At 40.5% G+C, this 122,509-nt stretch overlaps 6 protein-coding genes and 2 non-coding genes across 9 annotated transcripts; 4 read left to right on the forward strand and 4 right to left on the reverse strand.

Moving 5' to 3' along the window:
• Positions 1-9,100: 9,100 nt before the first annotated feature.
• Positions 9,101-17,362, reverse strand: syt4 (synaptotagmin IV). The gene is made up of 5 exons (XM_019255616.2): positions 17,013-17,362; positions 14,472-15,091; positions 14,033-14,356; positions 10,902-11,022; positions 9,101-10,443 (listed from the first exon to the last, which is right to left on the reverse strand). The coding sequence occupies exons 1-5, from the start codon at positions 17,044-17,046 to the stop codon at positions 10,124-10,126; spliced, it is 1,419 nt and encodes a 472-aa protein (XP_019111161.1). The 5' UTR covers positions 17,047-17,362; the 3' UTR covers positions 9,101-10,123.
• A 3,348-nt stretch (positions 17,363-20,710) lies between these two features.
• Positions 20,711-21,943, forward strand: LOC109140612 (hypothetical protein). 2 transcript variants are annotated; one of them, XM_019267904.2, is made up of 4 exons: positions 20,711-20,859; positions 20,938-21,067; positions 21,177-21,230; positions 21,368-21,943. In XM_019267904.2, exons 2-4 carry the CDS (start codon positions 20,945-20,947, stop codon positions 21,641-21,643), a joined length of 453 nt encoding a protein of 150 aa, XP_019123449.2. In that variant the 5' UTR covers positions 20,711-20,859; positions 20,938-20,944; the 3' UTR covers positions 21,644-21,943. The 2 variants fall into 2 exon arrangements, with proteins under 2 accessions (XP_019123449.2, XP_019123448.2); XM_019267903.2 differs by having other exon boundaries at positions 20,713-20,859; positions 20,943-21,067.
• A 1,886-nt stretch (positions 21,944-23,829) lies between these two features.
• Positions 23,830-27,856, reverse strand: LOC109140613 (carbohydrate sulfotransferase 12). Its single transcript, XM_019267905.2, has 6 exons — positions 27,697-27,856; positions 27,268-27,385; positions 26,777-26,949; positions 26,049-26,192; positions 25,153-25,442; positions 23,830-24,809 (listed from the first exon to the last, which is right to left on the reverse strand). The coding sequence occupies exons 2-6, from the start codon at positions 27,356-27,358 to the stop codon at positions 24,569-24,571; spliced, it is 939 nt and encodes a 312-aa protein (XP_019123450.1). The 5' UTR covers positions 27,359-27,385; positions 27,697-27,856; the 3' UTR covers positions 23,830-24,568.
• A 25,644-nt stretch (positions 27,857-53,500) lies between these two features.
• LOC113745705 (carbohydrate sulfotransferase 12-like) lies at positions 53,501-56,380 on the forward strand. Its single transcript, XM_027278454.1, has 5 exons — positions 53,501-53,591; positions 53,924-54,096; positions 54,677-54,820; positions 55,425-55,729; positions 56,073-56,380. The coding sequence occupies exons 1-5, from the start codon at positions 53,501-53,503 to the stop codon at positions 56,311-56,313; spliced, it is 954 nt and encodes a 317-aa protein (XP_027134255.1). The 3' UTR covers positions 56,314-56,380.
• Positions 56,381-60,738: 4,358 nt separating this feature from the next.
• LOC109137423 (carbohydrate sulfotransferase 12) lies at positions 60,739-66,486 on the reverse strand. The gene is made up of 5 exons (XM_027278457.1): positions 66,354-66,486; positions 62,997-63,169; positions 62,269-62,412; positions 61,773-62,077; positions 60,739-61,439 (listed from the first exon to the last, which is right to left on the reverse strand). The coding sequence occupies exons 1-5, from the start codon at positions 66,484-66,486 to the stop codon at positions 61,199-61,201; spliced, it is 996 nt and encodes a 331-aa protein (XP_027134258.1). The 3' UTR covers positions 60,739-61,198.
• sema4f (sema domain, immunoglobulin domain (Ig), transmembrane domain (TM) and short cytoplasmic domain, (semaphorin) 4F) lies at positions 66,131-116,394 on the reverse strand. Its single transcript, XM_010729893.3, has 15 exons — positions 115,568-116,394; positions 76,038-76,183; positions 75,534-75,593; positions 71,985-72,083; positions 71,294-71,405; positions 71,035-71,154; positions 70,766-70,920; positions 70,497-70,678; positions 69,545-69,686; positions 69,200-69,413; positions 68,936-69,045; positions 68,701-68,849; positions 68,336-68,391; positions 68,028-68,218; positions 66,131-67,824 (listed from the first exon to the last, which is right to left on the reverse strand). The coding sequence occupies exons 1-15, from the start codon at positions 115,659-115,661 to the stop codon at positions 67,117-67,119; spliced, it is 2,538 nt and encodes an 845-aa protein (XP_010728195.2). The 5' UTR covers positions 115,662-116,394; the 3' UTR covers positions 66,131-67,116.
• Positions 116,395-120,634: 4,240 nt separating this feature from the next.
• Positions 120,635-120,706, forward strand: trnaa-cgc (transfer RNA alanine (anticodon CGC)). The gene has a single exon. It is a non-coding gene; the product is annotated as a tRNA-Ala (tRNA).
• Positions 120,707-121,332: 626 nt separating this feature from the next.
• trnaa-cgc (transfer RNA alanine (anticodon CGC)) lies at positions 121,333-121,404 on the forward strand. Its single transcript has one exon. It is a non-coding gene; the product is annotated as a tRNA-Ala (tRNA).
• Positions 121,405-122,509: the final 1,105 nt, after the last annotated feature.

A 122,509-nucleotide genomic window follows, 5' to 3' on the forward strand; every position in this document is an offset into this window, starting at 1 on the left:
AAAGGAGACTGAGAATGATGTCGAAGGACTGTGAAAGACTACAGTGTACATGCTGCAAGTTATATCTTGCAGCAAATCTTATATCTTACGTATATCTATCTATCCTCAAGGCTGAGGAATGCTGCATGACTGACAGAACTTGTTAAGATGACACACATGATGGATTGGTCTCACTCTGGGAATATACACAGAAAAATTAGTACACAATATTTTCACTCTAAAACAAATTAATCTAAAGAATCCTCATTTCCATCGGTAGTAAGAAACACTAATGACTTTTCATAAGATTCTGGGCAATTTTGCCTGTTTAATTTAAGTTTTTCTTCCCATCATTTTGACAAATTCTGTCAGATCTTCACCAAATTTGGAGGGTTTCCAAAGTCTGTAGCTGAGATCTACAGGTGAACTTATTTGTTCAATCTATTTCCAGAAACTTCTTCATGTCTCAAAAATTAGACCTTTTTTTTTTATATATGTTAAGCACTTTGTAGTTTGTTTTTGGCCTATTAAATTAAATAAAAAAGTTATTTTGAATCATATTGAAGTTATTATTCATAATATTGTTAGACAACAGGTGAGCAAAACTCTGACTTTAATTTTGCACCGTTCATACATTCCAGGATGTGAAGATGACAGGACTTCAGCCAGGCTTTGATGAATACAGATTAAAGAAGCTGGCACCAATAGTTTTTGCCATAATTTATTACTGTTAAATATGATAATTCCCATGCTAAACATTTATCAAGAGAGCTGACACTGCATTCAGACCAACGTGGAGCTGCGTAACTGCGCAAAGCCTCATATATTAAACTGTCCCATGTTGCAACTGCTGCATGAACTGTCTTTAATAGCTTATCCATCAAATGCGTTTTCACTGTAGAGTTCATTTCTCCACCTAAGCTTTATGCAAAGATGCAGATGGAGACGTTTCACCAACTTTTGCTTTCTCTCTGTGTGACTGTTTGTTTCATGTGCTGTTGTCCCTGCAGGCAAGACACCAACAGAGAAAAGTGAACCCAAGAGACTCTGTCCTGACCTACTACTGTGTTCTATATCTTCTATTTCTGTTTATTTTTCCATTGTGCGTACACTGTATCTGTTTACTTTTCATATTTTCTCAGTGTATATTGTAAAAACAAGGGATCGGACAAGGCTTCAGAACTTATCAGTCATGCCAACTGTTCCCTTTCGTTCCCATCATCTCAGGCTGCCTCCTTTCCATTTCTTCTGCCTCCTGGCTGGGCCGACAGAGTGAGGCCGCTAAGGCTGGCCGATGAATCCACCCCCTCAGTCCCTCCTGCCCACCTCTGTTTCCCTGCTCCATCAATCTCCTGCCTCCTGCCTGACATTCCTCCTCCTTCGCTTCCAACTTATCTTCCTCCATTTGTTCTCCTCTCTCTCTGTCTCTCACCACTACAGCACTCTGTTGCCATGACAGCAAAGGATACGTCGATTCAAGAAAACAGCGAACCTGTTTTTAACCTTTTGTTTGTATGTGCGTGCGCACACACACACACACACACACACACTGCAGCCCCCAGGTGGTTGTAGTTTTATAACCTGTGTCTCGTAAACCCAACAGGATCTTGTTCTCTATCTTGTTTGCCACCTTTCTCAAGGATAGGCACCTGTGGCCTTCATGCCGTTGCTATGGTAACCTATATGGGTCCTCCACTCAGTCCTTCATTGGTTGAAATGACCCATTTTGTGTCCTGATTGGTTGGATTGCTGGAGGACATAATTCATTAACAACCGTAGAGGGAGATAGTTGTCATCAGTCGGGTTTATTTACAGTGCTGCACAACATTTGTTATTAATTATGTTTGATAAGCAAAACATTTCATCTTCAGCCACAAATGTTGAGAAGAACTAGTATAACACGGAGGACTTGTGTCTGCTCCCATGCTTTATATAACTCTACTTTTTCTTTAGGGTCAGGTCAGGTTAGAATTTTCCTGCATGATATGAAGAAATGCCAAAATGTAAGCTTCAGAACCCCACTAAACACATTTACTACTATTTTTGCAGCCATACAGAAGCAATAGATTTTTGCATATGAATTTTTTGACTGTACTGTAGTGGCATGGGCCGCTCGGAGTCTGTAGATTTTCCTTTCAACCAAACACAAAAGCAGCTGATTAGCTCCTTCTTGCAGGGCTGTTAAACAGTGAGACTGCGTGCAGTTTGGAATGAAAGCCGGCAGACCTTCAGCCTTCCACAAAACACGACTGCCTCCTCGTTTAAGTACATATTCAAATGAAGCAGTTCCATTCAGCTTTCATCACGTTGACTAATTAAACATGACAAAGTTTTAAAGAAGAAGATTTAAAGGGACAATTTAAAAACAAATGATTTAATGTGCAGTGACACTCAGTTTGCATGCCCAGCTACCCAAAAGCGATCGTTTGCTCTCATTAACAAATGCCAGCCTTTCCCCTCTAATGCCTTCAGCCTCTAACTAATTTCTCTGCACTCTCACCACCTGACTAATAGGTGGCACATAAAAATTAGGTAATAACTGCGTGTTTGTGAGTTGTGTTTTAAGCATCAGATATGCGGCTGGCGCTTGATGTTATTGTCACTCGGTCGAGTCGGTGATCAGGGTAGCTCGGTACATGCACTAAAATTGTGTGTGTGTGTGTAGACGTGTGCATGCATTAAGTGCTGAATGCTGCCCTGTGTGTTTACCAAATGCAAAGGTCTTAGTGAAACTTGTTTAACTGTCTGTCGTGAAGGTTGTTTCCACAATGACTCATCCTTTTCATCCCACAGTGCACCGGGGATCAGACAGACAGACAGACAGACAGACAGACAGACAGACAGACAGACAGACAGACAGACAGACAGACAGACAGACAGACAGACAGACAGACAGGCAGATGTTTTTAGAAAGAAGCACACTGTCAGATTAGACTGGTTCTAGAGGACAAGACAATAATAATTGTGACTCAGAGTGGGGTGAATCCTGCAGTGGAGGTTGCTGAGTTCAGGGCAAAAACAATCAAATCATCATCCCTGAACACTCTCACTAGTACGTGTCTGTATTGTGTCTGAAGGGATTTTCAATAATGTTAATAAGGTGAGCAACAGAGAAGATGTTAGGCAGATGTTAAGGACCTTTATCCACAACAGGAGGCAGGACAGTATTTACCAGGAGTCTGGAAACTGAACTAAATGACCAACCTGGTGACGTGGAGGTGATGGTCTGACAACAGTCAAGAAATCAAATGTTTTGAGGAATATGGGCAAAAAGATCCTTGGTAATATAAGGTGACATTGTGTGAAAACAGAAGTGACAAAAGAGATTCAAACGGAGAGAAATAGCAGAAATTCAAGGAACTCAAGACAAAACAGGAGAGAAAAGAACTTCCTTAAAAGCTTCTTTTGAACAAGATATTAGCATACTCATAACAGTGTGCAATTTAGGGGCAGATAAATGGTATACATCTATATGATATTATTATCAAGGATGAATGTGTTCGAGCCACAAAACACAATATTACATTATGTCTGTGAAAACATAATATCAAGGCTATTATCTTTCTGCTGCAGTGCTCTTAAAAAAGTTAATGTTACAGTATATAGTGGGATCACATTATATATAGGTAGCAGAGTACTCAGCATTTTTGCCTCACAAGATCCTGGGTTTGTCTCTTATCTTTGTGTCTGTGCGGATTTCTTCCTGTGCTCTATTTTCCTCCCACAGTCCAAAAACATGAAGGTCGAGTGCAGCCAGGTCAAGTGATCTGGTGACTCTAGACTGGTATGTGCTCACAATACATGACGAGACAAAAAATAAACAGGAGAAGAAGGTAAAGACAATGAATAGACGGACAGACATAAACAATCTGTCCAAATTGCCTTATGTAAAAAGTAAGACATTCCTCTTGGTGGTCTTTTGCTGTTTTTGTTGCCACTGAAGTGAAGTGAATCTACTGTCTTACAGTATACCCCCACTCTGTCCCTCTGGTGACTCAGTCTGTGATTTGAAACCAGTGTTTATCTGCTGTACGGAGGCAAACACTTTTTAATATGGAGTCTTATGTAAGGATGTTGTCATCATTAATGATTCATTGGCCTCCTTTGAAGCTTTGTCACCACACATATGCCTTCCCCTTCTCCTGCTCTCACTCTTTCCTGCTCTTTCTTTGCCGTTGGTCCTCTCTCTCCCTCTGTGCATTGATATGGGGCGCCCCTGGTAACGATACAGCACAGGTTACATAAATTTGTCCTTTCTCCAGAGTGTTAGTCACGCCTTTTTGTTTCTCCTCTGCTGTATTCTCAATAGAGCAACCTTGGAGGGAAGTGTTATTCCATATCTGAAAAGGCTGTACATACTTATGCTTTCATGATATTTTGCATAACTAAGATGCTTTGACAAAATGAAAAACACTTTACAGTGCACGGCAGCACTTGAGAAGCAAAGGGATGGGAAAATGTGTGTTTTGGGAACATATCTTTGTGTAGCATTATGAATTTTATAGGTGATTTTACATTATGATAATTATTACTAGAGGATAAAATAATGACAATATTAATGGTGAATATAATGTTAAATACAGAGAATTGATTGACTTTTGGCAATGTTAATTTCTGATGGATACATAATTAAAAAAATAAAGATGAATTATAGTAAATATGTTAAACTAATAGTTCTATCAGGTTTTTGATGTGTACAGTATATTACGGCAACTTGTCGTTTGTCATCCATAACTGAGTGTGTTGATGAGATCTTGATTTATCAAACCATACCGCGTGCATACATTTGCAAATATGTTAGTTGATTATGAAATTAAGCTAGATGTGTGATTCATTTATAGTCACGTAGAAGCTAATTTGTTGCTTATTTCCTCATGTTGTCATCAGAGTTATTCTTTTCCTCAGATTATTCTGAACAACACTCTCTCTGTCCTTCACCTTTCGGCGACCTCCTTTGAATCGTTGGATAGTTCTCTTGTGAATTCTACTGAAGTCATCAGGTTTAGGACTCTTTCTCCTTATCATTCCTGTTCTCTGCTGGTTTCATTATCTGCAAATGACCCTCACATATCCAGCTAGACGAAGGTCTGGAAACACATCAGCTACTCACCTACTCATCTCACAGTCTCCCAAACTAACTTCCCCCCTGCTCATCTTTCTCTCCCTCTAGCCTCTGCTTCATATCTCAGCATGGTGCTAAGTCATCCCTCTCCACACCTCCTGTCAGCCTGTATGACACTCGTCTCACCCCCTCCTCCCTCCGGCCATCTATCTACTTCCTCCTCCCTTGCTGCAATCTCAGTTTGAAAACTTTCCTCTCCTCATTCCCTCACTTCCATCTGGAGATTGATATTTCTGAGGCGTGCTTCAGAGAAGTATCGTGCATACTTAACAGCTGAAGCTTCAGGTGTGGCTCACGATGTATTTTATGGCACTTGTCACAAGTTCAAGTTAATTCAAACTTAGCGGAGTTAACTGTGTACACATCGCATCGTTACTGTCAGGTTGAGGCTAATTGTTGAACTAAATTGACTTGAGTGCTATGAATTATAGTTGATATGTCTCACCTGCTGCTGTTAAACGCAAACTGATGATTTGAAATTACAATTTACAAACAAAACAAGTACAAAACACACTAATAGCGCCAGGCTAAATGACTAAACGGCGTTATTTAGGTTAGTAAAATCGCACATTTGCCACTCATTCTGCTAAACACCAATTTCTTCTTATACTGCCACATCTACTGTGCATTCAGAAGTTAAATGTTAAGTTTAATAAATCACTAGGCCTGTTATTTTTGACTTATAATTCATGAAAATACAGTGACTTCCAGTTCAGACTGTTGATTGTCATTCATTGAACAGTGCTACAAAGATTGTTTTGGCAGCACATTTTTTGTGTCTTTACCAGCTAATATAAGTTTAACGGGTGAAATGCAATTTAGTAATTTTTAGGAAGGACTTGACATGATTGGTGATTTTGCGAATAGATTCGGCAACCCAGTTCAGACGGAATATTTCACTCTTTGAATTCCCCTGTGCTGAGTCTCTAATTTACTAAAAATCTAGCCTATTGCAGCTTCATTTGGTAATTAACAGTGACGCCTCATCTTCTTTTTATCAGTATAACATGGGGATACGGCAGCATACAAAGATGATTTAAAGCGAGAGGACTGTTGCTCACCCATGGTGATGAGAGGCATTAATAAGAACAGAGATATTTAATTTGGTTTATGTGCTCTCACAGAAGTTTCATAATTAGGACAAATCTGTCTTGTTTACACACACACACACACACACACACACACACACACACACACACAAATGCACACACACATACTCATCACCTTCTCTGTATTCTAGACAGACTCGCACACAAGGCTGTAACTGATTTCATTTCTGTACCCGTCTCTCTGAATCAGATTGACTGGACCCCACTGTGACAGATGTTAGGATCTAGACAGGTTACATATCGATGAGGCCACGTGTTTAGGAGTGTGTTTGTGTGTGTGTGTGTGTGTGTGTCAACAGCATTATGTATAAAGACTGTACTGAGGAGAGCTAGGATCAGGTTCTGCATCACAGAAGGTGCTCTTTGATTAGATCCTGAGGGACTAACTGTTAACTGCTGCACTGGACTATCAATGCACACACACGACCCTACATGCAGTTAGCATTCTAACATACTGTATGCTGCTCATCCACATACAGAAGTCTCTGCAGCTGCATCAGTTTCATTAGTGGTTACAAAATATTAATAATAAATGAAATGAAATCTGAAGGACATCTGCAGGTCTGGCTTTGTGTGTGAGTCTTTATCTTTTGTCAAGTTGTCATTAAAGCAGCTGAGTGGTTTTTCTAAAGGCTGATAAGGCGGCTGCCCTTGCACTGGCTGTCTGAATCTTAAATCAATGTGGAAAAAAAAAATTATACCTTGCTTCACTGAATGGTCTAAAAACATTCATTGTTTGGGCATAATGACACAGACATTTCCTATCAGAGGAAAAAAAAAATCTCTCCTTCACTATTATAATTTTCATCTTTTGTTTGGGAGAGATATTATTCTGTTTTTTATTGATTCAGTCATTATTTATTTTTTACTTCTTTTCATAACATTTCATCCATCATCCTTTTATTACATTTTCTTGTGTAGTTCTGGAAACATAACAATGTTACACAACAATAATTTCGTGCTTAATAGAACGGACGATGGACAGACATCTAAATTATACGTTCATACACATAAAAGGAGAATTTTTAAGCCTTTTTTGGATAAATGCTTGGAGTAAAGTGTGTAGAGGATTTCAAAAGAGAATTAATAATTAAGCCTAACTAACAAAAATGATCTCTTTAAAACATTGAACGTGTTAACTTGTTTGCACAACCAGCATACCTGAAGCAAACTTAGGAAAAAAAATTAAGTCATGTTTTTATCCTTCTTGAAAATGCAAGTAAAATGTTCACTCTCCTTTATGCTTTTGTCCCCACCAACTCTTAAGAGAATATTTTATTCTTAAGCTGCTAAATATTCATCATTCGCTATTGTCCCTCAGCTGTTTGTTGCTGGTCAGTTAGCCTACAGTTGTTTTTTCAAAGCTGAAATCAATGACAATAAAGTTGTTAAATGTGGAAAATTCTGCATCGATGCAGTGACAGAACATAATTAGTAGTTTGCATGTTTTCTCATGACATTGCACTAGCACTCTTGCATTAAATTGTGGCCACAAGGCTACCAATTTGGCTTACCAATGCTAATGATAAACTTTTTAACTGATAACAGAGTTCATATTTATCTGATTCCTTGTATTAATAAATAAAAGTGCAGTATGCAGTAATATGGAAAATTTAGGACTGATACATTTTCAGGATGCAAAATGAACTTGCCACTGCAATAAACGTTCAAATTCACCAGCCATTTTCACAGTATTTGGCTGGCGGCTGGTGCTAACTTACCATCCTGATTGAGATGCAGTAGTAGTATCATTGCATGTTTGAATTGCCGACAGGTGAATCATAACGGAATCCAATCCACAATGAAGAGTCACACCTCTAGCTGAAAGATGCTAAAATGTTCAGCAGAGCTAAGGATTACTACAGAGTCTGGTTTTAATCCTCTGCTGGTTCATTATACATTATACACTTCTCACATTAAACAGAGCAACTTGATCCAATGTTCATACAAAAGGATTAGTGTAGCATTAAACTAATAAGACTTTTTGATAAGAGTGATTCATTTAGATTCGAGACAACCAGTTCTGCCCCGCGAAATGAGAGATGTTCACCTTTCCAACCTACTAATTATAAAGTCCTAGATCACCGACAGTGCTCAAAATATCCTTGAACAAACAGTATCAGCATTCCGCTCATAGGTGGCTTACTCACAGTTGTCTGAAGAGTTGAATAGGGGGATGGTAGTGATGCTGTGTGTTGCGCAGGTGTGTTATATTGCTTCAAAGATGACAGCAGAGGTTCAAAATAGAAACCAGTCCCAGCAAGCGACCTCACGGGTCAGAACCACAGAGGAAGAGTGGAGTGACAAAACATCCTACTCCAACATCCAACTTCGTCAGAGGCTTCACCTCGAAACACATGATGCAACTAGGTGTAAGTTTAGACACTGGAGAAAAGAGGGAGGCGGAGGCAGAGAGAGGTTGTACAGATTTGTCTTAGTTGTATTTGTATTTTTATGAAATAAAGAGAAAGAAAATGAAGAGGCTGGGATTAAGCATGCTGAGCCAGCTGTCCTCCTTCACCAAACCACTTAGCTGATATTAAATTCAGACATGATGACATCATCTCGGTGCACTTAACCACTCAGCAATTATTACATCATCAGACTTGGAAAGGGGCCCGGTGATGTCATCTCCAGGGTGCCTGAGATGACACACACACACACACACTCACACACACACACACACACGTCTATTACGTCTATCTACTATTTATTGTAGTGTTATAATTTTGAAAGATGCTTTTACCTGGAATTTACATGGAATGGAGCTGTTGGGTGTGACAATGTTATTAATAACATTAATAACAAAAGAGCTAAAATGTTTTTCCTACACACACACACATACACACACACACTTCATATACTCATGAAATAAAGACTACAAACTCAATTTTTTCTCAGAACTTGCCATATTTTATAGTAAGGTACATACATTTACACTTGTCTGTCTTTGTGCTCACAGTAAGAGGGACAAAACACCTACAGTAAACAGTATGTGGCTCACATCTTTTCAGAGTTAACACACACATGTGCACCCGTACACAAATACAGTCGCATCAGCAAAAGCACTCTCACATTGAAACATGCGCACGCGCACACACACACACACACACACACACACACACACACACACACACACACACACACACACACACACACACATTAATGCATCCACAGTTAACTGTCCCCAATGCACTCAGTCTGTCCCAGTCTTTTTCTCAAACCACCTAATTTAGGCTTTCTTGTACTTAAGTAATGATATATGAAATACCACTTATACTTACAAAACATGTTCAACAAATCAACTATAAGAGTACAAAACAAAAACATAAATAAAAACAATCTACATCCTTATGAAGAAAACATTGTCGTTATAAAATAAACTTTAATAATCCACATTTTTTACAGCATTGTCAGATGTGGTTCATTCTGGTTTTCATATGATGGACTAGGTTACTATTTATAGAAGGAAGAGCTGAAGAAAGAGAAGAAGAAGAAGGAGCAGAGGAAGAAAAGAAGAAGAGTAATAGCGACATTTAAGACATTCTGCACTGCACACAGTTACAGTGACAATTGGTTGCCATGGAGATGATGTTGCATGTTACCAGGTGATTTTCGGTGACAGTCTTTGGGATCATTTAAAGCTATGGGGTTCCCTTTGTCATGCCCCGCTCTCCCCACTGAACCCCGATAACTTCAAAGATAAGTGAATGATTGATTGAATGATGACATCACTTCAAATGACCCTCCCCATACATCAAAGTGCCCTCCCCCTTGTTTCCCACCCGCCCTCAATGAAAGTCCAATGGGTACTGGCTAGAGGGATGTTAAATCCTGCCCATCCTCATTCCATCCCTCTCATGGTTGGACCACATCGGATATGGATGACAGAATCCATCAACACCCCGGCGTCCTAATCCTCTGACATGGCGTGCCACTTGGCAATCTGGCGACGTGGGTGGTCGCAGATCTCCCTCCAGTGCTCACCGGGGGTGCCCGCCGCCGACGTTCCCAGCACCAGGCGCCCGAGGATGGTGTTGGGGCAGCGTGAATTGCCTGTGTCTGAGTCCATCAGCAGCAGCTCCACGCTGGTGTCTCTCAGGCCCTCGTCGGAGGGTAGGTCAAAGACAAAGAGCTCATTGAAGACCGGGTTGGGGGAGCACTTCTTCACATGGGTCTTCTTCTTGCACACACGCTTTTTCCCATGGTACATGTTCACCTTGACGTACGGATCTAGAGATGAGGAATGACAAGAGCAGACAAACAAAGTAAGGACAGAGGCAAAAAAAGAGGCATGGTGAATATCTATCCCTGCAGCAGTTGCAGAGAGGCATATTATTCCTAAGCCAAATCAATACGACAATCGATAGAGCGGAAATGATGGATGTTAGTGAAGAGGACAAAAGAGGCCGGCTGTGTAAACACTGTGTGTGTGTGTGTGTGTGTGTGTGTGTGTGTGTGTGTGTGTGTGTGTGTGTGTGCACTTGTCACTAAAGTGCTCTCTATCACATCCTGATCAGATTACTTTAGTGCGGTGGCGGTGTCATTATTGCAAGAATCACAGTATCCAAAGTGGTCTGGGCTGTGTGACCGGAAGAGGTAAATGATTTTTATCTGTTTACTGTTATGTGAAGGAAACGCATATATGCCATGGATTGCATATTGAAAGGCTCAACTAAAAATGTATGCACCTGTAGGTCCATTGTTTTCAGTCTTGGGCAGGTGGCGAGCTTTAAGGACAACCACGGTCAGAGTGTTGGTGGTGGACTGGTAGCACAGGGAGAGCAGTAACTCGCCTCGGCCTGAGGACTTCTGTGGAGAGACAGTTGAGGTAATGAAGAAGGTGGGGGACAAAGAAAGGGGTGAAAAAAAGGTGAGGTTGTAGGTGGGAAAGGAGACAGAGAAGGAGAGACTTTCAGACATGTTTCTCTGCTTCCAAACTGGTATCCAAACATATTTAAGACAGCAGACCTAACAAGCCAAAACACATTTATTTCTTACTCTTAAAGTGAACCTTGCACTTATTCCGACACTGTCTACTGCCACAATGGCTGCATGCAAAAATAACCTTCTGTATTTACATCATTTTATGCACAAATAACAAAGAAAACATGGATTGAGTATCACCTAATAGGGTGTGGCATATGGCAAATGTATGTAATAATACATAACAACAATGTTGTGTTGAATCCTGCTGCTGCTTGTACTTTAACTGGTGTCGATGCTGACTTTTAAATGGCTGTCAACTAAATAATCATCACCTGCTTAAGGGGGTGTTCTCATATCTTAACCGGCAAAGAGGTGTCATTGAGAAGCTCCCTAATCTGCCCCGCATTAGTGCTTTTCGCCGCGTTAAAAGTTCTGCAATCTGTGGTACACATCAGTGTGTGTGTCTACACCCAAGAGAGTTGACGCCTCAGATGCTGTGATCACACCTAAGAAAGATGTCATGCCTTGGTTCACGGTTGCCTCGGCAACGAGAAGTAGCACAGACAACTTGTCATCCTGACCTGATGGTTATGTCCCTGAAGATACATGTGCTGCGGATGTATTTCTTTATAATTTCTCTGAGGAAATTGTAGAGGTATTATAAATGATGAATAAGCACTAACAAAAGTATTCCACTTTATTTTATTGTGTTTTTCTGGAAAAAGGGCGCTGGCTACACTGCTTGAAACATGCTGTATCGATTCCATGACTTGCTGTGTGCTCACACACACACACACACAGACCCACACAAAGCAGTGAGACAAAATCTATGCCATGCAGACAAAGAGAGCCACCACCCTGTTAGCGAAGGGCTGCTTCTAATCAGAGGGAACAATGTAGACAGCTCCTATTGAGAGAATTCAGCAGAAAATCATTTTAAAACAAGTCTCGCTGCATGTCATACAAGAAACCACATGGAGATATTAAATACTGGATGCAGTGATGAATAAACTATTTAATTCACTGTTTTTCTTCCCTCTGTAAAGCTGCCAATCAAAATAGGTTATTCATATAAAATGATTCAGAAGAACTATTTTCTTTAAATAAAACACTTGAAATAAGCACAGCTGGCACACAGCAGACAGCCACGGTAAAAGAGGTCGAGAGCAACATCAAATTCAACAAAAGAATCCAGAAGAAGCACTCCAAGGCACTGCAAAGCAATACCATGGATACTAAAACTCATTTTCGATTGATTGCCCAAAAATAGCATTCAGACACAGCAGACTCCTCGCTACAGCAGAGGTTTATGAGATTTGTTTCTCCTGCGACCCCGATGAGAATTGGAGCCAGCAGAACATATTTTAAAAAGTATCATCCTCTTGATGATAAAAATATAAAAGGGAGCTCTGCTGAGAGGAAAGGAGGAAATGATTCTTTCATATTTCTCAGAATCTGAGTTGTATTTCTGAGCACTTCTCTGGAGTACTATATCGTATCAGAACTCTTTAAAGATATTACAGATAGCTTACATTCCTCTTGGGAATGTAGAAATGCGTGTGAGCATATCTGCTCCCACCTTGTAGGCACAGTGCTTTTATTTTAGCGGAGGTCTGCAGAGTAGAATAATAGCCCACAAATCTATAATTACATGGATATCGTCTCACATTCCATCTGTAAATGGACAAATGCTCATGTACAGCCAAACCACTGAATACCAATCCAAAGAGCTGCTGTATATTAGACCACAAAGATATGAAAAGGATAGAGATATCATCTAACACTCTGTCCTTTAAATTCACAGATACACTGAAGGTAATGTAGCTAACTCTGCTGCCGTAATCCATAAAAGTTTAGTCCAAGCATCTCAACAACTGGTGCTGATACTACAGTAATGACATTCCTCTAAAAGGAAAAATGAGTACATTTGTGGTCCTCCAAGTTGCCGGGAACAGCCAGTCTGGAGCAGAAGTCCATTGACCACCAGCCCACAGATCCATAATGGTGTGGTGTGGATATCACTCCATCTATTCAATACACTACTGGGAATGTAAAAATGTCTATGTGATAGCCTGCTCCTTTTCAAACTGGCCATCCCAACAAAACTATTTTAACTCTGATGCTGTTTAGATATAAAGATCTTCACTAAATTGTAGACAAATTAACCATAATTGAGATTATTTAATGGTCTAAGTAAGTAATCAGATCTTGAGTAAATTAGCAAATCTAGTAAAAAAAAAACGCACAGCAATCCATTTAAGAATAACACCAGATCTCAATATCAGCTTTCAGATCCATAAAGGAACTTTATTCTCTCTATCTCCACAGACTTTCTCCATTGGCCTTATTTAACATTAACACTTCTAACTTTCTAGAGATAGATGCAATGAAAGTGAATTTCTTCAGGGCATTTGCAATATATCTAAAAAAAAATAAAAAATAAAAAACGCCCATTCAAGATGCAGATTAGGCTGTTAAATTAACACTTGAAAGCAGTACAAGCGATTTCAGTGTGATTTCAAGAAACGCAATATGATGAATTTGCATTTAGTAAATTAGAGAAAGCTGCATGATTTAAATATCATTATATTTTAATAAGTAAATGGATTTTAGGATGATTATGCGCTGATTTATGTGCTGGTTAATATTGTAATAGTGGAAGCACTTTGCTTTTAGGGATGATGCAGGCACTGCTGTTATAACTAGGAAAATGATGAGTCATTATCGGTGCAGTTTTGTGTGGTTAGTTTAAGTGTTACTGGAACTCTGTTACACAAACTAAATATAGTGTGTTGCATGCTGTCTAATCAAATCTCTCAAATCAAGAGATGACAGAAACAAACATAAATATGAATTCAGAAGTTTCAAACATCCAAATGGTTCCAGATCTTACCTTGACATTCTTCTTGATGATCTCTCGGCTCATCAGGACACGCCCCTCTGATAAGTCGATCCCAGACAAGGGTACAAGGGTCTCTCCGATGACTTCATCACGGGAGAACCTATCAAAACTCAGCACCATGAAGTGAAGGGCCAACTCGGACACTCGGGCCAGCGGGATCCCGTAGAAGCTGAAGGTCTCATCAAAGGCGGGGTCCAGAGTTTTCCTCAGGACTCTGGTCTTCACTCTGTGCTTTTTCTCTGGCAGCAGGGTCAGCTTGATGTAAGGATCAGAGGTCAGCGACTGCTCATCTGTTGGGGTCAGGCCATGGGCTTCCTGCATCAAAAAGTCAAATGAAGTTATCAGTCAAGAATGTGTGAAACCATTTTGTTGAAATTTCTAGCAAAAAATTTAAGGCACACACACCTAAACACCAGGCTAAACACAGTACCTTGATATGGACAATGAAAGCCTTCCTCTCATGTTGGTACTCGAGGGAGAAGTGAAGGGTCCCTAGCCCACCCTCCCTTTCCTCTCCCTGGGGTTTGTCCACGGCTGGGGTGGGCAACTGGCTTGAGAGAGTGCTGGATGGTGAAGGGAGGTCACGGCGGTCCATTACACCAGGTTGGGTGAACCCTGCGTGGGGAGAGGGCAGCTCAAGATCCGGGGAGCTCCGCACCTTCTGATGGTGGTGATGAAATGGTTTGGTGGTGAAGTTGCCATTCAGATCCCGTTTCTCCAGATCCAGATGCAGAGCCTGTCTGGAATCACTTGGACTTGATGCCAGTTTACCGGTACCGGTCGGACTCATTAGCGATGTAGTGTGGCAGTTTCCATTAACATCAGTTTTACTGGAGTCGTTAGCTGTTGTGGTGGCAGGTGCAGCGAACTTCTTCTTGCCGCTGAGGCTCTCAGGGTAGATGTCAACCCCTTTGAGCATGTGCACAAACTTATAGGGAGGTGTCTTCTGGGATTTGGTGTTTTTACGCTGGCAACAGATCCACGCAAAAGCTGACACAGTGAAGACAAGGCCAAAGACACTCACCACAGCAACACCTACTGGCACTGCCACTATGGAGAAGGACAAAGAGAAGGGAGAGAATAACTTTAATTAAAAATGTGAATATGCGCCCCAATAAACAACAGTAAAACAATCACACATAAAACATTTGTGCAACACAAGCTCAACAGATTTAATTGTTACACTGAGGCAATTGAATCCATTTTGTGAGTCTGAATGACGCAGGCTGCAGTCGACTCAGAGAGAGAAGAAAACAAGGCAATCTGTTCAACCCTGATGGAGTACCATCAGTGCTGCTCATATTGCAAACATGGTTTCAGGAAATCAACAGGAAACAGCTGGCATAAGTAATGAACTGCTGGGAAAACCACAAAACACCATCATACAACTGGTTGACGTTTTGATGGCAGGTTTAGAAAAATGGCTGAACATAGGAAAGTAACAAGACCTCAAATGTAGTGGTCTGTTTTTCTGTTTTGGTATCGTAACAATCATTATGATGACAGACCTACGATGTAAACAAGTTAGGGAAGATTTTTTTTTTACTAAAAAAGAGACAACAAACACAACAGCTTATGTAACATAGCAAAACAGATTCTTATAGATTTTGTGACATTTCAGTGCTGATATTCCCAGAGATTTGTGATTTGTGCCCGTGTTATACTCATTTATATTCCTCCTACAACTGCTCACAGCATAGAAAATGGCCAGCACGTTTTAATTGCGTTTTCTTTTCACCTGTAGTGGTACTTTAGGGACTTCATTCCTTTCAATAGTACCATTGTCTCCTATAGTATCACTAAAATGTTACTATGGAGACATATTACAAGGACATTTGCCACCGAATGCTTCAGCTCTTTGTTTCGTGATGTTGAACTGTGACTCAACAGCAATCACGCCGCCTTCTCATGCAGTCTGAGTTAATAGGTCTATTTCAATGGAGGAAACACAGACCATTTCCTGCAGTTAAGAGGGCGGCCAGGTGGAAAAGAGCTCAGGTTAACACCCATAAAGAGAGAGAAGGACAAGGAGGCAGAGAGGGGCGGAGGAGGTGTGGGGTTTAATCACTCCCATCCCTCATCTTTTGAATCTTTAATGATTTTTTTTTACATACCTCATATAAGAGCCTTGTTGCCTGAGTGACTGATGCAATAAATGTAAACGTGTAAATGTTTTTTTTCTACTTATTTTGCTATATTGGACAAACAGGACTTAAACAGTTATGTTTCATTTATTGTTATACATATATGTGTGTGTCATTGGTATTACCTGTGCTACTATGCCTATATATTAATTTCAAGTGTATCTACTGTGAGCTAGTCTTGCTGTGATAGCTGTAGGCATAACATCCATCTAAGATCATCACTAATCTGGAGGGACTGCCTCTCATTCTCTCCATGGAAATGAGCAATAAGGTAGTAAGTAAGCTCATTTTCTGATTTTAGATCACGGCACTTGTACATAAGGTTTTCTGCCGTTCATGTTCATGTATATTTCAGCCTGAACGCCCTGGATGGACTGCTTTTTTTTTTTTTTGCTTTTTTCCAAGGCAACAACAACAGACAGATGGATGTGGCGACGGGAGGGCGGTGAGTGAGGAAATAAAGAAAACAAACAGGTGCTTCCCAGGTTTCACCTGTGTTCTACCAACACCTGCTCAGGTCTAAATTGTAATATCAAATGAACTCATTTAATACAAAATGTCCCAAAGAACCTCCACCCTGTCGGATAATTAGCTGTCGCCTTGAAGCTATAGGTGCAAAATGGAGGCTGGAAGATGTTTTAGGGTTGCAAAAAAAAGGTGAGACGACACGCTGGACGAAGCCATTCACTTGTAAACAAGCATGTGTCAAACGAGTCAAATTCAGAGCATAAATAAAAAAAAAAAAGAAGCTGATAGTTTAGAGAAGAGTGACGTGAACTGATTACGACAGCACACCTGTGTGTCTTCTTCTTAATGAATGGACTCACCGAGCTGAGCTCCGTCCTCCACCATAGGAGCCATGGTCTCTGTCCGAGGTGCTGAAACGGTCCGGTCTGCTTTCTCACCGAGCTCTCGTCTCTACGGCTCTCTTCTCTGCTCTCCTGATGTCGAGGTGCAGTGTATCTCCCGTAATATCTCGGCTGTGATTGTGTTTAATAATGCACAAGCTGCGATGATGTTAGGGCTTCAATAATTGACAAAGAAAGAAAAGAAAAACAGCCTTGTTTTCCCACAGAGGAGGATGGAGGGATGATCTGTCCGTGTCCCGCTGCTGTTACTCTGTGATGCGTGAGCGTGTCTCAGAGGCGGCAACACCCCGTTTCCCCTCTCTCTCTCTCTCTCTCTCTCTCTCTCTCTCTCTCTCTCTCTCTCTCTCTCTCTATCTGTTCAACGACTCCTCCCTCCTCCCTACCGGTAAGGCTGAGCTCATCAGTGCTGACGCAGTGGTGACGGAGGCTGGCTGTGAAATCAGGACCCCCGGTGTAGCAGCACAACAGGGCTGCCAATTTCCCTGATTAATTGTTAGGGAATGAACGGCCTTAGTCTGTATCCATCACCTCTCTCTGCCTGTCTCTCTCTCTCTGTGTGTGTGTGTGTGTGTGTGTGTGTGTCCTCTTTCAATAAGACTGGCGAATTGATGTGTTGTACTGTGATGTTATCATTTATTAAAGTAAGTGGTAATTTGGCTGATAGGTTTGAATGCAGTGATGCTTTCCTCAGCTCAGTTTACTATGACCAATTTGTGTAATCGTCTACAGTGTGTTTATTACTATAGGCTCCTTATAGCACACTTTATTACAAACCAACTTAACAGAAAGTAGTACAACCATATGTTGGACCCCAACTACACTGTATGTACACATACAGTCATCTGCCAGGGATGTTAAAGTATGGCAACTGACATCATTGCACCCTAAAGTGCATTGTTGAGTATGATTAACATACCAAAGCCTATATTTAATTTCAAAATTAACAATAGTTTTTCATAGGACTGTGGCTTTTTAATGATATCACCATGCAACTTGTGTAATGTGTAATCTTAATTTAACGTGTCTAACTGTAATACATTGGTGAATCTCTGTGCAGGTAACCCTTTATCCACAGTTGAAATATGACAACATACACAAGTCAAAGTGTACTACATTACTAACAGGTTTAACATTTAGTATAATCGAATACTGACCCCTGGTGTTCATAATACAGATTGCACGTTCACTGAAAAAGACAAATGCCAATAGGAAACTAAAAGTATTTAAAACACTCTAACACAAACACTGATAAAAAAGATTTTTTTAAAAAGTCATGAAGTCATCCTGTCTTACAGAAGATGATTTTTTTCTTTTATCGTCTTCTTGGAAAACCATCAAAATAACTTATGTTAGATATGTGGTTCTCATAGGACAGTGTGAACAATTTAGTCTATATTTATTTATTACTATATTACTTACTTTTTGAGTAAGTAAAATCTGGATCAAGTTGTATGGTCACTGGACCCGCTTGAGCTCTGATGATCAAGTGATAGGCGTAGCAATGCTGTCAAAATGGGCCTCAACAGTCCATCCAGAACTGGAGTTCAGATTAAGAGATGAATGTTTCGAGAAGACAATTTGAAGCCATGAGAAAGTTTTCTTGTGTTGTATTACAACGTCAGAGTAAAATATGCTCAGTACAGAGTTGTACAGTTTGTACCAGGGTGTTGTCTGCCTGTGAAATTTCTATGGTACAACACAACATTTATAAATGGTGGAATTGACTATTGCACATAAGATAAGATAAGATTTTAATGATGATGATCCTAGTAATACTTTAATAATCCCACACTGAGAAGTTTACATCAGTATAACATTTACCAGAAGTGTGCAATGCCTCTTTCTTCTTTTCTTGCATCTCTAAAACAGGCTCAGAGCTCTGATACAGGTATAGATCTCTGTGGAAATGGTGCCAGAGCTGATGAGGCTAATACTGGAAGTGTTGCAAACTCAGTAAATGTGTCCTATCCTCTTGCTTTAACTTAAATTAAGATGCTTCACACCAACAAAGTTTAAGTGCCCTAAGTCTTTTTTTTCTGTCAAACAGCCAAACAAATATTGTCCAATGATGTCTCTGTACTGAACTAATAAACTCTCCAATTAGATTTAAAAGAAGTACTAGAACCCCTCTTCTAGATTAAGTAATGTTTTAAGTAATGTGTTAACTGGGACAGTGTTTTACAGATGTAACTTGTTTACAGGAAAGTAAACAATTGACAGCAGGTGACTAGACTAAAATGGTATGTGCCCATGATACCAAGGGTTGGCACATTCTCGTAAATTGGGACTGCCAAATACTATTTCTGTGAAAAAGAAACTAAAGTGGGAGCATTAGGTAGAACAGGAGTAACTTGTTCTGTACATATACGCATCTCATAAATAATTCTGATACATCCTGATCTGTCTTTTTCATTTTACTGAATTTGGATTGAAACTCTTCATTACCATTTGTTCTTGGATTACACACTTATTTAGCTTTTGGAATGTGGAAACAAGCAGTCTCCTTGACATGGCTGGTGGTTTTATAGTTATTTTAACATTAAATGGACACAGCCAGTTCTGTGTTTTAACTAAGTGTTGTAACAATCATCACATACTTCTTTGGTGTAGTACAATCTTCATCAAACTTGGTTACACATGTTTCAACTTGATTAATGCATTTCACACACTTAGATGAACTCAGAATCAACTTCAGCTCAAACCATGGTGCTCCGTTTGTACTTCCTTATTACAGTACTCTCTTATTACTTAATTCAACCATATGTGTCAGGATAAAAATCAAACTTGCTCTAGATAAAAGCCCACTTTGTCTATACTACTACATAAATGCATAAAAATGTATACTACACTGATAATTTTTCAGTTTTTGGTGACATTATCAGAGGTCATAATTCTACTTTATGCGTAATCATACTTTATGTACATAAGTATGTTGCATGAGAAAAATGCAGAAGTTCCTACTTCCAAATAAGTTGTGGTTATAGACATGTGAGTCTTAAAAAACCATAAATAAAGAACAAACATTTATTATTTCAGCTAAGTTCAGGAGTTTATTTTTTCAGTATGTTTTCTTCTATTTTGTTTTCACATGGGAACAAATATCAGGAATCTTAATTGTCTTTCCTTTCTAAGAAATTATTTATCTTTAAATGGTTATATACACATAAAGCAAATGTTAATATATCCTGGCAAATACTGTATATTTCTGTTACACAGATTACTTATTTATTGTTTCATTTTCTATGTGGTACTTTTGCCTCCTGAACATAAAGGGAACCTAAAAATGAGAAAAAGTTTCCACCTTAAATCATGTGATAAGTGTCACTGGTTCTTTCAGTTGCAAAATTATAAGGGAATTCCAATTCCTGTCTTTTGCTGATAAAGAAAAACAAAGATGAGGGTAATCAGATGACATTCCTCATAAACACGAGGTGCAGACAGATTCAAAGGGCAGTCAGTTTCACATTTGTAACTTCTTGTAATTCTATTGTGTTTCACGTAATGTTTATATTGCATTTTGTTGGAGTTTGCTTTGTGTTTCATGTAGCAACACCAGCTACTGGTGGTGTTTTCCTGTAAAGTCAAATGAAAGTAAAACTGAAGTGTCAGAGAGACAAATGGAAATATTTCGTCCCCTATGTAAACACATTCCTATCAACAATCACAATCCATGCCCACAATTGCATGCACAGTTTGTTGTGCAGTGGGGGCGGTGACTTCAGTATAAAAGTCTTTGTCCTGTGTCAGTGTCATCACTTGTCCCTTCATCACCTGTACAGCAGCTCTCCTTACATTCACCCAGCAGGTAAGTTTATACTGTAGTACTTTAAATATTACAATTTTAAAAAGTTTTGATCCTTTATGCGCTATAATTTTTATTTAGAATAGTGATGGCAGCAGCAGCAGCTTTGTCTAGTAGCAGAGGAGTGGCTGGTGTCAAAGGCCTGTTCTTCATCTTCACTGTGCTGTGTCTGGTTTGCTTCGTGAGTTCACTGATTGAAAAGGACGAACTGGTAAATATGTTTCTGTTTAACCTGCTTTTGCTAAACAGTTACAACAAATTCATATTAATATAAGAGTCATAACAAGCAAATTCTCAATTTCTGAATTCTGTATTTGCAGAAAAAGCTCAAACAAAAGGTTCAGAAAGCAGAACAAGAACTGGACTGGCAGAAGGTGAGTCAGTTTGAATCAGTTTTCAATTTTCTCACAAAAAATTATCAACTTTAGTTACGAAAACTCATTCACTTATGTACTACATTGGACATGACATAATGGAAGAACATAACAAAAGTTTAACTTTTACCCATTAGGCAGAAAGAGCCTTTACTTCAGAGGTCATGAATTATTGTTCAAACTTAATGGATCCACTGACAGCATTAGTGAAGAAAACCACAAAAGGATTACCTGATGACTTTCCACCACTGGATGGACTTATGGACAACCTCAAGGTCTTCATTGAGAAAACCAAGAGTTATGTAGATGCGGAATATGCAGAGGAAGATGAAGAAATGGAGAACACTGAACAGGAACTGAAAGAAATGAAGAAATTAATAAAATCCATTGAGGATTTTCAAGCTGAATTGTAACTTCCATGTCAGTTAATGCCTGTATCTCTGTGAAGTTCCTTTTTTGTATTGTGCAACTTTATCTTAATGTTTCTCATGAATTCCTTTAAATTGTACTTAACTTTAAATTTTGCTGAATACATTACAAATATTAAATAACAATTTTGGAAATGGAACATTATTGATAAAATTCTGTTTTTGTTTTCTTGTTCTAGCTTACTTTCTTGTATTTATAAATATTGTTCATAAATGATGAAATTTAACTATTGTACATGGAATTCAGCACATCATGGACAACTGCAATAAATTCAATGCATGGGAGTTGTTGTTGTCTGATGCCTTCTTTTTTGCAATCCTAAAATATGAAGCTCAAAGTGAGAAAACTGCTGTATAATCTGTGATTGGATGTGGAGTGACTTATCAGAGCAACTAGAAAGTGAAACTATAAATATAAAGAGCAGGTGCTCTGTAAAGTGAAAGAAGATATAAATATAAAAAGAAAGAAGTCACACTTGTATTTGCATATGCATGCTGCACAATGATTGGCTCATTCACAGCTGTGTGGCAGGCAACGTCGAATCATATTCATGCAGGACTACAGCATACACCTGACAATTATCAGTTTACCACACCAACCACCTCATATATGGTTCTCCATGTTGTAAGTGTACAACAATAAATTTAATTTGAGCAAGCTAAGTGACCCAAATCAAGCACATCCAGGCTGGCTAATTGCTAAAATGCTCACAGTGGCTCATCCAGCTGTGATTTCTGCATTGACTGCATTTTTTCTTCAGTGAGGTATGTGAGGCCTTCTTGCTGATTAGTCCCTGACACATTGTGACTGCAGAGCACTGGAGGCCGAATGGACTTGTTACGCTATTCTTGAGAATGAATAAGGAGAGAAGCTGAACTGAGATCAGATTGTGGAGGACTTAATGCAGTGCACAAGACTTACAGAATGCCATTCAGATAGGTAAGTACAACAAACTAGTGCATATAAAGATGGACTCTCCACATCCTACCACAACACAAAAATGAAGCCAGTAAATATCCTGGGTGCGCAGTAATGATTGATGGATGAATTATCAACAAAATGCAAATTTAACTTACTGGAAAAACTGCAAAGACACACACTGTATCAATACACTTAGATTAGAATTACAATTACTGTATTACAGTAAATAGTACTATTCTGTACTGTAGTACTCCATATTATGAGAGACAGTCCACCATTACTTTAAAACATGAATCAGTCAGTCAATCCGGCAATTTTCAAGAACTTCAAGAAGTGCAGTCACAAAAACCATCAAACGCTATGATGAAACTGACTCTCAGGGTCAGAACGCCACCTTACTGCAGGACATTCCTCTGTTTTCCTCACAGGAGCCGGTCAACAATATATAACTTCACTTTCCAGAGCCGGGCTCTGGTGGGCAGTCCTTTGGCTCATGTCCAGGCTGAAGGCTGCGCTCTGTATCCCAGCTGTGAGGTATGTGCCAGAGCCAGAGACCTGGGCTGTGTGTGGACAACTGAAGAGTGAGTAGTACAGAAATATCACAATGCACTGTGTGTGTGTGTGTGTGTGTGTGTGTGTGTGTGTACTATATATATATATATATATATATATATATAAATGCATTGTTTTTGTCATGTTGTTTTGTAATAAAGCCTCAAAAGTTGATGTTGATCTGGCTGTCTGTGGTTATGAGTGAACTCTTAAACATATGAAACATGCTGATTATACTTTAAGAATCCATTTTGCACACATGCAATTTTATTTTTGACTTAATAGCTGCCACAGGAATAGTTCCATTATCAAGTTGCTCAAAGGAGCAGTTTGACATTTTAGGAAATGCCTAGCTTTGCCAAACAAATTATCTGCCAATTAAACCGATTCATGTGGTCCCCAGGCTCGGAAAGATTGATACCACTCTGAATGTTACAGCTGGCTTTAGGCAGCAGCAACCTGTTACCTATAGGTTAGCTAGGTGCTTAAAGACTAAAAACTGCTCGTAAACCAAAGCTACCAAAACAATTAGCTGAAAGAGGATAACAGGCTCCATATTAAGTCATGTGATAATTCTCTTTTGTTTCATCACAGCAAATGACACCTTTTATATCACTCTGCTTTTATTTACACAATTTCTTAAAATATATCTGAAATGAAGAAAAATACCAGTACAGACATGCACAGTGTCCAAAAACATGCAAGTTGAAAATCTCCAGCATTAAAAATAAAAATAAAAAGTAACAGTTTCTCATTTAATTGATGCTTTTAGCAAACATACTTTGATGGTGTAAAGAAGAGGTGGACAGAACACAGCCAATATGTAACAGTGTTTACGGATTCCTGTATTTGACAAAGCCATTTAGTCAAATATTTGTTTTATCCTTGTGTTGTTTGTCAGAAGTCTGGATCTTGAGTCATATAGCATATAGCATTGATATAGCATATATCAAAACTGCTGACATAGCATGTGCTCACCCCCGCCCCTACCTTGTTCAACTTTCATGTATCCTTGACCCTCCACTGTCTATGTTTCCCGCCTCATCTGTCCTTCCTTTTCCACACAATTAAGTTTCAACCTCTGTACTGCATTTTTGAAAGTTACATAATTTTAACGATTACACATTTTCACACTTTTTAATTTACACTCGTTAAGGCTTATGGCTTTGATTGTCTGACTTATGTTTTCACTCTTGTTGTATTTCAAACAATCTATCTGCAACAGAAAGGATGTTGATCACAGACTAAAATGCAACAACAAACCCATGTAAATCTTACACTACATATCCCCCTTTTTAGTCAAATATTTCTTATATCCTTGTCATGATTTGTGTACATAAAAGTGATTGTGCTTTGCTCAAAAGTAAATATTGTAGTTTCTATATGCTCAGTGGCTGCATAGAAAAAAGTGAAGTTGTCCAAATCATGACTTGATCTCAACCATCAAGCAATTCACTTGGCTTTCTGTAGCCAAAAAGCTTAAAGTCCTTCTCGTAGATCTTGTACAGCTTCCTCCTGTCCTCTAGTGGCACTGTTCTGAACCAGTCCAACACAGAAGTAGTGGAAGTCATGTTTTCGTAAGAAGGAGGGAACTTAATGTCGTCCTCCAGCATTAAGGTCTTCAATATGTGTTCGGCATCCTCCTGAAGAGTTTCCTGATGGCCAACAAAATCATACCTGGGAAGTAAAACAAACCAATGTCAAGCTGCACTTCTCTATTACTGGATTACACCTTTAAAATATTACCAGGAAATGAACAAGATGTTCTTAATTAAAAAGTTAAACATCCGAGTTGGGCTAAATTAACTTTTTGATCTAGTCAATTCAGGAATGGCTATATCCAGGATTTTAGAAATGTTCAGGTTGTGAAAGAAAATTCTGTTGGGAAAAAATTGAATCAGCCTGTAAACAAACACCATATGTAATTTATAGAAGGTTATTCCTTCTCAGGTCAATAAAGCCTCCAGATTTCCAGACACAACTTTAACAGCTACAGCCCTGCTGGTAAAAATGGCCTTACTTTATGAGGCAGGGGTGGCACAGGCGGTGCATCTGCTTCCAGTGGGGTTCAAAAGGCTCGTTCATCTCTGTCCTCGGGTCCACCAGGTACTGAATAAAGTTGTAAAATGAGGGACGTATGCCGGGTGCTAAATGTGGTGCAGACTGGTTGCCATACAGGCGCAGAATTTTCCAGCCAAAGTTTTCATAGAAGTACTTCTGGTTCCCCAGCATCTTGTCTCGATAGGCAGAGATGAGACGTACAAACGGGTCCCTGACAAACAGGAACTTGGTGTAATGCTTCAGCTTTGCCTGTAGTCAACAAATGATTTTAGCTCAGGTTTACTACTATTATTACTTATTTACTTCCATTATATTACTGTTAAGATAACTTAGGTACAAAGAGAGTCACATGTCTGTTAGTTCAAACTACTGTGACGGCCCCGCCCTTTATGTTTATGTTAGGCGTGTTATTGGCAGGCTGCTGGTTGGTATGTTTTGTTTTCTAGGTTTACCAGAGGTGGGAACATCATCAGGAGATTGTACTACACCTGAGCCCGGTGAAGCACATTTATCTCCATGCTGGTTGCTCTCACGCTCTCTCACGCTCTCTCACGCTCTCACTCCGTTCACGCCGTTTATGGAGGACGCCATGGCACGGCTGTGCTCTCCTGTTTTCTTTCTTGTTTTGGCACTCACTCACACACATGCACCCATACACGCCTACACCACTGATTACAGATACTGATCGTTTGTTTAATTTCTGAATAAACATGGCACGGTGGTATTTAAACTTCGTCACTTCTCCCGTTCTTGGGTACAGTCCCCGAGCCGGACTGTAACACTACTCAAACACAGGTGGATACAGGTTCTATTAGTAGTTTCAAGGACACTTCAGATGTCATTGCATGAACTGACCTTCATCTCTGTTCTTGGGAAGCTGTTTAGGAGAGGGACCATGTTGGGCACATGTACCACTTCACCTTCTATGGACATGGGATCAGGATAAGGCTCACCCTGCTTCAGCACAAAAAATACCCTTTTCCAGTTGGTACACCCAACCTGTAGGTAGGAACATGTCAAAGGCCTTTCAGACAGTTCAGTTAATGTGAACATACTAACATGTTCACAAAGCATTGCTAGCATTCCAATGCTAAATGGGTACAACATTTACCATGGTGGTTTATCGTGTTAGCATGTTAACATTTTCAAATTAGAGCATGGCCCAAAGTATAGCTTAGGCTCAAATGATGAAGAAGAAGAAAAAGAAGAAGAAGTGCAATGTGGATTGATGGATTTGTAAGATGTGCCCTGAAACAGTAAGAACCAAACAGATGTAATCAAATGCACATCCAGTTCACTGAGTACTGTTGAGGCCTGAAATGCTCAGCGAAAGACTTAAAGGTCCAGTGTGTAAGATTTAGGAGTCTCTGTTTAGCGAATATTTTTCGTGCTGTGGCTGCTGTAGTTGGTCTGTCCTGTTTGGAACAAGAAGCTGTAACCCTGTCACGGCATGAGGTGCATTGACAGCACAAATGCCACTAAATCATAAAAATAACAGGGGGATGTTCTTAAACAGTTGCAAAAGAAAGTTAGGTCCACATTGTGTAATTTAATTGTGCTGTATGTGTTTATGTCTATATCACCTTGGGTATGTAACAGTAAATGATGCCGTGGTTGTCATCCACAATGAGGTTCCTCAACTCCCCGTTGCTCATGTCATGTAAACTGCGCTTTCCCTCAGAAAACGCCTCTTCAGCGGCACACATTTCTCTCAGCGACTGCTTTCTCAGTTCCTGACGCTGATGGATCCTCTCTGCTGTGATAAGAAGAATAAGAATATGATTTGTATCTGTAAAAATACTAGTGCTAAATAAAGTGCTTTAGGGTGACCTTTCTCTTGAGGAGGTAATAGGCAGGGGTGAAAGTCAAAGGCCAAATATTTGTCTTTTTCAAAACCCCATGTAGAGGAAGAAATAAACATGAACATTAAATCCAAAAGTAATCAGGGGTGAGGTCATGCTTCACTAATCCACTTCCACACATTTTCATACAATACAAATGAAACATTGCTTAAACAAACCAGGAGCAGGACATACAGCAGGAACAGTAAGAAATTCAAAAATACATGTTGTACCTCTCTTTTGTGGTAACATGTCCCATTGGTAATACGCCATGATGACAAACATGAATCCTAGGAGCAGCAGGGATCTTCGGCATCCTCCCATGGTAGCTGGAGTTGTGCAATGTGTCAACTTTTCAATGAACCAGAAACAATAAAAGTAAACTGAATGTTCAGAGTTAAGGACACTTGAGTGATTAAGGTAGAAATCCTTTATCCCTTATTTATTTCCCTAATTAACTACCATATATCAGTCACAAATACACACACAAGCTCCACCCAAACTACTGCAAAACACGCCTCAATGTTCTTAAAATGAAGTAATGCTAACTAAATGAATCAAACATGATCTATGGGTAGAGACAAGCATTATTCTGAATCTCCTATACAGTGATTTTGCCACAACATGAACATACACACATAATCAATCATCACATCACTCACCTTGCTGCAATGTTCTCCGATAAATGACCTAATTCTCTGAGAGAAAAGCACTGACCAGTACCTCAGACTACAAATACATGTCTTGATACTGTTTGTATTCTGCTGAGACCTTTACAAGCGGAACCCTAGGAGCTCTGTGAAGCAGAGGATTTCAGTGCACAGGCACAACAGCCAATACTGACCCTGCAACATCCTTTTCCAGTTGGTACACCCAGTCTATATAATTTAGACACACCTTCTTGCTTATTCACTGGCAAGGGTTTAAAGGCCTGGCATTCATCTCTATAGTTCAAACATTTGAACTATAAGATGATCAGTCACTAACTTAAGAAGCCGCTCATCGGTTACTGTTTTCTTTCACTCCTTCTCAGTTTGGAGATACATTTTAACTCTCATTTCTTCTTAGTTTGTAGATAAGTTATGATAACATTTTAACTGTGTAATATCTCCTCAATATTCTCTGAAAAACTTAAAAAATCCAAAGGAAAAAAGTAATGGTGGGTATTCACACACACTTTGCTCAAGATGGAAACCGAACTGTAAAATAGCTTTAGGGTATAGGGTGGCTGGAAAGCACGAATCACTGTGGAGAGTCTGGTCAGAACTCTGGTGGGTCTCAAGAACCAGGCCGTGGAGTGCAGAGAGCATTCTTTAATTCCAAGAAAGCAGTCACTTCTTACATGGGATTTCGTTGTAGTAATGTCCAGTACTCCAGTTGAGGGGGGGGGGGGGGGGGGGCCTGCCCCCCCCCCTGGGGGAAAAATGGTTAAAATCATCCCTCTTCTAAAATGGTCATCCCTTCTTCCATCCCTTATGACATTTTATCAATGCATGTGAAAATTACTTATATTTAACACTGGAAATAGAATTACCGTTCGACATTTAGGGGGGGCTTTATGATAATCAGTCTATTACCTATGTCAGCAGTTTTCAAAGTGTGAGGCGCGCCTCCCTTGGAGGGCGCCAGAGGACTTCAGGGGAGGCGCGGCGGGGGAAAAAATAAAAATATATCTTACAAAGATATGTGTCTCATCACTGTGCGATGAAAACTCGGTGAGCTAGCCCACGAAGAGTAGCAAAAAATCCACAAAATGACACAGTATGTCTGATCTTTGCTGTTTCGTGTCAAAAGTTCTATTTCAGCGCGAAGAAACGCTGCTAATGTCTCTGCTTTAGTTTGAATCAGCCATGAAGCTCCTGGTTGTTACATAAAGACAAAGAGGCTTTGACAGTGAAGTGAGACCTCTTGCTGCGATATACTACCTTTGGGTTTACTTCATTCTGGATCGTCATTGGTGGGTCAAAGGTGAATGTGGGCGGTACTAATAGATTCTCCTGACTCTGATTGGTCGACAGGTGACAGGTGTCAATCATCCACACTCTGTAGCTGCTACCTGCTGCTTCATATTCTTTAATACCGCTTGTTTCAAACATCGCGTCGTCTTAAAACTCGAAGTCTGCTTTCCTCCTCCTTAAATTGTGTTTTTTTAAGTGAAGATTTTTAACAAAAATGTGTTTAAATGTGTTTAAAAACACACAAAGATGTTAAAAACATACACAAAGTTGTGTTTAAAAAATATTTGAGCACATTCACAAATAAAGATATTTAAAATGTTTTTACAGATATGTTTAAAAAAGATGTGAATGACATGATGTCCATAGTGGTTATTGTTTCTTTCCAATAAATTTTATTGTCGTGTGCAGGCCATGCAACTGAGAATGCAAGCTATGAATCAGATGGGATTTAGGATTTGCCATGTCTAGCAAGTCACCCTAAAATTGACTAGAATGCAGGAAATTACATCTAAGAAATACAAAATTTTCTGGGGGAGGAGCCCCAGACCCCCCTGCTGGAAAATATGTCACATAAATGAAAAATTTCACCATCCCCCCTGGCTTCATTTTACAACTCGACTACTGGTAATGTCTATCTATGTGTGTGGTTTCTAGGACGCACAACAGCAAGATAAACAGAACAAATTGTGAAAATCACACTACTGATAATATACAACAGAGGAATAACCAATATTAACTTAAATGTTACTACTTTACCACACTACGTGTAATTTAGCTCAAACTAATTGCCATCATTAATATGATACTTATTAATATCAAACAGTGATCTACTTACAGGACAAATGGACGCACATATCAAAAACTGGACCAGGAACACCAGAAAAAAACAACTGAACTGCCCAAAAACTTTAGTACTTTTTAGTCCTCTCTGCTGCTGGCAAAACCAGTCCAAACCTGTACCTGTTGCTAGGCTGAACAGTTTTACAAAAGAAATTTTAAAAAAGGCAATGAAACGTAAAACGATTTTCCTTTAACAATGTGAACAATAAATCTCACAGAAGGTTTAAGTATTTAAGTATATCAGATCTTTCTTGCCATGGTTACGTTTGTTTTGCTGTTTGGTTTTGTGCTTCTTCCTCCTTTATCCCTCACAGTGTCTGTGGCAGAGGGCATAGTGATCTCACCTGTCCACTAATTTGTGTCACATGTACAGATATATAACACCAGCAGTTATGTCCTTAGAGGTTCAAATGCTTCATTATGGCACCCAAAAAAGCCAAATCTGTCCAGTGTCCCAAATGCCCAGTTGGTTATCCAGCTGACTCCTGTCCTTCGTGCTCCTGTCCTTCGTACTTTCTCTTTTGTTCTTGGTTCCTCTGTTCAGGACCATCCTCAGCATGCCCACTGAGTCTGCTGTGAGGCTAGGATAGCCCTCATGGGCACGGCGCACCAATGTCGCACTCCAGCCCCCGACTATCAGGCCATCAAGGCCAGAATGTATGGCTCTCCTCCTGTACTCTCCTCCAGATGGTGAGTAGGAAGCTGGCTCTCAATGGCACTCAATTCCTGTGTGAAACAAAATTTCTTCCAGCGTTAAATGCTCAGGCTGCTTCTCATGTATCATGGTTAAGACCTGGTTAAACAACTGCTCTGCTTACACAGACCACATACAGACAGCCCCATGGGTACTTTGTGGACCTAAACTATTAAATAATTCTGTCTAGGGCTTTAGAAGGGTATAGCGACAATATTCCACCTGTTTTTTCTCTTTAACTCTGATCATTTTCCATGTTCCAGACCAAGTGTTGTTGTTTATATAAGTGTGTTAAAACATGGATTAGGAGGTGTTACGCTGACTTCAGGCACCAGAGGTCAGGAGTGCACAGTTTGCGTGCACTTGAGCAACATTCAAGCCAAACTATCATTTTTCCTGAGGCCTTGAAACTCATGGAACACTTTCAGTTAGCTGGAAATCTTTCATGGGTACAGAAGTATAGAAACGATTAACAAATAATGCAACAGCTAAGAATATAACAGTCATTACATAAGTCATAACACTGAAATATGGACAATAGGAAACAGATTTGGGTGGAACTTTGTCAGAGGGTTAGACAGGGATGTTGGCTGGACTGTGGACCATCAGGGGCTTCTCCATCAAAATGCATTTTCTCTTAAATAGAGTGCTTGCATGCCAAATTGGAGAAGAAAACATTTGGATTTGATTTACCATACGATCTGCCACTCGAATGCCTCAAATCAAAATGAGTGTGCCAAAATACAATATCAGGAAGTAATCTGTCACTGAGACAACACAACCACAAACTATGCTAAGGAGGAGTCAAGGTGAGAGATAGGATAAGGTAAGATTTGTGCGCGTGGGTGTGTTTCTAGGTGTGTACATGCAGCATGGCTTCTGCCTTGCCTCTACACCTTTGCATCTCTACTTTCAGGGTTTTACTTTTCAGACATATACCAGCATCAGTTTGTGGGCTTGTGGTTGTAAGAATCATAAAAAGGAGAGGAGCCAAGACAGGGCTGAATGTGGCGGGAGAATGGCTGGCAGATATCCCGAGGCACAGAGAGCTCAAGGTTAGACATATATCACAAAACAGATTTCCAAAAATTCCCTACGAGTGAGATTAAACAATCTGGGGCAGAGTATCTTCAAATTAAATTGAAATTAAGAGTTTGCCAGAAATCAAGATCATCTTATTTGATTGTTTAAACTCTGTAACTCCATCTGCTGCAGTAAATCCACAGCAGGTGAGCCACTATACGTTGCACTTATTGTCTTTGTGTCTGGATTTACTGTTGCAGTTAGCTGCACAATCAAATGCATTATTTAAAAAGAGTACACACATGCCTGGTTGTAAAATGCATAAACATTATGGTTCTGGACTGGATTACTGGAGATGAAGTGAATCTATTAATAAACGGAGATCTTATCTGGACACAGTTTAACAAATCAACCTCCTTTCGCTACAGTTACCCTCATCAACATCACAAATGTGTTTCACGACAGAAGCAGCTGAGACAGACACAAGGTTGTGGTTGCAAAAACTGTTGTAACAGGAACAAGAACAGGAAACTTCTTCTTGGGGCACACAAGAAGTTCGCTTTGGTCTTCTTGTCTTATGTCGTAGTTAATTCTTAACCTGTTGTACAAACCATCCTCATACAGTGTATGACTTCCACAAAACTTTGAGGATTGAGCCTAATCAGAAGAGCTGCTTCATCTCAAAAACATGACATTTTCTCTGCAGAGAAAATATTTAAATTACAACTCTGCAAAAAAACACATTAGACAACAATACCTCCCATGTATTGAATTTATTCAGTTTGCCAAATATGATTTACCAGTTGAATTTGTCATTATCAGATTACACATATATAAACCAACAAAGGAACACAACAAACCTCACTTTAATGTAGGAGCTAACTTAGTAACAGTAGTTTATTTTGTGTCATTTTACATAAACATTGTTTCCACTTCCCAAATTGTAATGGTTAGACATTATCAGTACATGTGTTGATGTATTCATCAACGGCTTCACATCCCTGTCAACAGTAAGTCCTTCTCTAACATCTAATTTTATGTCAAATAGTTAAAAGGAATTCATGATTTCAAAGCATCCGAGTTAGAGGCATTAACTGACATGGAAGTTACAATTCAGCTTGATAATTCTCAATGAGATGGATTAATTTCCTCATTTTTTCCAGTTCCTGTTCAGATTTCTCTATTTCTGCATCTGCCTCCTCATTCTCTGCATCTACATAAGTCTTGGTTTTCTCCATGAAGCCCTTGAGGTTTTCCATAAATTCCTCCACTGGTGGAAAGTCAGATGATGTTTCCTTCATGATTGCTTCCAGTGGGTCAATGAAGCTCATGTATTTACTCATGAGCTCTGAAGTGGAGGCTCTTGTTGCCTTAAAAAAAACAAAAAAAAACAAAAAAAACGTCACCAACTCAGTTTGTTATGTTGTTACATTATGTTGTGTTCACTGCAGTACACAAAGTCAGTCGTGAACAAGTTTGTCTCATCTTGTCAGAGTATTTATCATTTAAGCATCTTCATAGCAATTTTTGTGAGCAACACGGAAACTGACTGAGTGACTCACTTTCAGTTTGTCCATTTTTTGTTGTGCTTTCTGAATCTCTTCCTTAAGCTTTTCCTGCAGGGTGACAATCAACATGCAGTTACGTTTGGTGACTTTAATACAGCACATACAACTACAGATGAAAAATGAAGAGAATTTCATCAGTATGGCTGTGGACTTCCACATTAATATGAAATAGTTTTCTTTAGCAAAGGCACGTTAAACAACAACATATTTACCAGTTGGTCCTGTTTCACCAGTGAACTCACGAAGCAAACCAGACACATCAGAGTGCCGATGAAGAACAGGCCTTTGACACCAGCCACTCCTCTGCTACTAGACAAAGCTGCTGCTGCTGCCATCACTGTTCTAAATTTAAAAAATATGGTGCGTAAAGGATCAAAAGTCAAACTGCAACTGCAACTTTTTAAAATTGTAATATTTAAAGTTCTACACTATGAACCTACCTGCTGGGTGAAGGTAAGGAGAGCTGCTGTACAGGTGATGAAGGAACAAGTGATGACACTGACACAGGACAAAGTGCTTTATATACACCTGATGTTACCTCACTCAAGAGAGAGTGAGAGAGAGAGAGAGTGTGTCTGTGTGTGTGTGTTACTAGGTATTTGCATGCTTGTACATGCAGCGTGGCGTCTACCACGTCTATTTTTTTATCTCTGCTACGTCTCTTAAGTTTCATTTTCACAGAAATAGTATGGTGTTGGTATATACTGTGAGACACAAAACACTCCTAGATGACAAACCAGTACAAGTACCAGTGTGCAATACAGACTCTACAACAGCATAGAATAAATTACAAATGTGAATGATTTAGGCCTCGCGTGATTTATTCTGATATATTTTAACAAATCTGTAACGTGTCACAGACAACAAATTACGTGAATCTCAATGGGATAGAAACAGTCCAAACCAACAATAGTCTTTTATACTCCTGATGTTACCCCACTCAAGAGAGAGAGAGAGAGAGAGAGAGAGAGAGTGTGTGTGTGTGTGTGTGTGTGTGTGTGTGTGTGTGTGTGTGTGTGTGTGTGTGTGTGTGTGTGACTCTACTACTCCCGGCTGTCTCTTAAGTTTCATCTTCACAGAAATAGCATTTAGAAATTTCACCTTACATCAATATACTAACATCCGTTAGTGTTGGTACATACTGTGAGACACAAAACACTCCCAGGTGGCAAACCAGTACAAACCTGTGTGTACCACAGACTCTAGAACAACATAGAATAAATTACAAAAGTGAAACAGAAAATGATTTAGGCCTCATAGAAAAATGTGTTTTGATCTCTTTATTTATTCTGATACATTTGAACAAATCTGTCACACACACACACAAACACAACAAATTATGTAAATCTCTGTAAGATGCAGCCTGTCCATACAACTGATAACAACTAAATTATAAATATACAACAGCTTTCTCTGTATAGCACAATGTAAAATGTACTAGAAAAGAGGGCAAAACTCAGACAATTAAAAAGAATAATAATAAAAATAAAGTCAGTGGACATCAACAGGCTTTATTAAGCCACATAAATTAAAAAGGCTGACAGTTGTTATACAACAGTTGTAGGAGCAGTAAATCAACGCACATTCTTTCGTAGTGTCACAAAATACGGTCTTTCTATTAACATCAACAGCAATATAAACAAAATTGAAAATTGTTTGCCCTTCCGCTCTCTAGCCAAACACACCCCTTACCTGTGCTCAGGTGACATCTACATATAGTTACCACCCCCTGACCTCATCATTGCATCATCATAATCATTTCAGAAATATCACATCAACATGATCAACAGTGTTTCATTATGATCTGCATAATTTGATATATAGGCATGATTATGTTACTCACATTAATATGATATAAGTAAAACACAGATCAGTGTAATGGCTTCGACACTCTGGCCCTATCCTTACGTACACTAGTTTGTTGTACTCACCTATCTGAATGGCATTCTGTAAGTCTTGTGCACTGTGAAGTCCTCCACAGTCTGATCTCAGTTCAACTTCTCTCCTTAATCAGTCCACTCGCCTTCGAGTGCTCTGCAGTCACAATGTGTCAGTTACTAAACAGCAAAAAGGCCTCACATACCTCACTGAAGGTAAAAGTTCCCAAGTCAACGCAGAAATCACAGCTGGATGAGCCACTGTGAGCATTTTACCATTTAGCTAGACCCAGCATGCACCTGTGGGTGGTTGATTTGGGTCACTTAGCTCACCAGATGGTGAAATAAAGCAGAGGTCTATGGAACCTTTTTTAAGTATGCTGAGGTACAGTAATGCTATCTGGATGCAACTTAACATGTTGCCAAGCACACAATTTGTGATAAGAAGTACTGAAGTAAAAGTAAAGTTGCCTATTTCAAAAAATACTCAAAAAAGTACACTGTAACATGAGTGAATATAATTTGTTACACCAACTACTGAGTTAGCAACGTAATGGTTGACAGGTGGGGAGTTTGGCCAGGTGACAGAATATTTAATAATTGATTTTTCACAACCGTACACCATGTTACACAATATTACAGTGTTTATGCTGGTGCCAAAGCTATTGATAAAGGCCCACAGAAAACCTGCTCTCTTTCACATCAGGAGAAACAATCAGTTGTTCAATTTTAGTCAAAGATGTCAAGAAATAAGCAAATCATTTCAGTTGTAACACGACATGCATTATGCTGAGAGAAATAAACATACATGAACACAAATCTTAGTTAAATTTGTTGTTGTACAATTACAAAATGAAGGATTATATGAAGGAGGTTGGTGTCCACTATTTGTTGAATTTCATGTACAATAGTTTAATTTCATCATTTATTAACTGTATCTATAAAGTATAATGCAAGAAAACAAAAACATAACATCAATAGTTCCCATGTATTAGATTGATTTGGTTTACCCACATACGCTGAATTTCATGTGCAATAGTTCAATTTCATCATTTGTTAACAGCTCAGGTCTCTCTTCCCAATATTTATATAGTGCATGTCATGAGAATTTTTTAAGAAGAACCTTTGAATAAGGAGGACTGGATTCAAAGTATCAAAGTTTAAGTTGAATTTAATATTCTTGTACAAGAAGGAGCGTTTAACAGTGCAACACACAAGAGGGTTACAGAGAAAAAGGCTCCCTGTGGAGCTCTGTCAGGTAGTTTTTATACAATTCATTCAAAATGGGCTGTCTCGAACATCTTCCCACTAACGATTTCCTTTTTTGGTTTTCCCCTTAGTAATGAACATTATGTTTCTTGTCCAAAATTACACTTCCTTTAGTCTGTTTCTCATGTCCTTGAACATTTTTAAAATTTCCTTTCCCAGGCAGCTTTAACAAATACATGCTAGATAGGGGGAATACACAAAATAAACAAAAAGACAAAACACACATACACTCCCTCTAAGAGTTAAAACATCTGCAGCCCAGTACAATCCTAATTTTTATAACAGTGTATCTTAACAATAACCAAGTAATATATGTAGGAATATACAGTGCACAGTTATTCACCTTAACATTTGAGCTAACTAGAAATAACAGTAATTTATGTTGTATCATTTTACAATACATGTAATATATAGAGATAGAGGCACTAATTTACATGGAAGTTACAATTCAGCTTGTTGTTCCTCAAGGAATTTGATTAATTTCCCCATTTTTTCCTGTTTCTGTTCAAGTTTTTCTATTTTTGCACCAAACTCCACATTCTTATCATCTGCGTAAGCCTTGGTTTTCTCCATGAAGCTTTTGATGTTCTCGAGTTGTTCTTCCAGTGGTGGAAAGCCAGGTGCTACATTCTTCATGGATTCTGCCAGTGGTTCCATGGAGCTCATAAATGTATTGATACGCTCTAATGTGGTGTCCATTCCTGACTTGTAGTTTGCCTAAAAATAAAATTTAAATAAAACCACTACATCACATGTCAACAAATCAGTTTGTTATATTGTTACATTATATTGTGTTCACTGCAGTACACAAAGTCACGTGTGAACAGAGTATTCATTACTAAAGTTTCTCCAAGGCAATTTTTGTGAGCAACACTGAAATAGATTGACTGACTCACCTTCAGATTGTCCAGTAGTTCTTGTGATTTCTGATACCCTTCCTTAAGCTTTTCCTGCAAATACAGTTAGTTACATTTGGTGACTTCTAAGAATGACAACAAATGTAATATAGCACATAGAACTGCAGACAACAACACAATTTCAACAGTAAGTTGTCTTTAGCAAAGGCAGGTTAAACAGAAACATATTTACCAGTTGGTCCTTTTCAATCAGTGAACTCACGAAGCAAACCAGACACAGCACAGTGAAGATGAAGAACACGCCTTTGACACCAGCCACTCCTCTGCTACTAGACAAAGCTGCTGCTGCTGCCATCACTGTTCTAAATAAAAATTATAGCGCATAAAGGATCAAAACTTTTTTAAATTGTATTATTTAAAGTACTACAGTATAAACTTACCTGCTGGGTGAAGGTAAGGAGAACTGCTGTATAGGTGAATGAAGTGATGACACTGACACAGGACAAAGTGCTTTATATACACCTGATGTTACCTCACTCACTCACTCGAGAGAGAGAGAGAGAGAGAGAGAGAGGGAGAGAGAGTGAGTGTGTGTGTGTGTGTGTGTGTGTGTGTGTGTGTGTGTGTGTGTGTGTGTGTGTGTGTGTGTGTGACTCTACTACTCCCGGCTGTCTCTTAAGTTTCATCTTCACAGAAATAGCATTTAGAAATTTCACCTTTCATCAATATACTAACATCCGTTAGTGTTGGTACATACTGTGAGACACAAAACACTCCCAGGTGGCAAACCAGTACAAACCTGTGTGTACCACAGACTCTAGAACAACATGTAATTTTTTGTAATTTATTCTAAATTACAAAAGTGAAACAGAAAATGATTTAGGCCTCATAGAAAAATGTGTTTTGATCTCTTTATTTATTCTGATACATTTGAACAAATCTGTCATACAAACAAAAGAAATTATGTAAATCTCTGTAAGATGCAGCCTGTCCATACAACTGATAACAACTAAATTATAAATATACAACAGCTTTCTCTGTATGGCACAATGTAAAATGTACTAGAAAAGAGGGAAAAACTCAGACAATTAAAAAGAATAATAATAAAAATAAAGTCAGTGGACATCAACAGGCTTTATTAAGCCACATAAATTAAAAAGGCTGACAGTTGTTATACAACAGTTGTAGGAGAAGTAAATCAACGCACATTCTTTCGTAGTGTCACAAAATACGGTCTTTCTATTAACATCAACAGCAATATAAACAAAATTGAAAATTGTTTGCCCTTCCGCTCTCTAGCCAAACACACCCCTTACCTGTGCTCAGGTGACATCTACATATAGTTACCACCCCCTGACCTCATCATTGCATCATCATAATCATTTCAGAAATATCACATCAACATGATCAACAGTGTTTCATTATGATCTGCATAATTTGATATATAGGCATGATTATGTTACTCACATGAATATGATATAAGTAAAACACAGATCAGTGTAATGGCTTCAACACTCTGGCCCCTAATTAACCGGTAGGGCAATTCACACATTTACATGAAGCATACACTCAAGAGTCCTTTGTGACAATATTCAAGATTGTCCATAGAATTTCAAAAATAATCCAAAAAATAATCCAGTTAGTTTGAATAGTCCAGTAATTTAAAAAAAAAAGAAAAAAGAAAAGTTAAAACCAATGAAATGCAAATTTCGCAGATTTCTTCTTTGTTTCCACAGTTGACGGCTTTGAAGCTAAAGTCCAGAGCTTGACGGCAACCCACCTATTCATCCTTCAGCTCCACCACGATACAACTCCGCGACACCCAGCAAGAAGGGAAACAAACTCCACCATGCCACAACAAAAAACAAGTTCGGGAGCAGCTTATTGTGCCCATGATGTGTCCGTTCCACCACAGAACCCTACAACCAACCATTCTTCTCCAAGAGCACATAGACTGTGTCATCCCAATCAAAATGCAGTCTTCAACATGCCCATGGTTAAAGTATCTGGACCAGAAGGTGCAATGCTGGTTTTCCATCCATGGACTTCTGATGACACAGCGTCTCACAAAATCTGCCCAACCCCACAACATCAGCGGACTCAGCCGTCAAAAGTTCCTGCACTGTATGGAATAATGCACACGTTTCCTAACTTCACAGACAACACAGAAAGAACTTCACATGGCAGCAATAACCATGTACAACACAGTCCGAGAACATTGACAACCAGATCATGAACATAGAGGAAGAGGACGTGGCCAACACAAGTACAGGGAAAGAAAACCTCCAAATGATGTCTGTTTCCTCTGTGGTAAACATGGACATTGAAAACACAAAAGTCACAAAATACCTCATCGACCCTGGTGGACAAGTTGGACTGAAAATGGTTAAGGGTTGTCGGAGAGGGATGGACTCTTGCTAACAAGCCACAAATAAAAGCGTTAGAGCTCAATACAAAACCAAAAATGAGTTGAGATTATGTGTACTCTGTTGGTTCATCAGATCAAACAATTAGAGAGAACATTACTATCCCACTCAAATGTGCAGATGGGCCAGATACAAGCTTCAAACATGCATTCTTGCTCTCAAAGTCTGTCCCATTAACCTGATGGGCAGAGACTTGATGTGCAAATTAGGCCTTTGGCTGATCTCATCCCCAGAAGGTGTCAAAGTTCACAGACTATCTGATCTGGAGCTAACTCTTTTGTTCACCACACCCAAGACCTACAATATGCATGTCAGTGGAAATCGCAGCTATCAACTGCATCTGAGCTACTTACTTTAGCTAGAAAAACAGTTTTAACAGCTGCAGTAGATTTCACAACATCAGAGGATCTGCATTGTACCTCTCATGTGTCAACCAGGACCTGACGAGCCATATGAGGAAGGTTGGTTGAGAGAGAGATCTGATAAACTCACACTGACACACATTTATTGGCTCGCAGCCAATTGGCAAGAAACATTTGATCGATCTATTATTTTTTTTCACCTACACTGCAGTGCTAATCTAGGAGTTTACCATCTGATGTGCACATTTAAAGAACAATCCAGTTGGTACATAAAAGCGCTTCTAAATTTTTGGTTTGTTTGTCTGTCTTTTCCTTTTTGTCTGTTGAAGAACAAGCTACAGCTATTACAGCCCTACAGGAAGTCCCTAAGACGCTGTAGGGCTGTTAGTAAGTATGATGTTGGCCTCATCAAAGACTATAAACCTGATGTCATTGCTCCAAAAACAGACTTTAGACCTTCCAAGACTCAATATCCACTTGAACAAGAAGCCATCGATGGCATAACACCAGTCTTTGAGTCTCTTAAAGCAGCAGGAGTAATTATTCCCTGTGATGACTCTCCAGTGCGCAATGTTTTCAACTCTGTCACGTTCTTTACCACACCAGACAATGGACAAGAACATAACTGTGTTGCTATCCTCCAACAGGTCTGATACTGGATCTAAAAGAAACTCCATTAACTGACCCTGATTTGGTTGTTTTCTGTAGATGGATCTCTTTCCCACGACCCACAAACTGGTTGCAACAGAGTTCGATTTGCTGTTGTCACTAAACTGTTGTCTCAGGTTCACTCCCCTCTCACTATTCATACTAACAACTCAGATTCTGTCTCTCTAGGAAACACAAAAAGAGCTGCACTCCAAGCCCACCATCCTTGATCCTTTTGATTGTTTCAACTCCGGTCTCTATTCCCAGTTCTCTTACAGCAATGTTGCAGTGTGGTGGAGACCCGATAACAAACCTTGCCTACCCTAACATTTCTTTCCTCATTTTGCATATTGACACATGGATTGGGCCATGTGTCAAAAGGGGGGATGTTGGATCTTCTACTCTCTCTCAAATCTATCAACAGGTGAAATCAGCCCTTCCACTACCAACTTCCACATCACTTCATGACTTCCAGCCTGGCAACTGAGTGGTGATAAAGGAATTCAGAAGGAAATACTCCAAATGTTTGTGGGTTCACACCAGCCACTGCAGGAAGGTCCCGGAACCAACAGAGGAATTCAGCTGTCAACCTGAACGATGCAAGGATGGACGACGCGGAGACGGACAATGCGAGGATGAACGAGCGCAAGGAGAGGACGACATGAGGAATAACTCCATAAATTCAACAACCACCAACTAGACATCAGGATTAACAACACAAACCTTTCCCCAATAGACTGCACCATGTATCACCTGATCCTGATCCTACCATGCTGGACAATGCTGACAGAGGCCTACACCTACAAACCTGCTAAGACCGTCACTCTGACAGAAGGACAAAAAGCAACCTTCACCTGCAATGTTTACCCCCTGAAATTTGGCGATAAGCTCAAATTCACTAATATTATGTCAAATATGACAAGTATCTATGCAAAGACCCCTGTGGCCACACGTAATTGGCACTTGATCATGGCCACTACTGATGAAACCTTTGCTCCAAACAGAGATCCCCGCTTCATAATAACAAAAATTCCAAATTCCAACGGAGCCAAGATCACCATCTCTGATGTCAAAATCCACTGATGCAGGCAAATATTGTTGTGGACTTCAATATCCAAACTCTGATGATAACATTGTGTAAATTTTTTTTGTTTGTTTGTTTGTTTTTGTTTTATTTGTTTTGTTTTTTATTTGTATTATTATTATTTTTTTCTTCCTCCTTTGTTTCTTTCCTCTTCTAAACAACTGCCATGACGATACATTTTGAAATCCATGTAAATTGATGTCTGACAATTAAGTTGTGACTATATACTTTATTTTATTTTATCTTATTTTATTTTATCTTTGTTTGTTTTTTTACTGTTTGTGATTAATCAATAATCAAAAGGGGGAATTGTAATAGTATATTCAATGTCTTTGTTTAAATCACTGGAGACGCACAACCTCCCCCCTTCTTAACATAGGACACCAGCTCCTTTTGTCTTTGTAAATTGTGATGCCTAGACTCAACTTTGCACCTAAATAAAAGAGCCTGCAGGATACTCCAGGTGTAAAATACATCAACAGGCTGTGAAAGGAGTGCCCCTCAGGTATAAATATCAAGTGTCCCCATATTTGGGGTATTTTCTCCATCTTTGACTGCTCGTGTGTTGAACTGATCTTTTCTTTGCAAAGAAAATAAAAACCTTGTCGGCCAGCAGAGGTCTTTATTTCATTCTTCACCAGCAGCCACGACACCTTGAAATCATCGCCAAAATGATATTTAAGCAGGTGCTTTCCTTTCTTATAACCAATTGTGGCATTCACATGATAGTGGCTTTGAACTAGTTCTTTTGACTGACCCTACAGTATATTGTTCCAGGAAGTACAGGTTTTGTCCTCGATGTTAAAAGCCTTCATAAATGGTCTAAAAACTGAAAGGATCGCCGTCAAACACCCACACCTCCCTTCTTGGGAGTTGAGACTCTTTTTGCTGTATCACTAGCAGATCCGTCAAGTCTCTCTGTCTTTGTATTGTGTTTGTGAGATCGATGCTCTGAGTTATTTCACTCCTGGGAGTGGATTCGCCTCGTCTGTGTGGTCCATCAGATACAACAGCTTAAGGTATGTGAGGGTTTGTTGTAGCCCTTGGTGGTTGCTCAGACTCTTTTGTCATTCCAGTTAGTGGTGGGTACTGAGTGTGTATCATTTTTTGTAGGGATGTTTTAGGTATGGTTCCTATCCATGCAAACTCCAGTTCTGCTAGACTTCCTTCTGTTTTGCTAGATGCATTTATTCGTTCGTCCGTTCCTTTTCTAGATTCTGATGATTCATCAATTTCAAATTCTTCCAGCAACTTTAGCCTTGCATCAACTGCAGCAATATCTGCTTCCAAATCCAGGAATTACATTTTTAAATCCAGCTGATGCTTCTCTATTTCCAGTTCGTGTTTCCTTTTGAGAGCTTCAGCTTTGGCCTGCAGAGCAGCTTTGTCTGCAGCAGCCTTCATGCATGCTGAAACAACGGATGAAGATTTTAACTTTTGGAACCTTTGGAACTTTTAGAACTTTTTGAACCCTTTGAACCAGTCTGTGAGACACTGTCCCCAACATCCACAAAAGCTTGGATGGGTGTTTCAGGCTGAGTTTTTATCCATTGACCCTCCTAAGTTAGAAAAGCATCATAATCTGCCATTTTTGGCTCATACCAGTCCAAAGTTTCATTCATTCTTACATCTTCAGGCAACAGTTTCTGAACAGATTCATGACACCTTTTAAACTCATCCAGCAGTCTTAGAAATTCATTTGTACGTTCATTAATATTGTCAACATCAACACCTTCTTTCATCTTTGTTTTTATTTCATTCATTTTTCGTGTGCAATGTGAAAGTTTCCCTCTGCGTGTTGCACTGGGTGATTTGAATGCTTTTCTTTGTTGCGCAGCATCCATCTCCATTTTTAGGCACCTTTCCACACTTTGTTTCATATATTACATTTTATTTCCATCTGCTCATGATATTTTCATTCATATCTTCGTATCGCTTTTAACGTTTCCGCTTTCCGTGCAGTGATATTGATTGATTCTTCAGCCTATAGTTTCGGTGATTTCGTAGTTTATAGCCAGTGTATGGATTTATCTATCTGCTCATCAAACACTTCTTACTTCATTTGTCACTTTTTAATGTTTGATCGTAACCAGAAAACAACGCATCCGCTCGTTTACTCATGGTACCGGTGATGTCAGATTCTGGCAGCAGTCCAAATTCAATCTAGAGACACTGACTCCAGTCTCATTCATTCATTTACCTTGACTGGCATCCTTTCTGCCGTTCAATTTTCAACTTACTTGTAGGAACGGTCAGTAAATCAAGGCCTAGACTCAACTTTGCACCTAAATAAAAGAGCCTGCAGGATACTCCAGGTGTAAAATAAATCAACAGGGTGTGAAAGGAGTGCCCCTCAGGTATAAATATCAAGTGTCCCCATATTTGGGGTATTTTCTCCATCTTTGACTGCTCGTGTGTTGAACTGACCTTTTCTTTGCAAAGAAAATAAAAACCTTGTAGGCCGGCAGAGGTCTTTATTTCATTCTTCACCAGCAGCCACGACACCTTGAAATCATCGCCAAAATGATATTTAAGCAGGTGCTTTCCTTCCTCATAACCAATTGTGGCATTCACATGATAGTGGCTTTGAACTAGTTCTTTTGGCTGACCCTACAGTATATTGTTCCAGGAAGTACAGGTTTTGTCCTCGATGTTAAAAGCCTTCATAAATGGTCTAAAAACTGAAAGGATCGCCGTCAAACACCCACACCTCCCTTCTTGGGAGTTGAGACTCTTTTTGCTGTATCACTAGCAGATCCGTCAAGTCTCTCTGTCTTTGTATTGTGTTTGTGAGATCGATGCTCTGAGTTATTTCACTCCTGGGAGTGGATTCGCCTCGTCTGTGTGGTCCATCAGATACAACAGCTTAAGGTATGTGAGGGTTTGTTGTAGCCCTTGGTGGTTGCTCAGACTCTTTTGTCATTCCAGTTAGTGGTGGGTACTGAGTGTGTATCATTTTTTGTAGGGATGTTTTAGGTATGGTTCCTATCCATGCAAACTCCAGTTCTGCTAGGCTTCCTTCTGTTTTGCTAGATGCATTTATTCGTTCGTCCGTTCCTTTTCTAGATTCTGATGATTCATCAATTTCAAATTCTTCCAGCAACTTTAGCCTTGCATCAGCTGCAGCAATATCTGTTTCCAAATCCAGGAATTACATTTTGAAATCCAGCTGATGCTTCTCTATTTCCAGTTCGTGTTTCCTTTTGAGAGCTTCAGCTTTGGCCTGCAGAGCAGCTTTGTCTGCAGCAGCCTTCATGCATGCTGAAACAACGGATGAAGATTTTAACTTTTGGAACCTTTGGAACTTTTAGAACTTTTTGAACCCTTTGAACCAGTCTGTGAGACACTGTCCCCAACATCCACAAAAGCTTGGATGGGTGTTTCAGGCTGAGTTTTTATCCATTGACCCTCCTAAGTTAGAAAAGCATCATAATCTGCCATTTTTGGCTCATACCAGTCCAAAGTTTCATTCATTCTCACATCTTCAGGCAACAGTTTCTGAACAGATTCATGACACCTTTTAAACTCATCCAGCAGTCTTAGAAATTCATTTGTACGTTCATTAATATTGTCAACATCAACACCTTCTTTTGTCTTTGTTTTTATTTCATTCATTTTCCGTGTGCAATGTGAAAGTTTCCCTCTGCGTGTTGCACTGGGTGATTTGAATGCTTTTCTTTATTGCGCAGCATCCATCTCCATTTTTAGGCACCTTTCCACACTTTGTTTCATATATTACATTTTATTTCCATCTGCTCATGATACTTTCATTCATATCTTCGTATCACTTTTAACATTTCCGCTTTCCGTGCAGTGATATTGATTGATCCTTCAGCCTATACTTTCGGTGATTTCGTAGTTTATAGCCAGTATATGGATTTATTTATCTGCTCATCAAATACTTCTTACTTCATTTGTCACTTTTTAATGTTTGATCGTAACCAGAAAACAACGGATCCTCTCGTTTACTCATGGTACCGGTGATGTCAGATTCTGGCAGCAGTCCAAATTCAATCCAGAGACACTGACTCCAGTCTCATTCATTCATTTACCTTGACTGGCATCCTTTCTGGCGTTCAATTTACAACTTACTTGTAGGAGCGGTCAGTAAATCAACGCGCATTCTTTTGTAGTGTCACAAAGTATTGATTAACATTAACGGCAATATAAACAAAACTCATTTTAAACAGAAAAAAATCGCTTTGTCTCAAAATGCGGTTGAAAATGGTTTGCCCTTCCGCTCTCTAGCCAAACACACCCCTTACCTGTGCTCAGGTGACATCTACATATAGAGTTACCACCCCCTGACCTCATCATTGCATCATCATCATAATCATTTCAGAAATATCAGATCAACATGATCAACAGTGTTTCATTATGATCAGCATAATTTGATATATAGGAATGATTATGTTACTCACATGAATATGATATAAGTAAAACACAGATCAGTGTTATAGCCTCAAGAACAGTAAAACATCACCAAGGCACACAGCATAACTTGTAAATATACTTGCCACTAAATCTAACATTTTTGAAGATATTAACTAACTCTTACTACATTACAGTAAGCAACATTTTTGAAGATATTAAGTAACTCCTACTCCATTACATATTTGAGTTCAGTTCTATTTAGTTACAGTAATCAAGTTACTCTCATCCTAATACTAAGTAAATCTTACATGCATTTAATGATTACTTTTTTTTATTTAAAAAAAAACCCCAACCTTTATAACGTTTTTGATTAGTCCACCTTTGAAATAATTTGACAAAGATCCCAACGCAAGGTTCACTTATTTGCTTAGCCTTCAAAAGGCTTTATTGGTATGGGTGGTAGATGCTCACATCACCAAAGCAAGTATGAAATCAAAAGAATTTACACAAAGAGAAGCAACTGAATTTTGATGACATCTGGAATAGTGCTAAAGTAAAAGTCTTTATAAAAAGTATACTAAAACACTGATGCATTTAAACTGCGCAATCACAACATTGTCACCAATGATGCATTTTTTCCATCACATCTTAACTTGAGAAGCAAATGCAAACAAGTGCCTCAACACATTTCAGAAAGACAACATGACAACAAGTACCACTGCAATATCTAAACAATCACTTTAGAGTAAAACCATAATGCATTGATTCAACAATTTCAAGACCATCTTCCAACCAACAAGTGTCAAAAAGAGAAGAAAAAATGGAACAGATAAATGGGTGGGCATGTGTGTGTATTAGCACTATTCAAGACAGTAACTTAACCTTCAAAGTGTGCACTTTTGGGGAGAGCTTGATCCCATCCAGATCAAGGAAAAGTTTCTGAAACGCCTCAAAAGTGTAGCACAGTGTTGTTGGGTATGCAAGATTGAGGGCGTAGACCAGTCCCATAAGCAGCACGCATGCATTGGCAGTGTTGCGACATCCAGACAGCATCTCCATGCCTTCAAGGATGATGGATGCGTCCACTGGGTCCTCTCCATCAGCACCACGGATGACCAGGACCTTGACGATATGTACAGTGACATCACTGCGGTTGTCCTGCTGCATACAATTAACAGGGAAAATGACACAATTGTATTAAGAAACAAACAATAAATGGTTTCAAGCATTTCAGAAATGAAAAACCGTTTCAGTCATTTGAAGTTACTACTCTTTCATCATATGGGCACAATGAATATATATGAATATATACCTAAATAGACCATCATCATTTGGCCAGTTCTGCTGTGGATGCATGAAAAAATCCATGGCCATTAGATGGTGCCAGACTTATGGCGTCACTGATGAATGACATGCCAGTTGAGTGGCATCTGTCTGCACACCAGTTGTCTTCACTAAATGTACTTGTGCCTGTTAAAAAAAAGAGCACGGATAACTGCTTCACATCTTGCTTCAGTGCTTAGGTTCTGTGGACAGATTAATATTGTGCCAATAATTTTTCAAATACAATGCACTGTTGGGTGAGTACATAGGAGTATGTGCCATGTTTTTTAGAGAGCAAGAGCAATGAGTGGTAAATGGGAGCACAGAGGCCATCGAAGTTAATGTGTGCCAGGATTAGCCATATAAGTATATTGTACGTATAGGACAATGTGTTGTGTAAGTGAGTGAGTCAGTGAATGAGAGACAGAGAGATTACACACCTGACTCAGTTTATTTAGGAGTGGCCTCAGCTTGGTTCCCATGCAACCTCCCTTGGTCTTCATCAAGGCAATGAGCTTTGGTGTGTACAGGTCCACTTTGGACAGGAATCTATGCTCCAGGGGAATTGTTGTAATGATCCTAAACTCCTCCTTGATCTGAATTGACATAATATAACAGGCAGGTAATGACAGGCAGACATGACAAAAGCATTTACAAGGTTTAAGATCATGATGAGGAACTGTATAGATATTAACGGACCAACACTGCCAATTTAAGGGGTTCATTCACTCATTTATGTGACATGCGGACACTGTGACTGACCTATACAAGGCGCCAGCATGTCAATATGCGTAATTTGAGCTTATTTACAATTATTATCTCAACAAGTGCAAACTGTGCATGTTGACATGGCTGTCTGGTGTCTCTTGTAGCTCGCTTACATAGCATCCTCACACAGCGTCCATTGCTTACATATGACCTACAACCAGCAGCTAGACATGGTGTAGCTGCTGGTGCCGCTGTGTAAAAAGAGGCACACTAAGCTTCCAATTTCAACATTAAGAGAAGAGCATTTCAAGATTATTGTTAATGTGATCCGTCCCAGCAGTACTCAATATATGTATTCTGAAAACCAATGGTAAGTTCCCAATGGAGAAATTAACATCTTTATGTCTGCCAGTGCTTACCTCAGCTTCACAAAACAAAGCAGCCCATCTCTCTTTGAATTCAGCGACAGCTGGGCTACCTCTCACCACCTCAAGCCGTCGAACAGAGAAGGTTTTGGCCATTTCCTCTTGAATGACTTTTTTGTTGTCCTTCTTCTTCATTTCATTCAGAAGCCTTTGTTTCTCGACCTCCAAGTGGACAAGAAGGGAATTAAACCAGACCCGTACCCCCACACACAGACTCAACTACATGCCCAGACTCAGACCAATAAACACACATTTGCCCCCAACCCAGACCAATACACTTGCACCCACACACCCAGACCTCCAGACTGTCTCCAGTCTCTCCACTGGGATGTAGAGGTAGGTAGTTAACCTCAGCCCTCCTCAGTCTCTTGCAGTTCTTCACCGATTGTTGCTCTCTATTGGGCCTCCTCCTCAAAGAATTGATATCCAGCTCCGGACATGGTACATCATGCCTTCTTATTTTTGACCAGTAGTTGGCCATCTTGTATTTGAGTCGCTGCTGACACCCGTACATGCCGGAAAATGAGGTCCCGGGCTCCCTCAGGCAAGGATGCCTTTTCACCAGGGCTTCTGCAACTGCTGATATTTGCAGACCAGTGGGGTAGGCCGTGTAGTGAAATATCTCCTCTGCAAGGTTCTCTCATACATCAGAGTTCATACTTGGATTTTGGAGCAGAGAGCCATCACTTTCAAAAGCCTTGTTTCCTGATTGAAGGCACATCTCAACATGAGGAGAAATGGTGGGTATCACAAAGTCGGTTGGCCACGGTTCGGATCGATACTCCGGTGACCGTGGTAAAATGATGGTGCTGGCGGATGAACTAGATGACGAACTGTCATCCAGGGAAGATGATTCCTGTGGCTCTGGGTGGAAGGAAGCACCTGGCTCATCCAAAGGAGTGAAAGTAAAAACAGGTTTTTCTCTTTTTAAGTTTGATTGCGTCTTTGTCCTTGATTGATTTGGTTGACAGCAGAGTGAAAAACTGGCAATCAAATTCTTTGTCCATGTACATCACGGTAAAACTGTCTTGGAGTTGAAAATGTTCATGTGCTGCAGCCAAAAGTTCGTCTACAGTGCCAGGGATTCCACTTGGTAGGATTAACTTGTGGACTTGAGTCTCTTCAATAATAACACGAAGTTGTGCAGGGGCAGACATCATCACAGATGTGTGCAAGCAGAACTGCAGTAGAAAAAGAAGACAATTTGATTAGACAGAGCAAATATTTTCTCACAATAGGCTATGAAGGGGTCACAGTCAACCCACTTGTATGGATGCTGTTGACAGGAAAAAACAAAAATGTTTTGATAAGGTACAAAATGGGTTTAAGAAGCTATTACAATGATACTTTACCTAGTTCGACAAGCAGATGTGATGTTTCAGAGAAACCATTCGATTGCCTCCCACTGCATAGGCAGCCAATGGGTATGTGTCAGTGAGTTGAGACTGCTCAATTGCTTTGCCTGTGCTTGTGGACTCCAACTTGAAACATCTAAAATGCTCCCAGTACCATGCACTCTGCAGTTTTAGTACAAACACTACACTGTCATGAACAATCATGATTTGCAGTATTTCAGCAAAATTCGGCAACAGACCAGTGGAGCCATATGCCACCATCATGCCAATACCATCTCTTCTCGTATGTATTTTTTTTTATACAAACAATAATAAGATACCCATGCTACCCACTTAATGTAGGCCCAGGCTTTCGCCCCAATTACACAAACAAATTTGTTATAAAGTATTGAGGGTTTAAGTGGTTAAACAAACCAACAACAACCAAAACATTAATTGACACAACACTGATGACAGTGCTGTCAAACAAGTCTGTATGGCCATCTAAGAAAAAGTTTAATCTGCAACACAATTTTATACAATATATATTAGGTGTCCTTGCTTCATCTCTATCAGCTGTAAAACGTTTAGGCCCCCTGCTCTACACCCTGATCTATACCTACCTGTTTCCCCTCCACAAGCACACAGTACTGCGAGTAATTTCGGTACTTCCGTCTCTCTCTCTCAGTCGCTCTCTCCCTCTGTATCTGACAGTGATGGTGACGCTGACGCTGACGGTCACGTATTTCATATTTTTAGGTTTATGCGAAAATGTATAAGAAATCGTACTCTTATCTTGTAGTACATTTATTACATGGACAAAATGCATATATATTCACAATTTAATTATGTTTTAACTGAAACTTAATATTATATTGTAGATATTATGACCATTTTCTTCATATATATATATATATTACTAGACCTAAAAGTTTGTTTTTTCAGTGTAACATAACAATACAGACACAGTGACTGCAGCCACAGCTACACATATACAGTATATAAGCAAAGAAGAAAAGAATAGTTGAATAGTACTATTTACTGTATGCCAACACCACATCTGAACAGTAATTCTCATCTAAGTGTATTGATACAGTGTGAGCCACACTGATGGATCTTAGCAGTTTTTTCAGTAAGTTACATTTGTATTCTGTCGATAATCTATGTAAACGTTTCTAGGTGTGTACACGACCAGACCTTGGCTTTTAGTAGACCTAAACAAGATTTTGTTTGTTTGTTTGTTTGGCCCCAAAAAAATCCAGATTACTGTTAACAAATTGTACATACACAATAACTGAATGGACACACGCATGCACACAATAGAGATGGACAAATCAATTCACATAAAATCTCTGATTTTCTTTGAGGGTTGGCAAACAGCTACAAACAGAAAGACTGTGTTAAAAGTAAATGAAGAGGAAAAACAAATTGTCCTGTGCATCCTGCAGGATTATTAAACTCTAGAACAGCATAAAAACAATTACAAACTTGAGCCATAAAATGATTTAGGCCTCATAGAAAATTTTATTCTGATATACCTGAACAAATCTGTCATACTCTCACAGACAAATTATATAAATCTCAATGGAATAGAAAAGAGTCCAAACCAACAATACATTTCATATAGACAGCATTTTGCAGCGACAGAGATGTGGATTAGCTGGATTTAAATGCAAGCATTATGGGAAAAAGTAAAGAAATGAGCAAAAAAAGAAACAGAAGAAGTGGCTGCATTTCACTACTGCATTACACACACACACACACACACAACCATACTTAGATGCTCGGACTCACTCCTTCACTGTTCACTTAGTGGACATTAGCATGTCCTGAGTGGACCCATTTTTGAGACTGTAGCATATCTTGGTTATCAGTCCGATTCCAGGGTGGTGCCCTGTAATTATTCATTTGAATTAATAATTGTTATTTATTAACTTTAACTTACCAAATGTGCACCTTTTTATCATTTGGAATCCCCAACATTTGGTAAATTAATTTACCAAATACATTTTAGATTTGACTCTGGAATTACCCAAAAATCTTTACATTTCCCACCACTAGTCTACTACAGCAGTGGACATCCAACTGTATAGACAAGTACAAGAATTAATTTATTCTTCAAAAGTAACTCATTAAGAGTTTGCTATTGCTGCTAGCTATTCAAGCTAACCTCCTCTGTAGGAATTGTAAGAATCTGGGTCAAGCATTTGAATGCCACATATTCAATGCAATCAAGTTATGTGTCACAACTGCTAATTAAAGTGCTTCCTTTGTTAATACACAGTGTGCCACCGGCCCTGTGATAAAGTCTTTGTAACTGGCTGTTACTACCACGCATTTCAGCCTAAAATAGATCCACAGCGTGCTACCAGAGAGACTTTATGAGACAAAGTTTTACCCCTAGCTGCTATTTCCAGCTTGAATCATCCTCTTAATGGTACTGCCACGCATAGTAGTTAGCGCACAATACTTTCACAATTAACTGTCATGTCAGTTTTGTGTTTGCCTTACTGGCTCCAGTTGATAGTGTCCACTTCAACCACCAGATGGTGCAGTAGCTCCTCCTCTACAGGAAGTATAGTATAATAATATAGTAGTATAGTGTAGGCCACCCCATTATTTGATTTAGGCGAGTATACCACCAAGCTACACTAAGGTGTAAAACTATGCAGAACTTTGTAAGGCACTGACTGAAGAATTCTCTTCTATTTCTGATGAGATTGCAGCCCTGGTTGCAGCCTCCCAAATCACACACAAACACTGTAGAAAGGAAAATCCTAGAGATTTTTACAAACGTTTGAGGCACGTGTATTTCCAGGGTAAGAGTGCTCCAGGCTTAGAAGAAAACCAAATCTTCAAGTGCTTCTTTGTGCAGAACCTGTATCTGTGTGTACACCCACACATTGTACTCTGGACTCATCTGGATAACCCCTCAATGCATGAGATCAGGAAGAGAACACAGTTGACATGGGAAACTCACCATGCCAAAGAAAAACCCACCAAGTCTGCCAGCTCAAACCTTGTAGCATCTTATGGACGTCCTTTTTCAAAATCTCACCCTCACAACAGCTCAAAGGGGGGTGACAGGAAACATCATTTGGACACTGTAACCACCGTGTCCGCCACTGCCTCGAGATAGGCATTCTAACAACAGAAGTTGTAGAAGGTCATACTCGGAGATTCTGGCCCAGCAACATAACCCAGCAGCCCAGCAACATAACTAACAATACAGGTCACCCCTGCACTGACAGTTAGATAAATGCTGCCATGGCATACCTTATTCTCTCACAGTTACATAAGCAATCTTGGATTTGTTAGCGGCTGCAGCAAGTTTTCTATCAGAGAACTTTGCAGCAACGTGAGTGATGTGATGATTGATTATGTGTGTATGTTCATGTTGTGGCAAAATCACTGTATAGGAGATTCAAAATAATGCGTGTCTCTACCCATAGATCATGTTTGATTCATTTAGTTAGCATTACTTCATTTTAAGAACATCGAGGCATGTTTTGCAGTAGTTTGGGTGAAGCTTGTGTGTGTATTTGTGACTGATATATGGTAGTTAATTAGGGAAATAAATAAGGGACAAAGGATTTCTACCTTAATCACTCAAGTGTCCTTAACTCTGAACATTCAGTTTACTTTTACTGTTTCTGGTTCATTGACAAGTTGACACATTGCACAACTCCAGCTACCATGGGAGGATGCCGAAGATCCCTGCTGCTCCTAGGATTCATGTTTGTCATCATGGCGTATTATCAATGGGACATGTTACCACAAAAGAGAGGTACAACATGTATTTTTGAATTTCTTACTGTTCCTGCTGTATGTCCTGCTCCTGGTTTGTTTAAGCAATGTTTCATTTGTATTGTATGCTCCAGTGCATGGGAAAATGTTTGGAAGTGGATTAGTGAAGCATGACCTCACCCCTGATTACTTTTGGATTTAATGTTCATGCTTATTTCTTCCTCTACATGGGGTTTTGAAAAAGACAAATATTTGGCCTTTGACTTTCACCCCTGCCTATTACCTCCTCAAGAGAAAGGTCACCCTAAAGCACTTTATTTAGCACTAGTATTTTTACAGATACAAATCATATTCTTATTCTTCTTATCACAGCAGAGAGGATCCATCAGCGTCAGGAACTGAGAAAGCAGTCGCTGAGAGAAATGTGTGCCGCTGAAGAGGCGTTTTCTGAGGGAAAGCGCAGTTTAGATGACATGAGCAACGGGGAGTTGAGGAACCTCATTGTGGATGACAAACACGGCATCATTTACTGTTACATACCCAAGGTGATATAGACACACATACAGCACAATTAAATTACACAATGTGGACCTAACTTTCTTTTGCAACTGTTTAAGAACATCCCCCTGTTATTTCTATGATTTAGTGGCACTTGTGCTGTCGATGCACCTCATGCCGTGACAGGGTTACAGCTTCTTGTTCCAAACAGGACAGACCAACTACAGCAGCCACAGCACGAAAAATATTCACTAAACAGAGCCTCCTAAATCTTACACACTGGACCTTTAAGTCTTTCGCTGAGCATTTCAGGCCTCAACAGTACTCAGTGAACTGGATGTGCATTTGATTACATCTGTTTGGTTCTTACTGTTTCAGGGCACATCTTACAAATCCATCAATCCACATTGCACTTCTTCTTCTTTTTCTTCTTCTTCATCATTTGAGCCTAAGCTATACTTTGGGCCATGCTCTAATTAGAAAATGTTAACATGCTAACACGATAAACCACCATGGTAAATGTTGTACCCATTTAGCATTGGAATGCTAGCAATGCTTTGTGAACATGTTAGTATGTTCACATTAACTGAACTGTCTGAAAGGCCTTTGACATGTTCCTACCTACAGGTTGGGTGTACCAACTGGAAAAGGGTATTTTTTGTGCTGAAGCAGGGTGAGCCTTATCCTGATCCCATGTCCATAGAAGGTGAAATGGTACATATGCCCAACATGGTCCCTCTCCTAAACAGCTTCCCAAGAACAGAGATGAAGGTCAGTTCATGCAATGACATCTGAAGTGTCCTTGAAACTACTAATAGAACCTGTATCCACCTGTGTTTGAGTAGTGTTACAGTCCGGCTCGGGGACTGTACCCAAGAACGGGAGAAGTGACAAAGTTTAAATACCACCGTGCCATGTTTATTCAGAAATTAAACAAACGATCAGTATCTGTAATCAGTGGTGTAGGCGTGTATGGATGCATGTGTGTGAGTGAGTGCCAAAACAAGAAAGAAAACAGGAGAGCACAGCCGCGCCGTGGCGTCCTCCATAAACGGCGTGAACGGAGTGAGAGCGTGAGAGAGCGTGAGAGAGCGTGAGAGCAACCAGCATGGAGATAAATGTGCTTCACCGGGCTCAGGTGTAGTACAATCTCCTGATGATGTTCCCACCTCTGGTAAACCTAGAAAACAAAACATACCAACCAGCAGCCTGCCAATAACACGCCTAACATAAACATAAAGGGCGGGGCCGTCACAGTAGTTTGAACTAACAGACGTGACTCTCTTTGTACCTAAGTTATCTTAACAGTAATATAATGGAAGTAAATAAGTAATAATAGTAGTAAACCTGAGCTAAAATCATTTGTTGACTACAGGCAAAGCTGAAGCATTACACCAAGTTCCTGTTTGTCAGGGACCCGTTTGTACGTCTCATCTCTGCCTATCGAGACAAGATGCTGGGGAACCAGAAGTACTTCTATGAAAACTATGGCTGGAAAATTCTGCGCCTGTATGGCAACCAGCCTGCACCACATTTAGCAGGAGAGGCATTTGCATCTGGCATACGTCCCTCATTTTACAACTTTATTCAGTACCTGGTGGACCCGAGGACAGAGATGAACGAGCCTTTTGAACCCCACTGGAGGCAGATGCACCGCCTGTGCCACCCCTGCCTCATAAAGTAAGGCCATTTTTACCAGCAGGGCTGTAGCTGTTAAAGTTGTGTCTGGAAATCTGGAGGCTTTATTGACCTGAGAAGGAATAACCTTCTATAAATTACACATGGTGTTTGTTTACAGGCTGATTCAATTTTTTCCCAACAGAATTTTCTTTCACAACCTGAACATTTCTAAAATCCTGGATATAGCCATTCCTGAATTGACTAAATCAAAAAGTTAATTTAGCCCAACTTGGATGTTTAACTTTTTAATTAAGAACATCTTGTTCATTTCCTTGTAATATTTTAAAGGTGTAATCCAGTAATAGAGAAGTGCAGCTTGACATTGGTTTATTTTACTTCCCAGGTATGATTTTGTTGGCCATCAGGAAACTCTTCAGGAGGATACTGAACACATATTGAAGACCTTAATGCTGGAGGACGACATTAAGTTCCCTCCTTCTAACAAAAACATGACTTCCACTACTTCTGTGTTGGACTGGTTCAGAACAGTGCCACTAGAGGACAGGAGGAAGCTGTACAAGATCTATGAGAAGGACTTTAAGCTTTTTGGCTACAGAAAGCCAAGTGAATTGCTTGATGGTTGAGATCAAGTCATGATTTGGACAACTTCACTTTTTTCTATGCAGCCACTGAGCATATAGAAACTACAATATTTACTTTTGATCAAAGCGCAATCACTAGGATTTTATGTACACAAATCATGACATGGATATAACAAATATTTGACTAAAAAGGGGGATATGTAGTGTAAGATTTACATGGGTTTGTTGTTGCATTTTAATCTGTGATCAACATCCTTTCTGTTGCAGATAGATTGTTTGTAATACAACAAGAGTGAAAACATAAGTCAGACAATCAAAGCTATAAGCCTTAACGAGTGTAAAAAGTGTGAAAATGTGTAATTGTTAAAATTATGTAACTTTCAAAAATGCAGTACAGAGGTTGAAACTTAATTGTGTGGAAAAGGAAGGACAGATGAGGCGGGAAACAGACAGTGGAGGGTCAAGGATACATGCAAGTTGAACAAGGTAGGGGCGGGGGTGAGCACATGCTATGTCAGCAGTTTTGATATATGCTATATCAATGCTATATGCTATATGACTCAAGATCCAGACTTCTGACACACAACACAAGGATAAAACAAATATTTGACTAAATGGCTTTGTCAAATACAGGAATCCGTAAACACTGTTACATATTGGCTGTGTTCTGTCCACCTCTTCTTTACACCATCAAAGTATGTTTGCTAAAAGCATCAATTAAATGAGAAACTGTTACTTTTTCTTTTTATTTTTAATGCTGGAGATTTTCAACTTGCATGTTTTTGGACACTGTGCATGTCTGTACTGGTATTTTTCTTCGTTTCAGATATATTTTAAGAAATTGTGTAAATAAAAGCAGAGTGATATAAAAGGTGTCATTTGCTGTGATGAAACAAAAGAGAATTATCACGTGACTTAATATGGAGCCTGTTATCCTCTTTCAGCTAATTGTTTTGGTAGCTTTGGTTTACGAGCTGTTTTTAGTCTTTAAGCACCTAGCTAACCTATAGGTAACAGGTTGCTGCTGCCTAAAGCCAGCTGTAACATTCAGAGTGGTATCAATCTTTCCGAGCCTGGGGACCACATGAATCGGTTTAATTGGCAGATAATTTGTTTGGCAAAGCTAGGCATTTCCTAAAATGTCAAACTGCTCCTTTGAGCAACTTGATAATGGAACTATTCCTGTGGCAGCTATTAAGTCAAAAATAAAATTGCATGTGTGCAAAATGGATTCTTAAAGTATAATCAGCATGTTTCATATGTTTAAGAGTTCACTCATAACCACAGACAGCCAGATCAACATCAACTTTTGAGGCTTTATTACAAAACAACATGACAAAAACAATGCATTTATATATTTAAATCCACACTCACAACACAAGGTGAAGGTGGCTTTGTGTCTGGTAAGGTCCATTCTGTGAGACAAATGAATTTCACTTTCATTTGCAAATCATTTGCCTTCTGTCTTAGTAACTGTGTGAACAGTGACAGATGTGTATTCATGTATTCATGTGTCTATTTGACTACTGTAGTACTCCATATTATGAAAGAAGATCTTAACTAAGAAACGACAGTCCACCATTACTTTAAAACATGAATCAGTCAGTCAATCCGGCAATTTTCAAGAACTTCAAGAAGTACAGTCACAAAAACCATCAAACGCTATGATGAAACTGACTCTCAGGGTCAGGACGCCACCTTACTGCAGGACATTCCTCTGTTTTCCTCACAGGAGCCGGTCAACAATATATAACTTCACTTTCCAGAGCCGGGCTCTGGTGGGCAGTCCTTTGGCTCATGTCCAGGCTGAAGGCTGCGCTCTGTATCCCAGCTGTGAGGTATGTGCTAGAGCCAGAGGCCTGGGCTGTGTGTGGACGACGGAAGGAGCCTGCAGGCCCACAACTGAAGAGTGAGTAGTACAGAAATATCACAATGAACTGGAAAACTTCCAAAGATGAAAGGCAAAGGCAGACAGCAGCAGTATTGGGTTAGATGGTTTAGTTATGTGAAAAAACTTTGTTAAACGTTAGAGTCACCGCTGAAACTGAAACTGACCAACTACTAAAACTAAAACTAAAAGTGTGACTATTTTGTGTGTGTGTGTCCAGGCCTGGTCCAGGTGATATGATAGATGACACGTTAAGAAAGTGTGATATACAAGAAAACATCAAAAATCAGTACTTCTGACATGACGTCATGTTTCCTACGGTGTGAATTGTGGGGACATAGAAAGACTTACATGTCAGACTTTAAAAATCCTACAAAGATAAATAAATGTATGACTTTTTAAATCATCAATTGCCTTGTTCATTTAAAAACAAATTTACTCTGGTGGTGACTTCATTATTCATCATTTTGTCTCATTTTAACACATGTTGTGTGATTTCTCTTTAACCAATCAGGAGTTGAATACTAACATACCTGGTATGTGGTTGCAAGACGAATGTTGTTGTTTTTTTCACATCAGAAGAAATATTACACAGAAGTTTTTGTATTTTTAATGATTTATTGTTGAGTCAATGTGCAGCCTAGCATTGAACTTATGAAATATTGTACTCTCTGCAAATTATGGCATACAAGTGAAACCAAACCCATAAAAGACAATAACAGCATGGGTTATGGTCAGGTGATGACCCTACTGAGTTCTTTGTCAAAGGTAGTATTTTTTTGTTAATTCATTACAGTGGTAAAAAAATAACACTGTAAACACTGAGAGAACAAAGTATTGAAATGTCATTGTTCAACCATGCTGTTGTTTTTTCAGGTAATTCTCAGCGAGTCCTGCACCTGGCCTTAAGTCCTGATAGCACATGGATTTTCTTTGCTGGAGCTGACCAGCACTTTCACATCTGGAAATGTTTCTTCTGAATTTACCCTAGATATAATAAACAAACATTTAAACATGGTGACACACTGTTTATTTTTGTTACCAGAAATTCAGCACTGGTCCTGTGAGTGATTAATATATGGTTGAATATAAATCCATCTGTCAGGGATCTGGACAGACGAGGACCACACGAGCAATACGTTTCAACAGTTTATTGGGGGGCAGGGCAAAACCTCCAGGGCAGTAGTACCGTCAAGGGCAAGGCAGAAATCGTGGTCAAAAAGGCAGAAGGCAGGTCAAGTTACCGGGGTTGTAGAGCAGAGGGTGGTCGGGCAGGTCCGGGATCACAGGTAGGAGTCAGAGTAGTAGCAGGTAGCAGGCAGGAAAGGCGTTGGCTTAGCAGACGATCTGACAATGTGTGCTGGGAAACAGGGCTCTTTATACAAGGCATGGTTAGCAGGAAATGAGGAGTAGCTGGCTGGTTAACGAGGGAGTGGCAGCAGAGACAGGTGAGAGTAATCAGCAGAGTGGCAGATAATTAGTGCTCCTACCAGGCAGAGGGAGAGGGAGCTCACGACACCATCACATAGTCACACTAATTGTCTAAAGTGAAATTATTGATGTGTCCATATACATGTATCTGTATTGAACGCAAAACTTTATTACATTTAAAGATAAATGCACAGTGCTGTTGTTTATTTGTACAGAAAGCCTACTTACCTGTGTTTTGTATCAAATTATGTTCAATATTCAGCCACTTAATCACTATAATTAACAACTGTAGTAATTCATATTATGGCAAGAACTACTCAACTAAGTAATGAGAAACAACAGTCCATCATTACTTTAGGACATGATAGTCAGTCAATTCAGAAAACATCAAGAACTATGAATGTATTGTCATGTGCCGTCACAACAAAACGTTAAGTGATATGATGAAACTGGCTCTGCCCCAGGAAAGGAAGAACAACAGGTTAGAATATTATGACTTTATTCTCGTAATTTATTCAATATTTAGACTTTATTCTTGTAATTTAATGTTTTTTTTGTTCTCAATGTGGCTCTAATACTCCATTGTAAAAATATGAATGATTTATTATTAATAATTATTTTTTATTTGTTAGTTTATTTTTGTCACTTAAGGAGGGTGGCGCCCTACCCCCCCTCTATTGGCCAGCCACCACTGACACACACGTTGGTCCCTGCACCACAGCTAACAGCTGACCGCCAGGGCCTGTTAAGCATGTTATGCATTTGGTTGCATTTTGATGTTTTTATCTCTCATGGTGGCACAGTGGTTTTAACCATTATTTGATGGGCCCATATTTATGTGTTCCAATGTCCTGCAGTTAGGTTGATGCCTCATGCGGCATGTTTTGGTTGTGCTGGTGGTAGATGAAATAATCTTACATTAAAAAAATACGATTTACTTTTTTCATGTGCATGTCAAATGCTTTCATAAAACTGAGTTTGATTTTCATGATCTGACAGTGGTGGAATGGAATAAATGTTTGTATGAGTTCAAGAGTTCAAGAGAGTTTATTTGTCACATACAATAATACAAGTGCAGTGAAACAGTAATCTGACTAAAAAGGAAACTGAAAAGACACACTGATATACAGATGTACTGGACCGTACTGGCTTATTTTCACCACTGTACAAGAGGGTAAGTGAATCTAATTTTTAGAGATCACAGACTATGCAAACACACAATTTCCACATAATTAAGTTTCAACCTCTGTACTGCATTTTTGAAAGTTACAAGAATTTTAGAGTTTTAACGACAAATGATTTTCACACTTTTTACACTTGTTAAGGCTTATGGCTTTGAATGTCTGACTTATGTTCACTCTTGTTGTATTACAAACAATCTATCTGCAACAGAAAGGATGTTGATCACAGATAAAAATGCAACAACAAACCCATGTAAATCTTACACTACATATCCCCCTTTTTAGTCAAATATTTGTTATATCCTTGTCATGATTTGTGTACATAAAATCTTAGTGATTGCGCTTTGATCAAAAGTAAATGTTGTAGTTTCTATATGCTCAGTGGCTGCATAGAAAAAAGTGAAGTTGTCCAAATCATGACTTGATCTCAACCATCAAGCAATTCACTTGGCTTTCTGTAGCCAAAAAGCTTAAAGTCCTTCTCATAGATCTTGTACAGCTTCCTCCTGTCCTCTAGTGGCACTGTTCTGAACCAGTCCAACACAGAAGTAGTGGAAGTCATGTTTTCGTAAGAAGGAGGGAACTTAATGTCGTCCTCCAGCATTAAGGTCTTTAATATGTGTTCAGTATCCTCCTGAAGAGTTTCCTGATGGCCAACAAAATCATACCTGGGAAGTAAAACAAACCAATGTCAAGCTGCACTTCTCTATTACTGGATTACACCTTTAAAATATTACAAGGAAATGAACAAGATGGAAATTAAAACACCCGAGTTGGGCTAAATTAACTTTTTGATTTAGTCAATTCAAGAATGGCTATATCCAGGATTTTAGAAATGCTCAGGTTGTGAAAGAAAATTCTGTTGGGGAAAAATTGAATCAGCCTGTAAACAAACACCATGTGTAATTTATAGAAGGTTATTCCTTCTCAGGTCAATAAAGCCTCCAGATTTCCAGACACAACTTTAACAGCTACAGCCCTGCTGGTAAAAATGGCCTTACTTTATGAGGCAGGGGTGGCACAGGCGGTGCATCTGCCTCCAGTGGGGTTCAAAAGGCTCCTTCATCTCTGTCCTCGGGTCCACCAGGTACTGAATAAAGTTGTAAAATGAGGGATGTATGCCGGATGCAAATGCCTCTTCTGCTAACTGTGGTGCAGGCTGGTTGCCATACAGGCGCAGAATTTTCCGGCCAAAGTTTTCATAGAAGTACTTATTGTTCATCAGGAACTTATCTCGGTAGGCAGAGATGAGACGTACAAACGGGTCCCTGACAAACAGGAACTTGGTGTAATGCTTCAGCTTTGCCTGTAGTCAACAAATGATTTTAGCTCAGGTTTACTACTATTATTACTTATTTACTTCCATTATATTACTGTTAAGATTACTTAGGTACAAAGAGAGTCACATGTCTGTCAGTTCAAACTACTCAAACACAGGTGGATACAGGTTCTATTTGTAGCTTCGAGGACACTTCAGATGTCATTGCATGAACTGACCTTCATCTCTGTTCTTGGGAAGCTGTTTAGGAGAGGGAGCGTGTTGGGCATATGTACCATTTCACCTTCTATGGACATGGGATCAGGATAAGGCTCACCCTGCTTCAGCACAAAAAATACCCTTTTCCAGTTGGTACACCCAACCTGTAGGTAGGAACATGTCAAAGGCCTTTCAGACAGTTCAGTTAATGTGAACATACTAACATGTTCACAAAGCATTGCTAGCATTCCAATGCTAAATGGGTACAACATTTACCATGGTGGTTTATCGTGTTAGCATGTTAACATTTTCTAATTATAGCATGGCCCAAAGTATAGCTTAGGCTCAAATGATGAAGAAGAAGAAAAAGAAGAAGAAGTGCAATGTGGATTGATGGATTTGTAAGATGTGCCCTGAAACAGTAAGAACCAAACAGATGTAATCAAATGAACATCCAGTTCACCGAGTACTGTTGAGGCCTGAAATGCTCAGCGAAAGACTTAAAGGTCCAGTGTGTAAGATTTAGGAGGCTCTGTTTAGTGAATATTTTTCGTGCTGTGGCTGCTGTAGTTGGTCTGTCCTGTTTGGAACAAGAAGCTGTAACCCTGTCACAGCATGAGGTGCATTGACAGCACAAGTGCCACTAAATCATAAAAATAACAGGGGGATGTTCTTAAACAATTGCAAAAGAAAGTTAGGTCCACATTGTGTAATTTATTTGTGTTGTATGTGTTTATGTCTATATCACCTTGGGTATGTAACAGTAAATGATGCCGTGGTTGTCATCCACAATGAGGTTCTCCAACTCCCAGTTGCTCATGTCATCTAAACCACGCTTTCCCTCAGAAAACGCCTCTTCAGCGGCACACATTTCTCTCAGCGACTGCTTTCTCAGTTCCTGACGCTGATGGATCCTCTCTGCTGTGATAAGAAGAATAAGAATATGATTTGTATCTGTAAAAATACTAGTGCTAAATAAAGTGCTTTAGGGTGACCTTTCTCTTGAGGAGGTAATAGGCAGGGGTGAAAGTCAAAGGCCAAATATTTGTCTTTTTCAAAACCCCATGTAGAGGAAGAAATAAGCATGAACATTAAATCCAAAAGTAATCAGGGGTGAGGTCACGCTTCACTAATCCACTTCCAAACATTTTCCCATGCACTGGAGCATACAATACAAATGAAACATTGCTTAAACAAACCAGGAGCAGGACATACAGCAGGAACAGTAAGAAATTCAAAAACACTTATTGTACCTCTTTTTTGTGGTAACATGTCCCATTGGTAATACGCCATGATGACAAACATGAATCCTAGGAGCAGCAGGGATCTTCGGCATCCTCCCATGGTAGCTGTGTCAACTTGTCAATGAACCAGAAACAATAAAAGTAAACTGAATGTTCAGAGTTAAGGACACTTGAGTGATTAAGGTAGAAATCCTTTATCCCTTATTTATTTCCCTAATTAACTACCATATATCAGTCACAAATACACACACAAGCTCCACCCAAACTACTGCAAAACACGCCTCGATGTTCTTAAAATGAAGTAATGCTAACTAAATGAATCAAACATGATCTATGGGTAGAGACAAGCATTATTTTGAATCTCCTGTACAGTGATTTTGCCACAACATGAACATACACACATAATCAATCATCACATCACTCACCTTGCTGCAATGTTCTCCGATAAATGACCTAATTCTCTGAGAGAAAAGCACTGACCAGTACCTCAGACTACAAATACATGTCTGGATACTGTTTGTATTCTGCTGAGACCTTTACAAGCGGAACTCTAGGAGCTCTGTGAAGCAGAGGATTTCAGCCAATACTGACCCTGCAACATCCTTTTCCAGTTGGTACACCCAGTCTATATAATTTAGACACACCTTCTTGCTTATTCACTGACAAGGGTTTAACGGCATGACATTCATCTTATAGTTCAAACATTTGAACTATAAGATGATCAGTCACTAACTTAAGAAGCCGCTCATTGGTTACTGTCTTCTTTCACTCCTTCTCACTTTGGAGATACATTTTGTGGATGGGTCTCTATTGAACAGAACCCTATGCCAGGGGTACCGTTGTCTAGTCTTCCATTTCTTAGCCAGCAATCTCAGAAAAAAAAGAATCAATAATTTATGGATTGTACACACATTGAAGGTCTGGAATTTAGTTCAAAAACAATTTAAGGGAGCTGTAACCCTGTCACGGGCTACACCTATAGTAGGGAATATAGAATTTTTACCATCTGTGTATGACAGGTTCTATAAAAGATGTGCAGAGTCTGGTCTGATAATAATAAATCAACTCCTGGATGGACAGGTATTTAAATCTTTTCCACAGCATAGAGACAAATTTGACACACCTTCAAGTGATCTATATAGATACTTACAAAGCAGACATTATGTTACAAAACATTCAGATTGGGAAAATATACGAAAGGAACCTTGAAATATAGAAAGTTATTTCAGACAATACAATACCCATAAAGCAACGATGGGAACTGAAGCTGAATGCAATAATAGATGATGACTCTTGGGAAAACATATGTTTGCATGACAGGACTTTAAGCTTTTTGGCTACAAAAAGCCAAGTGAATTGCTTGATGGTTGAGATCAAGTCATGATTTGGACAACTTCACTTTCTATGCAGCCATTGAGCATATAGAAACTACAACATTTACTTTTGATCAAAGCGCAATCACTAAGATTTTATGTACACAAATCATGACATGGATATAACAAATATTTGACTAAAAAGGGGGATATGTAGTGTAAGATTTACATGGGTTTGTTGTTGCATTTTAGTCTGTGATCAACATCCTTTCTGTTGTAGATAGATTGTTTGTAATACAACAAGAGTGAAAACATAAGTCAGACAATCAAAGCTATAAGCCTTAACGAGTGTAAATTAAAAAGTGTGAAAATGTGTAATTGTTAAAATTATGTAACTTTCAAAAATGCAGTACAGAGGTTGAAACTTAATTGTGTGGAAAAGGAAGGACAGATGAGGTGGGAAACATAGACAGTGGAGGGTCAAGGATACATGAAAGTTGAACAAGGTAGGGGCGGGGGTGAGCACATGCTATGTCAGCAGTTTTGATATATGCTATATCAATGCTATATGCTATATGACTCAAGATCCAGACTTCTGACACACAACACAAGGATAAAACAAATATTTGACTAAATGGCTTTGTCAAATACAGGAATCCGTAAACACTGTTACATATTGGCTGTGTTCTGTCCACCTCTTCTTTACACCATCAAAGTATGTTTGCTAAAAGCATCAATTAAATGAGAAACTGTTACTTTTTATTTTTTATTTTTAATGCTGGAGATTTTCAGCTTGCATGTTTTTGGACACTGTGCATGTCTGTACTGGTATTTTTCTTCATTTCAGATATATTTTAAGAAATTGTGTAAATAAAAGCAGAGTGATATAAAAGGTGTCATTTGCTGTGATGAAACAAAAGAGAATTATCACATGACTTAATATGGAGCCTGTTATCCTCTTTCAGCTAATTGTTTTGGTAGCTTTGGTTTACGAGCTGTTTTTAGTCTTTAAGCACCTAGCTAACCTATAGGTAACAGGTTGCTGCTGCCTAAAGCCAGCTGTAACATTCAGAGTGGTATCAATCTTTCCGAGCCTGGGGACCACATGAATCGGTTTAATTGGCAGATAATTTGTTTGGCAAAGCTAGGCATTTCCTAAAATGTCAAACTGCTCCTTTGAGCAACTTGATAATGGAACTATTCCTGTGGCAGCTATTAAGTCAAAAATAAAATTGCATGTGTGCAAAATGGATTCTTAAAGTATAATCAGCATGTTTCATATGTTTAAGAGTTCACTCATAACCACAGACAGCCAGATCAACATCAACGTTTGAGGCTTTATTACAAAACAACATGACAAAAACAATGCATTTATATATTTAAATCCACACTCACAACACAAGGTGAAGGTGGCTTTGTGTCTGGTAAGGTCCATTCTGTGAGACAAATGAATTTCACTTTCATTTGCAAATCATTTGCCTTCTGTCTCAGTAACTGTGTGAACAGTGACAGATGTGGGCAGCTGGTAATCACTTACATCTGTTGTACGTCTTTCCACATTGTCACAAATCTCATAGGTGACCTTCATCCCTATCATCCTCTTGACCTCTGTGGCAGTGTAGACAGGGACAGCTCCGTCACGGTCACTGTAGCCCATCTGAGGGCTGTGCAGTAAATTCATTGTTCTCAAGTGTCTGACAGCACTGGTGCAGTCTGATTGGCAGTCTATGGCTCAGCAGTCCTTTGGTGCCTTTGGACCGATCCAGGTCTGGAATTTGAGTGGTGTGTCAGAAAGGGAAATACAAACAGAGACAAGGAGAGGTGCTGAGAGATTCCAAGTGCACTTTTTTTTGCAGTGCCACAAGGAGAAGAGAATGAGAGAGCAAACAACATACAGAAGTTAAGGAGAAAGACAATATGGCTTTTCAATGTCTACACATGTAAACATTTCATCTTTGATTCTTTGTAACATTTAAATTGCGTGATGTCACGCTCAGCTTCATGTCCACAGTCAAGTTCAGACTGCGGATATTTACATTTTATATTTACACGTGACACATTTATTCAGCTGTGGGTCTCATCCTGAGTGACTCACAGCACTGGAATATGTTTTTTGTTTTGCAGTTCTTTCCACACGTGTCTCACATGCTTAGACATAAACTTATTATATATTTCTCATATATCTCTGTAGTCTCTCTTCATGCCACAGCTCCCATCCAAAGGCATTCGACAGTAGCCATTTTGCAATTCTTCCCAGTAGTATTCAGTTTATTTTGCAAAATGGTGCAATCAAAAGTGCATTTATCACCTTTCATATCGAACTTTCTTCACACTTAGCCAGTGGTGCTGGCGATTTAAACATGGGAAAGCTGGCCAACTCGTCCTCTAGTCCTTTCATTCCTTGCTCTACTCCATCCCCCAGCCCCTCATCCACATCATCCCCCTCCCTCTCTACCCCATTGAGATTCCCCTTCTCCCTTTCCCCTGTCCTTCCATCCAGCATGTCTGCAGCTAAAATTTCGGTGAACTTCAGCTCGCTGCTACTTGTGTTGCAGTTGGCATACAGGGAATTCCCATGGCCATTACTGGGGTTGTTGTGGATCAGGGTGCCGCTGTAGCTGTGACCACCGTTACCCTGGTTGCTGAGGAGTGTTGTTGACGTGGTTGTGGTCGCAGTCCCGTTACGTTTTTCTGTCAATCTGAAACCCTCAGACAGCAGGCTGGCACTGCTAGGGGACTGTGGTGTGGCTGAGGAGCCCAGCAAGTCCCGCCCCTTCTCTGATGATAGCGAATTATCTGGCAGGTGGTGACCCTGGCGGGCAATGCTGTGACGACGGTTCACAAAGCAGATGAGGAACACACCAAACGCTAAACCCCCACAGAAGAAAAGGATGTAGATAGCCAGGACATGACGACCTCCTGCTGTGGCCACTGCTCCTCCAGAAGTGGGGTCTTCAAGTGTCAGCTGATAGGCTGCTCTCCGGCAGGGGGTGGGCTCTCGGATACCTGGTCCAGCCTCCTAGATTAGAGCAACATGCCAGAGAAAAAGTACGATAGTTATTTGAGCGGTTTGAGTTCACCTTGTTGTACTGTTAAGTACAAAGTGACACATTTTTTAAAATCACACATGTAGTTGACAGTTAATAAACAAATTCAAAAATGAGTAAGTGAGAATAAATGTATTGCTGTGAGCATCTATAAGTTTTGATATGTTTTCTCTACCTGGCATGTGCAAATGTATACTCCCAGGCTGTCCTCTGTGACAGTCACCTCCAGGTCAGAATGATGCTGTCTGGTGTGTCTGTGGGGAGGATGCTCCCAGCTACAAGGCCGTGGAGACAGTTGGGTGCATGGCAACAGGAGGCGCAAACCTTTAGAAACTCGCATCTCTCTGATAGACGGGGTGCAACGCCCTGAAGAAAGTTGAAACAGACATATATACAGTACATGTATAGAATATAGAAATACAGGTAGAGAAACAGACATGAAAGTTCTCTCTAAATAGATCTCTAAAAATGAGATTCACTTACCCTCTTGTATATCACACTTTCTTAAGGCGTCATCTATCATATCACCTGGACCAGGCCTGGACACACATACAAAATAGTCACACTTTTAGTTTTAGTAGGAACAGAGATCTTTAGTTAATACTTATTTTTACTTTTTATGTTTTTGTGTACTTATTTTTATCATTTTATGATTTAACTTTTTATAAATAGTGACTTTAATGGTTGTTTTAAAGGCTTAAAACTAAATGAGTAATGAAGATGCTATACAGAAAAGTGGGTCGGTTTTTCAAATAAATAAACCATCTAACCCAATACTGCTGCTGTCTGCCTTTGCCTTTCATCTTTGGAAGTTTTCCAGTTCATTGTGATATTTCTGTACTACTCACTCTTCAGTTGTGGGCCTGCAGGCTCCTTCCGTCGTCCACACACAGCCCAGGCCTCTGGCTCTAGCACATACCTCACAGCTGGGATACAGAGCGCAGCCTTCAGCCTGGATACGAGCCAGAGACAGTGGACTGCCCACCAGAGCCCGGCCCTGGAAACACATTACAGAAATGCTATGTATGCATGTCTGTGTGTTTCTGCAGTATATGTGTGTGAATAAATGTGCAAATGCTCTACCTGGTGCAGTAATATATTGTTGACCGGCTCCTGTGAGGAAAACAGAGGAATCTCCTGCAGTAAGGTGGCGTTCTGACCCACTACTGCCACCCGGTGGAGTTCACCACGGTCTGCAACACACACAAACACACGTTTTATCAAAAAGTTTCACAACTTTTTTTAATTCTTTAATTCTTTGGACAGCCAGTTTCAGTTTCTCTCTTCACATTTTCTGCCCTTCATGTCCCCTCCTTTCTTGTTATGTCTACCTCTTTCTCCCCTCACCTGTTCCAAGGTGCAGCACTGCCCCTCTTGGTCCCTCTTCACTGCCTGTCTGGGTTACAGCCAGCTTGGTGTATGTGATTCCCTTCCGAACTAGCAGAGGTGCTGCGGTAACACTGTTCTCCATCAGTGGGTGGTCCCTCACAAACGTCAACACCTTGTCAGGAAGTTTCAGGGAGGACTCGAATCCTTCAGCCTTCAAAGCGCTGTTCAAACACTAAAAAATGTGGAGGGAAGGACAAAGAGAGGTAATGTCCAAGTTTAGTGATGTAGTAGAATGTAATGAAATGTAGGTAGCATAAAGTAGAGGTGGACATATGCAGTAGTTATGTGGTTGCAGTTTAGTACCTGGCCAGGCCTTGGTGTGGGGACAGGTTCAGGGTTAATCCAGTTCTCGCAGGTTTTCTTCAGCTCTTTAAAGGGACCGTCCATCACTTTGCTGATGTCAGACAGACTGAAAACACACACTGCTGATACCTCTTCACGCTGCCTAATAAAAAGAAAAAGAATGGTCAACATAACTTTGAGAAATACACTTGTTCCCTTTCTTGACGAAAGTTAGATGAGAAGGTCGATACCACTCTGATGTTGTACAATAACTATAAAGCTACAGACAGGAGATGGTTAGCTTAGCATAAAGACTGGAAATGGGGTGAAACAGCTACCCTGGCATGTTAATTAAAAAAACATGTTAATTAGAGCGCTGGTACTTTTGGACAGAGAAACCAGACATTTTCCCATGCAACCAGTGTTTATCCTGGCTGGCTTCATAATAAACGGACAGACCTGAGAGTGGAATTGATTTTTTTTTAATCTATACCTCAGCAAAAAAGCAAATATAAATATTTCTAAAAATATCAAACTATATCACTATGATACACATGAACATTACCATAAACTAGAGTTTAGTTCCATCCTTTAAATCAGTGATTCTCAACTGGTGGGTCGCGACCCAAAAGTGGGTCGCGGACCCGTTCTCAGTGGGTCGCGGGCCTTTGCCTGGGAAAAAAATGTTAAGAACAAAATCCTGTGCTTTTATTTTGAAGTGGATTTTTTATGCCGCGGAGTGCCGTCTATTCACAATCGCCACAGTAGGTGGCGATAAAGCCTTGTAATGTTAATAGACACCCACCAAACTGCACCATCTTTTCATTAAATAAATTTGAGAAGTTGAAAATTTTCCTCAATTTGGGTCACGGCTTGTCCTTTAGGGGTGATGGTGGGTCCCGAAGCCAGACCAGTTGAGAACCACTGCTTTAAATATACCGTACAATACACTCCTACTTGTTTCTTAGCTTACCACTGGGAAGTGAACAGTCCGTAGAAGTGTGTGCTGCTGGGGTCGCCCGGTATGTGTTGCGTGGTGAAAACATCAGTTAGGATGTTGTAGCGCTGACCGCTGGGTTTGTCCTCACACACCAGCTCAGCCTTGAGGAAGGTTGTCCAACGCCGCTGCAGAGTCTTCATCCCGCCTACATCAGACTGAATAAGCGGGGGTAGAAAGATTAAGCCTGACGGTGAATTCATACAAGTTGATCTATAATTCATTCAGTCGAGGCGTTGGGTTACCTTGCAGACTCGTGCCACCCTGGGCACTTTGACTTTGGTGTAGAGGTCATACTCTTTGGCCACCTCAGTGAAGAAGAAGTAGATCTTGTCATCATCTCCTGTGGGGTTGCTGTCTGCAGACTGCTCGATGAAGGCTGAGCTCACAAACTCTGGGTCTGACAAACACACACACACAGACACGTGTTTTCATGTGAAAGTATCTTAGTGTTGGAGTGTCTATGTATGTCAACAGAATGTAAGTGTGTTTGTGTGTGTGTCGTGTGTCTCACCACTCAGCCAGTTGATGGACCGTTCAGTTCGGATGCGCTCTTGCTCAGGCCCCGTTGCCCTCGAGATGTCGAACAGCGTTCCCAGAAAGTTACTGGTGGCTGCTGTGTATAAGGTACCACCTAAAGAAAAGAGAGATAATTATTTGAGTTTTATTTAAATATCGCACAATGCACCTTTGATTAGACTGATACGCAGACAAACCAGACAACAACAAGTGCATCAATGAATGAAGTCAAACATTCAGCAGTGCTGTCCCACCTGCCATAACAGCTGTATAGTGCTGACTGGGCTCAAAGGGACACTTGCCCTTCCCCGTCTCCATCTTCACACCCCCATCCTCGGATTTCTCCAGGGTGAAGGAGGAGCGCTCCTGGAGGATGACAGGAAAAGAGAAGAAAAAGTTAAAACTACAAGGGCAACACACAAATGTATTTCCATAAATTCGCAATTTGTTCACTTAAAAATGGTATAAAAGGACAGCAATAAGAAGAGGAAATGTAATAAATAATAATAGTTATAATGGAAGTAATGCGAGTAAGCAAGAAAGTAAATAAATGACTATGACAACAAGCCTAATGGTAATTATGTAGATCATTCTTTTTTCACGGCCGTCTTGTATTCTATTATCCTCTAAATTAATTGCAGTGAATTTATTTGCTTTCAATTGAAACTCTACAGGTTGTCTTCTTAAATGTCACTATAACTGACACTAATTATGCTAAAAGCTTCAGTGACTTCTGTGCTCAAATACCTTCTAGAAAATGTCACTTGCAATTAAACATCCTAAACCAACCACATGTAATTGAGGAAACTTATGTGAGTGGAGTCTGAAAAAGACCGCTGGAGTGGTACCATAACAATGTGTGTGTGTGTGTGTCACAAAGATTCATTTGCAGCTCTTTTTAAAAACATGCTGCACGTTCAAACACACACAGACACGGAAACTAACCAAGAAGGCACACTGGGGGTCGAAGGCGTAAGTGCCACACGCGTAGATGCGTCCGTCACCCAGAAACTCCAGCAGGCGGATGTAGTTGTTGCAGTCGGCCTGTAGGGGGAGACATTAGATAGTTTACTTAGATAGTTTTAGAAGCAGAATCAAGTCTCTTTGTGGTCCCCTATCAACCACACCAAGAAAAGAGAAAGGTTGGAGTGGATTCTGAGAACAGCTGGAGTATCAATGATTCTGATTGGAAATTGGAGACCCCCACTGCTGGCATGGACACTTGAGACCCCCTTTGCTACCAGCAGAGATCATCCATGCTAACTCACACTAACACAGGCACACAAGCTGCAACTTAAGACCACTCATTTTCATGCACGGATAATACACACTTACATGCTCCTTTGTCTGTCTCATAAATACACAACATAGATGATGTATTTGTTGAGCTCCCTCTCTTTTTTAATCTCTCCTCTCTGTACACATGCATATTTAAACAACAGAGGTTATGGAAAAACAACCCTACTGTCCCTCTCCAGATACCGTGAAACCATGACGCAGGCAATTTTTTTTTTTAGTCAGCCTGTGTGTGTGTGTGTGTGCATGCCAGGCCTGAGTCACCTTCTCCCCAGGGACCCGATCCTCTCTGATGCCCTGATCATGTCACCCAAATCACCCCCCCACCAACCACCGCACCGTAGCCCTCATGCTGGTACAGATCCACGTGAGACAGACAGAGAGCTAAGGCTGCTGACAATGGGATCAGTTTGGGATTAGCTATTTCATTGGTCCAAATTAACCTCATTATTCACAATCTGGCACGGGATGAATGACTCTATTCTATTTAATTCTATTCTTTTTTGTCTACTGAGTCTGCAGGATATAATAATTCTCGTGATTCCTGATGTTAAAGGCTTCCATGATTTTAAAGCTCACTGTGAAAATTAAATGCTCTGCCGCCAAAATACAAAAAAAAAAACTTTTATGCTAACTGACACTTAAAACTAAGAGCAGTTTTGTCATAATTACAGACGTGTGTGTGTGTGTGTGTGTGTGTGTGTGTATGGCAGTTGGTAGTGACAACCTCTTCGCCTGTATGTAGCCTTTTAGCATCATTGTTTTGGTTTTTTGGGCCTGCAGCTTCACTCTTTTAGTCCACTCTGCTTTTCAGCAAAGATAACTGCCCTGCACCAAATGGCAGACAGTCAGAAACTAGATGGTGAACATGGTGAAGCATTTAACTGCTAAAAGCCTGACATTTTACCCAGGAGGAGAAGTCCAAATTAGAGCTAAAAGTGTGTGAATCTTGGACTTGGCCAGAAAAACAACTCTAAATGAATGTTACTGTGAGTCTGCTGCATGTGTCACAGGGCAACTGTTTTCTAGCGCATTAGCCACAACAACTTTACAAGGCAGTTATGTGTCAGTGTTATTTTTATAGCTTGTCGTGCTGCTTCAAAGTGGCCAAATAATAAAAATAAAGTACATAAATGTAGGTTTAAGGATGAAAACAGATTAATAATAAAAAGCCGGCAGCCGAACTAGCTCCTGTTTTTCTTAATGTTGCCACAGCTGAAAAATGAAGTGCTCTGATCAGTCAAGTTTCTCAGAGTGGAAAAACAAATCTTGTCCTGTGTGTCTATCAGTCCACACCTATCACCTACTACTGTAACAACAAGTGTTGAAAGGCAGCCCACACCTATATGTACAGGTAAACAACCAGTCAACACTAAATAATACTCACTGATGAGTCAACCGTTTCTAAAGATATATATTTTTGGCCTTTTTTAAGCTTTTATTTTTTGACAGAGACAGATGAGGAGTGACAGGAATATGGAGAGAGAGATGGGGAACGACATGCAGCAAAGGGCCGCTGCTCAGCCTTCATACATGGGGCAGATGCTCTACCAACGAAGCAAATCAACACCCTAGTCAACTGTTTCTTAAAGGTTGGGATTTGATGGATAGGTAACACACTTGAGCTCAGTAGAACAGTTTTAATCTACCTTTTTAGTCTCTTAAAGAGTATACATTTATGATGATTGATGCAATGTTGACATTATACTTTTGATTCATTACAACAGCCCTGATTTATTATGTTTAGCAACATCCTGCTGATAACATCAGAGCATTGTGTGATGCTGTGCTAACTTGGCCTGATTTGTCCAACTCACTCTAGTTTTTGCATGATTCACACTTAAACACACACACACACGCACACACACACACACACACACACACACGCACACACACACACACACACACACACACACACACACACACACACACCTCTCTGGGTTTCTTGTTGGGTCTATTGTCTTAAATCCAAATCAGTTTTTTTTAAATCTCCTGCACCTCTCTTAGTTTATGTTCCTCAACATTTCTTGCTCATTTTCATCTATATTCTCCCTCTTCCTGTTTCCTTCCCTCTCTCCTTCTTCTTCTTAATCCTTCTGACTCACATGTAATCTTGTAATTAATGTTTTCTCAGAAAAAAAATCCACAGCCCTTCTCTTTCCTGCCTTTATCAGCCTTTCACCGCTTTATGTCCTTATAGTGGAAAGCAGAAAGCTGTGTTGAAGATGATAAAAATGGATAAAATGGGTAAAAACTAATTGCACTTCCGTTCTATTAATATGCTGACCTCCCATTAGCTTTGTTTGTCTTTTGATTTGACCTCATTTCACTGGACTGAAGGCATTTTTCCAGCATTCCAGGTCATTGGAGTGCATCATGATGCTAAAGCTGGTACTGCCAAACGGTCAAAACCACTGAATCAGTAAGATGTTACTCAACAAATACAGCTCCAGTGTGCAGTTAGTTTACTGTAAGCAGCTTGGTTAATGTCCTACTGTAGTGAAAGCATAATAAAATGTACAGCTTGAGCGTACGGGACGCTCTATTTAATCAGTTTCCACAGACAGTTACCGGACATCTGTGACTTCACAGACACCCTCTCTAACTCTATTTCTCTCTCACACACACGCACACACATACAAGCGTGCACGCACACACCCCTGACAAGTTCTTGGCATGAATCCCAGAACTTCCCATCTGATGCCAAGCAGCACAGGGTTGTGACACACACACACACGCACATGCTCGAGCACATAATATAGGCCCATGAATTCACACATTTCGGTTGTCTGAGGCAACTTGAATCTAATAAATTATCTTAAAATGAGATGGCAATATTTATATACTTGTTGGAGAGTTGGGATTTGATAGCTTTTGATAACATCCCCTATCAAATGTCTTTAGGTTTAGATTTCAGCAAGTGTCAATGATTCAAAAGTGTCTGAATCATTTAATATCCAATGACTGACTCTCAAAGATTCACATTTTAGTGTTTTTTCCCCGTACAGTGTCATTATAACAGGATTAATAAAGGACAAAGCTCCTGTAGATACTGTGAGCCACTGTAAATCACTTCACACGCAGGCATCAATGTGCATTGATGGTACTTTTCTCACAGTTAAAAGAATGAATGAAGACACAGGAGTTGAATTAGATAAAAGAAGAAGGTGTGTGAAGAGGAAACACACACAAACACACCTCTGTCTTTCCCTTTGCCACACAAGACTTCCTCCTGTCCACCGGCACATCCCAAACAATCTGCAAGAAAAGAAATGACAGAACTGGGTAAGTCATCATCACTTGCTCGTCAGTAGCTCAAAATCAGAAAAGTGTTCCTGAAAACTTTGAACCATTTTCAATCTAGTCCTAGATCCAAAAATATGGATCACAATCAATCCTAGGCCTTTTTTTTTGTATAGAAATGTACTCATTCTTCTTTGAAGAGTTGAAATCTCATACATGGAGGCCAAGTCTGAAACTTTTTATGTTCTCTCTGATCAATTTCCAGTTTAGGAAATCATAATTAATCCTTTTTTGCCAGGAGTCAGGTGAGAAAATCATCCCTGCTAATGCCTGTACATTAAGTAGAAAGCCACAGCCAGGAGACAAAAGCTCATTAATTAAGCTCATCACCTGCTGGCTTCATATTTAGAAGAAGATTAAGAAACTAATAACACCCAATGACGCACACACCCTTCCTACCATTTGTGGTGGTTGGTTCGGTTTATTGGTGTCCACAGCCAGTATGGCATCCTTGGCACCCAGGTACAGCATGCCTGATGATTGGTCCAGTAGAAAGGTGCTGAAGTTGGCTACATCCCTGAACTCCTTTGGACCGAGAATGGTGTCTGTGGACCAAAAGAAAGAGAGAGGATGGGGGTGAGATTTTCAAGATTTCAAGAGAAGTTAGCGCAGCTGTCTGTCATCCAACAATGACTTCAAAGGATGCATGAAATATACAGGAAACCGTGCCGCCAGATCCAAAGATAAAAATGTTCAGTGCCTTCAATGAGGGTGTAAATATTAAAATAAATAGCTGACAGGATGAGATAAATCACCACCACACCATATTGCCAGCATGGGTTTAAAGAGATAGAAAGATGAGAGATGGAGGGATGAGAACATGCTGGAGAGAGATGAGAGTAACCCTTGTTTCACCCTGCCCTCTTTCACACAATCAGAGCTGCAGATTAACTCCTTTAAATCACTCTCCGTCTGTCTTCATCACTCTTTTCATCTGTTTTTGTGATAAACATCAACTCCACTCTGTTCCTCCTGCATTGCCTTGTTTGAATGTTTCTTACGTATATTAATATATTCAAATCCACTACTGAGGGAAAATACAATAAACTAAATTATGCACATAAATCATAAATCATTCATAAATTTTTATGCGTGTAATCTCAGCTACATTTGGCTCTTTAACCTCAAAACTATCATATGACACGTATCCCAAAAGCTTTTGAATTGTGTTCCAACTCTCCCTCCTACTCTCACTCATCATCCACTACAGGACAAAGCGTGTGTGTGTGTGTGTGTGTGTGTGTGTGTGTGTGTGTGTGTGTGTGTTCATGTCCCAGCTGCTGAGAGGAAAGAGCACAGCTGTGTACTGAATGTCTTTGGAGGGCTCGTGAGTGTGTGTCTCTGTGTACACAGGCGGCTACTTATGTGTGTGTGTGTGTGTGTGTGTGTGTGTGTGTGTGTGTGTGTTCCAAGTCGTACTACATCCCAATCAAACGAACACACTACAAAGAAAAGGAACTCACTGTGCCACAGATTAACTCATCAGGAGACAGATTAAAGACTCATGCTAATGATTACGGCACGTGATGTTTTTTTATTAACCTCAAACAAACCATTGCGAGCAAAAGAATACATTAGTTATTAGTTATTACTTATTACACAGTGTAATTGCACAATCAAACAATTAACGAAACCTTAGTAACGACAATAACAAAAGCCTACGCCTATGTTTGTGCAAACACAGATGCTCACAACTCAACACCTGAAGAAAGACCAAAAAATGTGACCACTGAAGCACCAGATAAATCAGCTGGGCCTGTATTTGCTTTTTACAAATATATCTGTATCCTGTTGGCGATAATTTACAAGAAACATAAGTGCCGAAATGTGAAAAACAGTGTCTCCAGTACACACTGGAAGCTCAGTTGTAAAAAATGTAAGTTAAATGTAACTTTGTGCTCTAGTTACAATTACCTTCAAGAATTATGTAACGTGATTTATATTATATTTTATGGAGATCTGTGATTTGCAGAGTTTCCTGATGGACATTAATTAATCAATATAACTTTAAACATGTTTTGTTGCTTCTGCTGTTCATTTGTAAGAGTTTACATAGTTACAAAGATGTTTTAACATTTTATCTCTTAAGCAGCCACAGCATTAAACACTCACACACACACACCGTGCTCTACTTAAAGTGCAGGCGTCAAAAAGAGAATAATAATCCTATAAAGATTGGAGAACTAACAGCATTATTCTTGGTAATGGGCTTTTCTAACTCACCTGATAATACGAGAAACACGAGAAAGGGAGAGAACAAAAGCGCTCCTGCACACACCCTGTATTATTCTGTCTGCAAGTAGAGGTGAGGAGGTGGCAATGTGACACATTAATAGAGGAGTGTATTCAAAAGCAAAACAGAAAGGCGAAGAAGTTTGATGCAAGTGCAAACAAGTTGAAAGCAGCATTTATTTATTCACCTTAATCAAGATAATTACTAAAAGAAAGACTGTTAACTAATAATTACTATTAGAAATGAACAAAAAGAATATGGGAAAATCCTTTCAGGAAAAATGAACCCCCAATTTGGCAGCTGTCGACTAAAAGATTAACTCTGTTCCTGTTATGGTGGATGGGACACAAAGTATCCTGTCAGGTTATTCTGATGAATGCCACTCGGCGTTGACATGGTTTTCCACTTAGAGCCTGTCTGTGTTGTTCTGTGAAAAAAAAAAAAAGAACCCAACACACCAACATCTGCCTGTAACTGAATCACAGACCCCCTCATCCAGTCAGTCTGTGTCTGTTTCCCGTAACATTTCGCATGAATGTCATTTCTCATTCACTAAGGAGCCATCTGCTCAGCTAAAAGCCTCCAGGCACTCAAATAGCGGGCCGGGCTCTGATTTGCTCATGGAGGAACTGCACTTCCTGAAAATCGGCCAATGTGAGGAGAGAGATGGAGGCAGATGCACACTACAGACAGAAGTAGACACACACAAACACACATTTGTTCAACTCTGATGATATAATGTGACCGTGTCTGTGAATTTTCTCTGTGTTGTCCTTAAATAAAAGTAGTTTCTTCCACTTTTACACCACAAGCTAATGAAATAAACACATGCCTCCTCAATGTGTCAATCAAAGCTGGCTTGCACTGAAAGATGGAAGAGATGTCCCCAGTCCCAATTTTCTCTCCTTCAGAGTCTTCTTGTTTTCATATTTGTGTCCCTTTTGTCACTCCTCATCACCGACCCATCCATCCATCCATCCATCCATCCATCCATCCATCCATCCATCCATCCATCCATTCTATGATCACCCCAAAGCCCCATCGCCTTCTTCAAACTCACTTCCCAGCCTGTGTGTTCTGCTGGTCTGATACACACACACACACACAAACACTCAGCAAAGCAGACATGAGCGTTAGTGACACAGGCCGAAGGCAAGGTCTGGAGTGATGTCCTTGCACACTGGTCCTCACCGGCTGTGTAGGACACGATGGCACATACACATATATGAACACGTGCACATGGGGCCACCACCTGCTGTGCACCCTAATGCAGAGAGATGATTCCTAGAGCTCCACCATCTGCCCTTCACACACACGGTCGCACACACACCTCTAACCCTACACATTCAAGCACACACGGGATACACATATCATGCAGTTTCTTGTTTTTCGCCTCCTGCTCATCTTTTATCTTCATGATGACATTCATAGCTGTTTGTTAGACGCACCTAATGAATAAATCTGATTTGACATGTGCCACACGGGAAGAGAGGACGCTCTGCAGGCTGGTAAATGCTTTCTTCTTTGACAGCAGAGGCCTGCAGCCCACAATGTATCAAATATCACCTCCTGTCTGTGTGTGAACATACTGTGACCATTCATGTGTGATGTGTGTACGTGGAGATGTGTAGAGGTAATATTACCAAAAAGAATGGAGGTCAAGTCCTCTCATTTTAGCTGATTTTCACATTTTAGTTTTGCCCTTTAAACAAAGAGCATGCTAAAGCCAAAGCTGCTCCATCATGTTTACATGTCACTAACGTTGTCTGTCTGCTGTTTGGTTCCAGACAGGTAGTACAACACAAAGCTTCAGAGTTTATCAGTGCTATTTCACCTCGCACCGCGCCTGAAAAAGAGAGCGGTGAAACTGAACCAGAACACTAAAGTTGCAGGCCAGAAAACCGAAACAATAAACAGAAGGATTTCAAATCTGGGCGTTAATTCTCTTTAGTCGCATTCATCACTACAAGAAACCCTTTTTACCTTTTGAAACTAAAATATAAATTAGTGCAGCTTTAAGTATGAATATGAATCCAGGTGTTCCTGTGCAAAAAGCATCCCACACAGACCCTCAGTGTAATCTCTGCATGAATACAAATAAAAAATAGAGCGGTGGTTATTAAAGTGCTTTGTTTAATGCTGTGACATAACATGGATGTAACTGGGACAATAGACAAAATGCAGGATTTACCAGAATATGAGGAGCTTCGTATTAAAAATTATTCGGATGATGTGTTTTGGAAAACCTGGTGACCTTATACATGCTGATAAAAAAAAAAAGGAAAAAAAATTACACCCAGGGTATATTCTAAAAAGCGACTGGTGTGAGTATAAATGAATAAGTAGTCCTAAAATACAAAATCCTCTCCCCTGCCATGAATCATTCATTCATTATACATTAAACATGACTGAAAGGCAGCCAGGGAGAGAGGCCAACAGAGAGAGTGTGTGTGTGTGTGTGTGTGTGTGTGCACTTGTGTGTGTGTGGCCGTGTCCATTAAGGGTTTAATAAACTGGCTTTTGCTCCTGGGGACCAACCCTGGTCCCTGGCCGCAGGGCATTGTGGGATCGGACCAACCAGGAAGTGATAAATTATACACCTCCCTCCTTCATCTGTCAATCAAAACTGACGGGACGGAGAGAAGTGATGTGTAGAGGCACACACATGCTCTCCTACCCCCACAGTCTCCTAACACACATGCACACACACTCTCTCAGCCCCTACAGTGAGACAGGACACAGCTGCATGATCAACATAGTCCCACACTCTGCAGAAACACACATTTATAGCACTATCATCCACTCAGCTCAATGCCATTTTCCAGCTGCGGTTTCCTCTGAATTGTTCAGCAGCAGTCAGACAGATGTACTTCCACAGGTTAAAGGGATACACCAGCTTTTGGCAGAGTGTCCCATTAGACGGCAAACCCATTAGCAGGCTCCCCCTAACACTTTAGCGTGCATTATGATGAGTGATGGCAGACAACGGGCATCATCCAAAGTGAGACAACCCTCCTGTCATTTATACACAGGTGTAAAGCTGAACTGTGTTTTTTTTGTTTTTTTTAAATAGAACAAAAAATTATATAAAGATAATTATAGTCAGGGCTGATGTTGTCAAGATTGTTTTAGTATTTCAGCTGAACAAGCTGTCTCCAATCTTGTGTATCATATTTCATATGAATTCTATCATTATTCCTACACAAAGCATGGCTGAACATCGGTTTCTTATTCTGATAGAAGCTCTGCTTTGTGACTTTCTACCAACGCATACCTGGACAGGCAGCTGTGACACTGTTTAGAGTCAGTGTTTGCACACCTCCCTGCTTATTTTGCATGTGCCAGTTCTTGAGAATTTCCAGTTTTGCAAGACTGAAACATGAGAACATGGTGAGGAGGTTACAATATTGTGAATGTTTAGATCATGCCAGAAAAAGCAGTAGTTGCATCATGGATTATCTTCAAAACTTCCCACCATTATTGTTGTCCTTTGTTCAAACTCTGCAGCTGAGCTTACTTTACACCTCGATACGCTAACTCCTTTGTTCATAGACTTAACTGCATCTTGCGGCACGTGTAGCAACGACTTCGGAGAATGCACACAACCAATGCCCGAAGGAAGGCGGCGACCGTGGGCATGTGAATGCATAGTTACAATAAAAACATTATACACAGTAGCTTAAATATAATTTACAACAAGAAAAATACAGTGTCTGTCCCAGCATCCAGACAATGAAAATGGTTACTAAGATTGTGCTTGTGTGTGTGTGTAAAATGTTTGGTTAACCCTTTCTTATTGTTCTTAAGTGGCTCATTGTCTTTGCTTTGATTGATGACAGAAGTCAGCTATTCAGGCATATCCTGTCCCAAGAGCTGTTTCTAGAGTGGGTTATGTACGAGAGAGAGGTTGAGCGAAGGGTGAATCGGGATGTGAATTGAAAATAGAAAAGTGAGAATAAAAAGCTTATCCTGCATGTGCTGTTTAGACAAAATATCTTCTTCTCTAACCTCGGTTTGACAAAACATCATATCGACTCGTTTATCGTCTGCGAGCGTGTGTGTGACAGACATCAAGAGAGAGCAAGTGAAAAGAGAAAGACAAGCCTCCTCTTGTAATGGTCACAGTCAGTTTCAGCCCTTTTTTTCAGTCGATAAAGGGACTCACAAAAGCCTCAAGGCATCAAAGCCGTGTGCTCATTGGATCTATAGAGAGACTGGTAGTCATTTAGCTCCCGTTAGCATCGGCCTCTAAATAGAAATGCAGCTGAATGCCACAAAAGGCTAAAACGTAACATGTGTGTGACTCATTTGTATGTATAGACTCACTTGAAGTCAAGTGAAGTGTTTGCAGATGCGGGTTTGGTTCATTTACTTGTAATCATGCAACAGCGAGCAACATCCAGAGAGATGTAGCTGATCTTATAGACAGGCTGCAAATTTATGAAAGCTGAAATAAGAGTAATCATGTCTCAGTAGGAGCAACATTAGACCATAAGATGAGAGATATAACCCACCCAGTGAATGCATTACAACCATTAGGAGCGACAAGGTCACTCTTAACTCACAGCTGAGTTCACACACGCATTATTGTCCTGCAGCAAGGTCCTACTAACCGCCTATTTTTCCTTTGTGTTAGATTTATTAGAGCCACAGTAAAGGATTTGCCTGCGTGTCAGTGTGTCTGCACATTTCATCAAGTCATGTGTAATAGTTTGTAAAAGTCTTTTATGGACACTTTAATAAAATGTAAAAGCAATTTGGTGCCTGAAACAAACATTTAAATGAAAAAAATAACTGTTTGTCCAATCAGAGTGAAGTGTCAGCGTGTGCGTGACTGAGCGTGATTTCTCACGAGAAAAAAAAAGTATATAGAGAAAGCACACAATTGTTATTAAAAGTGAATTAAGGGACTTAAGCTATGTTTAACAACACTGGAGATGGATTTGAATTGATGCTATTCAACTGCAAACATCTTCGGACTGTTTGAGGATATATGCACAAATTTTATTTGATGTAGGGACTCATGGCAGTGATGACAGAAGCCATGATACAATATGATACACTTTAGCACCATTTTATAATGAGACACCCATTATTAAGTGTTCATATAATACAATATAAATAATGGCTTTGTTAATTGTTTGTTTTATATATCTATCGGATCATTAATAAGAAAAAGGTGTTGGACTGTCAGGGTGTAAAATAATCCTCCAGCTGCTCATCCTCTCTGTTTGGTAATGATACACTTCTTTAAAGGGTCACTTTTCTGATAAGCTATCAAGTCTGCAGTTATAAAAGTTAATATGCCAAAAAATAACAGTCCTGTCTGTTGTAAATGTTAGGAAATTCCACTGGAGTGTTCTTTTTAAGCACTAAAAAGACAGAGAAAGCGTGGGGGAGGATAATGACAAGCTGGTGGTATTTATTTATTTTTTACAGATTGGTAACACCTTATAAGTCTTATAAGTTATCCATAACGCATTAATAAATTGTTTATTAAGGATTAATAAAGCCTAATAAAGCCAAAGTACCTTATTACAAAGTGCTACCCACTTTATTTCTGGCCTTCCTCCTCTCCACTCTGAGGTGAAGACATCAAAAACACCAAATGACCCTGACACACAACGCTGACCTCTCCTTTGAGGTTCTGCTTCACTGGGAGCACACACACACACACATAGACCCACGCACACGCACACACAATGAAAAAGTCCTGAGGGAAGCGGGGGATTACCATGTATAAAGAAAAAAAAAAAACGGTTTAGAGAGGAAGAAAGGGGGAAGACTGGAGAAGATGTAGGAGGGAGGAAAGAAGGCATCAGAAAATGATACAAGGATACAGAGAGGGGAGCAGGTTTGTAGGGGGGAGGAGGAGGAGGTCCAAGGTTGCAGTGGCTGGTCGCCTCCTCTACTCTTCTTCTTCATCTGTGTCTTTTCATTATTCAGTGTCCTCCCGGGGTGTGTGTTTATATTAGGATGATCTTACATAAATAAAACAGTAATATTAATGATACAGAAAAACAAACCCCTTTGTTTGAATCCACATAGCTATACCTTCAATTCTCTCACCCCCTTCTCCCAGCTCCCAACCTCCCACAACCTCTCCCACCTCCAAACTCTCTCCCACCCTCTCGGTCTCTGTCTCTCTCTGGCTCTGGGTGATAAGCAGTAGCACTACTAATCAGGCTTGCCCTAAATTCGCCCATGCCCTGCAGGATTAGGATGTGCATGTGTGAGTGTGGGAGCGGTGCGGGAGTGTGTGTGTTGGTTTAGAAGCTGGTGCCTGCAGCATTCCCCAGCCCCTCACACATGAAGTGTGTGTACATAGAGCCCAGTGTGCACGTGACAGAGAGTTTCCGTATGAATGAGTCACTGAATCAACACGATCCTGTTCTTTTTATCTTACTGTAAGTAAAACTGTACTGCTCCATATAATAAAGTCATCCTGTTGCATAATATAAATATCTCAGCATATTATCCAACAGAATCATGAATCATTTAAAATAAAGGGATATCAGGCCTTTTAAGAGTCTTTGCATTAGGAAGGAAGAGGCAGGATGGATGGAGATACATAAAATATATTTGTATATGTTCACCTCTAAAAGTGTTATAAACCCTTAAATCTTTGAATCATACTGATCACTCTGGAAACTTTTGTTATTTCATAACACAGTAACATCTTTCACACAAAGGAGCACATACACAGCGCTCACCTGCCTGGCAGTGTTTAAGCTGTGGCTGGTGGATTCAGACTAAACAGTGAGACCATGTGTGTCTCTTTAAAGCCAAAGCAGAGCTGGAGCAGCCATAACATCTGTAACATGAGGACATCTGTTCTGTTCCCTGTCCTTTTAAGTAAAGGACGATTGAGGTTTTGAGGCTTTACTTGTACATTTTTTATTTTACTTTAGTACTTCTACTCCACTACATGTCAGAGGGAAATATTGTCACATAATGATGACAAAATAGAGTTGCTCGCAGATCTACCAAAGAAACATCTCAGTTTTCATTTAAATGTTATCTGTTTGAGACTCAAATAAATAAAAGGATAAAATATTATATATATATTAATATATATTAAAAGTCTTGATTTTATGATCCTTGGCAGGGGACTGACCACTATTTTGAGTATAGGTGGACTAAGCTACCAAACTATATATAAAGTACAGTGGTTAAAAGTAGCCTCATGCTGCTTACACAGTGATGTATAAATATTAATAATGTCATAAATATTAATACATCGCTCACAGGAGTCATCAAAGTACTTTTGATGGTAACTTTTTATTGATACTTTTACTTAAACGTCCTAAAGCAAACTGATTATTTCTTCCACCACTGATAAACACCTGAAAACAAGTCTATAAAATATCTGCCAACAGAGATTTGCTACAAGGAATAAGATTTAAACTACTTACTGTTTAACACGGGCAGAATGAGTCATTTTAGCAGAAAAGATTATCTCATTTTCATAAACTGAGCTTGTGTACCTAACACTTTTGAGCCAGAGGGAAGTATTATAGTTTCACTTCCACCTACAATTCTTTGCATGTGTCACCACATATCTATTTCTGCATATTTCTGTGCTCTGGTGATGACTTTGTGTCCGAAGTGAGAGAATGAATGTAGTCCAGGTAGATGTCCAGAGACTATGAGAGATTGAGACTGTGCTGAAGAGCAAGACACTGTTTTACTATCAACTGTAGGGCTGCTATTCTGGAGCTGACCTCCGACCTCCCTCTGGAGGGATAAAAAAGAAAAGAGATTTCTCTTCAGGGATCAATCATGTAGGTAGTTTCCAAAGTGCTGAAAGCTTAAAAAGATGTGCACAACTATCAACGTCACTCCTTGTAATGAGTTGCATCAAACTGACTTCTCCAGAGAATTTCACAGACTTTCTTTTCTTCATCGTTGAGCACAGCTCCTGCTTGTGTAATATTGCTGCTACAGATGTTTCCCCTTGGGATTAGTGTAAACGACAGCAGACGGGCAAAAAAGAGAGAAAGAAACAGAGGTAAACAGTCAGAAACAGCATGAGAGAGAGGTATCCGGGCAAAAACCAAATGGCGTGAGATTAACCCACTTTTGCCAACACCACAGGGACCTTTAAGCACACACACACACACCAACAGACATGCATCCATGCACACACACGCAGACAGATGCTTATCACCTGATGTGTTTGGCGGGTGGCAACTCTAAATTGTGGGTTTCAGTTTGTGCTCACTATTAGATTCTGGCACAAACACACACACATACACAAACACACAGTGATACGCACTTTTCTGTTGCGACTATGAGCACTAAAAGCACACAGTACACTATATATCCCTGTGTAATTGGCAAATCCATGCGACAGCTTTTATTTCTTCTGCAGTTCAACTTAACAACGCGTATTTATCCTCTGCACGCACACAACCACACACAGACCTCACACATTTCTCATAAAAGAGCAGAAACCATGCAGTTCTTGCAAACATCTGCATGTGGTGGACACTCACGCACACACACACACACACACACACACACACACACACACACACACACAGGAATGATATCATATGCAAGTGCTAAAGCAACAGCTGGTCATTGTCACATGTGTGTCACTGATGACCTCTTGGGTCGAGAGCCAGAGGTCAGTTTGCAGGTTGAGAAGACCTAGAAAGTCAGGACCTAAACCCATATGCACACACACTAACACACATACACACACAGACAGGACTTACATTACATGTGAGCCTTTGCATAAGAATAAAAAGTTTCCGTCATAAGGTTCTCAGCAGAAACTACACCACACATCATCACCGCAGCCCACAATAGGTTCTGACAACATAGATAGGGGGTTTTGACTGATACTATAAGTCAAATGATGACTAAGAATGGCAAAGAGTGTAGGTGTGTGTGTGTGTGTGTGTGTCATAAAAAAAATCCCATGACTGACCTTGGGTTTATTAATTTAAGCAAATTTCCTGTATAGTTGCTTGCAATGCTGATAAACTGACACAGCTGTCCACCACAGAGGTTACTGTGTATTTCCACTCCCACTTTCTGTCACACAGACACAGACGATTCTCACATTTTCACATGCTATTGTCTCAGCGATTTCATGTACACATAGTTATTCTGTAAGTACAATACATTACAGACACAGGACAAAAAGAGTGAGTGAAAGGATAGTTGCAATTGAGGATCAGATAGTAATTGAGGCTAATAGGAAGGAGAGACGGGGCGAATCAATAATAGATATGTCAATTAGCAGCCTGCTGGCCTAAATAGCTGGGAGGAGAGGGGAGGAGAGGAGATGGATTTTGGTAAATGATTTTGTTGACATTGCATTAGTTTCTGATCTAACACCACATGACAACTATTTGTCATCATCTCCTTATCTGTTCTTTTCCCACGCTCACCTCTGTGCCTCACCCACTCTTCCTTCTCCATTTCGGTTCTCCTTACGATGCCATCGTTCATGCACCGAGGCATGAAGAATCAGAGGTCAAAGGTCATGTCAGTTATAGTGATTTGATTGTGTCTCGCAGAAGCAGGGAAGTGGACACAAGAGGAAAGGAGTGGGCTGTGGAGGTGTAAAGCGCAAGTGGGAGGGGTTGGTTCAACGTCAACACTAATGACTAATGAATTAAAAAGCTCATGACAGATATGTGCGTCACAGATGAGTCTAACACTTAAACACACAGATAAAGCAATGGCAAGACTACATGGAACCATTTAAATGAGGAAAGAAATGCAGGGGCACACACCAGTCATGCACATGTCTCATTAACATTAGTAGAGACGATAGAGGTCTACCTCCCATCTGTTAAAAAAAAAATCTTCCATCCACACAGCCACCATGACAACCACAGGAACACACACTCACATACCAGGTGACCCCACATCCTAGATACTACAGCCCAACCCCCTAATCACACTGCTAAATGTTCTCATGAATGTCTACCACCGAAGACCACATTTGTTTCCATCCTTTCCATCACAAGTCATCTTTGAAAGCCAGCAGAATGTTGATAAAGGCTGGATTAAGATGAAGGTTCTCACTTCCTACAATATCCACGCATGGTGACTATGGTGTGGTTAGGGAAAGATTGTGGTTACAGAAAAAAATACTAGGGTTAAAGTTAGGGAAGGTTACAGTCAATAAAACGCATAGAAGCCAATGAAAGCAAATGCTTGTGCTGTTTCCTGCATTGGTACTGACCATTGGCATTGGTCGTAAATCGTGAGGTGCAGGATTATCTAATATGGACGTAATTCCTTGGGATACAGAGCAATAAAAAATCACAACAAACCTCTCTTTAAAAGCTCAATGTCTCCTCCAAAACACCCTTTGTGTTCCAGATGTCTGGGGCTGGGTCTATTCTTGTACAACAGAACAAAAGAACCAGTGTGTTTGACTGAGATTGGCCACCGACAGAGACCAGAGATCAAAGCACCCGACACTGAACCACTGGCCATTGACTAACCCTGAGGGGATGTTTGTTTGTGAGGGGAACTGTGTGTATGCCAAAATGCTTTCAGCCTTCACTGCTCCCATCTAAACAAGTACCCAAGCCTGTGTGTCCATTTGAATGATATGCAGATTGAATGACCCTCAAAAGTCTATTAGCACTCTTTAATAGAAGTAAATCTTTCTCTCCTATCCTCTCTCTCTGGACTTGCTCCAGGTAAAGTAGTCAGTACTCCAGGAGGATCTGCTGGAGCTCTATGTCCCATAATGGCTCATCATGAGAGGGGAAAGATGCTCTCAGCGCCTCCTTCTTCACCCTGGTTCTCTGCTACTCTCTTCTCAGTTACATTCATTGCAAAGAATAATGAACGCATTGTTACCGAGACACAAGTGACTCTACTGTATATGTCCTCTGTGTCTGTCTGTATGTCCCTCAGTCTCACATTACCAAAATAACTGCCTTCATCCACTATAGAGTCCAAGCTGCAAACTCACTAGTGCACATAGTGCACATCAGGGCCAGAATCAGACAAACACACACCTCTCCATGTGGCTGTCGGTGTATTTATATTGGAGGTTCAGCTCGAGTAGTTCTCACCAGACACTGACATAAACATGACACTCTCTTTGACCTGTGACCCCTCACTCCACGCAGTCCGATCCTTTCACACACTTTTAGCACCACAGAACTGATAACACTTTGGAATCAGTGTCCGTGTGATTGTGTGTGGTGGTAGAGGCAGGACGATGACCTTGCAGCTGCAGACAAACCAGTCTTACCAAACAACACAATGAAAACATGGAGCGTTTCCAAAACAGAGAGGCAGAAAGACAGTGAATGAAACATTTCCTTGTAGAAAACTCTCTTTCCTCCTTTTTTTTGGCTGCTATCCATCCTTTCCTTCCATACTTGGCTGATTTATCAAGGTCAGCTGGATCAGAGTTCGTTTGGAAGCTCCTTCAAATTGCATTTGTTAGCAGTTCACTACCTCACTCTCTCAGAGTGTGGGCGTGTATGTGTCTGTGAGTGTGTGTTTGTGCAGTTTTTGAATCTATTAAATATAGCACCGAATCACACAAGAGGAACTCTAGAGGGGGAAGAAAGAGAGATGGAGAGGGAAAGAGAGGAAGAGGCACAGGGGAATCTGAATAAATAAAGGTACTATGGAGGATAGCGATAGGCAGGGAATGGATGAGATGCAGAAATGAAGAGAGTTGCACCTGCAACTGAAAAATTGTGAAATTTTGATGTTAAACAGTGTCGTTAACAGTCGTGCTAAAAGTGTATCTGCTACAGTTTACAGGACTGACGTGATATCAGGTGATTCCTAACTCAGGTCACAGGCTCTGGCTATCTTATAGTGAATCTAGCGGTTGTATCTATCAGAGGAACAGCCTGGAAAAAAAAAAAAGATTGCACACTGATCTGAGCTCTGTTTGTGTGTTATGGTGAGATGTCTTCTCTGCTTATGAGAGGTTAAGCCATCAGACCCAGCTGAACAGTGTGCAGATTCTGCTTTGTTTATTCTGTCCCTGACATGTGGCTAGATACTGTACTGTTGCTAAATTCGACGTCTGCGTTTTTTAAATATTAATAAATGACTTGCAGGTCTTGTATTGTTTTTGCTTAACACGTTATTCCAGCTAAAATAGGATGTTCTTATCATTTATATGATTATATCAAAAGATCAAATCAACAAAGACTGGATGGATTCTCTTTGACAGCAATCCTTTTCTCTCTCTTTGCAATAAGACATGAACTCACTCACCTGAGAGAGAGAGAGAGAAATGGAAAGTGCAAGGTGGACAGATAGCTTTGTAGTGTAACTGGGGCCATTTTCTGAGCCCTCTCTTTATAGGAACGGCTGCAGCAGTTCTGTGTCTTAGGTGATATATAGCAGAAAAGGTCGACAGGTTAAGTGCTCTGTTCTTGTGAAATGGTTGCTGAGGTCCGCTGTGTGTCTGCTGAGCTGATAGCTTTATCTGTCCTGCAGGCAACTCTCAGAATCAAAAGACCAAAGTGAAAGAGCAGATGGAGCATCGTGCATCATGCATATCTGGTTCAGGCATCAGTCTTTTTAAGTCTTGTTTATCTGGGCAAACGGACTCTAATCCAGAATGAAAATTCAAATGGGGAAACAGTTAATAATAATCAATAATCACCACTCTGATGGTAGTTGTTATGGGTGACAGATTTGCTGCATATTACTTGCTGGTGAACTGTAAATGCTCAACGGTAAAAATCTTGGATGAAAAATATGCTGTTGGTTTCCAGGAAATTCATGAAACACAGCTTTTAATTTGGCCGGACATCCGTGCCCTTTTGAGAAATATTTTTTTGGGATTTTCATGAGCCCCAAGGTTATTAAACATAAACCTTGTCATGTAATCTCTCAGCTAAAACAAAAACAGAAATGAAAAACTCATCAGCCGGAAAGCATTTTGGAGATTTAAGAGAGAGCTGTGTGCGTGTATGCTGGTTATGAATCTCTAACCCCAGGTCATTGTCTGTCTTTGGTTTGTTGTTGAGTTGAATGACCGAGGAGCCACACCTCTTACACACAGAGTCATGCATGAATAAAACATTTATTAAAAGAGATGAAGGGTGTGTGTATGTATATGTCATTATGTGTCACAAACAATAGATCACTGCAGAGTCACAAGGGATGAACTCCCTCGAATGTGTCTATCACGTACAGAAGGCTTTATTTATTCATTGTCTGCCATGTTCAAAGACTGCTGCATCAGTCCTATAGTATGGCAGACTTCAGAGCTGATATTCATCTTTAAAAAGATCATTTAGTGTTTATCAAAGGTTTGAGCTGAACATTTAACAAATTAATGGCCTAGTGGACCGACAGGAAGTTGAATTCTCAACTACTTTAATAATTATCCAGAAAAATCCAAACAAAACAAAAGGTCGGACACTGATTTGGCTTCTCTGAGACTTTGCAGGAAGCTGTTCCAGAGTTGTGGAGCAAAAACAACATATTCAAAAGGTGTCACCTTTCAGAAAAAAAAACATGGTCATGATGCTCTATTTTCTGACATCTGATAGCATAAAACCAGAGGTGTTCAAGCTGTGAAGCAGAGGAGAGTTGGAGGGGGGCATGTGGAGGCGGGAGTCAAAGACACTATGTGAGGTGAGGGGGACAGGTGCATGCCGATGTTCTAAAAACAGCCAGAAGGTAGTTATTGTTGTTTGGATGACTTGGCCCACTCATCAACACAGTCAGTAGTTAGGGTAGGAGCAGCAGCTGTGACAAACAGCTAACCGAGGCAATTAAGGTACTCAGCGCCCACTTGCTGCAATTAGCAATAAACAGCACAGAAATCCTCGAAATCATAGAAAAAATGATCCGCATTATATCCCCAGAGCTTGAGAATTGTCTTCTGTATCAAAGTAATCCAATAACAGTTGTCAGTGTCAAACCCTGACCGCCTGTGCACCCTGCTGCCGTCTGGCAAGCGATACAGAAGTGTCCGCTGCTGTACAACCAGACTACACGGCAGCTTCTTTCCTCCACCATAAAAAAATGTTTATTTTTATGACTTCCATCTCCACCATAAAAATCTTTTGTGAGCAGCATAAAGCGGCTAGAACTTGAATTTCGTTGTGCAACCCTATGTTGTAGAATGATAAACCTTGCACCTCATAAAGAAATGATTGATTAATCATTGACTTACACAAATGGTTTTTCGCTGGACTTACTGGGACACACCCTCCACCACATCCAACCAATCAAAGCAGTGACCATTCTTGATTTGACACATCAGTGCCTTATTTCATGACTACAATAACAAAAACACAATACTGTAACTTAAAATAACTGAAAACTGTCGACAGGAGAACTGTATGAGAATATAGTGTGTGTGTGTGTGTGTGTGTGTGTGTGTGTGTGTGCGTGTGTGTGCACGTGAGCTCAGTACTTGTGAGTTTTAAGTCCTTGTATAAGTCATTCCGTGCTTGTGTACGAGTGTGTGTGTGTGTATCAGAAAATGCTTCAGTGCAACAAAATGATTCTTACCGTCAGACATGCGGTCATAATTCAATTGTGTGTGTGTTTGTGTGTGCGTGTGTGTGTATGTGTGTGTGTGTGTGTGTGTGTGTGTGTGTGTGTGTATATAGCAGGAAATGCTGGTGACAGTGATGAGTATTTTTGTTAAGCCATAATCTTCTAAAGAAAGTAATCTTAGACAGGTGAGAAAGAAACATATTCTTATGTAACACACACACACACACACACACACACACGCACACACGCACTCACAAGCACTCACAAGTACACACACGTGACATTTTAAATACAATAATGAGAGCTTGTGGGCTGCCTACACTCTCTCTCGCACACACACAAAGACGTGCAGGGACACTTCATTCTAAATAAATGATGCATTTTATTTCCACATGGCCGAAGCTCCTGTGCTGATTCACTGCACTGTCAGTGTCACAGCAGAAATCTCTAGCATATGGGTAAACAAACACAAACACACACACACACACAGGGCACGCACACACCATTAAGTTCCACTGAAACATGAAGCATGGTGTTTGTCTCGGATGTTAAAGGCAGTCAGAGCTTTTCAACACAGAGCGGGAGTTAAAGGGTGAGGCTCAAGTCAAGGCAGATTATTTATATGAAACATTTAAAGTGAGGCAGGATGAGGGTTGAGAAGTTCAGCCAGCGAGCAGCCGCTGCTCTGCAACTCTCAGGCCTGCTGGAGCTTCATGAGGTGATGAGTGGATGGAGGCCACGGTTAGTCAATGTTTTCTTTCTAATTAACTGAAAAACAAGAGTGATGCTTAGAGAGTGTTGTCACACCAGCTTTTTACACTCACGGATAACAGGAAACAAATAGAGGATTGAGTTTCATGGGATGTTTGTGTGCTGTAAGTATTAAGTTTAGCTCCCTGCAGGGTAAAACAACTTCTAACATGGAGTATGGTACAGACTGAGTTTGAGTGCGGTGTTTAGCTCAGCAAAGAGAAGTGTACTGTGAGTTGTACCCTTGTCAGTTTCCTGTTCCAAACACTTGTCACTCAACTTGATTAGATGTCAGCCTGAAATTGCCTACAGCCTGAAACAAGAAACCAACATCACTAAACCACTTCAAACACTGAAGTAGAAGGGGACAATATGTCTGCAACAAAACAAAGAAAATGCTGCTGTTGACGTTGTGTACCTCAAGCTTAGGTTGGATGTTGTTGCTTTAAATTTCTGACTGCAATGCCTCTTGTGACTGCCAAATCCCAAATCACTACTAGCTTGAGAAAACAGTTGTATAATGTAAACTACGGAGAGCTTTGTCAAGTCCCCAGAAGAATAACACTGATGACATCATCATCTCTGCTTGGGCTTAGAGACTGTGAAATCGTATCAGAAAGTTGTGTTACAAACGTTGTTAAACTATGGATGGGTAGAGTTTTAAAGATGTTGGCATTTGCTAAAAAAGGAGGGGCATACTAAAGACAGGTTTTTGGTTGCATTGTGGGAAATGTAGTTTTAGAAAAGGAAGCTTGATCCATAGCATTAGCCCAAAGTAATATTATCAGGCTCTTCTGTTTTAATTTTGACCCTTCTTTTTTTAAAATCTAACTCATGTGAGTCCTTCAATTTTATGTATGTCCTTGTATTTTTATCTCAGCTGGGTTAATGGACGCCTCAAGATCATTTTCCAAGCTCTTCAACGATTATTAAAGAGCTAAAACAATGAATCTATTCATCCACTGACAGCAAATCTATTGACTAGTGGCAGCTTTGACTGAAACCAAAGGCTGTGGTTAACAGTCATGTATGTATTTCAGTGAACAATGAACTGAAACTTTAAATCATACACGTTCAAAATGCAAAGCTATTACTCAAGCTATGAAGCTCAGTAATTCCATGGATATCTCGCCCCTTCTCTCTACGTCATATGATTAATGCCCGACCAGAAATCAATACTCTCCACTCCCACATGTGGGATGAAGAGAGTGAGGGGTTCTTCATTTACTGCCTTTGTGCTCTGCACATGCTCTGAATGCACCGTTTACAATCTTGGATAAATGTCTGTAACTTAAAGTCTGACAGTAAGAGCTGAAAAAACACACTGACACTTAGCTGTTTGTTTCCAATGCCCTTTAGGATGTGCCTACTTTCACCTTCTCTGCTATGACAGAGGCACACACACACATACACACACACACACACACACACACACACACACACTAGACTAAATAAATCCTATTTGCCTGCAGGGCCGAGATAATGTAGGTTTGACATTTAGAAAATATCATTTGCAGAGAGGAACTGAAGAAGATAGACCTACACATATACCACACACACAATGCTGTGTTAGATAGATGGTGGGTTTCACACCTGATTCCCTAAAGACTGCTTTACCCATAAGCCCCCTCCCTCCCCCACACTCAGACCCTGTGTACAGCCTGATAACTACATACTTATATCTACCTCTGCTTACTCGGCTCTTTGATGACATGAGACAGTTTTTAATATTGTGTATTAAAGAGTGCTCGCCCCCATAAATACACTTCTGCTTGTTGGGAAATTGATGCCAGTCGTTTCCCCAATGTGAAGCTACTGTCGTTTTACACTTCCTGCAAAAGTCTACGATTAATGGGAATCCTGGAAGACTTGACTGCTGTACTGGTGAAATTTGTGCTGTGGCAACATTATCCTGAATTAATGAAGACAACATGCAAATATAGAGGAAATTATTCATGGACTGAGGAAAAATTGAAACAAAAACTTTATAATCAGGCAGAATATGGCACAAATGGAATACAATATTTATATCTATGTTTTTATTAGTGTATAATGACTTGCAACTAAGATTTGTGTTTTTTTGACATGTTTCTACAGTAGCCCAGAAAAGACAAACCAATCCGATCGTCTTGATGCTGTTTCTGTGTCGTACTTCCGGACAGCTCGAGCTGCTCTGTGCAGATTGACGTGGGCTGCTGGCAGTGTCTGTCAAAAATACAACAGCCGCATAGGCCCACTTCTGGAACCCTTCTGAAATGGATTGCGGTGGTTCCGGTTGGGTTTGAAACATCAGCTAGAACAGACATGGTCAAGCAGCCGCATGGGCCACATCGCTGCTCCGTTACTTCTTTAGCCATAAGAAGTAAAGGGTGAGGTAAAGAGTATTCAGTTGGTTGCAATCTGCAGCTTCACCACTAGATGCCACACTGGTCCTTTGTTGTAAGTGTTATGATATCATGTACAATGTACAAGATACGAAGGTCAATAAGGTCAATATTAGATGTATGAGCTGTAGCTACCAAAGTCATTGTGTGCGCTCTAATACAAGCTTTGTAATGCTAACACTATGATTGATAGAGGGTGCAAATGTTGGAGACCGTACGAGCCACTTTTTATGCACATTTTTGCTTAGTGTATATTCATCATGTGCATGTAGCTCACTTATAGTGCATCTACAGTAGATGTTGCTTACTGTGCACAGCAGCGGTTTGTTTTCATGAGATTCGATTTAATGTTAATAGAATCCTGACATGTACAGATTGAGGTTAGCATCAACTCAAACACACACACACACACACACACACACACACACACACACACACTGAATAAATACTTAAACACAGTATGTCTAGTCGTTAATCATGTCATATAGGTTGCTTCAATCCATTTATCTATCCCCTCACCCTCTCTCTCTCTCTCACACACACACACACACACACACACACCGACACACACACACACACACACACACATTGCTGACATGAGTAAAATATTCCTGTGTCTGGAGATGAGAGTCCCAGTCCCCTGAGTCCAACCCCCTAACCTGATTTCATATATCTCCTTCTCTTTTCCAAAATCTCTCAGGGTCACACACGCACATGCGCATGTGCATGTGTGTGCGCCTGTGTGAATCTTCGTGTGCTAAGGTCTAAAGGTCATTTCCCACGATGCCCTGCATCTCCAGGCACCTCTGTGACGTCATCGTCACTCTGGGCGACAAGGGGAAATAAGGAGGCGGGGCTTTCCTTCCTGACCCCATCTCCAATACAATGGAGAGGCACACATCCACACACACTGTTTTGGATAGTGCAGGAAAAGCTCTTACATGGGTTTATGCAAAAGTCTGTGTGTACTGCATGTAAATGTGTGTGTTTGTCTTCGAAGCTTTATGAACTCCACTCTGCTGTTCATGTTGTGAGGGAGAGTCATTCAGGAGTTAGGCTCTGGATTAGTCACATGAAACAGGAAGGAGTATTGAATCTGAAGTTCGGGGGGCCTTGTGGTTTCAGAAATAGGTCCGAAAGCAAGAGTTAAAGGTTTTTGGCTCAGTTCATGAAAAACTTTCACGTAAAAGTGTCCGAGAACAAAAAATACTGAACCAAAAGCAGGAATAATATCTGACAGGGGAAGTAAAATAAACACAGTAAAGAGCACTTTAGTACCAAAGATGAGGACATAAAAATGAGTACAAAAGAAATTCACTTTTTTTTTAAAAATGATATCGTTGCCAGAGAATTCTTTGAAAACAACCTGCATATTTCCAGTGAACTGATCGCGGCAGGTTAACAGAAGGAAACAAGTTTGGCTGCTCTGTTGTGCGTCCCTTAATTCATTTGAGCTGGCTCTTCTGAGAAACTTCACATCACAGTGCAGGAGTGCCAACGTGTGCAAGGTCACACACTCAAAACACACAAAAGGAAATTTATTCAGCATCAGTGCTTTTTGATTTGTCATTGATTTTCTCAGGTTGTTGTTGTCGAGTTGTTGTGTTTCCTGCTGCAAGAAGATGCTGACCACTGGAGATTAAATGAGGCTCTCTTGGGACGAGAACAGCTCTCGCAATCTTCCAGTAATAAGATGGAGACGGAGAGAAAAGAGGAGAGAGGGGAAAAGAGAAAAAATGCAAACACAAATGCTGATTATGCACCAGAGTACCTCGCAAATAAGTAAAAGAAGAGAAGTTCGACTAGAAAGTGGCTGCATTGCACTGTTTTTTAAATCTATATATTTTATAGATATATATTATGACATTATCCTTTTTAGTATTGTTTAAACAGCAAACCTGTTTTTTTAGAAAATTTAGAAAATCCTTAAATATATAAAATAATCACAAGTATGATATGCATCATATATACATACAAAGGCAAAGGAAGGAGACACTCATACATACATACTGTACTCTGGCCTTCAGGCTGTTATGGAGAACCCGTATCCCCAGGTACTATCCACCCCCTCACTCCTTCCTGCCAATCACACACACACACACACCTGCAGGACCTGCTCTTCAACTGATTCATGTGTGTGAATGTGTGTCTGTGTGTTGCGAAACACTAAAAAAAAAAAAAAAAGGGTCAGCTAGAGAGGTCAGTCATCAGCCACAACCTGCCAGCTTGTTGCAGTGCCCAGAAACAAGATGAGGAAGAGAGACAGAGAGAGAGGGAGGGAGACAGGCAGTTTATGGCTGCGGTGATACAGGCGTACTACACTGTACGGTAATTGCATTAGTCTGAGTCTTTTCCTGGAATGCAACTTCTACAGTGGCAACATCCTCCATGTGTTTCCTCCCAACTGCCCGCTGACTGCCACACATTCGGAAGTTGGATGTGACCTCCTTTTTGAGTGCATCACCCTCATAAATAAGCTCATCACCACAAGGATGAGATTAGTGATTTATTTGATCAATGTATTGATGTATTGGTTGCATATTTAGTTTCACTGATTTCAATCGGTCGCTCTGTCCTAGTTTCATGCTGTCCATCGCGCGCTGCGTTGCGGGTGAATCATCATCAGTGCGCTCAAAGATCAGGGTTTTTTTACTTTGCATACCAACTGTTTAGAGCATTAGTGACTTTGCCAATGTAAACGCACTACATCCTCATACACACCAGGATGTATCTTCAGATTGCTGCAGCTTTTTTGGAGCCGTACACAGCCTGAGAAGAATGCTGCAAACAGCACTTTGGGAAGTAAAAAATATGGCAATCTCTTCTGCGTGAAATTATTAGATAAAATTTTTTGATTTATGAGCAAAAAAAAAAAAAAGTCTACAAAGCATTCCCTGCCGCTTATAAATCTTACCGCTGTCAGAGTGAGGATAAAAGATAACAAGATGAGCTTATCAGCATTTTTGCAACTTTCGTTTTGAATTATAGCAGCTAGATTAAGAAAACAGGAGAGCTTTTGTTTAGTAAATTAAAAAGAAATCTTATAAAAGAAAAACTGAAGGGTGAACGTCCCTCCTGTCCTCAGAGGAATGTTGTTTGTCCTATTGGTTAGCCCTTGAGATAACACTCTTTTCTATACACTTTTTTCTATAAAACTGCAGAGAACATAAGCGAAATGTTTAAACAATCAGATAACGACATTTTTAACATAAATATAAGAACATTTTGTTGTTTGTTGAAATATAAGCATGCAGCAGAGCATGTTGCCTCTGTAGCTGCGCTCATCCAGCATGTTGCACCGCTCATTAACCTTTTTTTTTTTTGCATATCACTGTGGTGCCAAAGATCTTCATCCGATTGGCCCGATGGTTGTGTACCGCTTCGCTGGCACACAGAAGAGTGAGTCAGCACAGTGCAGCATCACAACACAGAAGATTTACGTTCCCTTCGGCTCCCTTTCCGCAGCAACTAACTACAACCCATAAATCCAGATGAGTGAGAGGAGCTCACCAAACTGCAGCTGGGTGACTGCAACCAAGACTTTATAAAGTATTGAAAGGATGAGTCTCGTTACATCCTCTCTTAGCCTGAGGAGACTCTGTGCTGCAACAAAAACTCTGCAGAGCTGCTATGTCATTACGTAATCAGCACTAAAGATCAGTCATTCATGTGTGAGGACAGTGTGTCGGACGGGGAGCAGAAACACACAGCTAAATGCAATGCATAAAAAGGATGTGCACTAAGCACATGCCTCACACACACACACGCAGAGCAGTGCACAGTAATGATATTGACATGGACAGAACCAGCTTCCACTGCACATCTAATTGATGTTGACTCTCCAAACAAAGACAGCAGATCTCTGCTGTTAACTTTAATCAAAATGAATTCTCCCCCTGTTTTCTTGCTGTCACCTCCATGTCTTCCTCTGAGGAAAATACATTTTTTTCCCCTTAAAGTTAAGTCTTTCTTCTGCCCTCCCTTTAGTGTGACTTTCCCCTCAGCCACCTCTCTGTCAGCGGCGGCTCCATCCACTGTGTAAGCCAGCAGGGGTGGTCGCTCTCATCCAATAAGCCCCTGTCACACAGATTAATGCCCGCTGGTGATAAATCCCCCCCCTGGAACGGGTCAGACCAAGTGTCTGCTTGATTAAACCCAAAGGGAGAGAGAGCGGGTCACACAGCAAGAGAGCGAGGGAGGGAAAGACAGATAGAGGAGGAAAAGAAAAACTCTTTTCATCTCCCCTCCTCTCAGGCTGCCATCGGTCTACAGGACATGACAGCTCGTCTTGACTTCCTGCCCTTAGTTCTCATCTTTCTCCTCTCTTACCACCTACTTTCACTTTGACCCGATGATGGAGATGAGAAAATGTCTTTTTAGCCTCTCTATGTCTCTCTCTTTACAATTTTTCCTCCAATCCCGACCCCTCTTTCCATGAACGCAACCACAGATGTACATCACTAAAAACAGACTCTTCCTTCTCATTTTCACCTCTCCTGTCTACCTGACCTCCCCCTTATCCATTCTCACTCTCTAATCCTGGAAACACCTCACCTTATCTTTTTAATGGCACCATCATACTACTAAATGATATATACACTTTCTTCTACAGTGATTAATTCTCCCATTGTATTCCGAGGCATAAAATTCCAACATATGACCAATTTGTTACTTGTCGGCCAAACAACTAATATCAGCCATGGCAGTCGGGCTCTAATGAATAGCTTTAATAAGTAAAAAAAACAACAAACAGTAGTGTGTGGTTAAATGTGTGTATACGTGCAGTGAGGGAAATGGCTATTTTAATCTTCTGCACCCCACCGCCTTTATAATCACTGAAAGGCTTCAAATCCTCTTGTTCACTGCAGTGGCTCCACAGTATAAAATCCCTGTTCACCACGCAAACTTCATCATGGCAGGTCTGACTTGTTTTGGTGTTTGTCTTATGTAATACACAAACGCGTACATATGATCAAACACTCACATTTAAAAGATAAGTGACCCAAAACAAAACCAGAGGAATTTGGGTGCACCACCCTGTCTGGGTCTACAACACACACGCATGTGGTTGCACCTGTATGTGAAAACACACCTGGAGGGAGGAGCTACTGTATACCGATCCTCCCTTCAGAAAGACCGTGAAGGGAAATGAGACAAATGAGAGACGGTGTTAATTTACAAGTGAAAAACAAGATGGAGGGATTCTAAAATACTCTCTCAAAACAGAAAGAAAAGCTTTAGACTGTTTATTTCTTGTGCCTGCCAGCTTGTGTGCCCTGTGTGTGTGTGTGTGTGCGCGCTTGTGAGTGTGTATATAGTGTGTGTGTGCGGGTGAATTTGGTCAGTTTGCTCAAAGGAAAGCAAGATTAATGGCCCTTAGCTCATTCCTGGCAAATACTAAGATCGGTGTGTGTGTGCGTGTGTGTGTGTGTGTGTGTGTGTGTGTGTGTGTGTGTGTGTATGGTTGACCTAACAAGGAAAGCTTTGTCCGTGTGATGGATTTTAGCTGCACCTCAACCTGCTGATCGACTTTTGTATGTGTGTGTGTGTGTGTGTGTCAGTGACTGGGAAAAACTACAAAACAATATATATCAGCACTTAAAGGTCCAGTGTGTAGTTTTTAATGGCACCAAACAGTGAAGCCACAGATTGCTACCAACTGAAGGCACCTCACCTTCACCTTGCATGGAGAAGAAACAACGGTGGCCGTGAAAAATGTAAAACACCTGATCTAGAGGTTTGTCTGTCCTGGGCTACTGTAGAAACATGGTGGATCAACATGGTGGGGTCCATGGAAGTGGGCCTACTGCCTCTGGAGATTTCAAAGGCTTATTCTAATGTAACAATAGCAACAACAACTCTTATTATCAGGTAATTACACACCAATGAAAACATAGATATGAATTTTATATTCCATTTCTGCCAATAAGTCCTCCTAAATGTGACACACTTCTTTAAACTGTATCTCAGCAAACAGTGACATGTTTTTACAACAAATGTATATACACTGGACTGTATGCTTCTATAGGGAAGTGTCTTCAGATTTAAGTTTCAGTTGTGTCTGAAATTAAGCTTCTATATTGCTTGGGCCGACAGCTTCCTCTTTGGTCTAGCAAGTTATTTTCATAACATTAGCGGTGCATGTTATTTTACATCTTTATCAGGTTGGCTGATAGCTGCAAGGCAGTGACTGCTTCACAATGGTTGGGTTGGCCTGCTGACAAGGCTTCAACTAACACACACACACACACACACACACACACACACACACACACACAGATAAGCAAAGGAACAAAAACACTGCAAGAAAGAACACATGAACATGCATTATAGTGTGTGTACAGTATAAAACATTACACATCATGCGTGAACACATACACACCTCAAAGAGCTCATTCATGTATCCTTCAAAAGGACTCTTCATGCACTACGGTAGCATGTATGGCTCTTGTGAAAGTAGAGAAGTACAACCGAAGCATCTATCTGAAACAGCAATGAGGCAGAAAGCGAAGCAAAGGTGAATTTGTCCTCAATCCAACAACAACTAACCACTGCAGTTCTTTCCATCTTAAAAAACTTAGACTTGATTTTTTTTATTTTGCAGCGTTTTCATGGAGTTTTACATCTACAAGCAATACAATGTGCTTGACAACAATGGTGACATGCAAATTGACTGCACATTCTCAATGCAAAGCAGCCAGAGTGTAAAATAAACTACCAATGTTGAACGTGACATGGAATACAAAAACATATGTAAAGAAACGGAAGAGGTAAACAAGACGAGTCAGTCAGACTAACTTTAATACTTTAGATTTGAAAAGAATGCACTTTGCTCTCTGTTCACCCGATCACTTTGTAACATGCACCACCTCGAATGATAATTTGTTAATTCCATTCTTGGTTAACCTTCAGGCATGTTAACCTCTTCTCCCTAACCCTTTCCACTATAAATAGTGTCATAAATGACTTTTATAGAGGTTATTAATGGAACTGTGCCTTTAAAACTAAATGAGTGGAGCACTTTCTATGCCCCACTTTTCACCTTCAACTGTCATCACCACCACTGACGGTATGTACTGTATGTGTATGTGAGTGTTCTGTGAGTGCGTTTGTGCATAAACGACTCATGGGAAGGGCTGGAGGCACCTGACGGTGCATTGTGCTTAATACCATAAACAGACACCCGTATGCTAGAAAGCACACACAGGAACTTTACTGTATGAATGCAACCAAATGATTGGAGGAAAAAGACCTGCATGCAGGAAAAGATATATGCAAATGTTTCCCAGAGTGCTTGGTACTGACAGGCAGACTGTGAGAGAAAAAGAATGACATTCTCACATGTGAGCCAATAAAGATTTTCACAACCAATAACTTTTTTCTCTTGTGAGCACATTTAGTGACTTATTAGGCTTTAAAATATAGCAGTTTTCCTCTGTATACTTCTGTAAAGCTGCTTTCACTGGTTCCCAACATGAGGGTTCTGGCCCACACGAAGTATCGTCAAAAGTTTCATGACAGGTCACAAGACTCTCTTGATTTTAAGGACTTTAACTGTTTGTTTGTTTTTTGTTTTTATAATATACAGCAGGCCTGCATGTCAGCATTTTATTAATTTCAGTGAAATCAGAGCCTTGAGAAAAGTGGGCAGTTAAAACAACCCAAAAATTGTCAAACATCAGGGGGAGGGAAATTAAATGAATTGAAATTTAGATTTTTATAATAAATACAAAATAAATTAATATAATCTGAATTAAATTCATTAAAATTTCTGGTTTCACACAAACGTCCTGCAATCACTACTTGGGTAAACTGTACAGTTTATCAATCATTCTAAACTGTTTTGTATTGACTATAATATAAGAGGAGTCGTCGAGTCAATGATAGAAACAGAGTCCCTTAAAGAAAAGGGTTTGGAACCACTGATTTACATCCTTTTGTAAATCTTCATCAAGTCACTTGGCCTGTTGAAACACGACTTAGTAGTGCTTTGCCTTACATACAGCACACATGGTGTGCCCATTGTTGTGGTTGGGGAGATTATTTGCACAGGTAGGTACATAACAGCTCCCTGGGCTCCATGAATAAGCTATTAATACTGTTAATCATTCATCAACACTGAAACTTAGAGGCAACACCAACAGCTCTGCCTTCTGTGTGTTTTCTAACGTGTGTAACTGGGTCATCTGGTTAAGACCGTTAGCTATTCTAACACACATGGACACACTCAGACAATCATAAGGAGAACATAAACACTCTGTCAGTGGTTCTTAAAGTAGCGGCCCACCGTGTGCGTAATATCATCAAAGTACACACACACAAACACATGCAAGCCTTAAATGAACTCATTATCAAAGTAAATCACATGAGGGTGCAAACTACAAGCTTATTCCCTCTTAAGACACACACACACACACACATGCACAGTTTGACCCATATGTTTGAGTGGGATAAGTCCACATCACCTCTTAGTGTCTCTAATGCATTAAGCTCTTTCTTTCAATTCCCTATTAGTGCAATAGCCAGGCTCAACGCAGCAACACACAAACACACACACACACACACACAAACAATCCCATTAACAGATTGCTGTCCATTCAATACCTGTTAGTTCAGTGACTGAAGGCCTTCATGAACTAAATTTAAATGGATGCAGGCATTCATGCATCAAGCTGCAGTTGAATGATTCATCTGTACAGGCAGATTGAGGAAGTATTTCAACAGTGACGGAATGAAAACAGGTTATTTCAGTAAATACAAACACACTCTACGTACACTCTAAGACATACTCTTATCTAAGGCTTATCTGGTGGTTGTTTTTTTGAATTATGTGATCATCATTTAGTCAATAAAGGTCTGCTTTCAGGCTTGTGACAATGCATTGTTAAAATAATCTGGTTTAAAATGGTCATTTATCTTACTGTAAGTATGAGAGTTTTGTCAATCCATAAGGAAATGCTTTAACCTTCAGTTTAGCTGAAAAATCACCACGTTTGGAAAAATCACTTAGTCAAAGTATGAACTTGCGTTTAACTGACTTCACTTACATCATACAGGATAAAATGGTTTATCCATTTCAATAAATGTCCTGGAATTTGTGCTAGCAATATCCACATGCATGTATATCCACATACATTAGTACATGTTTCCTCAGTGCCTTAGTAACATATCAGGCAGCAGATATTAATCTAATCTGGACTGCGGGGATCTCATTATCATTCTGTCCAATGGGGACAAGGGGTGCTGTTATATAAAAGCACTTAGACTGATGGGATTTCTTATAGGAAGCAGTGATGTCATCTGAATGGACACTCTCATACTGTGGTATGATGTCACACTGGAAACTTTTAACTTTAATCCATAATGGGATCAGTGTATTGTGTCTGACTTCACAGGTCACATGATGTCTGAAAACGTTTTCTACAGATACAGTACTTCACAGTGAATTCTATTTATCTTAATTCAAAGAACCCAACATGCACTATGTCTTCTGTCATTTCCTTAATGATTGTTGATTAGCTTTCATCCGCTCCGTTCAAACAAAAGTTCTTATAGTGATGCCACTGTCTCTGTATATGAAGGCCTGTGTAGTGCTTTGTAATGTCGACATGCTTTCTAGATCAGTGCGATAGAGCTTTCAGGAGGTTTTGCCTGCTTTAGTGATGTTACACACACACACACACACATTTTAGGCAGTTTGTCTTCCATTGTAATGTTGAGCTAAAAGATGAAAGTATAGTGTCTGTCTGGCTCTAAAGACCCTCTCTCTCTCTTTTTCTGTATTCCCTCTGGACGCACACACGCACAAAATACACATACAGGCTCGGCAGACACTTCAATTATGATAATGTGGATCAGCATTAATGTATCCTTACAGCACGGCTGGCTTTCAACAATGTGTGTGTGTGTGTGTGTGTCTGTGCGCCAGACAGCAGGAGAGGAGGGGCAGCTACTGTATCTCATTCAACACAGGTTACTCCCTCCAGGAAAGCAAAATGTTGAGGTCTTCAACATTTGTACCATCTTATACAAACACAGCAAGAGAGAGACACACTGTACACACTGTAAATGAAAGTTTCTCGTGTAGGTTGCAAAGGGAAATATGGACAAACAGAAAGATAAGATTTGTCATCTCTCTGCAGAGAGGATGACCAAGTAAGACAAACATAGGGTCAGGATAAGAGAAAGACATTGAAATAAACAAAAAAGATGGGAAAAGTCATTTATTTTGAAAAGCAGACAGGCCTCAGTGAGATGAACCTCATCTGTGTTTTTCTGTCTGTGTGAATCTGTGCGGCAGCCAGTTTCAACAGCACAGATGGCCTCGAACTTGGCCAGAAGAAACTCAGATTATACAATCTAAACAATGTAAAACATTCAGAATACATTATAATTCACTGACAAAGAATGTGCAGTGGTACAATAGGGCCTCACTAACTTAGAGATCCTGGGAAGAGACCATCCAAACTATTATGAAAACACATCTTTGTGAATAAAAAAATTATAAACTCCACTCATTTGTCTGCACCAAAAGAAATCTGCAGCTCTTTCATCACAACCCTGCTGTTTTCCTCCTCCTCCTCCTCGTCTTTCCTCCTTCCTTCTCGCCCCACCCCTCCTGCCTCCTTCCTCCTCCTCTCCCAGACTCCCTCCCTCCCTGTAATTACCACCTCAGACTCCAATTAAAAGAAACCACAATAAAGAGAGCAGAAGACGGAGACCAAGGGGCGGTAAGGGAAAGAGAGAGGGGACGGCAGAGAGAGGGAGACAGAGGGAGGAGTTTAATGAGGGGTTTGTCCACACACACATGCATACACACACATGTACTTATATACATGAAGACATACACCCCAAAACTAGCAGCATGTGCAGGTTAAACAATATTTAAAACATGCATTTTTAAACTTGAAACAACAAGAGGCAAGCATAAATAAGAACAAGAATCATGTGTGTGTGTATGTGCAAATCTCCAAGTGTAGGCATGTGTGTGTGTGTGTGTGTGTGTGTGTGTGTGTGTAAGAGGGACTGCTGACAGTTTTTCCTTTGTGTTTTGCCCTGGCCTGTTTCCTGCCATTAAGGCTCCCAGTGCTTCCCTTAAAAGCACACACACCAAATTTTAAAAAAAGAGAAAAATTAAGAGAGGAGAACAGGAGATCAACAAGTCATGCAGACAACATAGAGAGAGAGAGGAAAGAACCAAAGCACACACACACGGAAACACACACAAAATATTACCAAAGAAACTCTCTGCAGCAGCGGAAGACACTAACAATCAATAAACACAAAGTAGGAACAGCAGGGTAGCCCTTACTGTCAAGCTGTCTTTGTGTGAGTAAGTGTGTGTATGTGTGTGTGTTTGTAAGGAAGAAATGGGCCTCATGGTTGTGTGCCAACCAAGGCTGCCAAAACACACACACACACACACACACACACACACACACACACACAAAGAGTGAGAGAGGAGTGCAGAGAGGTGGTTAGATTTAGTAGGCTGCCAAAGAGAGAGAGCGAGCACTATATACAGAGAGGAAATAGATATCTTGGTTCATTATACACACACACGCACACACACACAAAACACACACAGTAGCCTCAGACAGACTTATCGCTTTATCCTTTTTATTTAGAAGATCCATTACTCAGCTTCTCTTTGAAGACTCTGTGTGTGTGTGTGTGTGTGTGTGTGTGTGTGTGTGTGTGTGTGTGTGTGTGTGTGTGTGTGTGTGTGTGTGTGTGTGTGTGTGTGTGTGCTCCAGACAGGAGTCACTGTGCTGACTTTATGACCAGGTGTGTTACCTTGATCATAGCAGGAGTGGTAACGTGCTCTGCGTGACACACCAAACACCCTGCAGAGTGTATATGTGTGAGCACACACGCTTGTTTTCCCAGCTACACTGAACTGTAGATTCACTAGAAACCGTACGGCGCGCTTCTGTTTTCTCTGGAAACCGGTTGGACCGATGTGTGTCTTGTTTACAACTGTAAGCCAGCTTAACCTGATGGTCCAGTTCTAATGAGGTGAAATTTCAGAGCAGCTGAGTGTGTGTAATTATCTTTGTGTCGTATACATTTACTCTGTTATTACCTGCCTAATAAGACATCCATAAATGGGTGGGTGGGGGAAGCTATTTATATGAATTATCATAATAATCATAAACAAAGCTACATGTACTAGCTTGTGCTTGACATGTTAATGAATTCAGACATTGCAAGGTTAAACTGCTGGAGGTACACGAAGCACATATAAGCTGCCGGGCTCAGATTTCTTTCACTTTTGTACAGTTGCTGAACTACTACCTGGTCCCAGATCTGCTTGATTAAACACAAATGAATTCAGGAATATGGAACAGAGCCCAGGTTGGTAAATAAAGCAGAGTCCACCACCTTAAAACCTTTGATGTTATGGTTTAAGAGATGCAAGACAAGAACACACAAAGCCTCAAGCTTTTGGGATCTCAGGAGATCCCCATGGATAATTGCCCATTCTACCCAGCTGGGTAATCTCGCATTAAATTTTAGACCACCAGAGGTGATGCAAAAACAATTTCATGCATCTAAATGTGTCAGAGTTAAGCCGTGTTCATACTTGACACCACCGCAACACCAGATGGATGTATCATACACAATCAGGCCTGATCCTGCTTTAATTATGCCACAGTATGGTTTGTTTACATTCTTTCATTTACCGTGTGATATAAATTGACGTAACTGGCGTTACGAGCAGGTAACTTCTATTTTGAGAAGACTGCCATGCAATCGCCGTGTTTGCAAAGTGCAGATGGCTTTGCGAGTTGTTTGTGGTTACCGAAAGGCAGCAGATTAGCGAGCCTTTCTTCAACTTCCTTAACGATGTATTCACTATCAACAACTCAAAGCAGAGAGCAGCCCACACAAGCAGCCTAATCGGACCAATAACAGTTTCTGCAGCGTCGGCCACGGCCACATTGAGTCCTCATATAGCTTTTTAAGTATTACAAGAATTTTTAAGATACATTTTGAGTTTGTAAAGGACAGCATGTATCCAATGTATGTTATTAGCCATGGGAAATCCATGAAAAAGAAAGTTTACTGAATTCGAGTGAAATGTAAAGTAAAAACAATTTTCCTCACCTTTATCACAGAATGGACTTTTTCCAATACTTTGCTCCACTCACATCACTGTACATCTTCACTGCTCAAATACTTTTGGAGACTATGCACGGAAGCAGAAGTATCACCGCTATAAGAAAGTAGTAAAACTGGAATTTACAAGACATCTCCTCTGCACTCAAACTCAGCAGTCTGCACACTTTGGATTCTTCCAACTTCCGACTGTCACTGAGAGTCAGTACAGCCAGTGCAGCGCTGGTGTGAGGAGATTCACCACAAGATGAAGTGTCCAGCTTCTAAGCAACCTCTTCTGACACAAACACAGAGACAACAGCATCATAAAGTACCTGAAGTTTTCTATTCGATTGTGGCTGCTGGAGATCAATGACCGAAAACAAGAGATGAAGTGTGTGCTTGTTTGTGTGTGTGTGTCTGGGAGGAAACAGCCAAAGGAAGTATAATATTCACTTCAGGAGATGAGAGAGTATGTGTGTGTGTGTGTGTGGATGTGTGTGCATGTGTGTATATGTGTGTGTTTCCTTCCTCCCCCTCCCAACACTCCTCCCCTTGTCTTTATGCTGACACGGGTCCTGTACAAAGAGCAGCTCACACATTAATGTAAACAAATCACCTGCCAACTCCTTTCATTAAAAAAGATATTAATTAAATGCTCATAATTCCATAATTATTAGAGGTATACAGATGGAGCATGTCTTCACATTCCACTCTTTTCATTATGGACACACTTACGCATCACTATACACAGAAATACAGCAGACAGACACACAGACAGACTGACGGGTCAATCGATTGATGATTTTTGTCAATTCCTGACTTCCAATCAGTCTGGATAAACAGCCACCAACTCTCTGAGGAGGTTCTCATTGTGACTGCAATGTGTGTGTGTGACCTGGAAAACAGCTAACAGGTCAAGTGGATGCTGTCAGTCCCTCAACGTGAACAAGGTGACCCTGTGTGACCTCTGACCTTGTCTTATACCTGCAACGCCCATCACCTCCTGTCTGTCTGGTTGGTTTTGTCCTGGACCAAACAGATCAATTACACTTCTTTCATCAATCACTATTTGTCTCTGCCCCCTTTTTCAAAGCTTATCAGGTTTCTTTTAATTTTATCCTTTGCTCTCCTGCTTTTCATCCCTTTTTTCTTGGGTCCCTACACCCAAATATCAATAATCAACCATGTACAAAAGTCATCAACTAGTCGGTCCCTTCTCATTCACCTTGAGTCTCCTTGAGTGAATAATAAAATCAATACTGACTGATATGATTGACGATGATCCCAGTCAGCAGTGTTGCAGCGTGACCTCTCAAACAGGACACTGTTCTCAAACTTAGTCTGGCTTTCATCGCATTAAATTACGTTTTTAATTCATAATGCCTCAGGGATTGTCCTGGTTTGATTAAAATATTAGAAAGTCTCCACTTTAACTTGAAATTAAATATAACAGGGGGGAGAAAAAAAATAGAACCCTTCAGCTTAAGTGTACCTTCTGTGTCCAAATTCAGAAAACTGTTATTATTATAATTGGTTTCAACCTGCTTTCTATCAGATGGGATTTTCACGCAACAGAGAGAGCTGGAGGGGAAGGAGATGAGGGCAGAAATGAGTTGATGATATATGCTTGAGCACTGCAATCATCCTCACAGTGCTTTTGCACATCTAGCGAGATTTTTATGAATGAGGGAGTGAGAAAAAGGCAGGAAGGAGGAATGAATGCATGAAGGAGAATTCCAGAAAACCACCTACAACATCAGTCAACCATGTCACGACCTTCGAGTGCCTTGTGTTTAAGATGTCCACGGTGATCACACGAGGCGGGGGTAGACGTATCAGCGCAAGAGACGCAGAACTAGGACTGGGCAAAAAAAGCCACCAAGAATCTCAATCATTACATCCTCCTGGGAATGCGACGAAGGGGAATCTGCTTGCGTCGACTGTGTGTGTGTGAGTGTGTGTGGCCTTTGACATCTGACTCGGCTTGACCTTTACGCTGACAAGCCCCAGTCACAGGAGTGCCTGTGTGGGCCGACCATTTGCAAACAACGTGGGAGAATGCATTGACAACTATGTACGTGTACAACGCTAATGTAATTCTCAGAATGAGAGAGAATGTCTGGGCTTCATAGAGAGTGCATTATAAGCACAACGTATGAGAAGCTAATGAACTCTGCTGACGAATGTAACGAGTGAGAGAATATTTTCTGTGGGTCGATGACAGTTGAGAATTTACTCCTCTCATCATTCTTTCAGTCACTTCCTCCTTTTTCCTCCTTAGCATGCAACACATTTTTGGTTAAAAAAAAAACGCTAACACCGGCCCATTGCGTTGTATTTGTGAGAGGCTTTGGCTTAGTTTGAGATTTAGCTTTAGTCTTAGCTCAGTTTTGTTTTCTCTGAGCTTAGCGCCAGAGAAAAAGGAGAAAAGGGGGGGATTGGGAAGATAACAGAAAAGATAAACAGGCGAATTAAAAGAATGAACACCGGAGACGGAAAATAAATAGGTACAGCAGCAACAGAGAGTGATGCTGATAAAGTTTTGAGGAACTGACTAGACAAGCTATGATGGAAACATTTCAACCACATGGGGTATTTCTGAGAAAGCCAATGCGATATTTAGATAAGACAGCAGGTTTTAAAATGCCGCAGCTTTCCGTTATGCACTCAAGTTAGCCACTAAAGCTTATCAGACAACACTAAAAGAAGTGCTAAGAGCATGTGTGATGCCTCTCTCCATTCCCATGGTACCACTCAAGTCCACTGGGCCCCATCAACCATGCGTAGACAGAGAGAGATGAAGACTAGAAAAGACGAAACAGAGAGAGAGAGAATAGGATGCAGGGATGATAAAGAGGAAAGGCTGTTCTCCTTTCTTTGGAAAACCACTTTTTATTCCCTGTTGGGCAAGAACAATGCAACCTCAACCCAAAACACATAATCTACTGAAGTCCACATGTATTCTCACAGGCAAAGCCCACTTCAGACAGTTCAGCGGTTACACTCTTCCTGGCCTAATCCCAAGGCATTTCTGTGACATGAAAATATGCAGTGATGAGAATTTCGCACATCATGATCCCTCCAAAACAATGAATATCTTTGACCAGATTTCCCAACAGCAGCATAAAAGCCCCATATCACCACATGGAGTGTCATCATGAAGACAACATTGTGCGTCACACGCATCATGTAAAAAAACAAAAGCCTGTTTCAGGAGGATGACAGTGTAAAATTCAAAATAAACATGAAGTATAATGAATAGTCACTGTATAAACGTGAAATGATCGTTCGAGTTGGAGGTAGAACTCTAATGATCACTTGAAGACCTCCTCCATGAAACATTTATTCATTTTTATGAAATAAACAATGTGGCCATTGTTTACTGCTTACGAAATTGATCACAAGACAAGATGCTTCGGGCTTAACATCTGAGCCAACTATCTGTCGAGGGAAATCCTGATCCACTCTTCATCTGAAATCTATTCTTTTTTGAAATTTGAACTCCAATGCCTGTCCCAACTATTTGAAAGACTGCTTATACCGCCAGAGCTGTCGAATAAATATTAAATACACAAACCCCTTTAAGTGCTAAAGCGCTTTTACACCTCAAGACAAAGGGAGAACGGGCAGAGAAGCAACTGGGAAAATTCATTTCATTTGAGGTTGACGGCCAAAATTTGCTGGCAGCGGTTGCACTTTTCACACTCGTCATTTCCCATCATTTGGAAGATTCCTTGATTCCCAAGTTTCACTTAGTGTTAAGCTTGAATAAACAGTTTTATCTGGCAAGTAATAGCAAGTAAAATTCACTAGAAGCACAGACGAGATCAGACAACAGCCTCCAGCCCCACCCACCGCACAACAGTATGAAATCAAGGCACTAACGGTATTTTCCAGCCCGCTGTGATTAGTTCTTGTTATAAGGGTCTCCCATCCATCCACCCACACACATAGTTCACTGCTAGCCAAGTGAGTAATAAATCTTCTATCACTGAAAGCTACTGGAGTGAGAAATGTTTGAATAGAGATTCTGTTGAGCTCCTGTTGACTACAAACAAAGAAAAAGTATAGTTTTGGTGAGCAGGCAGGGAAACTGATGCTGCCAACCAAGCAGGTGGTACAGTGGATGGACACTGGGTGGCCTTATAATGCTGATGTACCTGCATAGTTTCCGACCAACCAACCTAATCGAATTATACACAGCTCCTCTCTCCCTCACTGTAAATGGACGCTGATCCATGCAGTCGATGCACCGCTGGGAGCCAGACCCTCCCTTATGTGCCGACACCCTAATGAGTTTCATGTGAGGGGCATTAGAACGGCTGGAAGACCAGTGAAACTGACTGGAGCTGGCAGAGGAGCACTCTCTGATCCAGTCATAACAGACATACACACAGAAGTGTAATGTAAAGTTAACATTAAGGATTTCTTCATTAAAATATCTAGATTGAAATGTGAACTTTATGAATATGGTTTGTGTTTATTAACTGTTTGTAAAAACTAACTAAAATAGGCTTGTTTCTGATTTCTTTAAATGAAAAGCCCACACACTGATGGTAACTTCATTATGTTGCGGGTCATTTCAGCCGAACAGTTTTATGACTTTACCCCCAAACACTTAACCAGAGAGTAGGAACAATTCCACATCAGCCTAATTAGCCGTCCTATCATTTAATATTACATCTCACAAGCACGACAGACACACGTATCATAACTGCAATGAGGCAGTGAGGAATAACATCTTTATGATGGCACACAGATGGATAATATGGACCTAACTGACTGTAAAATAAACAGATCCTGAAATAAAACCAGTGTAGGTTCACTGTCACACACCAGAAAATACACTTATTGAAAAAAGGAGAGAGAAATTCTTCACTTTGTATCAAGCTGAGGCTGCCGTGAACTAATGTGTTGAGCCAGATTCGCCTGTTGGTGGCGCTAGCTGTAAATCCTGTAGGGACCACACATCAGACAGTATCTACGTTACATGCTTTCATGTGTTTTTAACAGAACCGTATCTGAAGGCAGTGCAAACCAAGCCTGACACACACAAACAGACACACACACACATCACCTGACCAGTTGCTCATAACAACATACACTGTCTTATATAAGAGTCTCTCCTCGGTTATCATAACACACATGCAAAGAAACACGGAAGCATGCACACACACACACCCTGGAGAGGATGGCAACTACTTTCATCTACTTTACTTTTAACACTCAGCAACATCTGATTTAACTGCAGAAAATGTTGTCAAAGACAGACAATGATGCTGCCAGAAACACAAAACACTGATGCATTGATGCATCCCTCTATCACTCTCTCGTTGCTATTTGTTGGCACTTGCTCCAACTGTATTTGTCTTGGGGCCAGTGTGCCACAGGCCACAGTTGCATAATGACACAGAAAGAGAAAGAGCGGGCTAACTTACAGACACCGCATTCATTCAGCGAGTGAGCAAGACTCCAAAGCAAGCAGCGACTCTTGTCTGAAGTAAGAATTTAGATGTAGGCCGGTCATAAATTGGAGATACAAAAGGGTTAAAGCACAATGAGCGCTGCTGCAGAGTGCAGCAGTGGAGCAAAGCCCGTTAATACAGTCAGGTGGCTGGAGTACAGGCGAATGGTCAATGGACACACGGTGACGCAAGCTCTAAGTCTTTTCCTCCTCACTGCATCTGGGTGTAAACACCATCACATGGTAGAGAGAGAGAAAGGACCAGGAACAAATAATGAAAAGGGAATGAAATAAGAAAAACACTAGGAAAAAACAATAAGGTTAAACAGAGAGACAGTCTAGATAGAGTTATTACCCCTGCAAAGAAACAAACATGCATTCAAAACATAGACAAATGCAGACATATAGACACACTCACAGAGGCAGCAAGGCCATCTCCAAAGAGTCACAAAAAGCTCTGTGTGACTATTGCCCCATAAGCTTCTTATTATTTTGTTGTGATGGATGTCTCCTCTCATTTTATGTTTTCCATTTTAGCTGTCAGCCAGTTTTCAGAAAACAGGAAGGCTGGTGAGTCTGTGCTGCTGACCCCGTCAGCCCCAGCACAAAGGGGGAGCTTGTTAGGGAGCCGGGCTAGTCTTCCATTCACTCCTATAGCCACCCTGATCTGCGTCTGCTTCTCTTTCACCGCTCAGTTATCATTTTTGAATTATAGCTGTGAATGTGATTCACACAGCCACACTGTTCAAGAACACTAAGGGATGTTTTGGGGTCATTTTGGAGCTGAAGCTTTTCAAGCTCCCTGCCTGCATCTACTCGGCTGATGTGTCCCTGAGCAAGATGCTGAATCACTGCCAGCTTACTGGAGACTGATCCTGACCTCTGCCTCCTCTGGATCAGAGCAAATGAAAAGACAAAGTCCCCACATGCATCAATCATCAGTGGGAGAGACGCATTTGACCGAACTGTCCCTTTAAGTTTGAAAGCTGCTACGTGTCTGAATGAAGCAGCAGCCCGGTGTTTCTGTCCAATCTGTGCACTTGTTGTTGGCATGAAGCAGACAAGTCTGGCACCTGCTTGCTTCGTCAGCATCACCATTTATCAAGCTACAATAAATACAGAAGGGAGCTCGTTGGCACCGCGCCCCGAGTGCGTAAAACAGCAGCGCGGAGCAGAGGTTAATGGACACACAAAAGCAGGTTCAACTTTGGGTCACATTGTGATTTGCGCCAAGCACGACCAAAGTTATCAAGTGTGCTTTGGAGTGATCATCTTTCAGGTCTGCATATGTTTTATGAGGAAACAATGCAAACTAGTTGGAGATGTTGCTCCAGCCTCGCACATGTTATTGTTTTGATGGCTGACATCATCATCAGCAGCAGCAGCTACCCAGCCTTTATATATACTATAACAGAAATGCATCAAAGAGCGTATCAAATGAAAGAAAACAGATAATTTCCCTTTGGATGATCACCAATATTTCTTCTCCTGACTTTTTGTTTTCCTTCCCGCTTACACTCACCTCCCAGTCCGCCCAGAGTCGCTGCCCAGGAAGCCCCCCAGAGCAGGCATAGCATCGAGAGCAGGATCAACATCGCACCGCCAGGAAGCATCATGATTCGGCTCCTGCCCTGGTCCAGGAGTGAGTTGGAGGTCCGTCCGATCTGATTTCAACACCCAAAAGTCCCGAATCGTGGTTTCAGCTGCGACGCACCATAGTCCTGATCCGGGCTTCACAGGTTTCTCTGAGTTCAAAAAGGTGCAGGGCTTGGTCCAAGACAATGATGAATAAGTTGGGGGGTGTTATTCTAAATGAAATAAATGCTTCCTTTAATATTTTATTCTGTTATTCTGCTACAGGTTTCTGCTCTCCTCGCAGCTACAATCTGCACAAAGCGCGCAGAAGTCCACGCATCCGCTCAGCGTAAATATGAGGGCTTGTGTTATCCACTACAAGAAAGCGACATGCTGAGAACCTGCAGATTAAATACTACAGTTATATTCGTGGTGTATTCCAGTCACAAACTGCGCGTCAAAGTAATCCAAAGTACCGTCCTCTGGTGCAGGAATAATGTCCGGTGTCCTGGCTTAGACCAGGCTGAAGCCTCGCTCTGTGCCCCGGTGTCACCGAGCCTGTCCCGCTGCTACAAATCAAAACCTCCGCTCGTCTTCACTTTAAAATGATTTATATCAATAAAAATCACGTTTGGGTCCGTGAGGAAAATAAAAAAATCCCGAGCGCGCGTTGTGTCGCCGGAGCTCGAGCGCTGGCACAGGGTGCACGGGGATATGGAAGCTGGTGACCGGCTCGTGGATGTGCTGCTCTGAAGCTCGAGCGCTGCCTGTGTGTATAAACCAACCGTCTCGCGCGCCCCGCCCTCCGGAAAAGGCAGCGCGAGGGCCATACAACAGGTAAGAGGATGACGTCACAGCCGACAGGTGCAGACCTATCTCGTTCTTCAGAAACTCTACAAGTGATTAACACCGAACCTTCGAGGGAAGTGGAGGTGTTTTTCTTTTGGATTATGAATTCATTTCATGTGTGGGGTCAGAGAGTAATTACACTTTTCTGACCACTACACTATTATCCTATCATGTCTGCCCTGCTCCTGTCATCCAAGCCTGAAGTGGTTCAAGTTAAACCTGTCATCACAGTCCTAAAATGCAATTTTCACTCAATTTAAACTGAGATGAGCTTATCTGAGACAGGTGTGTACAAATTAGATTACCGAGTATATCTCATTTTCCAGAGGAATAGTATGTTAGTCATATTAGGCATTCAGTATTAGTCATTTTTTAGCTATACTGTGTTAAATGTAAGTCACACACCTTTATTCTTTATTAAAAATGGTTTTGGGTATCAGAAATCTACTATCAGTGAGGTTGTAATAGATAATATGAGCCACCAAATCTCCAGAGACTCAGCTGAATCATCCTTCCTGTGAATACTGTTGAAATCCATTAAGAAACTCAAAACTTAATTTTATTTTTAATTTTTTTTGTCCATCCATCTAGATTATGAATGAAAAGTTTTCAACTGTGATATTTGTTTGAACTTCCATTCAAAAAATCCATTTAATTATAAATGTTCCCTCTGCTCTTTTTAAGGTCTGATTTCCTTAATCCACCTGTCAATCATCTGACATCATGAAGGGGCGGAGCATCTAAGATTAAACAGTAGTCATGGTCTGGAGGCCTTAAACACACTAATAATCCACAGAGAGGTTGTTCTATGCCACGTGCTGTTAATTTCTTTTGACATTTACTTCTTCAGTCCCTCAAAAATCTCATTCAGTGCGACACAGTTATTTGAAACGCTACAAACTGCAGCCGTAATAGTTAAGAAATTGCTAGAGCCTGTGTTGTAAATTTTAATATCAATTGTGCTGCAGCCATTTGCAACAATATCCCACCCCCTCTCTCTTTTGAGGAGAGCACGAACGGCTGGCAGTGCTGGCCAGCCGATTTCACGGGGCGGGGGTGCAGACATGTACCCCAACTCCTTAACAAAAGGGAGGGGTCACAGAGGAGCCTGGATTAAAGGATTTTGTAAGAGGGGGGAAGGAGGAGGAGGACAGGGGTCAGAGGTGAGGGATCGTTGATAAAGAAAAGCCAAATGGAGCAAAAGAAGTGAGCGGCGCCGTCTCTAATCGAGCCTGATTAAGCTCACACTGTGCGTGTCTCATCTTTACGCGGCCAATGACTTTTGAACGACTAAACATCACTCAGAATCACAATGGATGTCTTCATCAGCGGCAGTTGTAGCGGCTGTTGGAGATGAGGGCACTTTTGAAAACCCCACTGCGCCTTCACCCGTGACTTTTAGGTGGCTAACATATTCATCAATGTCATTGTGGAGGTCCTCATCCACGTCTGGGTCACTTACTGTTTAGGCTGGACGCAGTGCATCAGGGATAAAGCAAATAAGGACGGCGTTGACACTTTCCTTCAAGCTTTAGACTGTGTTGAGCAAAAAAGTATTTTGAGCTGAACCCAACTGCTGCCCCCTTCTGGACAGGTGATGCAAGTCCTAAAAAAGATTTGGCATAATGCATTGAAAAACATGGGCTGCAAATGAGGATTGGTAGACACAAAGACAAAGCGACATGCACAGATGCAGTCAGTTTGATTGAAGCCTTCAAACTATTCCACACACACACACACTGGTTTAAATTGAAACAAAATTTGCATAAATGGGCATAAATTAAACAGAAGCACCAACCACAGAGGAGTATGGCCTTAAAGGGATTGCCACGGCTGCTTATCTGCGCCCCCCCAACATTAATATTCAGACCCTGATGTAAGGAAGCTGCAATCCGTGACCCTGCACTCCTTTGGTTAATGTGTGTGTGTCTGTTTGCGCTGTCACAAGTCTGTAAATGTGTCAAGATGTTGTACAAGATGTGTGTGCATGTTTGCAAACACCGTGTGCACATGTATGTGACACTGGGTTAAGGCCAAAGGTTTTATATGTGTGTATTTGTGCATGTGTGTGTGTGTCTGTGAGTGTGACTAATGGTTGGGGACCACTGGTTGAGCTTGGGGGAGGTTGTTACGGGTGAAGAGGATGACAGAAAAGAAAATCAGACAGAGTAAAAGAGATGGAGAGAGACAGATGAGCCACCACCTCCAGCAAATGTAATTGTATGGCTTGAAATCAGCAATCAGCTTTAGGCCAGGCAAACACACACACACACACACACACATGCACTCATGTGACATTGACCTTGTCCTTGGACATCGGGGCAAACAGGGGGGCAGTGGCAGAAAAAAAATGAAATTATTGTTTGTTGTGAAGTCTTGGAGTTAAATAAATGAAATCAGAACATGTGTGACTGATCTATGTGCTGCGTGCAGTCGTGGATTTTAATTCTGTTCTCCCACTTAATCAGTAACAGCCCGTGGAAGTATGTGTGTGTGTGTGTGTGTGTGTGTGTGTGTGTGAGAGAGAGAGAGAGAGTGTGTGAGGGAGACAGAGGAGGTCACAAAAGGCCTCTTCCCTGAGGAGCAGAGGGGCCACGTGCACTCACACACACGGACACACACACAGAAACATTAATTTAGTTAACAGCTTTCACTTCCCTAATTAAACCCAAGATATAGCGCACTTTGATTTTCTGTCTCCCTCTCTCTCTCTCTCTGTCTCTCTCTCTCTCTCTTCACCCTTAAAACTCTCTAGCCCCCATGTCCTCATTTCCCATCACACTTACCACCTCTCCTTGCTGCATCTGCGCGCACATTTCCCCTCCCTCCCAGCATCCAAACGTATCAGTCAAGCTATTGTACAATCGAGTGTGAGCATTTCACCCAGAATGTCTGACTCAAAACAGATTACAAGGCAAGCGTGGGGTCAATCCCCACCCTGTGTGATATTCACTATTTCATGTTCGTATCGCAGCTGGCAGGTTGCCAACTGATTTACCCCCTCCCCATCCCTTTACCTCTACTGAGGAGGAAATGGAACAAACAGCCCAAGACCGATTCCACTAATCCCCCAACAATGGATTCTGCTGTTTTATTAAGGGTGGAGATGGAAGAGATTCAGGCAGTGGGTCTGAACTGTTGTACCGAGCCCAGGTAAGCCTTGAGATTTGGATCAAGCCTCAAGTTAAAACATTTGATTAGTTTCATTCCACCCAAATGACCCATGAATGTGTGTATTTTTGTTCAGGTTACTCAAGATAGCCAGACATGTTAGCCTGCCACTAGATGTGAATGATATAAGATTTCACATGGTGGATAATAAGATGCTAAATCACTGAATCCATCATATTATACTTCATAACCATTAGATGGATTTAGCTATTCTTGCCAGGAAAGCTGAACAAACAGAAATATATTTCACAGAGTCAAACATGAGCAATTGAATGAGTGAATCTATCATATTTCACATCACATTTGTTTTAAGGAGGAGGTAGTTCAAGGTTAGAGCTCACCCTTTGCCAAGCATCTCCATGTCTTATCTACAGTGGAGTTCTCATACTTCCAAACACTGAGACCCCTCTGGGTGATTAAATACTACATGATATTCAAGCTTACAAAGGCTCTGCACTGCCTCATAGGTGATTGATTCCACCAGGCATGGCTGCAATGCGGCTATCCTAGACAATGCTTGTGATTGCACCAGAATCGAGTTTCAGAAGTGGGGAATATGTGTGTTTTTGACGGAAGCCGTATCAAGCAGTGCAGAGCAGATTGAGCTGGCAGGAAGTCAGATACAGAAACGGCATGGAGAATCCAGTCAATTTTCAAAATAAAACACCCAGTGTTGATGAAAGGGAAAACAATTTAACTATGTAGCCTTTTTACCCGTGGAACATACACATAAATCAAGAAAGAAATGACCAAATGTGAGCCAATTGCTACATTGGCAGTGGATGAAAACAGTGTCATTACATGACATGTTAGCTTCCTTAAAAAATCATTCATGTCAGAAATGATAACCTGCCAGCCGAGGGTTTGAAGATCATCAATTTGATAAGCAAATCTGTCATATGTCACTGCTTATTTGTTAGTGGTTAGAATAACTAGAGGAGTTTGACAACCTTGCACAGTAAAGTGAAGACAAAGTGGAGATTCTGGAAAAACAGGGGATGTAGCTCAGTGGGAGAGCGCATGCTTCGCATGTATGAGGTCCTGGGTTCAATCCCCAGCATCTCCACCTCTTACCATACATCTAAGGGTTAGGGTTTCTATCTGCTCTAAAACACAGACCCAATTACAACCTACACCTATGCCCTATACTGCCACAACGAGTGTACAGGTTTGTTATAATGGCATTGCCCATAAATCTACACTACACAGTGTGTAAGACCTTATTTAAAATAAGTTTCTCTAACTACAGCATCCTTTGCTCTGCTGATATACAGTATCTGCAAAACATATTGTTTTTGTTTCAACATCCATTCATGTCAGAATCAACAGAACAGCATGAAATTTCAAAAATGATGGTTGGATGAGAGCTTCTGAGGAGATGTAGCTCAGTGTATGTTCATGTACATCTATGAGTTCTTGGGTTCCATCCCCAGCATCTCCACTGCTTACCTACAGGGGAGTTCTCATCCTTAAACACCTTGTGTCACTGCATACTTTGCCATACACAATGTTCAAGAAAAAAACATTTCACCACATTGCACTGTATCCAATGTGAGTAACAACTATAACATACTGCTGCTCTTGCAAATACGTCCAACTCCTGTTTCTCACTGCACATTCCTGCACACAGTCTGAAGACTGCCTCGCCTCTTTTAAATGAGGTTTTAATTATAATACAGTTCCGTCACCAAAGGGGATGTAGCTCAGTGGGAGAGCGTGTGCTTCGCATGTATGAGGTCCTGGGTTCAATCCCCAGCATCTCCACTTCTTATTGATAGCTCTTAAACACTACATCATACATACTGTACGGGCATGTCTCAAGTAAAGTCTGTCACAAAATATCTGTTGTAACCTTGCATTACTTTCAAGGTGACTGAGACACTTTGCCTATCTACAGAGGAGCAAAGCAGGAATTTTGTCAGGGTGAATCAGTTCGAAAGAGTGGTAGGAATGACTTAGTTGTCCTCCAACATTCTTTTTCATTCAATAGATAAACTGAAGCATTATGAACACAGTAACATGAAGTATTAAAGACTTTTGTGCAATGTCATTTTATCTTAAACTTTGCTCTGCGTCTATGTTCATGTCCTTCAGTTTACCTCCTCTCATTCGTTCCTGCAGGTCCTTCCTTTAAGCAAACTGATGAAGGGATCAGTTTTGCTGCATGCATCCTCCCCAACAGTAAGACAAGTAAGGATATGACATTATTTCTGTGGTTTACCTCCACACAGCGAAGGCTAATTTTAGAAACACACAGATTGTTCACTTCATATTGCCTCCTGGCTGTATTACAGGTATGTCATATTGGATGTAACATAATTAGGAGCAAAGAAAATATCTCTCATATCTGCCCTCTAGTGTCTTTAAATTGATGAGTAAAAATGCTCCCATCTTTCTCAAATTAATCTGTCAACCTGTTCTTTCACTTTTTTCCTATGTGACATAAACACAACATGACCGATGCTTCCAAGAAACACATCCAAGGTACATGTTGTCAAGAGGCTTCTCCTGCTCCAGCTGCACCCAACGAGGTGTTTCAAAGCAATGCTTGGCAGAGGAAACAAAGCCCTTTCGCGTCATCACGCGCAGTATATTGTGCATGTTTTCAGTGTTAATAAAAGTTTCCTAATCTCTCAAACATTAGCACGTTTGCAGCCACTTCCCGTTTCAGTCAGCCATGGGGGAGAAACGTGTAGATAGCACATCATCATCATCGCTGTGATGTGAATTAAAGATGTTCGAACAATGCCAGCCAATCAATTATTCACATGTTGTACACAGAAGGACAAGCACAAACACATACACAGACTCACACATAGACGCACCGTATTAAACAGCCCTGTCTAATTAAAGGGATCATTTCAGCCAT

Source organism: Larimichthys crocea, chromosome III (genome assembly GCF_000972845.2).
Source record: "Larimichthys crocea isolate SSNF chromosome III, L_crocea_2.0, whole genome shotgun sequence".
Taxonomy (NCBI): domain Eukaryota; kingdom Metazoa; phylum Chordata; class Actinopteri; family Sciaenidae; genus Larimichthys; species Larimichthys crocea.

Excerpts from the sequence above, each read along its gene's own strand:
- LOC109140612 (XM_019267903.2), top strand. The coding sequence starts at position 20,739 with ATGCACAGTTTGTTGTGCAGTGGGGGCGGTGACTTCAGTATAAAAGTC. Across the intron at positions 20,860-20,942 it reads TCCTTACATTCACCCAGCAG|TGATGGCAGCAGCAGCAGCT; the intron begins GTAAGTTTATAC and ends TATTTAGAATAG. Across the intron at positions 21,231-21,367 it reads AAGAACTGGACTGGCAGAAG|GCAGAAAGAGCCTTTACTTC; the intron begins GTGAGTCAGTTT and ends TTTACCCATTAG.
- LOC109137423 (XM_027278457.1), bottom strand. The coding sequence starts at position 66,486 with ATGAATTTACTGCACAGCCCTCAGATGGGCTACAGTGACCGTGACGGA. Across the intron at positions 62,078-62,268 it reads TCCCAAGAACAGAGATGAAG|GCAAAGCTGAAGCATTACAC; the intron begins GTCAGTTCATGC and ends TGTTGACTACAG. Across the intron at positions 61,440-61,772 it reads TGCCACCCCTGCCTCATAAA|GTATGATTTTGTTGGCCATC; the intron begins GTAAGGCCATTT and ends TTTACTTCCCAG.
- sema4f (XM_010729893.3), bottom strand. The coding sequence starts at position 115,661 with ATGATGCTTCCTGGCGGTGCGATGTTGATCCTGCTCTCGATGCTATGC. Across the intron at positions 72,084-75,533 it reads TGGCAAAGGGAAAGACAGAG|GCCGACTGCAACAACTACAT; the intron begins GTGTGTTTGTGT and ends CTCCCCCTACAG. Across the intron at positions 69,687-70,496 it reads GGACTGTTCACTTCCCAGTG|GCAGCGTGAAGAGGTATCAG; the intron begins GTAAGCTAAGAA and ends TCTTTTTATTAG.
- LOC109140613 (XM_019267905.2), bottom strand. The coding sequence starts at position 27,358 with ATGGGAGGATGCCGAAGATCCCTGCTGCTCCTAGGATTCATGTTTGTC. Across the intron at positions 26,950-27,267 it reads CATGTTACCACAAAAGAGAG|CAGAGAGGATCCATCAGCGT; the intron begins GTACAACATGTA and ends TTCTTATCACAG. Across the intron at positions 25,443-26,048 it reads TCCCAAGAACAGAGATGAAG|GCAAAGCTGAAGCATTACAC; the intron begins GTCAGTTCATGC and ends TGTTGACTACAG.
- syt4 (XM_019255616.2), bottom strand. The coding sequence starts at position 17,046 with ATGGCTCCTATGGTGGAGGACGGAGCTCAGCTCG. Across the intron at positions 14,357-14,471 it reads CTTTCATTGTCCATATCAAG|GAAGCCCATGGCCTGACCCC; the intron begins GTACTGTGTTTA and ends TTTTTGATGCAG. Across the intron at positions 10,444-10,901 it reads TGAAAACAATGGACCTACAG|ATCCGTACGTCAAGGTGAAC; the intron begins GTGCATACATTT and ends CCTCATCTCTAG.
- LOC113745705 (XM_027278454.1), top strand. The coding sequence starts at position 53,501 with ATGGGAGGATGCCGAAGATCCCTGCTGCTCCTAGGATTCATGTTTGTC. Across the intron at positions 53,592-53,923 it reads CATGTTACCACAAAAGAGAG|CAGAGAGGATCCATCAGCGT; the intron begins GTACAACATGTA and ends TTCTTATCACAG. Across the intron at positions 55,730-56,072 it reads TGCCACCCCTGCCTCATAAA|GTATGATTTTGTTGGCCATC; the intron begins GTAAGGCCATTT and ends TTTACTTCCCAG.